Below are 144,179 nucleotides of genomic sequence, written 5' to 3' on the forward strand. Positions count from 1 at the left end.
CAAATTACTCATTGTGTCCTGGAGTAGAGTAGTAGTAGTTGTAGCGTTGTAGTTGTAGATCTAGGTTAACTGTGTCCTGGTAGATCTAGGTTAACTGTGTCCTGGAGTAGTAGTTGTAGAGTAGTAGTAGATCTAGGTTAACTGTGTCCTGGAGTAGTAGTTGTAGAGTAGTAGTAGCTGTAGTAGTAGTAGATCTAGGTTAACTGTGTCCTGGAGTGGTAGTTGTAGAGTAGCGTTGTAGTTGTAGATCTAGGTTAACTGTGTCCTGGAGTAGATCTAGGTTAACTGTGTCCTGGAGTGGTAGTTGTAGAGTAGTAGTAGCTGAAGTACAACCACACACACACACACACAACACAATAAACACACATACACACTAAACAACGATGCATACAGGATTATTTATGACTATTTTTAAACTGAATCATTTTATTCTTATTATTTGCTAGATCCAAATGTGAAACACTGTGATTATTTGTTCATGAACTACAGGAGTATTACTGAATAGAGAGCCTATTAGGATGCTAGATCCTAATGTGAAACACTGTGATTTGCCATATCTTGCTATGCTCGCTCATGCCTGTATTTTTTATGTCCGTTCTATTTTATAATTTTTTGACTATTTTTAAACTGAATCATTTTAAACAATTTTTACTATTTGTGTTACTGAAAACTGTAAGCGGAGAGCCTATTGGGATGCTAGATCCTAATGTGAAACACTGTGATTCTACCCGTCTATCTTTTTATGCTCGCTTATGCCTGTATTTTTTACTGTTGTGAAGCACTTTGAACTGCAACCTCTGTATGAAAAGTGCTATACAAAAAATAAAGTTATTATTATTATTATTAGGTTTTGGGCGATCTTTTCCGAGACCCTGCATTCACTTTTTTTTTTAATAATGTTTATCTCAGACAAACTTCCAAAGTTTCAGTTATGAGAGATATCATAAGAGGCACTCTGCGATAGCTGATTATTTGAGCAGAGACGCCCTCCATAACAGTTGGACTTTATAAAGTGACCACATTCCTGTAGTATGGACTATGGGTGCATGGGCTGGGCTGGGACATGTTGAAAGAAGGGTCCAGAGACTGCTTCCTCCACCCTGTTCTCTGCCCTTAAAATTATATAGCTTTTTGTGGTGTGAAAAGTATACAATTTACCTGATGATATCATACATTAGTATTATAGCACTGTAGTTTTTTAATATGGGCGAGTTCACCAAAGAGTTTTTAGACTCTTAGACCATAGGAATAACTAGCCTAGCAAGCCAGACAGATTAAATCATGCAAGACTCATCTGGCCTGCAGGGCTAAATGAATAACATAAATTCTGTATGAATTCTGAAGTTGGGCGTAGTTCCCAAAGAGCAATAAACTGACAACTTTGATCAAGCAATCTCCAGCCTTGTTTGAGCAACTGCCACAAAATGTATTGTTGGCTAAAGAAAATAGTATAGCTGGGATTTATAACAATGACTCACCCCCTTCATGCACAAACACTTTGTTGATTGGCACTTTAAAAAAAATAGTGATACATCATTTTACAAATGATGCTGTCAGTTCAGAGGTGTTTCACCAGTGGTGCGTTATTGAAATCATCTGGGGTGACACGCACCACGTGCACGCGCGCTCCCGGCGTGCGCGCGCTCCCGCGAATGCGCATTTAATGTCCCCTCGCTTGGGCACAGACTAAAGACAGTGCCTAATTGCCTCTACGAATGGAATGTAACACGTCTTCACAACAAGTTAGGTGTGAATGTGTCTGAGAACGTATTTAACACACCTGACGACCGGCGCTATTGATATGCAAATAGCGAGTGAGCTTGCACACCGTGCTACCCCGTCCCATGAACAACGCATGCCTGTACACCCTTATCCCATGTAATCCACATAGCCATGTCAGTTGTATCAATGCTTTCAGCAAATCCTGAGTAATTTACAATGTGTAAAAAAAACTGTTGTGAATCTGCAGCTATGCTTGACATCATCTTCATTCTGCTCTTCTTCTACTGTAAACTGTGCTGGCTCTAAAATATAACATGGATGTTCTGTAGTTAAACGTTGTTGATAGATTCATATGCTTAATTTGCCTTTTGAAATACATTTTGTGAAACTTATCATCATGAGTCTTTTGTTACAAGTTTCCTACGGCGGAGCTTGCTCAGGGCTTTTTTGACAACTACATAAAGCCCACGGATGTTGAGGCGGTGGACAACGAGGATAATGCTTCTCAGAGCAAGGAGAGAGAAGAGGGGACGTCTCAGGAGGGAGACGTCTAGAGCAGCAAATGGTGAATTATCTATTAATCGGCGCAAGGACATTACAAGAAAGCAGGTATCAAAATGATCTATTGTCTATTATAACCTGCGGAGTAACCTCACGCTGATATTGGCTATTAAGTAATATCAGAAAACCCGACATGGTCTAATGGACTCTTTATTTAATTTATTTTTCTCAAATGTTGTCCAATAGCCTCTGTTGCTTATATGAGGTGGGGTTCCTTATTTCTTTTTCTCTTTCCCCCCCCCACTCGCTATTTGCTTGCAGTTCTCCTGTTTATATATACATATAACAGGCTTTTTGTAAAAAAAAAATTGTCGTGTTAAAAAAGTAGCTTATTGGTGCTTTATGGCTCACTATTAATAGGCCTTATTGCAAATCCCCTCTCTTTTCGAGGCATCTACAGTTTTGTTACATATTTGGTTTTTATTTCCATCATAATTATTATTATTGGCTATTCAGCCAATAATTTTTTTCTCTTTCTTTTTTTTATGATTACTATTAGGCATACAAAATTTCGTTAGTGCTATAACTATAGGTCATTAATATTTCTTGTTTTGGGGAGGGTTTTGGTATATTTACTATTTATAATTTTGTATCTGAAATTCAATAGGCTTTTTTTTGTTTTTTTTGTTTCAATGTTTTTTATAATAATTAGGTTGGTAACACACTTGCATATGCTCCATATAAAGGTTTTCTATAGTCGTTTTTTTATTTTTTTTATTACTTAGTTCTACCCTTGAGCACTCCTTTGAAATGAATGATTATTATTTTATGAATTTCGTTTAGTGTTAAATATTGGTTACTTAATAATGTTCTATTTTCTCCCCCTTTCTTTTGTTTATATATATATATATATATATATATATTAGAGGTGGGCATAGATACATTTTTTTAATCTAGATTAATCTATCTGCAATCCTGGATTTAATCTAGATTAATCTAGATTAAAATGGCTAAAAAAAAAAAAAAAAAAACCTGCCGAAGGCATTCAAAATATGTGTGTTCTACCCAAATAATGACCAGAAGTAAGTCCTTACTTTTTCTTTCCTCCTTATGTTTCTCAGGCCAGGTGGCCCATTACACCATGAGCCCATCTCCCGTTTCCAAAATGCATTACAGACTGTTTGAAAAAGCTGTTTTGCTATAATAATTGGTAATGAAATATCAAAATAATGTTCAATAAGATGTACTTGTGTTTAATAAGTTGTTTTATTCAGAAGTTAACACAAATACATAATATTACCAGTACAGTACAGTATCTACTGTAGCACACTCTCAGGAGCAAAACAGAAAGAATCATTTCAAACTTGAACTATGTGACATGGCTTGAATCAACTGCTCCAGTGGAGTTGCTCAGTGGCCAATGGTGTCAACTGTGGTTGTACTGGGCAGCTCCCAGGTGTGAATGGAAAAGAACATCTGTGCTCAGCGAACCTACCCTGGGTAAATAAAGGTAGAAAAAAAATGTAAAAAAAAAAAAAAAAAAAAAAAAAAGATTAATGCGTTAATTATATTATCGCGCGATACTAGTATAGCGTTAACGCAGCACGTTAACGCCGTTAACGGCCCAGCTCTAATATATATATATGTATATGTATATATGTATATATATATTTACATTTAATCATTTTGTCATTTGAGTTTTCCAGCAAAAAAAATAATAATTGAGTCTAGTGTGTAAATTACTACCTTCTTTGTTATTATTATTATTATTATTATTATTATTATTATTATTATTATTATTATTATTATTATTATTATTATTATTATTATTATTATTATTATTATTATTATTATTATTATTATTATTATTATTATTATTATTATTATTATTATTATTAATTACTTGTTTTCTTCATGTTTTTTTCGATTCATTATTTGTTTTTCCATTACTAAAATTCTCCTCAAACTAAATGTACCATAGTTTAGTATATAAACACTTGCAATAACAAAATACTTAACAGATGATAGACAATATCACACATTCATAGTCACCATATTTTGATGGTTAAATTAAATGCTACTAGGCGATATTATCAGTACTATTTATTATTGCTGTTTCTTATTTGTTTTTACTTTTACTCAAGAACACCAATTATTTAATGGTGATACCAACAAAGTAAAAGTAATTGTCATACTTTTTACCTGCTGCTCTTCATAGTTTTTTTTTTTTCTTCAGTTATTTTTTTTTTTTTTTTTTTTATCTTAACCATCATCTGCATAGTCCATCATAGGATTAATCTGGGTGGTGTAGTTCTGCGAGGTCTCTCTGTGCAGAGAGACATAGTTAAGCTATCTAAGATACTTATTAATTGGATAAAGACAACGTTTTTTTTTCTTTTTTTTTTTTAACATTATTTTTATCAATTTGACAAATGTCATAAAGATATATTCCAACTGAATAGTTGCTTAGACACCTGTTAATCAATACTGTTTACTCCAATTGCACAGAGAGCCGACCAGCACACAGCCACCCACTGGGACATGAGGAGATGAGCTTCTTTTTGCAGCTATGTCACAACCCTGTGTTAGATATACAGGGTGGGGAGGATCTACGTGGGAGGGGCACCAATCACCTTTGTTTTTTCTTGTTTTTTTTGTTTTGTTTTTGAAGTTTTTGTACTGTTTTTTAAAATTCTTACAGATTTTTTTTGTTAAGATGGGGTGGGTTATATGGGCCTTTTTTTCCCTTATGTGCATACTTTGGGCATCTCGTCAACAAAGACCAAATTTGGGTTATCTATTAGTACAGATTCATATACTTTTGAATTATTTTATTTCATATTATAAATGTCGTCTTTAGCTATTTTTTCATGGAACGTTAAAGGTCTTAACAATTCCATTAAAAGGGCTAGCTGTCTTGATACTATATCAAGAAATCGAGTTGAAATATGCATGCTTCAAGAAACGCACTTGCTTGAAAGAGATATGCACAAATTAGAAAATCAGCGTTATAAAGTGGCTTCTTCTGCTTCAGCTTTGAATAAAACCAAAGGGGTTGCTATAATCATTGATAAAAAATGCAAAATTACCATCATAGGCAAAGGCAGTGATCAAGAAGGAAGAATAGCTTTTCTAAAATGTATTCATAATGGTAAAAAAATTGCGTTTATTAATGTCTATGCACCCAACTGTTATGAACCAGACTTTTTTCAATCATTGAATACAATCCTAATGGAACTAGCTGATTTCCAGTTGATTATTGGGTCGGATATGAATTCTGTTTTGGATCATACCTGGGATAAATCAAAAGCAGTTAATCATAATGCTCGCTCGACAAACGCTTTAAAGCACTTGCTATCTGACTTTAATCTTATTGATATTTGGCGGGTTCATAATCCAGGCAACAGGGAGTATACTTTTTTCTCTAATAGACATCTATCATTTTCCCGTATTGATTTAGTTTTAATATCAGCATCCTTATTTTCAGACGTAAAAAAAATTGAAATCCGACCTATGAGTTTATCAGATCACCATGCCTATTTCTGTCAATTTCAATTTAGCCAGGCTAAGAAAAAGGCCACAAGATGGCGCTTTAACTGCTCTTTATTGGATAATCCAGCATTCTGTGAGCAATTTCAGTCTGAGCTAGCCCAATTTTTTATGTTTAATAATAACTCCGTGGATGATTTCAGGATACTTTGGGACGCTACTAAAGGCTTTGTCAGAAATAATGCTATTACTTTCTCTTCAAGTCTTAATAAATCTCAGCTAAAACGAATATCGGAATTAGAAACCATGCTGTCTACCTTGGACCTATCTCAACAGAGGCATTACTCTCAACAGACTGCCGCCACACTAGCCAATGTTAAGAGTGAACTAAACGATCTTATCAGGAAAAGAGCCGAATCCTCCATCCATAAAGGTAGAGTAAACCAATACTTTCATGGTAGTCGACCGAGTCAAATATTGGCCAACAAACTACGCAATAGTGATCTTGTAGGAAATATTACTACTGTTACATCAGAAAATGGTGAGCTGCTTACAGATCCAAAATTAATCAATACAAGATTTGCAAAATTTTATAATGATTTATATACTACAGAAGGCGAGCGTCCCTCTGAAGAGATTGAATCCTTTTTAAGTGGCCTTAACCTCTCTGTTTTGTCACCAGTTGAATCAAGTTTAATGGGTGCTCCTATATCATTGCAAGAACTCAAAACATCTCTGGAAACTATGAATAAAGGCAAGTCTCCAGGGTGGGATGGCATTCCCCCTGAATTTTATTTGCGGTTCTGGGACGTCTTAGGCCCGCTACTACTTGAGATGATTAATATATCCATATCTAAAGGCTCCTTAGGGAGAGACGTGAATATGTCCCTAATCTCTCTTTTATTAAAAAAAGGTAAAGATCCAAACCAGTGTTCTAATTGGCGCCCTATTTCTTTAATTAATACAGATGCCAAACTATTTTCTAAAGTATTATCTTGCCGTCTTGAAAAGTTTTTACCTAAACTGATTCACCCAGATCAAAGTGGTTTTGTTAAAAAAAGGCTTTCGTCTGATAATTTGCGACGTCTACTTCACATTGTCAACTCCGCCTCTCAAGCTAAAGTGTCGTCAGCTGTTCTCTCTGTTGATGCAGAGAAGGCCTTTGACCGTCTGGAGTGGACCTATCTTTGGGCTGTACTGAAACATATGGGACTAGGTCAAAATTTTATAAATATGGTAAAAATAATATTTTCTAATCCATCAGCCAGTGTCATAACCGGAGATATTAGTTCTCCTCCTTTCAAAATCACTCGTGGAAGTAGGCAAGGGGATCCGATCTCTGCAAGCTTGTTTATTTTATCCCTTGAACCTTTAGCCCAAGCTATACGGCAATCAGAAAACATTAAGCCAATCTCTGTAAATTCTACTGATCATCATATTTCGCTTTATGCGGATGACATCTTGTTATATATGGAGAATGTATCTCAGTCTCTCTCAAGCCTCCTGAAAATCTTTGAAAAATTCAGTTCAATTTCAAGTTATAAAATAAACTGGACCAAATCAGCACTAATGTACCTAAGAACCACTCCTAACTCTGTGCTTGACCATGAGATCCCGGTTGTAACACAATTTAAATATCTTGGTATTGATATATTTCCTTCAATTGAAAAAATTGTGTCCGTAAACTACAATAGAACCATTAGGTCAATCATAAATGATCTCAATCGATGGTGTAATATACCTGTCTCCCTTTCCGGAAGAGTCTCTATTATCAAAATGAACATATTACCTCGAGTAAACTTCTGTAGTTCCATGATTCCTATTGCCCCACCTGTTGCTCATTGGGAAAATTTACATAGAGCAGTCTCAAAATTTATATGGCGAGGCAAGCGAGCTCGGGTTAAACTTACTACCTTACAAAATGAGCGGCAATCTGGTGGTTTAACTGTGCCAAATTTTAAGTTATATTTTCAAGCTTTATCATTTCGTCCTCTGTTGAGTTGGTTTAATTTAAATTCTGAGGCCCCCTGGCTTAATATTGAAAAACATATTGTGGCGCCGATTCGTTTACAAGACATTGTCTTTACAGATATTTCACTAAGGCAATGTAGATTACGTTATGGTCCGATAATAGCGCATGCCATATCTTTATGGCGCAAATATGAAAAGTTACTTAATTGGGATACTAAGTGGCATGAACAGACTCCCTTATTTCATAACCCGTTTTTGCTTAGCGGAGGCCGCAGTTTTGTAGCTCAATCATGGTCCTGTGGCATTCATGTACTTGGCGATGTTATGGAGGACAATGGTCTAAGAACATTCTCAGATCTGAAAGAGTCATATAACTTACCTGGCACCTCCTTTTTTTTATATTTACAGCTCCGCTCAGCTATGCGAGCCTATGGAGTTCCATGGACCAAACCAACTACTCACCCGTTAATTACTTTCTCTAAAAAAACTGCAGGTCTCTCCAAAGGACAAGTCTCTATAATTTATAAAGATCTATCACAAAGATGTACTTCGTTAATACCTGTTATCCAATCGTGGAGCACAGAATTGGGATTAGAACACCATCACTCTATCAATTGGACCAGAGTTTGGGGAAATGTTACTATGGCATCACGAAACCCAAATCATCAGCAGATTCATTTCAATTTTGTCCATAAAACATATTTAACCCCCCAGAAAGCTTATAGAATGAGACGTGCTATGTCACCAAACTGTACACTTTGTTCTCTAAATACTACTGGTACTTTTACACATATGATGTGGGAATGCCCCACAGTTAAAAGTTTCTGGGAACAGATAACTAATTATCTATCTAAAGTATTACAAAAACATATTCCCTGTTGTCCCAAATTACTTCTCCTTAATGATGATGATTCTTTAGTTTTAAGTATTGTTCAGAGACGATTTTGGCTGGCAGGAAGTACTGCTGCAAAAAAAATGTTGGCGCTGCGATGGCAAGCTCCACACTCTCTGCCCTTTAATCACTGGAAACAGTTATTAGCTGATGTTGTAACAATGGAGCTTTCTACAGCTAGATTAAATGGGGCAAGATATCAAACAATAGATAGCTGGAACCATATTCTCTATCAAGTTAGGACCTTCAATATATAGCTAGCAGGACATAACTAATTATATCTGTATAATTCCTTTTAGTTTTTTTGTTTTGTTTTTCGGTCTTTGTTGAAATTTTTGTTCAATTAATTTTCTTCTCAGGCCTATGACGGGGTGGGTTGGGGGGGGGGCTATTATTATTATTATTATTATTATTATTATTATTATTATTATTATTATTATTATTATTATTATTATTATTATTATTATTATTATTATTATTATTATTATTATTATTATTATTATTATTATTATTATTATTATTATTATTATTTTATTTATTTTTTGTCAACAGTGGTTGGTGCAGGGGTTAGGGGGTAGGAGTTTTTTATTTTAAATGAGGCAAGGGGCAAGCCAATGCATGTAATTGGCAAATAATTTAAATGTATGTTTTTATGTGCATTGTATGTGCATTGTATGTGCATTATATATCCTGCCTTTTCTTCCAAAAAATGAAATAAAAATATATTAAAAAAAAAAATGAGTCTTTTGTTATTTGTGTTTCATATAATACTAATATTATACTTGGTCCTCAACATGAAGGGAAGTGAATGAGGACCCTGACACGAATGGTGGTGTTGACAGGGACAGTAGTGGTTGCTATAGTTTACTTATGATATTAGAAACAGTATCATGGACTTGATATCAATGGAACAGGCTGCTCTATTTCTTCAAGAGAGTGATAGGCCCGATGGCCTTCAAGGTCCCTGGAACTTTATTAGATCACTATCTGGAATATGTTTGTGTACTGAACCTTTGTAACACTCTGCAACCCCCCCCCCCCCCCCTCACCCCCTTATTATTATTATTATTATTATTATTATTATTATTATTATTATTATTATTATTATTATTATTATTATTATTATTATTATTATTATTATTATTATTATTATTATTATTATTATTATTATTATTATTATTATTATTATTATTATTATTATTATTATTATTATTATTATTATTATTATTATTATTATTATTATTATTATTATTATTATTATTATTATTATTATTATTATTATTATTATTATTATTATTATTATTATTATTATTATTATTATTATTATTATTATTATTATTATTATTATTATTATTATTATTATTATTATTTTTGTCTTAGTTTGTCTTGTCTTGCTTGTGAAAAATAAACAGTAAAGGAAAATACTGTTCATTTCTGCCATAGGCAAAAAATAATCCACAGGGGCGTGTCATGACGTGACCATGTGAGAGTTCTGAATACATTTTGGACAGATTTGGAAATATATATTTAATTATTAAGTTACATCTTGATGTTTAATTTGAAAGCAATGTTAACTCGTTTAATTTCATGATGAATCTCATGATCCTGCTTGGTAAGTTTCATATACACAAATCTAAATGTTCTAAGTCATCCCCCTGTTTAAATGTTGTTGTTGTTGATAGATTTAATTATTTTAATGCAGTCTCTGAAACATGTAAATAATAAGAAATGTCATCATTATACCCAATTATTTTGTGATGTATATTGTACAATCTTATTTTAAATGTTTTTTTTGTCTGACGTTGTATCATTAGTTTTCTCAATATAAAAAAATATATAATAATAATAAATAATAATAATGGGCTTGAACTATGACCTGTGCCAGTGGGTCTTGGACTTCCTGACGGGCAGACCCCAGGTGGTAAGAGCCGGCAACTGCACCTCCTCATCCATCACGCTCAACATAGGGGCCCCCCAGGGCTGTGTTCTGAGCCCCCTCCTCTACTCCCTGTACACACATGACTGCGTAGCACAGCGGAACAACAACACCATCATCAAATTTGCTGATGACACAGTAGTGGTGGGCCTGATCTCTGCCAACGACGAAAGGGCCTACCTGGAAGAGGTAGAGAACCTGTCACAGTGGTGTCAGGAGAACTGCCTCTCCCTGAACGTCAGCAAAACAAAAGAGATGATTGTGGACTTCAGGAGGTCGGGGGTCAAGGACTACAGCCCCCTCAGCATCGACGGGGCACCGGTTGAGAGAGTGAACAGTTTCAAGTACCTCGGAGCCCACATATCCGAGGACTTGACATGGACCACACACATTGACAGTGTTGTGAAGAAGGCACGACAACGCCTCTACTTCCTCAGGCGCCTAAGGAAGTTCCAAGTCAGTCAGAAGATCCTTAGGAACTTCTACTCATGTACAATAGAGAGCATCCTGACCGGCAACATCACCTCCTGGTTTGGGAATAGCACTGCACAAGACCGTAGCAGACTACAAAGAGTGACACGTTCAGCCGAACGCACAATTGGAGGGGGGCTTCCCACCCTCCAGAACATTTACATCAAGCGGTGCAAGGGGAAGGCTAAGAGAATTATTAAGGACTCGAGCCACCCGAACAACTGCCTCTTTGAACTGCTGCGGTCAGGCAAGCGATACCGGAGTCTTAAGGCGAGCACAGAAAGACTCAGAAGAAGCTTCTATCCCCAGGCCATCAGGCTGCTAAACGAACAATAATCGCTAAACGAACAATAATCACTATGCAACAACCATCAAATGCACACAGCACACACACCCACACGGCCACACGCACACACTCACTCAAACAAACAACACACTGCAGCACCCACTCTCCACACTTTAGATTACACAAACACACTTACACTTTATATTTATTGATAAAGGATTTGCACTACAACTCGTACACCTACTGTGAATTGTACCTAAATTGCACCTCGTCCCATTTCTCCATTTCTGCCTTGCACTATATAGTATTGTATATTAGTACACTGCACAGTATTGTATATTGTATGGTAACTACGTCTATTCTGCATCGAACATTGTACATATGTCTAAACTGAACACTGTGACCTCTTTTTTTACTTCTAATTTTACTATGTTTTTATTTCATACTTATCTTGTCTTGCACAGTCTCTGGAGCGCAACAGTAAGAAGCATTTTGTACAAAAGTATTCTGTACTTCTGTATGACAACTATTAAAGAAACTTGAAACTTGAAACTTGGTAGACACTCCCAGCCATGTGGGCGGTCCTTACAGATCAGGCGGGCGGGGCGAAGCAGAGGGAGGCTAGCTAGCTAACAGCTGCTGCAGGCTAGTAGTAATGCTCTTGTCTCTCACTTGAAAACTTTTGCCAGCTAAATCAAAACACTCGACAAAAAAGAAAATCCAAACCGCGGTGCTGAGAGGTGATGCTGGGGTTGGCTGAAATGACGGGCAGGTAAGATTTTGTACCGTTACTAATAACGACTCAAGGCTGAGCGTAATTTAGCCACATAGCTACTGTTAGCTCTTCAGCGACCAAATGTATGCCAGCAACTTTGGTGGCTCAGGATCAGGATGCCACATCATGCTTGTCCCTCTTCACGTTACCTGGGGTGGTGACTGTGATAACGTTTCATTAGGCACATTTCTGGTCAATATTGTCGAGACAACGTCGAACAAGTGGGATATCTTAACACCTTTTACTGACTACATGGCAGCTACTCTTTTTGTATCACAAACAGTACTGTATTTGCAAATCTGGTATGTCATAAATGTATAGAGGTAGTAGCAGTACTGTCTATCTGCATGTCATGTGTGTCATTTATGTTATGATGAATTGAAAATGGGGGACCCTGATGTAAACAAGACGAAAGTCTTTCTCTGGTCTGCATCCCCTTAACAATTGTATGTATTTATTGAGCTGTACTGTACTGTACCCATTCTGCAATCTGTTAATAAAGTTTTCAATCAATCAATCCTTTTTACTCGATATCTGTAACGTTACATATATGCATTATGATTGATTGATTGATCAATTATACTTATAGCGTAACAAGTAAGAGTACTGGCCATTATGACTTTCTACCGTAGTAGAAATACTAGATTCGATTCAAATGTCATCATACAGCGCAAGTACGAACTATTATTATCCTTCACATTATTAGTATTATAAGTTAGTCTGTATACCTTCATACGTTTTTTGATACTATATCTGTACATATCATCACACCATAGTGTTTTATACGTGTATCACTGTACATATTACTACAATTCTGCACATACATCTGCTTAGCACTATTACTCAATAGTACTGATTTATATATTTTATATCCAGTAATCGCCTGTATATTACTTCTTCTGCACTTTACTGTTACATTTGCACTCTGGTTGGATGCCAAACCTCTTTTCGTTGTATGTGCTGTATGATGATGACAATACATACATATAATCTAATCTCAGTGGAATATCTCAACACTTGTTTACTGACTAGTGACTTCACTACATGGCAGCTACTTGTTGTTGCCCAAATCGACTTTATTGTATTATGTTGTCTTCTAGTGTCACTTCTATCCACCTTCTATAACCATTATCTGAAATAATAATATAAAAAATAAACTCTAACCCTAACTAACCTTACTGTCATGCACTTGTCCTAATAAACTAACCTACACTGTAACACGCAACACTTTGATGAACATTGTTACTCAGCTGATAGAGTTGTGCCCTTCCTGATGACTTGTCGTACAGAACTTGTAAGTCGCTTTGGATAAAAGCGTCAGCTAAATGACTAAATGTAAATGTATCCCCTGCTGCTAAGCACATCACACTTTTTCGGGGAAATGTTGCTTATGTGTAAATATTAGGATATACATATACGGAATGCAATTGATGATTATGAATAACTGAGTAGTAGAAAAGGGGTAGGATTAAACACGTTTATACTTCTTCCTACTCCTTTTCAGACATATTAATATTGTTTATTTGTTTGAACTATTTTGGTTTGTAGTACATTTTAATGTATTTAAATTTTTCATATGTTCAAAATAAAGATCCCATTAATTCATTCAAACAGGGAAAACAAATGCTTTGGTAAATCCTTGGGCTATGTTGCCCCACAAAGGCTGCCCTGCCTATAGACAATGTAAAACATTGTTGCATATGACACACCCTGAGGTCCACAGCATAGCAATGACTTAATGCATATCTTTCCCTGTGACTAAATTAGGCCACAGCTAAGCAGTGAGTAACAGGAGGTAATGAGTGTACACAGACACATCTGTCACTGGCTGGGCTGCTGTAAAGAAAAGAGTGTGAAGGAGGGGTTCTGTATTTTACTTATTAGATCAAATGGATGATATTTTTATTGCAGGAGATGGTAACAAAGTTTTGTTTTGGGGACATAGTTAATTGTTAATTATAATCAAGTTGTGGTCAGTGTGTATTAAAGAGGCACTATACAATTAGTTGTACATTGTTTCATGTACAATTGACCAGTTTCTGATGCACACTAAATAATCTGATAAGCTTCCATGTCAATTCTGTGAAAAAATACATAATTCCCGCTTTTTGCCTTTTTATGGGTATTTTCCCTTCAGTTACACAGATATCGTGATGTATCATATATTCAATGTATTGCTGAATATATTGATTATTGCAGATATCATGTATTGTCATATTATATATATTTACACATCCATCACACATTTGTCACTGGCTGGGCTGCTGTAACAAAGTGGTCAGATTGTGAGGGAGGAGTTATGTATGGAGTAAGAGGAGACTTGGCCCTGAATAAGATGATGTTGATGAGTCTTACCTCCATCACTGAATCTCTGTTCACATCGGTAGCTCATGTGTGGTTCTCTGGTCTCACTCAGCACCATGGCGAACGCCCTGGCCAACGCGGCCTGCGAGCGCTGCAAGAGTGGCTTTGCTCCGGCGGAGAAGATCGTCAACAGCAACGGGGAGCTCTACCACGAGCAGTGCTTTGTGTGTGCTCAGTGCTTCCAGCAGTTTCCAGAAGGACTCTTCTATGAGGTAGCCACTAGCTAGCTGAACCACATCAGTCATCGTACTGTATATATCATGTCTGAATTGAATTTGGTGAATGAAGAAACATCTCTGAGTCTGAAATTCAAAGTGTGTGTGTGTGTGTGTGCATGCGCATGCGTGCGTGCACTTACCGGTAATTTAATTTCAAACCTTTATTTAAACTCGAAAAGCAACTGAAGATTCCCTCATTTACAGTCGAGCCCAATGTACATACAGAAATAAGGCATACAAGTCTATATAAATCACACGGTATGTAAAATCAAAGGTTGGAGATGAAGGTCTTACTCTGCAGAGGTGAGAATCTCCAGCTTTAAGGACTGTTGTAGTTGTTTCATGAGCTAGGAGGCATCATAGCTAAATGCAGATTTACCCTGTTCCGAGCAAACTCTGGGGACCATAATCGCATGTTACTGTGTGTGTGCGTGTGCACATCACATGTTACTCCTTGCAAGACATAAATTGAAGATGTGTTGTTGTACTGGTGGTGTATTTCTCCTTTCTCTGTAGTTTGAAGGCAGGAAATACTGTGAGCATGACTTTCAGATGCTCTTCGCTCCCTGCTGCCACCAGTGTGGTGAGTGTTACAGCCACACAATCAACATCACTTAACTACAACCTGTTACTGTGCTGGGGAGTGTGTGTATATATAGACATGCACACACCTAACATCCCACCTCGTGTTGTTGCTCCTCCTCCTAGGGGAGTTCATCATTGGTCGTGTGATCAAGGCCATGAACAACAGCTGGCACCCTGACTGCTTCTGCTGTGACATCTGCCAGGCTGTACTCGCCGACGTGGGGTTCGTCAAGAACGCTGGCAGGTTGGTATCGTCGACTATGGCACTCAGAGGGACCCCAGATGATTTAATGCGAAAAAGTGTGAAAATTAATTGTCATGTTTATAATCTTTTCTTTTTTCATTTGAAATTAGGAATTTTTAAAGTCTAAATCACTCCTCCAATGATTAATCAAATAAAATAGCCTGAAAAGTTGAACTAATAATTCACCATTTCATCTATGCTTGACTGAGAAAAAAGGCATTCCTCTGTTTTTACATTTACATTTAGTAAAGTAAAGTACAACTCAGCAGCTAAGGGTAAGTAACATTGTTAGTCAAACTTGAGTGCTACACTAGGGGTCACATGTCTTAAAAAGTTGAAAACCGCTGCTGTAGATTACCGGAAGATGGGGCTGTAGCCATAGCTGATCTGTAGCCATAGCTGATCTGTAGCCATAGCTGATCTGTAGCCGTAGCTGATCTGTAGCCACACTGATCTGTAGCCACGCTGATCTGTAGCCACGCTGATCTGTAGCCGTAGCTCATCTGTAGCCGATCTGTAGCCACGCTGATCTGTAGCTGATCTGTAGCCACGCTGATCTGTAGCCATAGCTGATCTGTAGCTGATCTGTAGCCATAGCTGATCTGTAGCTGATCTGTAGCCATAGCTGATCTGTAGCTGATCTGTAGCCACGCTGATCTGTAGCCATAGCTGATCTGTAGCTGATCTGTAGCCATAGCTGATCTGTAGCTGATCTGTAGCCATAGCTGATCTGTAGCTGATCTGTAGCCACGCTGATCTGTAGCCATAGCTGATCTGTAGCTGATCTGTAGCCACGCTCATCTGAGGTCCTCAAGAAGTATGTACTTTAGAGTGCTGAGACTGTAGCATTATGTTACAGAGTCATGTCATCTGACACACACACACAGAGAAACCCGATCAGTCACTTTCACTGTCGACGTCCATTTGTTCTCCATTTGTTGTCAGAAGCCTGGGAAACCTGGCTCTTACGACGGCTGACTGGGTGTCGCCCACACACACAGAGCTGGCCACGGCTCAGCATGTGCTGGTCATTGTCCATCAACAGCCAGATCATAGTTACACACCTCTTCTCCCTGCCGACGTCACAATGGTTCTCTAAATAAATGTTCCACATGCGCTGTCCAGAATGGCTAGAATATGTCTTGGAGACGTAAGCGGTAAATAAAATGACGTAGAAGTTTTAGAGAAGATTCTCTAAATTGTGTTTAAATGTGTTTGGGGGAAATGTCCAGGCTGCAAAGTAAGCAGTATGGTAATAGTCAGTTCCCCTCCAACAATTCATATGCAATTACTTCTTTCATAGTCATTTTCCTTCATACCTTTCTGCCGGGTTGACCATGAAATAGGTATTAAATTCGATTCAAAGTGGTCTTAAAAAGTCTTAAATTGAACTTGTTGAAACATGCAGGAACCCTGTCGTCAGCAGTAGCTGCGTCAGGACATTTCAGAAGCCTCCCCCCTCTGTCACCCTTCCAGTCCTGACTCCCATCATCATCATACCATGCATTTTAAAACCTCTGTCACCCTTCCAGTCCTGACTCCCATCATCATCATACCATGCATTTTAAAACCTCTGTCACACTTCCAGTCCTGACTCCCATCATCATCATACCATGCATTTTAAAACCTCTGTCACACTTCCAGTCCTGACTCCCATCATCACACCATGCATTTTAAAACCTCTGTCACCCTTCCAGTCCTGACTCCCATCATCACACCATGCATTTTAAAACCTCTGTCACCCTTCCAGTCCTGACTCCCATCATCACACCATGCATTTTAAAACCTCTGTCACCCTTCCAGTCCTAACTCCCATCATCACACCATGCATTTTGCCCTCTGTTTCCACCAGGCACCTTTGCCGTCCGTGCCACAACCGCGAGAAAGCCCGTGGCCTCGGCAAGTACATCTGTCAGAAGTGCCACGCTATCATCGAGGAACACCCACTCATCTTCAAGAATGACCCCTACCACCCAGACCACTTCAACTGCAGCAACTGTGGGTCAGTCGGAGCTCTCTGCTACCTATCCTTTCTACTGTGAAGACTACAATTCAACATGGTCACTCATCAGAACATGATTAGTGTTAAAACAGGGAAGGAATTGGAAATAAAACCTTTTTGTCCCACCAACCACAGTGGGTGGTCGTTTCAAACATTCACTTTAGTTGTTTTACCAGTCAAACTGATTTATTTAAAGGTGCTATAGATACAATTCCTGTGTAGAGTAATACAAAAAAATAAGAATAATACAAGTATTACTATTGATTGTAAGGAGTCAGCTTGTGTCCCTGTAGTAAGGAGCTGACTGCTTGTCTCTGTAGTAAGGAGCTGACTGCTTGTCTCTGTAGTAAGGAGCTGACTGCTTGTCTCTGTAGTAAGGAACTGACTGCTTGTCTCTGTAGTAAGGAACTGACTGCTTGTCTCTGTAGTAAGGAGCTGACTGCTTGTCTCCCTGTGTAGTAAGGAGCTGACTGCTTGTCTCTGTAGTAAGGAGCTGACTGCTTGTCTCTGTAGTAAGGAACTGACTGCTTGTCTCTGTAGTAAGGAACTGACTGCTTGTCTCTCTGTAGTAAGGAGCTGACTGCTTGTCTCCCTGTGTAGTAAGGAGCTGACTGCTTGTCTCTCTGTAGTAAGGAGCTGACTGCTTGTCTCTGTAGTAAGGAACTGACTGCTTGTCTCTGTAGTAAGGAACTGACTGCTTGTCTCTGTAGTAAGGAACTGACTGCTTGTCTCTGTAGTAAGGAACTGACTGCTTGTCTCTCTGTAGTAAGGAGCTGACTGCTTGTCTCCCTGTGTAGTAAGGAGCTGACTGCTTGTCTCCCTGTGTAGTAAGGAGCTGACTGCTTGTCTCTCTGTAGTAAGGAGCTGACTGCTTGTCTCTGTAGTAAGGAACTGACTGCTTGTCTCTGTAGTAAGGAACTGACTGCTTGTCTCTGTAGTAAGGAACTGACTGCTTGTCTCTCTGTAGTAAGGAACTGACTGCTTGTCTCTCTGTAGTAACGAGCTGACTGCTTGTCTCTCTGTAGTAAGGAGCTGACTGCTTGTCTCTCTGTAGTAAGGAGCTGACTTCTGACGCCAGGGAGCTGAAGGGAGAGCTCTTCTGTCTACCCTGCCATGACAAGATGGGTGTACCAATCTGTGGAGCCTGTAGGAGACCCATCGAGGGACGCGTGGTCAACGCCATGGGGAAGCAGTGGCACGTGGAGGTCTGTGGTTCACTTTTCCAGCTTACATTAGAAAAGTAACGTACATGTATTCTTCAGTCATTGTATGTATGATGTCTTCTGTTGGATATTATTATCTCTGTTCACCTTCATTTCATATCTTCCCTCTTATTTAACCACTTAACTCCTGCATTGTTTCTTCTGTTTAACATTTGAAATTTGCAGAGCCGAATAAATTAGTGTGCTCATTCAGAAACGTTGCCACCCTCCTAGGATGCTTTGCCAGTGTTAACTAGATATGGGATGCTGTACATTGCGTTCCTCAATGGCTGATAAGCTAGAGGCAGTGGATCAGTCCTTGAGCCCAACTAAGATGTAATGTGACACTGGAATGCAGAGAAGAGGAGTCTTGATTCTCCTTCAAATGGAGAGATACTCAAAATACAGTCTTTGGTTTAAGGCCCTAATGATACAGCTAGTAATTAGGCCTACGTGACTCTATAGTGGTTTTATCTTAATGAAAAATCGATCCAAATCCTTCACCTGCGTTCCTCTATGACCTGGAATCTGATGTTTATACCGTGGTGTTGCTTTATGTCCTAAAGATGGGTTTCTCGATTACATCCAGTACTGGAGTGTGTATGGCTGAAAGATTTGGGGGGAAAATATATAATTGCGATAATTTTTACTGATATTGCTATTATGACACAATTCACGTCACGATATCCGAGGGAATGATCGTCTCATTATTCTCATTTTCATTTGAAAAAATGGTCATGGTGTGATTTTTGCGGGGATCTGCACCAAACAAAGATGATTTTGACACACATTTAGCCTTTAATACTGTGTCCCCTGTGATTTGACTATTGTACTTGGCCATATTGCGATTTCGATAACATTTTGATTAATCGCTCAGCCTTAACTCATTCTGCGCCATCGCTGAAGTGCGCGAGAGGGCGCTAGAGCGCCACCGCTTTAATCAATGGGGGGACTAATCTTCCTGAAATCGACGCTAGATCATCATTATTATCCTTCCTCGTGCAAGAATGAAAAGAGCCCTGGACCGCGGCGCCCCCCCCCCCCCACCTCCTGCACCCAAACGGCACACAGCCACACACGCACACACAGAGACGGCATCGATCGGGGTAGAAATAAATATCAGATCAACGATCAAATTTATATATAGTGTTCTTACCTTGTATCTGATGTAATGCAAAAGAAATAATCCAATTATCTGATCGCCATTCCAAATACTGCTCGTGGAGGTCCATACCACATTACAGAGCGATACACACGAACGGCTCGGATCGTCCCAGAAAAGAAACTATACCATTCCTAATGGAGTGCAATACCAGCTGGAAGGCGTAGGCGGCGGTATTTGCCCTTTTGCGAGCTCGGACCCATTCCCAATGATAACATCAGGCTGGATGGATGAAAATGAATGGATATCGCTAATAAAAGAAATAACGATTAAAACCCGACTATACTTGTGATTGGCGCTGAGCGGTCGGCGAGTTAACCCGACTATCATCGTGACTGGCGCTGAATGAGTTAACGTGGAGCAAAAAGCAAACATAATCCAGGTCAGAACAACGGGGTCAACTACAATATCTTCCCATGTGTCTGCATTCTAAACAACCAGCCCATGTCCAGGTTGAAGTGCCACACTTGTAGCCATGCTGATGTGTCAAAATTACATCTGGCTATTTTGGTTTGAATGGAGGGGAGGGGGCCGGGTTGCCATGGTCTTTCAATAGAGGCCCATTGTGCTTTCAAGTGGAACAGCTCAGAGCAGCTTGAGGAATGTCTGTCATGCGTTTGTCTCCTAATGCCGGTTGGCTTCAAGCACAGTGTGGTTACCAATCTATAGGCGATGGCACGAGAGAAGCTGCTTAAATCATCTCCTAAATCAACAAGAATAGTTTAAAGTTAATAACTTTTATTTTTCTACATTTCAACTAAAAGAAACATATTTGTCCCCTCAGTTCCAGCTCCTCCTCAGCCTCCCCTCATCTACTGTATGTTGCTCAAACAGTGATACCACTTTCAGACAGACGCAGTTCTGGTTCTGGTTCCGTTATGGAGTCTCACAACCTTGGTGCTTTCTGACGAAGCAGCGTGCGTTCACACCAGTTTAAGTTCCACCACCCTCACCGCTGCACAAGGCAGGCGGAAGTAAACACAACCGTGGCAAAATGGCAGATCGCATTGATTATCTGCAAGCTTTTGTTCTGTTACTTCGGATATTTGTTACTTGTTCGGTTGGGGAACCGGCACGGAGCCCTGTCGATGTGAGGCTGTGTCTCAAATTGAGAATGTCTTTTCCTCTCCTGCCTTTCTCCCCTCTCCCCAGTTACATCCTGAATACACTGCATTTTTATTATATTTATATTTTATTCATTTTCTTTTTTACTTACCTTTTATTTAACCAGGTAGGTCAATTAAGAACAAATTCTTATTTAGAATGACGGCCTGTCGAGAGGACAAAATGACCTGAAGGGTAACAGGGAAAGGGGACAAAACAATTAAAATAAAATAGACGATACATACATCACAAAGGTAAGGGAAATAATTAAAACACACGCTAAACAAACAACCAAATAAATGATGAGGTGTGTAAGACATGAAGCAGAACATATTTATGTTTAATTAAGAAGCTATTTGGCCAATGGACCTGTCTCAAACCCTGCCCTCTTTTCTTGATCCTCCAATCACAGCTGTCGCTTACCTCTGACTTCCTCGTACAAACAAAGTTTGTACGAGGAAGTCAGAGGTAAGCGACAGCTGTGATTGGAGGATCAAGAAAAGGGGCAGGGTTTGAGACAGGTCTATTGCTGCTGAGATCTGTCCCCAGAGTGAAAGAGTGGAGAACCTTCTATGTGCTTCTAGTCTGAGGTGGTACCCTATCCTTTTACCTGACGCGACAGTGCCCCCGTGTGGCCATTTTGCATTCTTACTTCATCCACGTCTCGGATGAAGGAGTGGATGTCATTACGAATCCATTATGTGAACTCGTAATAGAATACATCAGTTTTCTTTTTGCCATTTCCCTAATGCACGTTTTTATAGTAATATCTTTAATTTTCTTTGTGATGACTGGCATGACAGGAGGATGGAACGCAGGCGTAGCAAATGGCCTGCAGGCAATGCCCTGACTCGTGAATATTTGTCAAAATAACAGCAGCGTTATTATATTTAGCAGACTGAATGGATGTAGCCTTTGTCCCTGCTGAGCGTCTTTAAGTCAGAGATGTTGCTCCTCGTCATCCTGGACAAGGGGCTACGACTTTTACTCTAGACTAGATACTCTACTGCTATTATAGTAATATTCAGGAATGGGCAAGGCTCAGTTCTCACTTCCTTTATTATTCTTTTATAAATCCGTTTATAATATATATATATTTTTTACTAACTTTATAAGAAATGTATAGAAAATTAAACACCCAGCTCAGATGAAGCATGAAACAAATGAACAAATAACACTACAGTACAAACAAACAAAGCAAAAAAAAAAAAATCAGAAATGAATCAAATGAGCTGTAGCTCAGCAGGCCTCCATCACTCCTCTGCAAGTACCAGGGTATATGCATGCGTGATGAAGGACCTCCAAGCTTTTTTATCCCTACATACACACATCCCTACAGGATTAACACTTTTTGAGTGCCACGCAATTCGGTTATCATTATCCCTAGAATCCCAGCCTTCTAGTCATTTCCGTGGTCGTTGCACTATGTTTGCGAAGCTGTGTTTGTGTTCTGTATTATAGCTGTAGCCTGTAGAGACACGTGTGGCTCATTTTGACAAACATTACTTGTACTCCAGCATGGGAATAAATAATAGTTTTTTTCCACACGCTGTAGTTTGTAGTTTAATACACGCTAAACTAGGGCTGGGCGATATGGCCAAAAATGATATCACGATATCGATATCATATCACACGATATCTATAATTATCGATATTGTTATAAGTATTTAATTTTTTTTAATGTATTATTCTTTTCTTTTTTAAACAACAGATGTACGTTTATTTTGCAGCAATTCTTTGTCGTTGCCGCCATCTTTAGTGTTACAGCCCCTCACAGGCTGTAGGCTGCTGGCTGTGGCTCCAGGGGAGTTGAATAGTTCTGGCTCTGCTAGTTTCTTTTCTATCTTTTGGTGCTTTTTTGGTGGACAAACCACCGCACATGTGCACCGTGACTCGTGACTGGAGTCTAGCTCTCTCAAACTGTATTTTAAATTAGAAAGCAAACAAAATAAATGGACAAGAGAAAAATAAATCTCAATTTGGTCAGTATTGTCATGCAAAGCCATTACTTTAAGTTGCAGGCAAGAAAGACAAGTCTGTCCACTGTCTGGTTTTAAAACGGCCCTGTTGCAGGTCACAAAAAAAAATCATTTTTTTTATTGATATTTTTTAAATGATCAATCGAAGATAATAGTCTTTTTTCATAGATCGCGAGATAAAACGTGTTATGTGCAATAAGCCCAAACCGTTCTGGCTGATCCCCTGAAACCCTGAATACTAGGGATGCCCCGATCGATCGGCCACCGATCGTTATCGGCCGATACTCAGTATAAATATGCAATCTGTGAATTCCGATAATTAGTCATATTCGCCGATAGCGGAAACCGATCAAGCGAAGCTCTCACTCGCTGTCTGTCTCAGACACACACGACCTGCAAACTGCCGCTGCTCCTCCTCCCTAGCCCCGCCCGCCCCCGTGTAGAGTTTGTAAACAAAGAGGTGCGGCTCCTCTGCTCGAGTCTGTAGTGCACTGCATTCGACCTGCGCTAACGTTAGCTACCTAGCTATCGTTACTGTTTAAACAAAATTACCCAGTCAACTATTCACGTTTAGTAGGCATTGTCTAACGGTATTTAGCCGGCTAGCTACCGATAGCTCCTGATATCAACAAATGATCCAGAAAGTCTAGTAGTTCATGTTCATACCTCAGTTAGCTTGCGTTAGCTGACGTTCGTTTACTGTTCAAAACGAAATGTCCCATTGAACTAAAGTTCTGTCTTAACGTCATCTAGCCGGCTAGCAGTAGCTACAGATAGCTCTTGATATCAATGTCTTATAACATTGATTTAATGCGTATTCGAGCTGAGGGCTTGCTGAATGTGAAACGACCAAAGCACTTAACGTTACCAATGGGGTCCCGCTGCAGCGCCGGAGAATCCTTTTGAGCTGGGCTACTAGAGTACACACAGACAGTGGAGCTGTTTGCAGATAGTGAGCATTTTGACTTGTTGCGTGGTGGCGATGTCTCGCAGTCGCAGATAATACAAGTACAAGTCTAATTATATAATATATATATTTTATAAAAAAAAAAAAAAAAAAAACTTTTTATATAAAATAATTTTTAATTTCTTTTTAATCAAAAACAATCGGTATCGGATCGGTATCGGCCGATATGGATCACGACGATCGGTGATCGGTATTGGTGGCAAAAAACGTGATCGGGGCATCCCTACTGAATACTCTCAAATCAAAGGTATATGATATGTATCATCACAAAATCATCAAGGGGGGGGGGGGGGGGGTCGTTTTAACTCAAAACTATGATCGCGTTTGCCGAGCATGTTTTTCATCCGGTAAAACACAGAACTGTGATCGTTAGAAAAACACGTTTCAGATTTGGTAAAATAGACATAGAATGTACCTTACCTTAGCCAGAAGGTATTCCAAGAAGAATAATTCCAAGTGATCGCATCGCCATCGCGATTACCAGTGTATATGTTTCGATGGTCAAATGCACTTAGGTGACGGAATTTCTAGGCGATCAATGTGAATCTATGTCCCAGCAGGAGGAGTGGCCACTGGCCAAGCAGAAATGAAAGTTAAGAGTGTGATTCAACCCAAGCCATTGCAGTTCAGACACGGACGATACCGCCACCTGGTGATAGTCGATCGGCATTGCAGGTCTAATGTGTGGGGATGGTCGAAAATGATGCAGATCGCTCTGGGCAAGTCTGTAGAGCGGGGATCAAAGTAAAAAGATCAAACGATCCAAAAGCGACTTTTTACGTTTTTTGGCACTCTACGGTTGTCCGCCAAAAATAACTTTATGTTTTTGTCACAGAATGTGTTAATACCGGTTTATCTTATATTATATACACATCCACACCTCTACATACACACGTCCCTACAGGATTAATACAGGTTTATCTTATATACTCATCCAGACCCCTACATACACATGTCCCTAGAGGATTAATAAAGGTTTTTCTTATCTAACATGCATACTAGGGGTGACACTGACACAATAAACAATCAATATCGATTGGTCTATAAAACATTTGCAAACACTTTATAGAATCGAGACCTTTAAAATCGAAAGTCAGATGTGAAGAGCTCACGGCACGCTGCAGTTAAAAGAAGAGCCACCAGAGGGCAGAAGGGCGCTTCATGATGACTGCTGGAGTCTCCTCACCTGTAAAAAGTCTCTAGGATTAGAACTGGCCTCTCTTGTTTGACAGTGATTACAATATATATATATGATTTTGATAGGTCTTAAAATGTATTGGATTTTAGGAAGGTATGGGCAGGGTAATGGAAGAAAGACATAAATATAGGCAATAAAATGTAATTGGAAGAGGATGAGGGGTTGCAGCAATTTTCTCCTCAAAGCTCTTGTTTAAAATCACAGAACTAGGTGAGTTCATATCAATGTCTCGCTATTGAACTCAAAACCGAATCAACTATAATCGTCACAATATACCGACCGCCGCCCTAGACACTCGCCAATCTTTATACAAGAGTTCTCTGAACTGATTTCACTATGTGTTACCAGATATGATAAGGTGATCCTAAATGGAGACTTGAACATTAATTTTAATAAGAAAACAGACTCAAAACTATAGAGCTAAAAAAAATCTACTGGATAGCTTTGATCCAACACAGCATATAACAAATGCAACTCACCGGCTTGGAAATACATTAGACTTAGTCATAACAACAACTGGGCTAAGTATAAAACATTTCTAAATAACTGAATTACCTCTCTCCGACCATCACTGTATATTCTTTGATGCTCAAATAACCCTTACTAAAACGAAAAAAGAAATAATAGTTCAAAAGAGCCTCCTAAATGACAAGGCTGAATCAAAGTTCATTAATCTTATCAGACTACACGAACCACACAATCATGACAGCTCTCTAAATGAAATAGTAGAAAATCTCAATGATGCACTGTCATCTGTATTAAATTCTGTCGCCCCACTAAAAACGAAAAAGAAGAAAACCAGAGCCTCCCCCTGGTTGAACTATGCGAAAAATGGAGAAAAACAAAAAGCACTATCTACTGTCATATATACAAAGATGCTTTAACTGCCTATAATAAAACGTCCGCTTAGCAAGGAAAGACTACTTCTCTAAAATCATTACAGAAAACGCTGGAAACTCCGGAATCTTTTTTCCACTATTAATCTACTACTCAACACTAGGGATGCCCCCGAAACCCGGTTCTAAACGGGAACCGGTAATAAATTAGAAAAAACTGGAGTATTGACAAGCTCCGACGTTATCGGTTCTGCTATCGGTAGTCTAGGAGCGGATTAGCTACGGAGATAACAGAGTGTACCATCCATCTGCGACGCAACGGTGGCAGCAACACTGGAAACTCCATGGACTTAATTAAACACTTCATGGAAACGGAGTAACGTTAACGTTATGTCGAGTTCATACTACACGTATGAACTCGACATAACGTTAGCGTTACTCTGTTTCCATGAAGTGTTTAATTAGCAGCAATCTGTTGTTGAAAATGTAAAGTTGGGCGGCCGGGTAGCGCAACGGACTAAGCGTCTGTCTACCACCACAGAGACAGTGGGATCGAATCCAGCTGTGGTGCTTCCGGGTTGGCCGACCGTCCATACTAACACAATTGGCAGTGTTAGCGGGTGGGAAACCCGGCGAGGGTGGGTCCTGGTCGTTGTAAACAGCGACTCCTACAGTTCGGTCGGGGCGCCTGCACAGCAAGGGAAGGATCTAGGAGAGGTAGTGTGACCTTCCACACGTTACACTCTCCCAGTGAGAGTCCGCGCTGCCAGGTGAAAAGAAGCGGTGGGCTGGCTACACATGTGTCGGAGGAAGCATGTGATAGTCTCCGCCCTCCCGGACAGACGTGCGTAGAGTGCGCAACGACCTGGAAGGGGATTGGGAATTGGCATAACGACTAACATTGGGATGGGAGAATAAAAAATTATGTAACGTTAAGTTAGGTATCCGACGCCTTCACTTCATGTTGCCAAACCGGCATTTGATCTCCGACACTGCTATTTCAAATAACTACAATGTAGTTATTGTGTTTATTTTTCGAATGTAGCCAAGAGTATAACCATAACCGTATAAAAACAGCAGTCAAAGTGTATATTTTCAGCACTACGATTGTTTACCAATGATTTGGGGGGGGGGCGGGCGGCGGGCCAGTTTCCTCATTTTACTTTTCCGTCAAGCCAACTGAAGAATCCATTGCGATCGATATTTGGAATGGCGATCAGGAATTGGAATAATCTTTTTGGATAACATCTGATCTGAGGTAAGGAATTTATTTTACCAGTCTTAGGATAATCAGAGCTATTTTCACAGATATCAGCGTTTGCCCTAGCGTGTGTGTGCGAAATGAGATAATCGATATTTCAGCCCGCTTCTATAGCGTGCATAAATACACATATACTATCGATAATCTAGCGTTTATTTGAAAACGATTCATAAATAGGCCGAAAAATGACAGTTTTTGTGTATGCCAGAATATGCACTATTCTTTAACAAAAAAATAACCTTGATCAGGGCCAGCATTTCTCATGATGGAAATAAAGCTGATTACGGCAAACCGCACAATTTAACCATGAGAAGATTCACATGCATCACATTAGATGAACTCTGCAAAACTGTCTCAGAATGTAACTCCGCTACCTCAGACATTGATCCTATACCTACAGCTTTCTTCAAACGGGTGTTTAATAGTAGAGTTGTTCCGATACCGATACTAGTATCGGAAATGCCGCCGATACTGCCTAAAATGCTAGTATCGGTATCGGCGAGTACACGTAAATTCTAGCCTCCGATCCCATGATGTAATTTATCTCCTGCCGAGTCCTGCGGAGAGTGAGGATTATAAAATGAACATGTTTTAAAGTGTGATGCTGTGTCATTTTAACAGCAGATACACTTTCTTAAATTCCATTGTCCCCGACAGTGCGGTGTGACGGGGAGCTCGGACGGGAATCGGGATGTGTTTGGCTGGTGTTATGATAGCATTAGCTGGAAAGATAGCTAGTTGGAACAACATCCGCTTTTAACGTTACATCAAATCAGATGATCGCCTGTCCTTTCTCCAGGACCTAACACTGTCCGTGACCGTCTATCAACAATAATGCACCCACGGTGAATTGTATTTAAGTTAAGTAGCTACGGACTAGCGTTAGCTGACTATTACTAACGTTATCTTAATGTCGATGCGGGAAGGCGAGCTAGGTCAGTTAGCTTAGCTTGATAACGTTACCGTGTCTAAAGTTGGTGCTATTCACATAATCCAGCAATAATGGCTGCAGACCTGCAAGCAAAGTACAGCAAGTGCCAAAGGATAAGAGTCTGAGGCGGAGTTTCAAAAGAGAATGTTGAATATTTATTTTGCATCAAAAATCACAAGATGAACGTTCTATCTGCCACTAGTTTATAATACAGACTGAATAGGGTATATCTGCAGAGCCACTGAGTAGCGAGTGCAACACCGTTTAATGTCCGTGTGGATCATTGGAGTAGGGTATATCTGCAGTGCTGCAGCCCATACTCATTGATTAATGATACTAATACAAATCTATACAATCACCTGTTGTTGAATAAATACCATACGTTCTAGTTATTACTAAAAAACAGTATAACAGTATCTGAAAAAAAGAAAAAAAAAAGTATAATTTATATAATTTTTTTTTAATTTTTTTTTTTTGCACTGGTATCGGATAAATATCGGTATCGGCCGATACCCAAAGCTTAGGTATCGGAATCGGATCGGAAAGGGAAAAATGGTATCGGAACATCTCTATTTAATAGTGTCTCGAGCCCTGTGCTAGATATCATCAACACTTCCCTTAGAGCTGGTATTTTCCCAGATGCCTTTAAAACAGCAGTTGTAAAGCCATTACTAAAAAACCTAACTTGGATAGTAATGTACTGGCAAACTATCGACCAATATCTAACCTACCATTCATTAGTAAAGTACTTGAAAAGATAGTTTCAGGTCAAATTAATTCCTTTCTTGAAGAAAACATCTTAGAAGAATTTCAATCGGGATTCAGAAAATATCATAGCACTGAAACTGCCCTCACCAAAATAATCAGTGACCTCAGACTAAACTCTGACGAGAATAAGGTCTTATCCTTATCCTGCTAGATCTCAGTGCAGCATTCGATACAATCGATCACGATATTCTAATCAATCGTCTTGAAAACCTTGTCGGTTTCTCAGACTATGTGCTAAGCTGGTTTGAAACATACATCAGAGGGAGGAAATTCTATGTTAAACTAGGAGGCCACATGTCTGAGATATATGACAACAATTATGGAGTTGCACAAGGGAGTTGCTTAGGTCCTTTACTCTTCTCCCTTTACATGTTACCACTGGGTGATATCATCAGAGAACATAATGTAGGTTTCCATAGCTATGCGGATGATACACAACTGTACATATCTGCTGAAGCAAATGATACAGCTATTAACTCCATCACAGACTGCTTATTGGCAATAAATAAATGGATGAGTAAGAACTTCCTGAAACTAAACGAGAACAAAACTGAAATTATAATTATCGGCCCCCAAAACAAAAAAAGAAATGTTAATAAATAACCTGGGAGGACTAACCCCTTGGATCAAATCTGAGGTCACAAGTCTCTGGGTTATCATAGATTCAGAACTGAACTTCAATTCTCATATTAACAAAGTGACCAAAACATTGTTCTTCCATCTCAGAAATATAGCAAAAGTATGACCATTTATTAATCAAGACGATGCTGAGAAGCTTTCATATCTAGCCGGTTAGACTACTGTAATGCACAGGTCTCCCTAATAAAACCACAGAGAGGCTTCAGCTAATCCAAAACTATGCAGCCCGACTGCTTACTAGAACCAAAAGGAGAGAGCACATTAGTCCAGTCTTAGCTGCTCTACACTGGCTTCCTGTAACATTTAGAATTTAGAAGGTCCTTCTCCTTACATACAAAGCTCTAAATGGACGGGGACCTAGCTACATCGCCAACACTCTAATAAATTACAGGCCAGCAAGAACACTGCGATCATCAGCTGCTGGACTACTAGAGGCTCCCAGAAACAGTCAAAAGAGGATCGGTAATGCAGCCTTTATCAACTATGCCCCAAAACTATGGAACAAACTACATCAAAACATCAGGGAAGCCAACTCACTAGACATCTTCAAAAGACATCTTAAAAATCTCTTTGCTCAGGCATTTAAATGAAACATCAGGGATATCCTGACACAAATTGTATGCAAACTTTATCTCACTACCTCCAGAGCACTGCTCTGTTGTAATTCAAAATTGAACTATTTTATCACACTTTTTACTTCTTACTGATGCACTGCTCTGTTGTATGTTAAATACCCTGTTGTATGTCCGTTCTATTTTTATAATTTTTTGCCTATTTTTAAACTGACATTTTTAACAATTTTTATTATTTGTATTACTGAATGAAACTGTAAACAGAAAGGCCTATTGGGATGCTAGATCCTAATGTGAAACACTGATTTATCTTACCTTGCTACCTCTATCTTTTTTATGCTCGCTTATGCCTGTATTTCTTTACTGTTGTGAAACACTTTGAACTGCAACTTCTGTATGAAAAGTGCTATACAAATAAAGTTATTATTGTAAATTGTAATCTGAATATAAAAATGAGAAAAATAAACAGTGTAAACAATGAAATTTAATCAGAATATGAGAATGTGAAAATAAATAGTGTATCAAAGTCAAGAAGCAGCTTAGTAGGGCGGCTAGGTGGCGCAGTGTGCAAGGCGCTCGCCACCAACGCAGGAGATGCTGGGTTCGAGCCCAGCTCTCTGCGTTGCTACCAGCTTGGCTGGTCGTTCATACTAATACAATTGGCAGTATTAGGGGGTGGGAAGCTGGTGGGTGGGGATCGGACGTTGTGGACAGCGACTCCTACAGGTCGGTTGGTGCGCCTGCGCAGTAGAATCAGGAAGCGACGGGGGCGGCGTGTCCCTCCCACGCAGACCCTCGCCGCTGAGAGAGCACGCTGTGCAGGTGAAAAGATGCGACGGCTGCCTCCTCGAGTACCGGAGGGGACACGTGATGCAAGGCTTCGTCCACATTGCAGCCGGCTTGTGGGAGGCATGGCCAACTGTGTTCGAGATAGGGGAGGGTAGAATTGGACAATACGAAATTGGGGAAGGGAGACAAATGGAAAATGGGGAGAAAAAGTTGAAGAAAAAAAGCAGCTTAGTAGGGGCGGCTGGGTGGCGTAGAGGAGATTGGACGTTGTGGACAGCGACTCCTACAGGTCGGTTGGGTGACGTCTGTACAGCAGAGACAAGAAGTATCGGGGGCAGCGTGAGCCTCCCACGCGTTACTCCTCGCCACTGAGAGTCCGTGCTGTCTGGTGAAAAGATGCAACAGGCTGCCTCCTCGTGTACCGGAGGGGACACGTGATGCAAGGCTTCTATCCTCACTACAGCCGACCAGTGGGAGGCATAGTCTAGCAACGTTCAAGACGGGAGGGGAGAATTGAAGGGGATAATTGGTGATACGAAATTGGGATGGGAGAAGAAATGGAAAAATAAGGAGAAAAAGTGGATACAAAAAAAAGATGCAGCTTAGTGGCTTGTTTCATACTTAATACGTCCAGGTAGTCTTTATCCATCCACAATGTGCAAAACAGGAAGGCTTGTGCACCTTTCTCTTTGCTGAGAGGAAACCTAACTTCAGGAGAATTAACTTCAGGAGAATATTTCTCTTTGCTTAGAGGAAACTGCGCACAACACTAGATTCTATAAGTTCAGATCAGTTCCTCATCAAGCCAGTTCAGACTAAAACATGATGAGTATCCAGCGAGGGACATGAGGGAAATCATCATCATCATAATAAATCATTGATGAGTTATATCACAGACTTAAAGAATGTGCAGCTCATTCTGTGAATAAAAAGAAAATGAAAACATGCAATGTATTCAGTTGCATCCCATTAGTCCCAAAACCCTCCGCTCTGTGCCTCCTCTACCTCCTCTACCTCAAGGAGGAAGAAGAAGGAGAGAACAGTAAAGTGATACTGGCTCTAGTCTTAACACAGACACTGGGGAGAAGCCACTGATCTATTATACATCAGTGGGAGACGCACGCATCCTTCATTTTCTGCTTTTTCCCCTCCGGTAAGCAGTGAGATGGTGACCCGCTAGCCTCTGCTGATGCAGGTTTCCCTGTGCTTGTGCTTCTGTTTACAGCATTTTGTCTGCGCCAAGTGTGAGAAGCCGTTTCTGGGTCATCGCCACTATGAGAGGAAGGGCCTGGCCTACTGCGAGACTCACTATAACCAGGTAAAAACAACCAACATGACAGACGGAATCAGTAATCCAACTGGGTGTCTAGTAGGACGATTGTGACTGTAATCACATTTTATTTTATATTTTAATGAAAGGTTTAATAGGGAAGTGTAGTCTGACGTCACTTTAGTTTCCTAAAGTATAGGGATTTATCATTGGGAAAATGTATTATCAGCTATTGTAATAATTCTGCCTCATGAACATTGGCAAGCTTTCCATTTTTGCACAAAATGAATTCCCTTCTACCACTAACATTATTGTTTAAGCATTTTTGGTTGAAATAAAGTTAGTTATAAGGTTTTTAAAGAACTACACTCACCAGTAGAATGCCTGTCGTTCAGTGCTGTCGCCTAATACACATCAAGGCCATTGTCTAGTTCCTCAGTGAACGAAAACATAAACGTTGTTATTTTGCTACCTTTACGATTAACCCATTCTCTGCCGGAGCTTATATCCATCCTTGTAGCCTCTCTGCCAGCGCTATTTGTCTGGGGGGAAAGGTCTGCAGCACAACTATTTACAATAATGTAACATTTACATACAAAGAAATGCCATTTGAAAATAAAAGAATACAACAATATGACAAACCGTAGACCCTTGACTACAGGAACTAGCTTGAGCACGGCTGTGTCTCTTCCCAACCTGAGAGGAGCTTCTGTCCCATGCTTTATGCTGGAAGGTCTAAATGGTATGGGTATGGTGGTTGGGTTTGTATCTCCATCAGCTATGTTCAGCCTGGATGGGTCTATCCATGTTCTAGAATGGTATGGTTGGGTTTGTGTCTCCATTGCGTTTCTTGTAAACTCTCTGGTCGCTAGGCAACCTTTCAAAATTCACACCAGCAACTGTGGTGCACAATAATAATAATAATAATAATAATAATAATAATAATAATAATAATAATAATAATAATAATAATAATAATAATAATAATAAATCAAATTTATATAGTGCCTTTCAAGAAACCCAAGGTCGCTTGCACAAGCTAAACCATGATGATACAATAGTCCCAGCCAGGTCTGGTCAGGTTGTGAAAGGTGGCTGTCTCAGCCAGTTTTTAGCCAGGTTTGACCAGGTTTTTAAAGACAATGGAGATGCTCACTGTGTGCCGGACAAGGCCACATTATGGCTATGAATGTTGTGCTTGCACCAACAACACGCAAGCCCGTTTTTGCCACTTAATGGGCCGATCCTGACTGAACAGTAGATACCAACAGTTATTATAGTCTTTTGAACAGAAAGGAAAGGTTAGGCACAGCAGCGTCTTCAGTGGAAAATGACTCGAATATTTAAAAGGAGAGGAAAAAAAATAAAACAAACCAAACATGCAGGTTTCCTACAATCTGTTAGACTGGCAGGAAACAACTGTTACTACTTAGACTGGGAGGGAGGACACAACTGTTACTACTGATGCTGGCAGGAAACAACTGTTACTACTTAGACTGGCAGGATACAACTGTTACTACTTAGACTGGCAGAGAACAACTGTTACTACTGAGGCTGGCAGGGAACAACTGTTACTGCTTAGACTGGCAGAGAACAACTGTTACTGCTTAGACTGGCAGAGAACAACTGTTACTACTGAGGCTGGCAGGGAACAACTGTTACTACTGAGGCTGGCAGGGAACAACTGTTACTACTGAGGCTGGCAGGGAACAACTGTTACTACTGAGGCTGGCAGGAAACAACTGTTACTGCTTAGACTGGCAGATAACAACTTACTATTTAGACTGGCAGAGAACAACTGTTACTATTTAGACTGGCAGAGAACAACTGTTACTATTTAGACTGGCAGAGAACAACTGTTACTACTTAGACTGGCAGGACACAACTGCTCATATTCAGCAATCACGCTACAATTGACTCTGTTCTGCCTCCAAGTCAGTAATGTGATGACCCTATCACATTCACAACATGCAACACCATTGTCATTGTCATTAGGACTCTTCCAAAGGGCCGCTGGTCACGCTGATCATTTACTTCACAAATAACTGTGACATTAACCTTTCATTGGTGTCTACATCACTTTGGACTGTTTTAGCAATCATAGACTGTTGTACCGATTCTGTCTGATGTACGAAAGTCTAATCTGTGTTTACTTCTCGACGGTGAAGCTCTTTGGAGACGTCTGCTATCACTGCAACCGTGTGATCGAGGGCGACGGTGAGGATCTATTTAGTAAAACACAGCATGCTTAGTAATACTGTTCTTTATGCACCAAACATTCTCATTCTTACAAAGTTATTTGGAGATGTTCATAGTTTCTCTCCCCTGCTGTCTCTCAGTGGTGTCTGCCCTGAACAAGGCCTGGTGTGTCAACTGTTTCTCCTGCTCCACCTGCAACACCAAACTCACCCTCAAGTAAGTTCACTTACCCAGCCGTCCCATGCTTTTAGTTTTGTTTATTTAACAATTAATAACCTCTGTTATCATGCAACGGCCCGTATATGGGCCCTCTTTAGGACGATTTGCCCACCGGCGCGACACAGCCTTTTGGCGGCCCCTAGCGCCTCGGGTCTGCATCTTTTTTAAAGCCCTATTTGTTGCCTGTCGATTGTCGTTTCAGGCGTCAAAATCCGTTCAGCGGTTCTCAAGTTACATGCCGATATGTGAGGCCTGCACCAAAGTACACGGCAGAGTCTGATTACCACCCCCGACTCCCGGGGCTCTAACTCCGTCAATCATTTGGGCCCAGGAGTTCAAAACATTGAATCCCTATTGATTGATTGATTGATTGAAAATGTTTATGAACAGATTGCAGAATGGGTACAGTACAGCTCAATACACACAATTGTTAAGGGGATGCAGACCAGAGAAAGACTTTCGTCTTGTTTACATCAGGGTCCCCCATTTTCAATTCATAATGAGTTTAAATGAATGAATACAAATCTGATCCAATCAGATAGGGATTACAAGTTTTGAACGCCTGGTTGGTGATCTCGAAAATTATGGACAATGAGTGTGGCTTTCCATTGATCGCCCACGTGGGGATGTGTGAATCAGGGATCTAGGTGAAAAGTCACGAGCGAATACAGGAAGAGAAAAAAACGGCGTCAATGAGGATGAGAGCTTTCTTTTTGTACACAGTTTACCAAAATCACTCCTAATCACTCATTTCTGAAATTTGGACATGTACTACATAAGACTTCAGGCTATATGGACCCAGGGTGTTTTCCAGCTCATACCAATTTTTTGGGATATACTATATTTGGATATTGCTACTACTACTACAGAAAAACGTGAGTAACAAGTTTTTCTACAACTCAAGTTCAGACCCATGTTACTCTATTTCATTAGCACAAAAAATTATCTTTCTTTATTGTATCAGAAACTTCAGAAACAGAATGTTATCTTTCAAAAGAGATTTATGCATGTGCTATAAGTATAAAGTATAGTATTTTGGTTTGCAAAGAAAGTATGCAGTCCTCAAAAACAAAAATGGCCACTTTTCTGCCTGCATGTTAACACTTTCCCAGCCACGGCATAATTCGTTAGTTCATGCCAACCGTTGAGTGCCAGCCGATGAGATATCTCGTTTTTAATCGTTATTTTTTTTATTAGCGATTTTACATTCATATTTCATCAATCTAGCCTCACGTTACCAGTGGGGATCTGTCTGAACTTGAATTGGGAAAATACCGCCCCCTATCGTCTCCCGGATGGTACTGCACCCCTTTGGATTGGATTGAATGAAACGCATGGGAAAAAAAGAGTCCGGAATCCACATTTTACTTCTCAGGCAAGTAACCCGAGCCGATTGGACTCATTGTGGACCATCAGAACAGCGTGGAATATATATTTCCAGTACCCAGCGTTGGATCAATAAACGCGATTGAATTTGAATTATCTTTTTGGAGAACATCTGATCTGAGGTAAGGAATCTATTTTACCAGTATTGGGATAATCAGAGCTATTTTCACCTATATATCAGCGTGTGCCATATGTGTGAGTGTATGTGTGTGTGCGATCAGGAAATAAGAGAATCGATTTTTCAGCCCGCTTCTATAGCGAGCATAAGTACACATATACTATCGATAATCTAGCGTTTATTTCAAAACGATTCATAAATAGGCAGAAAAATTATAACGTGTTTTGTGTATTCCAGTGTATTCCAGTAAAGGGCGATTATCACAGAATCTTCTGAAATCTTCTGGAAGTTTCAAGAAACGAGTGTTTTTCAAAATGGTATAAAACGGAAATGAACCGATTAGACACATAGCCATAATTTAAGATATAGTTTATGCGTTCGCAAATATGAGAGCTCTATCATTGAAGTTGGTGGTGGCATTCAACGGGGTAAATAGGAAACGGAGGCCGGCACTGAAAGTGTTAAGAGGTTATACATGTTACAACAAGTCAAGTCAATGTCATGCATCCTAAAACTATCAAGCATAGCACAAGAAAGTCAGACTTATTTCCATTGTGGTCCTTTGTCTCAGCAGCACATAGTATTAAGATAAATATGCTCATAATCAGCCTACAGTATGTTGATAAATAATGCTGGGTGATATGACCAAAAACGTTATCGCGATAAAATTATAAAATTATTTTCATATAATTCGATATCGATAATTATCGTCGATATAATGTCTGTCAAGTTTAATTAACTTCTAATATGCTGCTGCGAATGTCTCAAGTCGAGTTGATGTCGTCATCAGTCCGCGCACGTTAACAGTTAGCCGACAAGCGGAGTATCTCATGACAATAAATATGACACTAAAATACTCTCTTCTGCCACAATATATTGAAACGACGTCCACTCCCACACTACTATAAACGTGGCCTCAGAATTCAAAACACACACATACTCGGCACGTAAATATATAAAACAGTGCCGTGCAAGCTAGGTATCCTAGCCAGCCTGTTGCTTCTAAGCGGTGTATTCCACGACAATGTGCTAAATATGACACTAAAATACTCTCTTCCGCCACAATATATTGAAACTACGTCCACTGTATACCCCACACTACTTAAACGTGGCCTCAGAATTCAAAACACACACATACTCGGCACGTAAATATATAAAACAACGCCGTGCAAGCTAATTAGCCTAGCAAGCCTTGTTGTTGAGTGAGTCCTAGTACCTCTGGGTCTCCTTCCGGATCTCGTTCGCTCTCGGCCATCTCCTTCACTGATTGGTTGTTAGCTGTTGTGCGTATGCACGTCACGTCATCACGTAACGTTGGTTGTTGTTAGTGAGTGTGGTGAGCCGAGGCTGAACGGAGCCAAGCTTGGAAATCGATATATCGAAACTTTGCGACCACGTTTCATGTTTATTTCGAGGAAATAATTTATCGCGATAGTTATCGTTATCTTTTATCGCCCAGCCCTATGATAAAAGTTACATTTAAAAAGTTAAATACTACATACCCAGATGACTGCTCTACCTCCCGAGCCACTGTCGCCCCTCAAACATCAAACAATATATTTTCCTTGACATGAAACGTGAAATAGTAATCAATGCTGCATAATCTTTCTCCCTTAATAAAATATATACAACATACAGATCTCACACACTAAAGCAGGAAGCCTCCCTCCACTGTCCATGTCCTGAGGACTACTCTGGGACATTTTCACATTGAAACTATACAGGTACAAGCCCTGTTTGATGGTCAAAGGCAACTCATTCCACAAATGTGCTCCTGTCCTATTGGACCACGATTCTCTTCCAATGCTTCCTATTGGTCCATGATCCTGTACCATGCTTCCTATTGATCCACGATCCTGTACCATGCTTCCTATTGGTCCACGATCCTGTACCATGCGTCCTATTGGCCCACGATCCTGTACCATGCTTCCTATTGGTCCATGATCCTGTACCATGCTTCCTATTGGTCCATGTCTCAGAATGTCTCTAAATCTTTCTACTACTCCTGTGTGTCCTTCCTTCCTCCCTCCCTTCCTCTGTCCTCCTCCTCCTCAACGTCACTAACCCAGAGATAAGTTTGTGGAGATTGACCTGAGACCGGTGTGTAAGCGCTGCTATGAGTTCATGCCTGAGGAGCTGAAGCGTCGCCTGGCCCGACGCGAACGTGACGCCAAGGAGCGCAAGAAAAAGCCTTCAGTCTGTCTGTAGACCTCTTTCCTCTTCTTCATCTCAGTACTCTTCCTCATCTTCATCTCAGTACTCTTCCTCTTCTTCATCTCAGTACTCTTCCTCTTCTTCCTACTGTTCTTCATTCTCATGTTCCATCTGTTGGTTAGTACCATCCTCTTTTTTTTACCCTTTTCTATCTTTTTCTACCATCCCCCAATTTTGTTGTTATGCCAATTCCCTCCTGCTCGTTGCGTGGCCCTACTGTTGGTCTGGGAGGGTGTAGACTACCCTACTGTTGGTCTGGGGAGGGTGTAGACTACCCTATGTTGGTCTGCAGAGGGTGTACACTACCACACGTTTCTTCTGTCAGTCTGGGGAGAGTGTAGACTACCACATGTCTCCTCTGTCGGCCTGGGGAGGGTGTAGACTACCACATGTCTTCTCTGTTGGTCTGGGGAAAGTGTAGACTACCACATGTCTCCTCTGTTGGTCTGGGCAGGGTGTAGACTACCACATGCCTCCTCCGATACATATGGAGTCACCAGCCACTTTTTTTCACCTGACAGCTAGAAGTTGCACTGGGAAAGAGTAACGTGCGTGGAGGTTCACGCTATCTCCCCCAGATCCCCTCACTGCTAAACAGGGGCCCGACCGACCAGTAGGAGTCACTATTGCAATGACCACAACTCATACGCCATCGGCTTCCCACCCGCAAACAGGGCGAGTGCTTAGACCTCTACTCTACCTAGGGCTGGGCGATATGGCCAAAAATGTTATCACGATATAATTGTTCATATCGATAATTATTGATATTTATATTAGTATTTAATTATTATTATTATTATTTAAACAACAAATGTATGTTTATTTTGCAGCAATTCTTTGTTGTTGCCGTCATCTTTAGTGTTACAGCCCCTCACACTCCAGTTCTCAGGCTACAGCTGGGTTGAAAGCGAAAGTACCAAAAACAGTGTCTGTGGTTCCAGGGGAGTTGAACCTTTCTGGCTCTGCTAGTTTCTTTTATATCTTTTGGCGCATTTTTGGTGGACAAACCACCACATGCACCGTGACTCGCGACTGGACACACACACACATACACACACACACACACACTTTGAGTCAGAAACAAACATAGTATCAAAGACGGTATCAATAATACACCTGAGTGAAGTCTAGTAAGTTAATCTAAAAAGTTAATCGTGAGTTAAAAAAAATAGTGGCATTAATAGAATTGTGCGTTAATACCGCGTTAACTTTGACAGCCTTAGTTCAAATATATTGCGATAATTATCATTATCATTTTATCGCCCAGCCCTAACTCTACCCAGCCGAACCAGTGCTTAGACCTCTACTCTACCCAGACCTCTACTCTACCCAGCCGAACCAGTGCTTAGACCTCTACTCTACCCAGACCTCTACTCTACCCAGCTGCACCAATGCTTAGACCTCTACTCTACCCAGACCTCTACTCTACCTAGACCTCTACTAGGCTTGGGCGGTATGACGGTATACCAGGGTATTTAGAAATCCCGACGGTATTGAAAACCAATACCGTCAAAATCACAAGATCCGTTTCAGTTTATATTACAGTGAAACGGAGTTTTAACAGTGGTTGGTTGTAGTGCACTGCACACACGCGCCAGCAGAGGGCGAGACCAGTCCTCACTACTAGTGGAGCGAGCCGGAGAGCTGGTTTTCTAGACTCTACTACACACAGGAGGAGGAGGGGAAACCCCGCTTCACTGGAAATTAAATTAGAGTCGAGACGCGCTTACCGTTGCTGCCTGGTGCTGCGGGCTAACTGGCTGTTCTGAGAGCTAACTGTTGTGTATGTGTATCACAACGGTGGTCACGCTTTACGGTAATGTTGCGACAGTGCTGTGAAAATACCGTAAAGCGTTGTGGTAACGAGTGTGTGTTGTTGTGGACTGGTGGAACAAGCAAATAAACGGTAAAACGTTACGTCGCAGTCCGGTGCGTTTTTGAATACACAATACTAACGTTACTAGTACTATGGTGCTGCGGGGCTCCTGGCTGCGTGTAGCTTTATGCCAAGCAAGCAGTGCAAAAATTTATCGTAGTGGCATGCAGTAATGCGCCTTTCATTTTCCGCCGCCCAGCGCCCAGGTCGCGCGGAAATAGGCTGTCTATTGCCATTCTCTTTGACAAACTCTAACCTTAACCAGCTCCTTAACAACGCCTAAACTTAACCGTTCTAACCTTAACCAACTCCGAAACCATGCCTAACCTTAACCATAGAAATTATATTGCCATTCTCTTTGACAAACTCTAACCTTAACCAGCTCCTTAACAGCGCCTAAACTTAACCGTTCTAACCTTAACCAACTCCGAAACAATGCCTAACCTTAACCTTAACCTTAACCATGCCTAACCTTAACCGGCGAAATAACCTTAACCGGCGAAATAATACACGTTAAAAAAAAATCACGTTAAAAAATATTTTCGATGGGATTCGAACTCGCCAGCAAACAAGCCATAGGATCCACAGCCATGTGTCCTTGCCAATTGAGCTATTGGTAGATACTGAATAAGGGGCGGTGACTTATATATATTGAGCTCCGCTCAAGGCGGGATCTCATGCGCATGCGCGGGCACCTCGCGCGAGCACGCCGGCGCACGCACGCACCTGAGCGAGCACGCCGCCGCCGGTGCACGCACGGTAGCATTTGTCTGAAAAGAAGGGCGCTTTACCGCACTAGCGTGCGGTGACGAATGCGGAAGCATTTTTGCACTGCTTGCTTGGCATTAACGTACAGGCCTCCTGGCTACCATTCTGAGAGTTAACGTTAGTATTACTAGAATGCTGCGGGCTTCTGGCTAGTGGCTCCATTCTGAGAGCTAATGATGGTAGCAGTCGGATGCTGCGGGCTAACTGGCCATCTCCGCGATTTGTTTACTTGGTAACATGGGTTGCCCCCAGGGGAGGAAACTAACTTTTTGGCTTACCAGCCAACTGGCGAGTATCTGATTTTTTTTACCAGCCAAACAGATTTTTTACCAGACAAAAAAAATCGCTCATTGTGATAATTACTTCTTTGTACGTCTTCGTCTAAATTGATTTTCAATCATAGCAAATTAATCACACTGTCTCTACTCTTCAAAATATTACATCATTAAATCACATATTAACATGAAAGAGGGAACTATACTGGACTGGGTTGGGCTGAACTGGGCAGTGAAAGATGCTGGGTTGGGCTGGTCTAGGTTATACTGAATGATGAATTGAAAATGAATTGAAAATGGGGGACCCTGATGTAAACAAGACGAAAGTCCTTCTCTGGTCTGCATCCCCTTAACAATTGTGTGTATTGAGCTGTACTGTATTGTACCCAATCTGCAATCTGTTAATAAAGTTTTCAATCAATCAATACTGGGTTGGGCTGGTTTAGGTTGAACTGAGTTGGGCAGTGAAAGAACCAAGCATTTCACTGTAATGTAATAGCTAAATAAAACAACTTGAACTTGACTTGTTACATTTGCACTCTGGTTGTATGCCAAATGTATTCTGGTTGTACTGTACTTGTGCTGTAAGATGACAATACATTGGAACCGAATCGACAACGCTAGGGGTTCAGCAGGTGTATTCTGAATGCCAAGTATGACAACATCACCGTTGTGAAGGGCATATGGGCGAGTGGTGATATGGCATATGGGGGGAAACCCGGTAATAATAAAATGTCACTCGGCTGCATTTAAGCAACGTCGCTCAGTATAGTCGTCCACTATGTTGAATGCGCGTTATGGTAGCTTGTTACATGCTAGGTAGCTAGCCGGCTAATGCTGGTTGACTTGTCATTCTCATCCGACTCGAAGGAGACGCGTCGCGTGCTGTTGTTCGCCCCCATGTCAGACCGCACTGATATCCGAAAGCGACGACTCTACATGCAATTATTTTCATCCACTGATGTGTTTTTGTAAGTTTGTCTACGTTGTCAAGCCGGCTGCCGGTGGCAGGAGTTTGTAGGTCTGCGCGCAGTGGTCTGTCCACTTCCCCTAGATGGGCGGCATCTTCTAGAAAATGAGTGTTCATTGGAGGAGCTTAGAGCGCATCTGTACAACGATGATGTTCATTGGTTATGGTCTGATTATTATGTGGCGCAAATGGGAGGAATCAAGGGGGGAGTCAGAGTTCGGTTTGTGCCAGTGAGCGAATCAGCAGATTGCAGAATGATTTTTTTGTTTTGTTTTGTAATTACTAGTACTCGCCAGACTGGCGAGTGCTCTTCATGAATTACTCGCCAAACGTAAAAAATACTCGCAATTGGCGAGTAAAGTGGCCTAATTTCCTCCCCTGGTTGCCCCCCCCCCCCCCGCTGATGAAAATGAAAGTCATACCGTCATATACCGTACACCGGGGTATTAGGTAATCAAGGTATAACGGTGTGAAAATTATGATACCGCCCAGGCCTAACCTCTACTCTACCACCCTCCCCAGTTATTAGACCTCTACTCTACCCAGACCTCTACTCTACCACCCTCCCCAGTTATTAGACCTCTACTCTACCCAGACCTCTACTCTACCTAGACCTCTACTATACCAGTCTCCCCAGTTATTAGACCTCTACTCTACCCAGACCTCTACTCTACCAGTCGCACCAGTTCCATCCTTTCTCTTTGGTTCAACCTACTCCCTTCCTGTTTGCTTTCACATAGTGTGGTGCTCTTGATTCACGTCTCCATTCTTCTCATGGTTTGTTTTGTTTGCGTTGAGACTTCACCTTGCAGTCGTCTGTGTTCATGACACCTACACTGATGTGACATTCATCAGAACACTTGGTAATAATTTAACCCTTGCACCAAAGAACCATATAAGTCAGTTTTTAAATAGTTTTGGATAGCCCATGTATTTGCAGTTGTAAAATGTCATACATCACCAGAAAGTAAGTGCCTCTACTGTCTTTAACTATGAATGAACACAACATTGTAACTTTGGTTAGTTTGGTCCTATCGTCCAAGACTTTGTTAGTCGATTAGTCTTATCTTTATGCTGAGTTATTTCCTGAAAAATTATAAGCACATCTCAAATCTAGTAAGCACTAGATTTAAAGAGGTCAGTCTGCATCATTATGTGGGAAACACAATTTTACACATTTGTCAATTAAATCATTGAATTGATTAGTGGATCAATGATATGACTATTGGACTAAGAATTTCTTAGGCCTGAGGATGTACTGGGTACCAAAGAGCTCTAATATACATCTCTTAGCAGAGGACGTCACTAACACTACATTCAAGTCACATTTATTTGTACAGTCCATGTCTCAGTCGACTTCACAACATCTCCTGACCTTTAACCCTCAATGAAGATGAGTAAAAACTACTATAAAACCTTAATAGGAAAATAAGAAAGAAACCTTTTTAAAAGGGCAATTCAATGACCGATCCTCTTCAGGCCTACAGTAGGTGTTGAGGTGGTAACAGACGACTGGTGAGATCACTAGTAAAATTTGATGGTTTGTTTGTTTTATTTAGATCCCCATTATATTTTGCATAGCAGCAGCTATTCTTCCTGGGGTCCAATAATTTACATGGTGACAATATACATTCACACTCATCACAATATATTGACAAAACGCATAAAAAAAACACCTAAACAAAACGAACACTGCAATTAGACAAAGCAAATGGACATTGATTGATTGTTTGTTAGATCGGTTGGTAAACGTGAGAGAGTCTGACGTATGGCAAGTCATTCCATTACAAGTATTCATTATGATCTTCCTTTCGTCTTCACAGGAACAAGTTTGTAGAGTTCGATATGAAGCCGGTGTGTAAAAAATGCTATGAGAAGTTTCCCCTGGAGCTGAAGAAGAGGCTGAAGAAGCTGGCGGAGACCGCCGGACGCAAGTAGTCGAGGAGAGAGAGAGAGAGAGAGAGAGAGAGAGAGAGATAACGTCTCTATGGGTTCCTGTTGAGACTCATGAGAACTGCTGCATCTTATTAAGAGCCCAATATTGTAGTTTAGCTTCAATTTATTATAATTTACGGTCTCACGTTTTCTTATTTTTTACTTTTGCTTTTTATTAAATGTCATGAAGGCTTGTGATTATCAGATAATACTATGTATGTCATGAGATCTTTGGGGGAACAGATACTAAAATACTACTAACTATCATACTTCCATCCTAGTTATCATTCCCTGCTCATAACCAGCTAACCTTGATTTGTATCGGTCACTTATTCACCCTGTCTTATTAACTGGACTAGTCCTGGTAGCAGATGAGATAAGGTATTCCTTTATTGATCCCTTTGGGGAAATTCAGGACAAGTCAATCAGTGAATGAAGGCAGTCGGTGAATTAATTTTGTGAATTTTTATCTCAAAGTGTACTTTTACATGTTTTCTTTATTTATCCAAAAGTGTCTGAAATTGTCATACTCTCATTAAACGATCACTGTGATTAATCACTGTCATTAATAGTTCACTGTGATACCACTAGGGGTGTACTGATACTATTTGGTTTGCCTGGCCATTATCAGACTGTATTATTATTTTTTTTATCTTCCACGTCTAATGTGATGTACACCCCACTTTTATTTTGAAATGAGCATGGTGCTTGGATCTTTCTTGAATGGCTTTTGTCTTGTGCCTTAATTGTATGAACCATGTACATGTGTCTTAATATTCAGTTGATTAAATTTCAATTGGAACATTTACCTATATATATTCATGCCATTGTATCCTACTGAGCTGTGCGTCTTGTGTATTTGCCTCAATCAGAAATGCTAATTATGTAGAGATTGTGGACAGTAGAGGGCAATATTCTACTTAAAGGGACACTTCACCAAAAAGGTGGCAAATGCTGGCTTATTATGCACATAATCTCACACATATGCAAATAAATCTGCCATGTCTTTTAGTACAATGTTTTCACTTTTAGCATGCACACCATCATGGAACAGTCTTGTCTGGGATGTTAATATCAACGACTGGAAATGTATGTGAGCCACATGTGGCGTTGGCAGGCTCACCCCCCCCCCCCATCCATTCACCCCAATGACACCATTCACACTGCTTTTAAAGTGTTCTTTTCTAGAGTCTCTTTGGTATTCGGTTAAGTGTGTATACGTATATGCATGCTCTGCTTCAGACAGCGAGAGGTACTAGGAGCCCATACACCATGACTCGGATCTATTAAAAGAACAAAGGGACACAGCACTGAGGCATGTTGAAAAGACCTGAGCCTCAGCCAACGCAGGAAGCCCATAGTCAGTAGGGCTGTGGCCCTACCAGAATTCAGAGGTTTGCAAATAAATATATATACATGCATACATATACACCGTGCGGTCTGTAAGTCTGAGTACATTGAATCTTTTTGTTGTTATTTTTGCTCTGTACTCCAGCATGTTGGATTTGAAATGGAACAATGACTATTAGGCAGACTTTCAGCTTTAATTTTGAGGGTGTTTACAACTGTGTAGGAATTGTCTATATACATAGTCCCACAGTTTAGGAGACCAAAGGTAATTGTACAAATGAACATGTGGATGGCTAAAAACACCTTTTCAATCAATATCTGAATAAAAAAATATATATGTAAGAAAAGAAAATGAACCTTCTTAGTGTCTATATTACTGTGTACTATGACTATACTACTATGTACTCAAAGTGTGACACTCAATTTCAGCACTGCTCAAGTTTTGTTTTATTTGTCACATAAGGTACAGTTAAATGCTTGGTTCTGTATAAGCCCCCTGAGATTGTGAGACCACTTACCAGAGGTGGATCCTCTTGCTACACAATTTGTAAGTTGCTTTGGATAAAAATATAAACGTAAACGAAGTCATATTTCATATTTTGTTGCAAATCCTTTGCAATCAATTGCTGCCTGAAGTCTGTGACCCTTAACACAATGGGGACCGGCCACGTATATATACGGCTTTCGGTGCCATGCGTTGTGGACCAGAGGCACGTATATAGCCGTGGCAAGTTGTTATTGTTTTATTCCATGTTAATAACCGGATCAAGATCCCCGATCGACTCTGCAGATCTACCCTCCTCTGTGGAATCGGCAACATGCAATACTGGCCAGATCCTCTTAGGGGTGCCATCGCTCCACTGCAGTATCATTGTGGGCGAATGGAATTTCTTTTTTTTTTACCCTCCAACGGAGTATCATATTACTCTGATCCCAAACCAACAGCATGCACCGTGTATCACGTTTCGAAGCGGAGTTTTCACCATGGAATAAGGGGATTTATCATCAACCAATGGACATATCGAGCTACCAGATGCCGATCGATAACAGGGAAATGCTGCCGGGTATCACACGGGCTGACGGTAAGACATTTATCACCTAATTTATAGCCGGATCGGAGCTTGCTGTGCAACGCAAGCAATCGATCTGTGAATGTGGCTACTTACACGGACACTGTATTGGTAATCAATAATACTAATCGACGTCCCCCGCCGCCCCCCTTTCATCCATAGATGCTCTGGGATAGTCCGGATCATAAGCAGTTTGTGTTATTTCATTAGCATATATAAAACGGAAATGCAGTTGAATATAACGTTAGTAGCCTTTAGCTCTATAACTAGCTTTCCAGAAAATAGATGATACGAAATCTGCGATAAAGCTTATATTCACGGCGCTATAAAATGACAACCTACTGATGGATTTTTTTTTCTTTAAGCCATTTTGAAGGGACGGTTTATGCACTCAATTGACAATGAGAATGGACAGATAGCAACACTATAAAGTATAGATATAGCTGTTAGAAAACCCACATGTTTGTTTACATTCCCCGGTCCTCTAGCCACTAATTAGACTAAGCCCATCGGTCGTCAAAGTGTTAAGTGGTCATTCACACAATTATTGTCTTTCCTGCTAACAAAGAGAGATCAATGCCATGCAATACATTTTAATGGGACTTTAGGTATACTATCCATCAGAATACTAAAACACAGAGGATATGTAGTTGACTACCGAGTTGTTATTTTGTCCGCGAGGGTTCATAGAAAATACAAATTATCATCCTCCTTTCAGTGACTTTTTCTTTATTGACTTCTGAAATGAAATTAGGACACACACGTCAGTTCGTTGAAAGCTGAAAGTGCACTTTACCTTGTAGTCATTGTTCAATTTATTACAGATTATATGATAACCATTGTGTCCTTTATGAAAAGGTTGCATGGCTTTCTCTGGTTGAAAGGTGTAACTATCTTTAGTATTTGTTTCTTTTTAAAGCCCTTATTGGTAAACTTCCCCCTTACATCACTGTTGGAATGAAATCTTGGAACCTATTCTACACGTTCAAATGACTGGTTGGTTCTTCGGGTTCCTCTGCTGGCCTACGGTCAGTTTAGGGCCATGATCTTAAACCTCCCAGGTACACTGTATTGTTTTAACTGACGCAAGTGAACCTCCTGTAGTCGACCAGGACATCTCTCTATTGGTTCCAGTTTAGCTATCGGTAGTTTAGCTTCAATTACGAAATTTTACAGTCTCACGGTTTCTTTTTTTTGTTTTAATGCTTTTTTTTCCAGCATTGGTTTAGCTAATTCCTGTGAGATGGTAAATTAACTTTGGTCAACATGAACTTTGACGCATTTATTGGATTGATTGATATTTTAAATTCTTTTGTCTTACATACAGATGTATGCCCAGCCCATATGGGCTTACAAGACACACAAACAGTAAGTGATCATATAGACCAAGATGGCCACAAAAAAAGAAAACATAATAACAAGCTGTAAGCAATGTACTTTAAAGAAACAAGAGTTCATATAAAATTATATAGGATATAATGTGTTTTGTCTTAACTCATTCAGTGCCAGCTATTAGGCGGGGCCCGTCGTAGCAATGCCACGCTTTAAAAGATAGGAGTGCGTCACCTTGTTTGTAGAGCTATAACTGTATTCTATATTATAGCTATGGATACAATACTATGGCCCATTTGACATCAACTATCTATTGTTCAGTATGTGAAAAATAATAAATCTTTTCATCCATACGTTCCCGTGTTATACCGTGGTGAATATAAGTATGGTTTTAGAGTGGTCTGGGGTAATTCCCGAAAGGCTGTGTTATAGCCTCATACGCGAATCCTACTATAAACGTTGTCGTTTCTTGCCTGGACACGCTACTATTCCCAAATCAAATCTATATAATAGGTATTATGTTCCATCATGAATGCATGAAAGGGGGGGGGGGGGGGTCGTTTCTGATGATCTGATTGCCAGTAACGGCATTCGTATTGAACACTAAAAACACTTATCAGCCAGATCGGTATAAAAGCATTGCACGATCAAGCTAAAATTGACGTCAGATAGTCCTTACCTGTGCTCGGGAGTATTCCAAAAATAATATTCCAATTGTTTGATCGCCATCTGGTACATCCGATGTCCATTTGGTCCATGGCATAACCCAACACAACATATGGATCGGGGATATTTGAACTATATTGAACTGCTCGACTGGCCCGACACAGAAAACTGCACCAGGTGACATTTGACCGTTGCACAGGCCAAGATATAAGGTTTCAAAGGGTGCTCGATACCGCCGTCTAGCTGGATGCGGCCGGTATTGCACTTTGGCGATCTCAGACTCATTCCCTATGGTAACACCAAGGTCCCTGGATGAATAATGAATAAAAATATTGAATAAAAGAATAAACGACCAAAACCCGACATATCTCGGGTCTGGCAGCAAACGCATGTCGAGTTAACCCGACTTATCTCGGGTTTGGCAATTAAAGAGTTAAGTGCCATGCTTTCTCCAAAAATCCCGCAAAACTGAAAATCTGATTGGAAGTTGTGTGTAAATGGTCTCCAACAAATATGACCCCAATTGGTGCTATAATCAAAGGTCAACTTTAAAAGGTCAGAACTCCTACACCATTAGTCAGATTTACACAAAACGTATACAGACATCCATCTATATCAGGGGTGGGCAACTTTGTATATGGTGAGGGCCACAAAATGTCCACAATCAATCTGGGGGGCCGCATTGTTTATCGGCAGTCCCGCCAGTAGTACCCCATCACTCAAATAGCCCTAATAGTCACAAGGTATATAAACAATTATAATTTGTTGTAACTTTGTTTTTATTCCATTTCAAATGCATTTAGTAATGCAATTTCAACTTTATGAATTTATAAACAGCTGAATTTAAAAGTATTGCTGTGTAACCCCAAATATATACAAAAATTATCAATTATAATTAAGGCTTCTAATAAAATAAATGTATGAACTTAAAGCCCACTGCTCAACAAACACAAAGCAGCATTCCTGCTGCATTTCACTACAACAGTAAATCAAAAGTGCAATAATAAATGATTTTGTTAAATGTATAAACTTTTATCCTGCTACTAAACAAAACATTATAACACTGAAATGCATGTTATGGATATGAAGCACTCAGGAATGTTTTGTTTAGTAGCAGGATAAAAGTGTATACATTTAACAAAATCATTTATTATTGCACTTTTGATTTACTGTTGTAGTGAAATGCAGCAGGAATGCTGCTTTGTGTTTGTGTTATTAGTGTTATCTGAACACTACAAAAGTAAACAAGTAAAGTGCAAGTAAAGTAAAGTGCAATACTACATGCCTCCCATTGACCCTTTATCAAACTGGCATGACATTCACCCTCGCCCCACAGTGGGTCAATAATGGTTATAATAATAATAATAATAATAATAATAATAATAATAATAATGGTCCCCTCTCTACACCTCTCCATCATCTCCCCCCCTCTCTACATCTCTTCATCATCTCTTCCCCCCTCTCTACACCTCTTCATCATCTCCTTCCCCCCCTCTACACCTCTTCATCATCTCCTCCTCCCCCCTGTCTTTAATGAGACACTTGTGGTCTCTCCATTTGGCGCACAATAGCAGGAATGTCAACTTCAATGTTTGTGCATGCAATCTGCATCAGATGAAATAATGTTTCATCCGACAGCCTGTTTCTCTACTTTGACTTGATGTGCTTCATGTTTGAGAAATTGCTCTCACATATGTATGTGCTCCCAAACATACTGGCCATAGAGAGGGCAAAGTCCCTGAGGAGTGGGAAGCGGGGCTCAGGTAGCAGTTTCCAAAACGAAATTCCCCTCTCATTTCTCTTTGCTTGAAAAAAAGGATCTGACTGTAGCTCGCACAGTTCAAGCTGCAACGGTGGGGGCTGCTCTGACACCGTAGCGGTGAGGGGGCTGTGTGTAGCTGCAAGTCGCCATAATCAGTGTCCATCTCTTCCAAAAAGGAGACAAACTTTCTATGGTTTAGTGACCTGTTGCCTCCACAAATTAGATTGGTAACCTTGGTAACCAAATCCATAACATGGCTGTAGTAGTCAAGCTTCTTGGCACAGAGAGCCTCCTATATCAGATAAAAAAAAAGAAAAACGATTTAACGACTCTCGCATATAATTTGACTACACTCGACTCGCATTGGTCATTATAGTGACCCACAATAGATGGAAATTATGTTAGCGAACTTACCTGATGTATAATGCAGTGCAGCATTGGACACTCAACGCCACTCTGCCTTAGAAGCCTGGCGAATCCTGTGCGTTTTCCTTTCATTGCCGGTGCTCCATCGGTAACAACAGCCGACAGTTTATCAAAACCCTCATATAGCTGCACGGCACTTTCAACAGCGTTTCATATGTCCACACTAGGGCTGACCCCTATTAGTCAAATAGTCGACTAATTGATCGAAAGGAGCCATAGTCGACTGCCAACTCTTCTTAGTCGAATACAATACAAAAAAATAAAAAAAATAAAAAAATATTATAATTTTTTTTTTTTTTTTTTTTTATATTGGCCTGGGGCCGCATGGAACGTCGGTGAGGGCCGCATGCGGCCCGCGGGCCGCCAGTTGCCCCTCCCTGATCTATATGCTCTCTACAAATCTGCCTCAAGGACCCATAAAGTCCACCATATTGGATTTTCTGCCATCTTGGATTTGATGTAAACACATTTTTGACATCTCCTAAACCGTAGGTCCGATTACTACCAAATTTCCGATTACTACCAAACTACCATATTAAAGTTAGTATAAGGATTGTTGATCTTTTTTAGTTTTGAAGATATTAACCAATTCACTTAAAAAAGGCGTGGCTAAGTACATAAATAGATGCAAGTCAACAACCAATCATCAGATGCAAGTCAACAGGCCAATCATCACAACATGTGCTGTCCACATATGTGATATGTCCACATAACTACCGGAAACAATGTCCTGAAAATCCCATTCGAATAGACCATAAGGGGGCGCTACAAATGCACAAAATGTGCGTGGAATAAAACGAATAGAATTATATTTCAATGTTTTCTTATTCAAACATTACAAAACTTGCAGGTCATGTTTCATAACACTGCTGAACCGTGTGTGTGAACTTATTTTGCGATTATAATGATAAATAATGGCTTGAAAACCATTATTTGCCGCTTGCGGCTATATTATTTTCTTGTTTTTCTTGTCTTTTTATCTGCCTAATGTTATTGATGTGTAATTGTTTTACTTTTACAATCTTTTTCATACCTTCATATTCATATCTGTTTTAATGATTTGATGAATTGGGATCTCGACACAGTTGAAAATGAGGGCACCCTCAAAATGTTAATAAAAGGTTGTAATTCAATTTAATTAAATATATTATGTGTGTGTGTGTGTGTGTGTGCAGCCCGATCTCGCTTAAAATATGTAAATAAAGTACTTTTTGACCACAGGAAAAAGGTAAATATTGTACGTTATGTTATAGCCATAAGTAATATATTGACGTTTTTAGAAAATGTACGATGTACCTATTACAAATAAGTAATATATTGACACATTTACAAATAAGTACATGTATATTACTAATTTCTTTTACGTTTTCAGAAAACGTTTGAGTTCACCTGCTGGGGAACAAACCTAGGTATCACATGGGAAGCAAGTGCCTTTACCTCAAGACTACCAAGACACACTTTTCTGATAACCTCACCAAAACTCTAACCCTAACCGTAACCACATTGTTACCTTACTAATCATAACCTTAACTAGGGATGCTCGATATTGGCTTTTTTACCGATACCGATATTCCGATATTGTCCAACTCTTAATTTCGATACCGATACCGATACCGATATCAACCGATACCGATATATGCAGGGTTTCCCCCCAAAAAAACGGAATAATTTCAGGTAATTAATAATTTCACTGGATGCATTCAAAAGGCTTTCTAAATGTAAGCATTATCTGTGCAAAATATGATAATTAAAAAAGTAAAAATTAACATTACATATCTCTTGTTGTTGAATTAAACCAACATGCATACTTTTGACAATAAATAAAATAAGAATTGGTTCTTACTTGCTTGCCTGGGTAAATAAAGGTTAAATAAATGTAAAAAAAAAAAAATTTTTTTTTTTTTTTTTTTTTTTTTTACCGATACCGATATTTTCCGATATCACATTTTACTGCCGATATCGGCCGATAATATCGGTCGGCCGATAATATCGGACATCCCTAACCTTAACCCTAACCAGGCGGCTGGGTGGTGCAGCGGACATTGCGCTCATCACCAACGCAAGATACACCGGGTTCGGCTCCGGCTGTCGGCGTTGCCTCCGGCTTGGGCCAGCCGTCATACTAACTCAATTGGCAGAGTTAGCGGGTGGAAGTCGATGGGTGGTAATCTGGACGTTGTGGACAGCGACTCCTACAGGTCGGTTGGAGACGCCTGCACAGCAGAGACAGGAAATGGCGGGGGTAGTGTGAGCCTCCCACACGTTACACCTCGCCAATGAGAGTCCGCGCTGGCAGGTGAAAAGATGTGACAGGCTGCCTCCTCGTGTATCGGAGGGGACGCTTATTACTTAAGGCAACCTTCTTGCGTTCAGCGCCCCCCGTGCCACGCCTAGCACGCCCCAGCGGCGACGCGGCAGAGGCAGGCGGCAGCGGCAGAGGCACGCAATCCCCCGTTTTAACATCGACGGTTAGCTCAACTCGTTCGCCAGCTTGCTGTGGAGCCTGCGGTCCAGTTGGTGACAAGTTCGAATCACTTCAATTTCTTCTTTTTCTTTTTTTTACGTTTAATTAATTTATCGCCTCTCTATATAAACGTCTTTCTTTCGCCGGTTAAGTTTAGGCATTCTTTCGGAGTTGGTTAAGGTTAGGGTTAAGTTTAGGCATTCTTTCGGAGTTGGTTAAGGTTAGGAAAAGTGGATACAAAAAAAAAAACTTAACCATAACCACATTGTTTGTTACCTTAACCTAACCATAACCTAACCTTAACCACACTGTTACCTTAAACTAATCATAACCTTAACCCTAACCTTAACCACACCGTTACCTTAAACTAACATAACATTAACCTTAACCAGTTACCTTAAACTAACCATAACCTGAACCATAACTCTAACTTTCTATCTTAACCATAACCGTAAATGTTAAGACAAATCATTATAATCATATATTGCTGTGTGTTTGTATAGGCTATGCACAGAACAGTCGCATAGTCACCCGTGACCACAATTATTTTGTATTCAAATCATCGCTTGAAGGACACAGGGAAAGGATTTTAAAAGAATGTTGATAAAGTGTGCGATACCACTTCCACTGGCTACCGTACATCAGACAACACTTTGGTGTGCCAACAGTAAAAATGAGCCAGTGTGATATTACATCTGTTTTCACAAGATAAACGTAGTAACATTAACATAATATAGAAATGCAAGACAGAGGGAGCAAATATGTGCATTTTGAAAACATTTATATACCACATCTTTCAACAATGTTGCAAAGTGCTTCACATGACAAAATAATTAAAACAAAGTACATCACATAACAAAATTATTAAAACAAGGTGCATCACATAACACAAGAATACAAAACTTTACAGTACAGTTTTTAACAGATTTTTAACCGTTCACAGATTCTGCCAATCTAACATAGCTTCGTTATGAAAAGATAACAATTTCCGGTTCATTGATTTGTATTGTGTCAAAGAATAATTCCTTTTTCTTTTTTTTACCACTGCCATCCACATAAATGGTCCTAGTATCTCAGTACCAGCCCGGCTTGTTGCTATTCCATGCTCACATGGCCATTGGTTCCTTGATACATATACTTTTGTGTCATCTAGCATTGAAGACATCTTGGAATCTCTAAAACCTTCCCAATGGTCTCTGAGTTCCTTGTGCTCAGGCATATTGAGGTCAGAAAAATGTGAAACAGGCTGCATACATCATGGACTCTGATGGGGGCAGGCAGGCAGTGATACTGTATGTCTCGAGCCAAGAAACACGCTGTCGGAATTCTGTTCAGTGTATAGCCTATACAATTCTACATGTAAGTACTGTCCATACTAACTGTAGCCTACTTTATACTGCCATGCGGAAGCTAAAACAATTGTTTTAAAGGCTTTAAGATGGTAGAGGCTGAGTACTTTATTATCTAAAGATGGTAAGTTAGAGTGTTGTATTCATTCATAGTTAAAGACAGTAGAGGTTGAGTACTTTATTGTCTAAAGATGGTAAGTTAGAGTTGTGTTCATACAAGGTTAAAGACAGTAGAGGTTGAGTACTTTATTATCTAAAGATGGTAAGTTAGAGTGTTGTATTAATTCATAGTTAAAAACAGTAGAGGTTGGGTACTTTATTATCTAAAGATGGTAAGTTTGAGTGTTGTGTTCATTCATAGTTAAAGACAATAGAGGATGAGTACTTTATTATCTAACTATGGTAAGTTAGAGTGTTGTGTTCATACATAGTTAAAAACAGTAGAGGCTGCTGAGTACTTTATTATCTAAAGATGGTACGTTAGAGTGTTGTGTTCATTCATAGTTAAAGACGGTGCAAAAGTTACACGGTTCTTCAGAGCGAGGGTTCAATATGTAGACATGTCCTTGAAGAACAGGTTCAGTTGAAGGTGAGGCTGAGCGTAGATGAGTGATGATGTCGGGGGACGAGGTGGCGATATGTGGACAGTAGATTTCTAGGGTTCAGTTGTGAAGTCTTATTTTGCAGGCGGTGACGTGGGGAGAAACCCAGGAAATGCAGCCTGAACATCGACCACTCGCCGAAGGTCATCTGAAGGAGCAGTTTGAGGTCGTCCTTATCGCCGAAGACCAATGCCTGGCCGCTGAGGTCATTGCTCCTTACGACGTCGGCATACTTGTCAGGGAAGTTCAGCCTCTCCAGCTGGGGATTAAGAGAGAATATAATAGAGTAGAAACGTGTTCTAGTCTATCATCTTTGATAAGAATGATTTTTTTATTTTTACTTTACAGTGAAGGTCTACACACATGGATAACAACATACTGACATACTTCATGTCATATTTCTACATACTGTACATGTAGGGCTGTCAGAATTCATTTCAATATAAAAATGTCATTAGAATCTGAAAAAATATATATTTACATTTTACATTTTACATTTAGTCATTTAGCTGATGCTTTTATCCAAAGCGACTTACAAATTGTGAATAACAAGTCAGCAGGAAGGGTACATCACTGGCAGCTAAGGGTAAGTGACATTGTTAGTCAAATAGTGTCAAACTTGAGTGTTACACTCTCAGTGCAATGTTACATTATGTCACTACTTGTACATGCTACACTATGTCAGTACTTGTACATGTTACACTATGTCACTACTTGTACATGTTACACTATGTCACTACTTGTACATGCTACACTATGTCACTACTTGTACATGTTACACTATGTCACTACTTGTACATGTTACACTATGTCACTACTTGTACATGCTACACTATGTCACTACTTGTACATGTTACACTATGTCACTACTTGTACATGCTACACTATGTCAGTACTTGTACATGTTACACTATGTCACTACTTGTACATGTTACACTATGTCACTACTTGTACATGCTACACTATGTCAGTACTTGTACATGTTATACTATGTCAGTACTTGTACATGTTACACTATGTCAGTACTTGTACATGCTACACTATGTCAGTACTTGTACATGTTACACTATGTCACTACTTGTACATGTTACACTATGTCACTACTTGTAAATGTTACACTATGTCACTACTTGTACATGTTACACTATGTCACTACTTGTACATGTTACACTATGTCACTACTTGTACATGTTACACTATGTCACTACTTGTATCAGTGTAGTGCAGGAGTACACTATGTATATGTGACGGATCATATTGGTCTGCGTTGTGTTGATGTTAAATGTTAATGTCCCGAGGGGGAGTCGAACAGGGGGCTCCCGCGCCGCGGGCGACGACACAGGCCGCTGCACTAAGAAGTGAATTCACTCCTAACTACCGTACCTATGCATCTGTTAACCCTGTTATGAGGAAGTGAGTTTAACTTACCAGCCCGCAATGCCACAGTCACTCGTCAACACCCCTGTTTCCGTGACTGTGGACAAACCCACGGGCTTCCCCATTACATATACTAACTACTATTTAGACACTGCTGCCTGATAACACAAATTATATAGATGATAAGGACTCTTATGAACATCCACATGAATATAAAAACAGGTTCCTCATACCTCTTTACAGATGTCCTCTGTGCTCATATTGACGATTGTCCTGATTGGCAGGTTCCTCATCCAACCAGAATCCTTCAGTCTGGATGTACCTCTGATATGACCCAGCTCCTTCCTGATCGAGTGGTCAAGGTTGACTGTGACAAGTTGAAACTTCTCTGCGTCCTTCACCATGAATCGAAAGTCCACTTTGAGGAACATCTCAAACATTTCAGGATCTCCGTCCTGATCGAGGATGTCCTCTATCTGTTCCCTCATCACATGGAGTTCCGCTCTGGACTCGCTGAAGATTTCCCAAAGAGTCTTGGAATTATCGGTCGCCATCGCATTCACGCCGTTGTCGTCGATTTCTGCCCTCTGTTGATCGTCTTCCAAACACTGGAGGATCCAGCTGAGGCGGCAGGGCCAGTGGTTAACCAACACCACCCAGGCCGCGATTTGCTCTGGTGGGGGAATCTCCGCCTTTAAGGCCTCCATTAGCACCATAGTCACCCGGATGGAGTTGATCACCCTCCTCATCGACATGGCATCGTCTGACATGTAGCTGTTAAGATTCCCTCTGTCGCTGACCAGAACGCTCTCAAAGGCGGAGTCAATCAGCTTCTCTACCTCCTCCTCCAGTTCCAGTTTCGCTGTTGTTTCTTTGATGTGTTTTTCATCTAGCAGCGGAATGCCCCACTCCTTCGTTGTTTGCGTAATCTCCACGGAAAGGTGATCCTGTGATGAAGGCGCGCTACCCTTAGTCCTCTGCTTATCCTCCTTCATCCTCATGTCCCCGGTGATTTCTGATTGGCCACTGATGAGATTGTAGAACACCTTGCGTTTCGACGCATCGCACAGTGGCGGGATGGTGAAGGCCAGAGTGACGATGCGGTTCAAGAACGCATACGCTCTGTCCTCCTTACTGAAGCAGCCATCCGCAAAGTCCACCTGCTGGACGAGCACCTCGGGGTTAACCGCCAACAGGGAGATGAAGGGACTGTCCTCGTCCGAAAGCAGGATGTTGATCGCGTCTAGGACTCCGACGATCTTCTTGGGGGAGCATCGGTCCAGGTTGGTGATCTTCAGCACCACGCGAATCCTCCTCCTCTCAAACACCTCCATGAAATGGATGAAGCTGGACAGAAGCCATATCTCCTTCCTCACCTCGTTCATGAAGCCCAGCTGCTTGCTGACTCGCTCGTTGTCCATCCCGCTGCGGATCTTGATGTCCTGGCTGAAGATGAGGTTCTTGCCCATCATGAAGATGAACCTCATCACGCCCGCCGCTGGGACTCCTATCGCAGCGATGGCTAGGCCCTCCAGCACAGGTAACTGGCCCTTTCCTGGTTTGTCTCCCCCTCCATCACCCGTCTCCACCTTTGTCTCGGGGAAGCCGAGCACCACCAGGAGGACCACGAGGACCAGAGTTCCCAGAAGGACGGTGAGGAAGAGGAGCCACAGAGGGCAGCAGCAGAGCTTCTTGGACCTCCACTCATTCAGACCGTCCTCCACAATCTGACATGAATTAATTTCCAACAAAAAAAAGAGAAAAAAGAAAACAAGCTTATGCACTTTATAGGTGAACATTATCAGCTTGATCTCGCTTAAAATATGTAAATCGACCACAGGAAAAAAGGTACATGTTGTATGTTATGGTATAGCCATAAGTAGTATATTTACATATTTGATCGAAAGTGTACAATGTGTACATATTACAAAAAAGTACATAATATTACATATTCAATTTCTTTTAGCTTTTAACGTTTTCAGAAAAACGGGGAGCTTGCATGAGAGGCATGTGCCTTTACCTCAAGACTACCAAGACACACTTTTCTGATAGCCTCACCCTAACCATAACCTTAACCACACTGTTACCTTAAACTAACCATAACCTTTGAACCCTAACCTTAACCCTAACTTCATATCTTAACCATAACTGTTAAGCAAACATTAAAACTAACCTTAACTGTAACCATCATCATAGTATTGCTGTGTTTGTATCAGGGTGGGTGGGTGTCTTAGTCTAGTGGTGAGAGCACTCACCTGAGACCACAATCATTGTTGTGTTGTTTGTTTTGAACTTTTGCTGATACAAAACATAAATATATGACTTATGCAACGCGTACACATATTACTTATGGCTATAACATAACGTACACGTATTACAATCCTGTGGTCGATTAGTACTTTATTTACATTTTCTGATGAGATTGTGACATGTGATATTATACAATTTCCTGAGTGAAGAGAGAATGGCAAGTGTTGTGTAGAAAGATCTCAAGAACAAAACCTTCTTGCGGACTTCCTCCTCTTCGTCATGCTGCGCCACGCGGTAGAGTCCCAGTTGGAGTTTGCCAAAGTTCTCCTGCATGGCTTGACACAGGCGTATCGCCAGCCCCGCCCACAGCAGGTCACTGCCGGCAAAATGCCAGGCGCTGAAGCGCACGTAGACGAACCGGACGCTCTGCCGCTGTCGGTTCTCCTCGGTCCAAACGGGCCTGTAGAAGAGCAGCCTGCCGATGAGAGCCAGGAGGCCCGTGAAGGAGGGTTTAGCGGAGCGAGGCTTTAATCTCCCTTTGTATCTATGCTCCCTCCTCAGAGCTTCCTGATCCATGTACACTATGGAGACACAGAGAGCGATGGCGTTTACTTTAGGATGAACAGAATTAATGCAATTAATTGATGAAGGACAGATGACAAGATACGTTGACATTTATTTATATATGTGTGTGAATCTAGTGCTACTCTGACTGCCTGGCAGCTTTGGTATATCTGAGAGCTGTCACAATTTTTTATTACTTACATTTTTATTGGCAATTTTTTTTTAACTTACAAACATCGACATCAACAACATTACAATTGACAGACAAAATTATAAGAAAATAACATCTAAATCAAGTAAAAAAAAAAAAAAAAAACATAAATAATAAATAAAAGTAAACATATAGTGGCATGGGGTCCTCAGTACATTGAGTATTTACATTTCAGTTTCTTTTCTTAGTTCCTGTCCTTCTTCTGTGGTGTCGTTCCTAATTGTCTTATAGTCTTCCCATTTTTCCCATCTTGATTTAAATTTCTCCTCCTGTAGCCTCAGCATATGTGTTATTCTCTCCATTTCTTGTATCTCCTGTACTATTCCTACCCATTGGTCCTTAGTCGGTGGATCTTCCTTGTACCACAGTCTGGTTATTGCTTTCCTGGTTGCCACTAGTAGTATCTTTATCGGATATTTGTCTTCCCCCTGTATATTTTCCTGCGTCAGATTTCCTAGATACAGCACTAAGCCTGTCTGGGGTATTTCGTATCCTATTATTTCGTTTATTGGCTGTCACTCATTTTTATATGGCCTGAAGAAAGCTGAGTTTAAACCCATAGGTGCTGAGCCCATATATCATATATATTTTTGTAAATCAGCGTACCTTGGGATCTTTTGGTTATGACTTATTGATCACAAAGCACAGTTCAAGTTCTCTCTTGTAACTGTTGCCGTTATATGGTTTACATAATTTATGTTCTTTACGTTTTCTATGCCTAATGTAATAATTTGAGAAAGTATTTAAGTTGCATATTTAATTTACTACAAGTAATAATTATAAAATGTTTAAGTCTCAGCTCCAAGTTATGTACAGTATAAGCTTGTACAGTTGTACAGTGTTCCCCACCCACCCCTCCTACCCAACCCCCCCCCCCCCCACTCCTACCCAACCCCCCCCCCCCACCCACCTCCAATGTACAGTACCCCCCCCCCACCTACCCAACCTCCTCCAATGTACAGTTTCTACGTCAAATGTATATACTCTTTATAGACTCTTTTCATATCACAAACGGTACTGTATTTGCAAATCTGGTATGTCATAAATGTATAGATGTAGCAGTACTGTCTATCTGTATGTCATGTATGTCATATATGTTACGATGAATTGAAAATGGGGGACCCTGATGTAAACAAAACGAAAGTCTTTCTCTCTTGTGTCTGCCTGTGCTTGGAGGAAAATATATATATAAAAAAAAAAAAAGTCTCATACTGTATGTTAGGGCTGGCCGATTAATTGAGTTTCAATTTCAATTACAATTTAGGGCAGCAAAGATCGTGAATGAAATCTACTGTAAGTACAGTAACTTTTTTATAATACAAAATGCTCCGCCATCTTTCATCCAATTGAGACTCGTTTTTTTTCTAGACGTTCACAGAAAGGTAAAGAAACAAACTACATTCTGTTTTATGGCAATACCGTTCAGGTTTGTTTAACCCGTGAGACATAATTAAAAAAATAATGTTGAAAAAGAATTTCACGCTAGACGGCTCAAAGTTTGACAGGGGCTGGCGTGAGCTGGGTAGTGTAGTTTTATGAAATTCGAAAGCCCCGGGTCTTCTCTGTAATAGGACTACACACACGTTTGACTGCATATCCGGTATTCTGAAATCATGGGAGAGAGGGCGGGGGGAGAAAATGAATGAAGGTGGATGAAAGCCTTGAATTATGAATTGAAAATGGGGGACCCTGGCCTGATGTAAACAAGACAAACGTCTTTCTATGGTCTGCATCCCCTTAACAATTGTGTGTATTGAGCCGTACTGTATTGTACCCATTCTACAATCTGTTAAATAAAGTTTTCATTCATTCATTCATTGACATTAAGTGGTTGTAGCTGGAGACATGATCCAATAGCACTTTCTGGGCCGAGCTATAGTTTTTCTTTTTCGCACCTACTCCCGAACTACGCATGCGCAGATTGATGAACCCAGATCTCTGGACAATCCAGATACTCAGTGGGTAATCTGCGCATGCGTTGTTCGGGAGTATGTGCGGAAAACTGACTATAGCTCGGCTGAGAAAGTACCGATCGACTTGGGATTGGTCGCTCCGTGTTCAGGAGACTCAGGCATATAAAAGTCTATTGGATCATGTCTCCAGCACCCCCACAGCCGTAGCTACAACAACTTAATGTCAAGGCTCTCATCCACATGCATTAATTTTCTCCCCCCGCTCTCTCCTCCATGAGCTCAATGTAACGCGGAAGTGCAGTGGTCTATATCCACCGGTTTCTGATGGAATGCACAGAGAATTCTTTAAACTCATATTTCACTTAAAACACGTGAAATCATTGGTAAACAAACATAGTGCTGAAAATATACACGTTTACTGCGGTTTTGATAGGGTTAGGGTCTTTACTCTTGGCTACATTTGAATAAATTATTAATTAGTGACAGCAGGGTCCCCAAATTGGAGGGGAATATTAGAATATTAGGCTCAGGCTTCAGGCAGGGCTACTAACTCCACTGTACAGATACTGAGGTACATACCTTCTATATGTCTGAGGATCATATTGATCCGATTTTGACATGAAGAGTAGAGTCCCACTGTCGCAGGTGAGGAAACTCTCGTAAGGGTCTTGGACAGAGCATAAGCATATACATTATCTGAAGGCAGATCTGCAATATCAAAGAAACAGCATGGGTTAGTGTTTGACAAACCTATTTCAGGATATCTGATTTAGGTTTAAGACTTTTTAAGATCGTTTTAATATCAAGTTCACGACCATACTAGCAAAGAAAAACAACAGTGTCACTGAACTGGCGGCTGCACTTAAATTGCGCCAATTTAAATTCTTGTGTGTTCCATACAAGTCAGACTCACCAAGCTCGGAGTAGCCCTGCAAATTACAACGCTATCAATACAAAAACATTTAATATATATTTAATATTATTTATTTCATCTCCCAACAACTGGGTTGCCCCCCCCAAAAATGTAATACCTGTGCAAATTAAATGTAAGACTTTTAAAGACTTTTTAATACCCTGCAGATACCCTGTGTTTAAAGGATCCTTTTTTTTTTTTTTTTTTATAATGCATATTCAAAACGAACATAAAAAGGTACATATTGCCACTAGGGGTATTCAGAGGGGATAACAATGGACCGTTCAATATGCTATTCCACCTCAGCGATGCAGAACTGTCAGATCATTATGCAAACAGGTCCGTGGTTCTTTCTGTGACAGTGTTTCACTTTCAAACACTGAGATAAATTATGTACACAATACCTGAGTACACCAAACCTGAAGGGAAATAGACAATTCCTATGCATCGTCTTTTCCCCACACGCCCAGCAAACGTTTTCTCTCACCTCTGTTTTAGGTTAGAGTTGAGGTTAAGGTAAGGGTTTATATTAGATTATATTTGATTATATTCAAATGTATTGTCATTATACAGCACAAGTACAATACAATGAAAAGAGGTTTGGCATCCAACCAGAGTGCAAATGTAACAGTACAGAGTGCAATAGTAATATACAATGTACAGGTGATTAAACTGCATTAAACTAATTCAATTGTAGTATTATTATGTACAGGGATACAGGTATAACGACACTATGGTAGTATGTCATACTGGCCAGCAGCGTAACTAGTAAGAGTAGGTAAGGGATATGTACAGATGTAGATATAGTATAAACAGATATGTAAAAGGATATATGCAGGTATGTACACTACAGGTATGACCTCCGCCTGCCTGACTACTCTTCTCCTCGCTTACTCCCTGGACTGTCTGAGAACCTGATCCCGTCTACGACCCCTCGCTTGTCTGACTACCCTTCTACTCGCCTACTCCCTGGACTGTCTGAGAACCTTGTCCCCTCTACGACCCCCCGCTTGTCTGACTACCCTGCGCCACATAAACCCTGGACTGTATGAGTACCCCCTTCGTCGATGACCTACACCTGCCTGTATACTCGACCATTCTTATAAATTTAGCCGTTATTTGGGTTATACCAAGACCTGTCTGCATTGTCTGTGTTCTGCATTTTGGGTTCAGTACGTCCATCCGTGACAGATGTGGATAGATACGATATATACAGTAAGAATGAATATACGGTATGTACATGAGTTATATGGGTTATATGCAGGTGTATTCAGACATATATATACAGTAAATATATACAGTATATATGTGCAGTAAATAAAAATGTATATACAGTACTATTATATATACATATAACTCTACATACAGAGTTATATGGATAGACTATAGTATGAGGTAGATAGTTATGATTATTATGATTACTATGATTACAGTGTAGGGCAGTTGTAGACGGTGAAAGCAGTAGGTAGGTATAAGTGGTGTTCATAAATAACTTTAGGTGAAGTTCATGATAAGTTCAGCCGAACCAGTCCTTCACCAGGGAAGAAACGGAGAAAAAAGAGACGCCGTTCCTACTCATATTTTCAGGATACCTTACCTTTTGTGAGCATTATAACCGTGTCAAAGATAATGGAAATCCCTCCCTTTGTGTGGCCTGTGGAGGAAAATTACACAAGATTTGAGGAGAGAAAGAGCTGCTTGTATGAGGCACAGCGGCTCCACTTAAGTAGAGAGGAGAGTGAGAGTTGTTGTGTTGCAGCTTATAACAGAAACATTCTGAATGGACCGGGGTCCGTTTTCTTTCATGGTGTTTGCTGATATAACTTTGTAATTGCCATGGCATGGAACAACGTTTTTACATTTACCTTCAATTTGTAGCAAGAGTGGTTAAGGTTAAGATTATAAACAACTTTTATGGTGAAAATTATGACGACCTGCGGATTTGCAACTTGCCAAAATGTGACGACCTCCAATAAATCACAGATGACCCGCTGTGACCTGGCATCGACCATGACAACAGTGACCTGGTGTGATCTGGCATCGACTATAACAACAGTGACCTGGTGTGATCTGGCATCGACTATAACAACAGCTCAAAAAAGGAAATTACCTTGAGCCCAAGCTGTCCCCTAGCAATGCAATTCTACTGAAAAGGTATATCCAGCTCGGGTAGGATGCACAATGACTTGACTTAGGGGTGGACTCAGGGATGGATAGGCAGACAGACAAACAAACAAATTGTCATTACTCCCTATAACACCAGAGCTGCTCACCATATTTCACTAGATGTTCCCTGTGTTAACACTTTCTTTGGTCAAACCTCCTTCCAGTGTGCTACTCCCAGCAGTTGGAATGAGATGCAAAAACAAATGGATCCCCAGTCTATCGCAGAGTTGTTTACACACACCTGCAACTGTCACTCAGTCCTTTAACTGACATGCAAATTGTCTGTTCTGCTTCATATTACATACCTTGTAATTTTGTGGTGCGTGTTTTAATTATTTCCCTTACCTCTGTGATGGATGTATGTATCCTTTCCCTGTTAACCTTCAAGAGGCCCTTTTGTCCTCTCACCAGGCCGTCATTGTGAATACGAATTTGTTCTTAATTGACCTGCCTGGTTAACTCATTCTGCGCCAACCACGTAATATTACGTGTTTGCTCGCCAGCGGTTGAGCGCCACACACGTAATATTACATTTTTAGATCCTTTGATATTTTTCCTCTGATCCCCGTTCTAAATCATCATCCGGATCATTCTAGCCGTCCCTGGGTCGTTTGTATACGTTGGAATTGCAATGCCGATCAAATATCACTAGGTGGCTAGGTGGATAGAAAGGCAACAGGATAGTCAATGAATGCACCGGACTATCGAGGCTCGCTCTGTGGGGGAGGAGCTCTTCCAAAGCAATCGCTAGCAGATCTGATCGCCTCAAAACCTATAGTGTCCCGTAAACACGTGTAATTACATATAAATGAGTAAGCCGATGGGATCATTGGAATTATTCTTTTTGGATTACCTTCCGGCTAAGGTAAGGACCCCCTATGTCTATTTTACCGAACGTGAAACATGTTTATGTAACGATCAGAGTGGCTTACTTTACCGGTCATAAACAAGGCTTTTTCTAACTATCTGATTTTTGGGGTAAGACTACCCCCCCTACCCCCCCTCACTTTCTGGTCAGACGCTCGTGTGTCTCTGATGATAAACTGATCACTTTTTCTATGGCCATGGGAACAGAAATAAACTATGTTCTATATTTTTTATACAAATTGACTCGATCTGAATTTATACACCTTCAGAACTGTTTGGCTCATTTGAATATTCCACAACAACCTTTAACTATGAAACATGCTTTTCTATCTTTTAACAAAATGTGGTTCAATTACAAGTTTTGCAGTAGTTTGGTGGTAGTTTAACTAAATAGAAATCTTAGTATAGTTTAGTAGTTAACTATTTTGGTCATGTACTTTTCATACGTAAGATAGTTTTCCAGCCAATACCAGCAAACTAAACTTTTAAACTGTTTGTATCGTTGTTTGTTTCCACTCATCTGATTCAAGCTGCTCAACACCCTCAGGCCTGATCTGTAAAATACTCTGTCAGTTCAGTTGTGGCCTCATATACAGTAGCTGCCTGCCTGGCCTCTCAGCATTTTCTGAAATGTAGTTTGGATCTAGTTGAATTACATTTAGAAAGAAGTTGACAAATTCCTTTGAACCACTCCCCAACATTGTATTTCAAGTTTAAAGTTTGGTCGTACAGTATGTATCCTGGCTGTACTGTGCACTGCACATACTGTAGACGTTGAAGTTTGACTTGCAAATAAGTCTTTTTTCATAACTTATCATAACTTAAAATACAGATTTATTTTCAGCCAATGTTTACAAGCCTTCTCAGGACCTCTCCATGCCGTCTGTCCCAAGTGCCCGTGCGGAAATTGGAATTGCCTGCACTGCACCCTCGGCTCGGAATACATTGCAGAATGTCTTAAAACTCAATGAATTAATCTAGCTGAATTCTTTCAAATCCAAAAATGAAAGAATTAGAGGCAGATTCCTTTAGGATGTCAATGTTTTGAAATCTTTATGCTGCTGCCTGTCTTAACCTGTGGGATCCCAATGGGATTTCCCTGGTTAAACAAAGAAATATATATATATAAACTTTACAAATGAAAACAAAACCTTTACAGCATCAAATTACATTAATCAAAGGCTCAGGTTTAGTCGGCTCATGCATTCTAAACTCTTGGTGTTTTACACCAATCCCATGGTGTTCTATTCTTGTCACGAGTGGGGCAACGCGTTTGTTTTTTTACTACAGATTGCACCCTTCAAATCCCACATAAAGACCACAAAGGCTCTTCACAGACCTAGGTCACTATAGTGGGTGTGTGCCTCGGCTAGATCCAAGGTGTTTGACACACGCGCCTGTGTCTCTAACAACAACATGACTTTGGAGCAAGGGCATTCCTGGTAACGTGAATGTGCAGACGTACCTGTTAACTTTCAGCGTGGTCCTGCTGGCTCATGAATGAAATCTCCCCTCGCTGTTAGAAAGAGATCTAAACATTGAGAAGAGGAAGCTGCGGGTTACAGTCCTAACCGCTAAATGATTGTGAAATTTACACCTCCGAGACTCAGGTGCTGTAAAACTTTACAATACTACTGATAGCAGAGAGAGAACAAAGGTCATTGGTTGCCAGACGACTGTAGGTGGGACTCCTTCCCAGGAAGTGAAGTCAGTCACGCATGTGATCCCACCTGGTGATCCCACATGCCGTCTGAAGTGCTGAGACCTCCCGGGTCTGGCTCCTCTTTATTCACAGCGTGAACTGGATCGCTGAAGGCAATTAACACTTGAAAAACCAGTTCCGTACGACAGCTCCTCACATCACATGTCTAGTCTTTTAATTTCTAGGATAAATAACAAAAATAATAACACACTTTAAAGCACAAAGTACGCCACAAAGGAATGAGGAAGTAGACCCCCTCTGGGGGCGGAAGCCAGGGTCTGCATAATTCATTCTTGGGAAAGCCTTTTACGGTAGAGAATGATTGTGCTGTTCTGACTGGCCTGTCCTGACACGCGTTGCCATGGCAGCATGCTGTCCTGAGGCCCGTTTCCTCTGAGAGCAGGATTGATTACGGCTCCGTTTCATAGGCTGTGAATCACTGTACGGGTCTCTCAATGTCAACGTAGTGTTATTGTAATCTTGCGTTGACTCGTGTAGGATTTCTGGTACTTTTTAATACATATTTATCACAGAGACATTTACATTTAGTCGTTTAGCTGACGCTTTTATCCAAAGCCACTTACAAGTTGTGCACAACAAGTCAGCAGGAAGGGTACAACTCTGGCAGCTAAGGGTAAGTGGTATTGTTCACTAGCAACACACACACACAAAGATAATAATATAAATAGTAGTAATAATAGAGTAGAAGATAATAGAAATAGTGGAATGGCAGTATATTATATCAGTGATAATAACATTAATAATAATAAATACAAATAATGACTTTCGTTTGTGTGTGTGTGTGTGTATGGGGATGCAACACAGTCTCATCAGAAAACGTAAATAAAGTACTAATCGACCACAGGAAACATGTTATGTCATAGCCATAAGTAATATATTTACGTTTAATATCGTCAAAAGTCCAAAACAAGGGGCGCCCCAGTGGCGAACCACATATCGCGCTCAGCCGCGACACGGCCGACCCGGGTTCGACTCCCGAAGCCGCCGTTATTTGCCGAATGTCTTCCCCCCACTCTGTCTCCCATTCCTCCTCTGTCTCTCCCTACTGCACTGCCCAGTAGAAATAAAGCGATAAAACGCCAAAAAATTTATCTTTAAAAAAAAAAGTCCAAAACAAACACTGCCGTGCCTTTGCTGTCGCAGCCCCTGAATTGTGGAACAGCATCCCCACCTCCATTAGGCTTGCCCCCTTGATAGATGCCTACAAATCTAGGCTCAAAACCCACTTCTACCTACTAGCCTTTCCCGTTCACTGACTCATGCCCTGTTTTCCTATGTGTTTGCCTGTGTGCCCTCCCATAAAACGTGTGATTGTTGTCAATATGTATCTATGTGTATCTACCCTCTGTACAGCACTTTGGTTGACACGTGTCATGTTAAATGTGCTATATAAATAAATCTGATTGATTGATTGATTGATTGATTGATTGATTGACTGCGACTGGGAGTCAAACCAACAATTGTGGTCGTGGGCGAGTGCTCTTACCGCTAGACCAGGGCTATTCAACTAAATTGTTCAGGGGGCCACATTGTCAGAAACCCAAGGGGCCAGGGGCCGGACTGCCACGGCGCCTCCCCGTGCTATGAATATATGTACACTTGACACAACACGCAACCACATTTTCACAACTTTTATTTAAAGGGGAACTATTTTACTATTTCTTTCACTATTTGGGCACTTTTACACAATTCCTGTGGGTTTATGGAACACCTCTGTAATTTTTTTTTTTTTTAATTCATTGTTTTGTATTTCTAATCAAGTAATCAAAAACAGCATTTTTCTACCTCAAGATCTTAAGCGTTTTGAGCCTGGGCTCCAACCACAGTGGGAACTGTGTGGAAACTCAGCTGATTATCATGCAGCGGTGTCTCTCTGACATCACAAATCAGCACATTTTCAGATGACTCAGTTCAGTGAGGGTGAATATTGTGAGAGGAGAATTGGAAGAATGCGCCAATATGAGAATTAGAGACATAGATCATATTAATATAAGTCCACATAGCTAGGAAACAATGCTAAACACTGAAAAAGGCCATTTATAAGATAGTTCCCCTTTAACTACATTGCAAAAGTAGTATACTTTTCAAAAAAAGTGCTTCATTTATGTGCCACATCTGCAACATCTCCTGCAAAAAGTGCTTCATTTATGACTGTGCAACAACTGCAACATCTCCTCTTCAACATTTCAATATAAAAATAAAATAAAAAACAAACAAGTGCATGATGTGCATCTGAACATTCTAACATCAACACTTGAACAAAAAAACACATTTATAGTGCAGCTGAGCTTATGAAAAAGTGCTTCATGTCTGTGCAACAACAGCAAATCACAGCATCTTATTAGCACTTATTGTCGACTCTTAACTCTCAAACATCAGGGGGGTGGGGGGCAGACAGGCCTAGCCTACATACACACATCTAATGAGAGCGATTGCACTTCTTTGACTGGGCAATGGCAGAGAAAGAGGGTTCATAGGAAGTGAGGGCTACCCGCAAACAGTGATGCAAATGCTCATTTGTCAAGGAGGCATGGTTGCTTGTTTTAATGGCATTCATGTGAGAGAAACTGGATTCACAGGTGTATGTTGAGCCAAACATTGTTAGCACAGATATTGCCAGCGTTTTTATGTTGGGGAATGTCTTGACATGAATACACTTTATCCAAAATGTTGTGGTGGATTCATTCTCAAGTGCCTGCTGCAGAGCAGATGATGCTTGCATGTCAATTATTTCAAGTTGCAGGAGACCTTCATCAATGTGAAGTGATGCAAGGAACTCTTATCCTTTTGTGGAAATAGCAGCTACATTGGCAAATGGGTTGCTCACAAAATGCATCAATTCTCTGGACATGTCAAATTCATCAAATCGACTTGCAAAGTTTTCCCTCAATTTATCAATGAAATCTGCCATTAATTGAGTGACTTTTGGCTCAATTGTGCGTGTTAACGTTGACATGAAAAGAAAAAAGTAAAAAAAAAAAAAAAAAAAAAAAAAAAATTTTATTATCATGTCGCGGGCCGGATCTGGCCAGTTGAATAGCCCTGCGCTAGACTAAGGCCATGTCGGTCGTATCAGTCAAAGTATTTTATCGTATGCACCTTTCATCCACACGGAACTGCATTCTGGGAGCCTAATACGCTATTTTCTGAGACCGGCTCCCAGAGTGGGCAAAACTGAAGACGCCCCCCTTGCGTCGCCGTCTTTACAAGCCTATACGCATCTTTTCCTGAACCGATGATGCAATAGCCCACCTCTCCCTTAACCCGCATGTGCCAACATCACAACAACAATGGCATCGTACAGCTATTGAGCTTGATCAGGCTTTTACAGCTAAATGTACTGCGCCTGTACTACCACCGTCGACAACAGATTGACATCTCCCTTAATCCGCTTGCAAAACCAGCCAACAAAAAAGAAACATGATACATATATGTCTTATATGTCCAGATATGTCCTGGCTAGAAGTGTTTATTAAACACCGGGAGGCTACTGTGATGAAATACACGATAGTATACTAGCTATAGATTAGCATCACATAGCAGGCCTTTTTCTGAAAACCCAAATAAGTTAGCTAAGTAGCCAAGCACATACTGTTTCATAGCATGTGCCTTCAGTTGATCATGACAAATCCTCTCTCACCTTGACGATTAAAAAGCCTCCATAATTTAGTAAATAGTATCCCCATGGCTGATGTTGAGATTTACGATGCCAGCTTGCGAGAATTCGTTGTAGCCAGCCAGCTAGCGTTGATGCTATTCAATGCTATCAACATTAGCTAAATAGCTAACCAACTAAATACAATAAGACAGTGGTATCCTGAGGTAACGTTAAATACAGACAACGTTTGCTACAATAACACAGTGGTATCCTGAGGTAACGTTAAATACAGACAACTTTTACATTACATTACATTTAGTCATTTAGCTGACGCTTTTATCCAAGGCGACTTACAAGTTCTGTACGACAAGTCATCAGGAAGGGCACAACTCTATCAGCTGAGTAACAATGTTCATAAAGTGTTGAGTGCTACAGTGTAGGTTAGTTTATTAGGACAAGTGCATGACAGTAAGGTTAGTTAGGGTTAGATCTTTTTTTTTGCTAGTCGAAAGGACTGGACACAGGGACAAGTTAAACATCTATCAATTAATTTAATACAACACGTAGTTCGAGCTGCGCACACCATATTATATATGGCTTTGACACGTTCTCTCTCTCCTGCCGATTAAAATCCTCCTCATCATCGATTGCCTGTAGGCTGTAGCTGCATTTTGCGCATGTGAGCCGCGGTCTCTCTCTCCTCTCCTTTGGAAAACTAGCGTAAGCTCAAAAGCACAGAACTGGACGACGCAAGTTGTTCCGCTAGTGAAAACAACGATAACACTTCCGGTCGGGGGGTTTCAAAATAAAAGAGCGATGTCTAAAACAGGAAAGACATTTATTTTGTACATTTGTGGCACGCACTTATTTCTTGAAACTATTTCGTTTTGACGAAAAAAGAAAAAAAAATTAAAACGAAATGTCTGGACATGGCCTGCCCTAAGCCATCCACCCACCCTGATACAAACACAGCAATCCTATGATGATGATTCGTTTTAACATTTAACGGTTATGGTTAAGATAGAAAGTTAGGGTTAAGTTTGTTTATTAATTATCACAATAAAATACACATACTTTATGGTAAAATGCTTGGTTCTGTATGAGCCCCTGAGAGTGTGCTTCATACAGTAAAAAAAGTTATTAAGAAAGTAAGTACAAAAGTAAGTAAAGAGGAATATACAATATACATATATACAATATACAGTACAATATAGAATCTAAAGTACAACCTAGGTACAGTCTAAGTACAGTGAGTAAAAATGTGTAAACAGTGAGGTACAATGCATAAATTAGGTACAAAACTTTGAGGTAAGGTGCAAATGCAAATGAGGTATAAATGTAGTGCAAATCTCTTTAATAATAGATACATATAATGTAGTGTTAAAGTGTCTAAAGTGAGTGTTAAGTGTTTGTTTAAAAGTGAGTGTGTGCATGTGGATGTGTGTGCAATGAGTGTAGATGATGGGTTGTTACATGGAGTCATTGAGCATCCTGATGGCCTGGGGATAGAAGCTCCTTCTGAGTCTCTCTGTACTGGCCATGAGACTCCAGTAGCACTTCCCTGACTGCAGCAGTTCAAAGAGGCAGTTGTTTGGGTGACTAGAGTCTTTGGTTATTCTCTTAGCCTTGGCCCTGTAACGCTTGTTGTAAATGTCCTGGAGAGTGGGAAGCCCACCTCCAATTGTGTGTTCGGCTGAACGGGCCACTCTCTGTAGTCTGCTGCGGTCGTGTGCAGTGCTATTCCCAAACCAGGTGGTGATGTTACCAGTCAGGATGCTCTCTATTGTGCATGAGTAGAAGTTCTTAAGGATCTTCTGACTCACTTTGAACTTCCTTAGGTGCCTAAGGAAGTAGAGGCGCTGCCGTGCTTTCTTCACTACACTGTCAATGTGTGTGGTCCATGTCAAGTCCTTGGATATGTGGACTCCAAGGTACTTAAAACTGTTCACTCTCTCGACCGGTGCCCCGTCGATGCTGAGGGGGCTGTAGTCCCTGGCCCCCGACCTCCTAAAGTCCACAAGCATCTCTTTCATTTTGTTTCGTTTCGAGAGGCTGTTCTCCCGGCACCACAGCGCCAGGTTCTCTACCTCTCCCAGGTAGGCCCTCTCGTCGTTTGCAAGGATCAGGCCCACTACAACTGTGTCGTCAGCAAACTTGATAATTGTGTTGCTGTTCCGCTGTGCCACACAGTCATGAGTAGAGGAGGGGGCTCCTGATTATGATTAGTTTAACTCATTCACTGCCAACGACGAGTATACTCATTATTGGCCGGCAATCGTTGGACGCCAACAACGAGTATACTCGTTATTTGATCGTTATTTCTTTTATTAGCTATTTCCATTCATTATCCATCCAGGAAGGTTGGTGTTACCATAGGGTGTTATGTACCATGAGCCTGATCACTCCTGTGTCACTGCCTGATCACTGCTGTGTCACTGGGCATACAGGTGAGGGCTGCTAATTAGCTAATTGCTGCTGATTGGTTACCTGCTGGGAGCTTAAAACCAGCCCTTGAGTCACACATGCAGGGTCTGTGGTTAGGGGAGTGTGGGTTAACAGAGAGAGTTATCACGTTCTTCTATTCTTGTTTCTTTAGTTAATATCAGTATTTCATTGTTAAAGTAGTCTTTTTGGGTTAAACACGGGTTTTGGTGTCGGATTTGCACATAGGTTGCGTGCCTTTGAGCCAGGGTCGTAACATAGGGAGTGAGTCTGAGATCGCAAAAGTCCAATACCGCCACCTGGTGGTATGCGACCGGTGTTGCACTTACTTTGAGACTCTGTGTATGGGGCTGTGCGTTGATGAAATGCATCCGGGCGGACTTTTCTAGTAACCTGAACCAAGGGCTTCACCCGATCGCATTGAACCGTTTTCGGGACTTCCGATTCATGCTGTGGTGGGCCAAATGGACATACGATCTACCAGATGGCAATCAAATAATTGGAATATTCTTTTTGGAATCCCACCTGCCACAGGTAAGAGTAATTTAACGTCAATTTCAGCTTGATTGTGCCTTGTTTTCATAGCCATCGCCCTGATCAGCGGTGTTGTTGTACTAACGAATGCCGTTATTGACAATCAATTAATCAGAAACGACCCCCCCCCTTTCATGCATTCATGATGGAACATTATATACCGATCATATGAATGAATGAATGAAAAAGTTTATTTTTTAACATTATTATTCTCCATATTCCTCCAAACAAATCATAGTATCTAGCTCTGTCAAACAGAACAATCATAATAATAAAAAAAAAATTATAAACAAAAGTCAAGAGCAATGTATTTAGTTAGTTGACATGTTCAAAAAAGGAGTAGAGGGAAGCTAAGCTTATTGATCCCTACCCCCTTACATTTACATTTGTTCTTCCATTAATTTTACTAGATATAACATAATTTAGTATAATACATTATAGAATATACTTTTACTTATAATACAAAAAGAAAAAACTTGATTCGCTTGACAGCAGTAAATATAATACAATTACATAACACAATATAACCGCATTTGAAAATATTTATTGTAGCGTGTATAGGGACAAAATGCCAATGGATTAAGTATAATATACCGCAGGCTATTACTAGCCTCCCAGGACTTACCCTAAACCGCTATAAAACCATACTTAAATTCACCACGGTATAAAACGGGAATGTATATATATATATAGAATATAGAATATAGCTATAGCCCTGCAAACAAGGTGACCGACTCCATTGGTTTAATGCATGGCAGCACATAGCCATATCCCGTTCCCAGCGTGGCAGAGAAAGAGTTAAGGTGGTTAACATTAGGGTTAGGGTTTGAGGCGAGGCTATTGGAAAAGTACGTCTTGGTAATCTCTAGGTAAATACACATGGTCATCAGGGGAACTCAAAAGTTTTCTGAATATGTTAAAAGTAAAGAAAATGTTTACAATACATGAATATTTTAACTAAAAGGAGAATACCTTCAAGGGAAAGAAGGGACCGCACACTCCACAGAACTGGTTTTTGCTTTTTTATTGTTGCACAACGCGTTTCGCTATCGCTTCCTCAGGTGCTATGCCTGAGGAAGCGATAGTGAAACGCGATAGCGAAACGCGTTGTGCAACAATAAAAAAGCAAAAACCAGTCCTGTGGAGTGTGCGGTCCCTTCTTTCCTTTGAAGGTATTCTCCTTTTAGTTTATATATCTCTCTTGCGCTGACCTGCACCTCCAGTCGGGGTCCAACCAGATGTGCACGAGTCGTATTTAGTTTACATGAATATATTACTTGGCTATAACATCCTGATGGTTGATTACTACCTTATTTACATATTTTAACACTTTGATCGCCATGGTTAAATTCATAATTTACCATCCCTAGCCAGCTCTATTTGTCTATGGAGAAGTTCCCCTTCTTTGCAGGGCTATAACTTTTTAAATTCTATTGCTAAATTGACATTATTATGGCCCATTCAATGTCCTATATCCATTGTTCAGGGTGTAGCAACGTTATACTTTTTCATTCACATATTCATACTAAAATATGGTCTAAAGTATAAGTATGTTTTTATCGTTTTCTGCAGCTTTCTCCAGAACTTGATTTATAGCCCCAAATGCATTATATTGATGATCAAATACAGTTTGGTAGCGATCGGTGCCAGATGAAAAATTTCAACTGGAGGTACTTCTAGAAGTTACTACGTATCATCTGATATTGACCGGATGGGCGGGGGGTCGTTTATAATTCCGTGGGCAACGTTATATCATTCGTCTAGTGTGGGTCATATGGTCATCAGAGCAGTTTATATGGAACACGTTAGAAAATAACGCTGGATCTTACCGTATGTTCCTCGCGCCGTTGGACGATCAGCTTGGAGTAGACAGTTTTCGATTATGGGATGTTGATATAGATGAACCATTTCCAGGTTGTATAATACTATATACGTCCAAATAACGTTGTTTATTGAGTTAGGGCGAGCGATTGATTATCCAGTGTGTTGAGATGGAGTCCGGCTAACGATCGCGAGTGCCCGGACGAAATATGGATGAGCACTTCCTGTTTGGCGCGCCCCTCCCTCTTGGCCGATCTGCCGATCGGCCACCAGATGGCGCTCTTGAACCGTTAGACAGTTGAGTGGAGCTCACCAGTACATCTCATGTCTCCGGAGGAGAAATATGATTTCGATCACAGATTTTTGAAATATTGATATCAAAGACGAGTTACGGCGTCTTCGGCAGAATGAGCATGGCGAGCAAAGACGAGTTACGGCATTCCCGGCGATTAAAGTGTTAAGCAAGATTGGGCTGGTGTGTGTGTGCTGCTGATTATGAACCAAATAATCGCTCTTAACACACAAGCACCTGTGACAAAAAAAAACACAATATTTTGGTGTAGTTGTGGAAATCAAGTTTAATTAGCGGATATCGGATTAAGATCTTGCCTATCTGATTAAGAGTGCCCGGCTAAGGGCGACTAATCCTCTCTTTTCCAGGAGTACCTGATTGTTCAACTATTTTAATTAACTTGATTGTCACGGGGAGAGTGGACAGAGAGAGAGAGGGAGAGAGATAGATAGAGGGAGAGCGATGGCGAGGACGGGACAGAGAACACTTATCGTCTCTTATTGCTCTGCCAGAGGTCTTTTGGAAATCAATACGCAACGAATTGGATCTGGTCCTGCTTTCTATGAACCCCTCACACTTTGCCCTTTCGCCACATCAAGCCCGCAATTAAGGTTAATGAATCCCCCCCCCCCCCCCGTGATTAATTGAAGATAGGCATCATACACACAGAACTGATTAATTGTATTTTGGGGAGTGGAAATCTCTGCCAAAGGCAAGGGGAAATTAAACAGATGATGTATGATGTTAGTTTTAAGAACCGGTCGTTTCAGGAACGTGTTGTAGTGTGTGTGTGTGTGTGTGTACAGGCAACCTCGAGTCTAGTAAGTTTACTTAATACATATGCATTCATTGTACGGCATGCAAATTACTAAATATATAATATATTTTACATAACATATTATGATTATGTTAACAAATGTTTGTATTCGTGTGTGTGTGTGTGTCTGTATTTTTGCAAATGATGCAATTATATAATACGACAACAGAGGGCGCTAAAGTATTGTGGATGAGAGATGCTCCTTTACCCTACTGTTCTGTATGCCTGGGTTTACTCTATTCTGTATGATAATAATAATAATAATAATAATAATAATAATAATAATAATAATAATAATAATAATAATAATAATAATAATAACAACAACAACAACAATAACAACAACAACAACAACAATAACAACAACAGCAACAACAACAACAACAACAACAACAACAATAATAATATTAATAATACACTTTATTTGTATAGTACCTTTCATACAAGACTTACAGCCCAAAGTGCTTCACATCAATAAAATAGATGTAAAATAGACATAAACATAAAATAAGCATAAAATAGAGAGAATAAAAGCATAGAGTAAGAAAAGAGTAAAAGTAATGCAGAGAGTAAGAAAATAGTCAAAGTAATGCAGAGAGTAAGAAAATAGTAAAAGTAATGCAGAGAGTAAGAAAGGAATAAAAGCAACACAGGGACTGAGAAACTAGTAAAAGTAATACAGAGAGTAAGAAAAGAGTGAAAGTAATGCAGGTAATGTCTGGTTAATGAATGAACAGAGTATCATTACACCTAGATTAGCCGCTTCTTCACACCCAAGCCTGATGTGGAATAATGAAACACGTGTCTATTTCATTGCACCTGTGGACTAGATTAGCTGCTTCTTCACACCCAAGCGTGATGTGGAATAATGAAATACCTCTATTTCATCTTAAAATAGATGTAAATCATTGTCAAAGCAAATACTGAGTGACTCATTAGGGATAATGCTGATCCTGGGTACGACTGGGTCTGCTCTATTCTGTACGACTGGGTCTGCTCTGTTCTGTACGACTGGGTCTGCTCTATTCTGTACGACTGGGTCTGCTCTATTCTGTACGACTGGGTCTGCTCTATTCTGTACGACTGGGTCTGCTCTGTTCTGTACGACTGGGTCTGCTCTATTCTGTACGACTGGGTCTGCTCTATTCTGTACGACTGGGTCTGCTCTATTCTGTACGACTGGGTCTGCTCTATTCTGTACGACTGGGTCTGCTCTATTCTGTACGACTGGGTCTGCTCTATTCTGTACGACTGGGTCTGCTCTATTCTGTACGACTGGGTCTGCTCTATTCTGTACGACTGGGTCTGCTCTATTCTGTACGACTGGGTCTGCTCTATTCTGTGCGACTGGGTCTGCTCTATTCTGTGTGACTGGGTCTGCTCTATTCTGTGTGACTGGGTCTGCTCTATTCTGTGTGACTGGGTCTGCTCTATTCTGTACGACTGGGTCTGCTCTATTCTGTACGACTGGGTCTGCTCTATTCTGTACGACTGGGTCTGCTCTATTCTGTACGACTGGGTCTGCTCTATTCTGTGTGACTGGGTCTGCTCTATTCTGTACGACTGGGTCTGCTCTATTCTGTATGTGGTAGAAAAGATAACTGAAAACATGCAAAAAAGAATAGCGACAGCAGTCAAAGAAGAGAGAATACAATAGCATGTGGTCAATGTTTAGAGGTAGTCTGATTTACAGGATATTGTTTAGAGGTAGTCTGATTTACAGGATATTGTTTAGAGGTAGTCTGACTTACAGGATATTGTTTAGCGGCAGTCTGATTTACAGGGTATTGTTTAGCGGTAGTCTGATTTACAGGGTATTGTTTAGCGGTAGTCTGATTTACAGGGTATTGTTTAGAGGTAATCAGATTTACAAGGTATTGTTTAGAGCAGGGGTTCCCAAAGTGGGGGTTGCGAGCCGCCGTGGGGGGGGGGGTCGCCAGATGATTTCCAATTTTTTGTAATTCTTTTTATGCAGTCATGTCATCACAAACACTGGCATTTAAAGGGTACAAATAAAACAATTCCTGCACCAGAATGCAGGAAATGAAGTCTTTGTAACACAAAATGTCCTGGTGGGGGACCCCCCGCTTAAAAAGTGGCCTGACTGGGGCTATATTTCGCACTATATTTCCTGGCCTGAATGATTTCCCCAGTCTGACCCTGGTTAAAAGCCTCCAATGCTTATTAGTGTGTGTGCGTTTGAACGTTTGCATGTTTCAACCATACATTTCCATTTATAAAAAAATTATAATAATAATAATAATTAATAAAATCTTTTATACCTCCTATAATAGTGGGGGTCGCGGCTCTCTGACACTGTTATTTCGGGGGTCGCGGCCTGAAAACTTTGGGAACCCCCGGTTTAGAGGTAGTCTGACTTACAGGATATTGTTTAGACTGAGGTAGTCTGATTTACAGAATATTGTTTAGAGGTAGTCTGATTTACAGGATATTGTTATTATAGTGACTCAATGTGGCATTGTGATGTCTGAAAATAAATAAAAGCTCTACACAAACACTGCAAATGACAGAGAATAAATAAATAAATATGAACTAAACTCAATTGTGCAGATATAGCTATAGTTAGTGGAATAGAATGAACACATCTACATTCTGCTCTCAGCACATCCCATTCCTTTCATGTAGGCTATATATTTAATAATTTATATACTATACATCTATAGTTTATTAGCAATGACGCAACAGCCTGATGCAAGCAGCTTGGTGAGGATGCACAGTGCGCTCATGGGCAGCTGCACTCACACACACACGCAATATGGCATATCTACTGCTGCTGGAAGATATCGCTGATCGTGCACTGAGGAGGGAGCACCAGCATTGAAGAGCCGGACCAGACCCCTGTGCCACCACACGTCCAGGTACTGTCCACCTTGGGCACATGCGCATCAAGGCAGTGGCACCCTCCCCAGATGCGTTTCCATATCTCAACAGAAAGCAATTCCACGCCAGCATCTCTCTCCTGTGTTTTGCTATTCTTTTTTGGACTCTGATTTTACATGAGCCCATTTCTTTTTCACTGCAGCCGCTGTGCGCTCCTCTCCTGACACGACGTTAAACTCACCTATTATCTCGTTCCATGCTGTTTTTTTTGGGTGGCCTTGTACCCGTATTGACACTACTAAATAAGATGTCACGCTAATATGTCATGTTCCAATCTACAGTATGACTTACTACTGTAAAGGGTCTTTATATCTGTATCACTGTACATATTAATACTACAACTCTGTACATGCATCTGATGAGCACTATTACTCAGTCTTATTTATATAATGTTATACCCAGTTTAATGACCTGTGCATTGTATGTTACTATTGCACTTTACTGTTACATTTGTACTCTGGTTAGATGCCAAACTTATTTTCATTGTATTGTACTTGTGCTGTATAATGACAATAGTCCGCATCATCACCGCAGCCCCAAGTTCACCCACATCACACCTGTCCTCTCCTCACTTCACTGGCTCCCTGTTAAGTATAGGATTGACTTTAAGATCTGTCTCTTCACTTACAAAGCCCTCCACTCCCTAGCACCTGCTTACATCTACAACCTCCTTCAACACTACACTCCCTCCCGCCCACTCTGCTCATCCAATTTAGCCCTTCTGCGCACACCACACTGCCACCTTAACTCTTTGGGCGCCACCCACTTTCCCCATCTGTACCGCCTGGCGCCAGCGTTATTGACAATTTTAGCGTTGTTTGCAGACCCATCGTGTGTTCTGTATTATAGCTATGGAGACAATAGTATGGCTCATTTGACAGGCATTTTTCATAGTCCATTAGTGACTAAACAGTTAATTTCTACACACTATAGTTTGTACGCCATCACACGCTAAACATCGCCCCTTTCCAAAATAATCCAGTATTTTTTCATAGATCGCGAGATATGACACGTTACACCCAGGGATGTCCCGATCCGATCACGTGATCGGGATCGGCGCCGATCACGTGCTTTTCAGAGGATCGGGATCGGGAAAGGAAATTAAATAAAAATCAAAAAATGTATTTTCTTTTTTTTCAACAAACATGACCATGTTCACGTCTTAAACTCATACGGAGGCCTTAGTCTTGGTTTTAAATTACATATAATATATCATTAATGTATTTATTGTCACACAGAGCAGAATAATTGTCCACAACAAACACATTCCCTTTAATTTACACCGTTGCAACAAACACTTTCCCTTTAATTTAGACCGGTGTTCTGGCTACAAGCTCACATCACAACAACAGTACAACACGTCGCTCCCGAAACACTGTTATCCACTCACTTGAGCAGCTAGAGGTTTGGAAGTTGGAACTAAGCATTTTAAAATAGAAAGTGAAGCCAGTCCAACAGCAATTGCAATGTTTGCAAGGACGACATTCCGTGTGGAGGAAAAACTCAGCAGACTTTTCAGACTAACTTTTCACCTGGATAATGTCAATTATTTGCTGTGACTAAAAGCAGCTAGAGGTTTGGAAGTTGGAACTAAGCATTTTAAAATAGAAAGTCAAGCCAGTCCAGCAATTGCAATGTTTGCAAGGACGACATTCCGTGTGGAGGAACAACTCATGAAGCAGCAGACTGGAGCCTGGAGGCGGACTTTTCAGACTAACTTTTCACCTGGATAACGTCATTTATTTGCTGTGACTAAGGATTATCGTCGGCGTTTCAGACCGTAAGTCGAACACTGAATGTATACTAATGTGCAAACATATATTGAAACTTTTAATATTTCTCATGAAGCACATTTCTCAGGGTGAATGTAATAATAAGAGCCGCCGCGCTCGCGCCCCTCCAGGGACTATAGCCAACAGAGGGACTTGTCTTGCTCCACCAGTTTCTGACAAAAATGCGTCAAAATTGATTACTAATGTGAAAGATCGGATCGGGAACGATCGGAATCGGTAGATATTTAAAATCACATGATCGGAATCGGATCGGGAGCAAAAAAAGGCGATCGGGACATCCCTAGTTACACCCCTTCCTGACAGGCAGCGACGCAAGCAAGCGTGATTGCGAAAATGATTAAAATGTATTCGTTTCAATCAGACTATCATGACCTGCCGCAAGCGACAACGAACTGAGCGGCGATGTCGTTCCCCCCTAAAATATTTGCTCGCTGTGTCTCTAGTTGAGCGATTACGTGGCAGAGTCCCGCCCCTAAACACTTTTTATTGGTCAAGAATCGCAGGCTGCTTTGCCCCTGTGTGCTTCCAGGTAACACACACACAGACACACTCGGACACGCGCCGCCTCATATCAGGACAGGGCGGATTTCGTCTCCAGTTCGCTCGCTCGCTGCCTGTCAGGAACCGGTGTTATATGCATTAAGCCCAAATCGTTCTGGTTGATCGCCTGAAACCCCAAATACTCCCAAATCAAAGGTATATACCATGTACATATGTGTCTTCACAAAATCATCAAGGGGGGGTCGATCTAACTAGAAACTGCGATTGTGTTTGTCGAGCATATTTTACACTGTGGTCGTTACAAAAACATGTTTCAGGTTCAGTAAAATACACCTTTTAATATACCTTACCTTAGCCAGAAGGTATTCCAAAAAGAATAATTCCCAGTGATCGCATCGCCATCGCGATTACCCGTGTATATGTCTATACTCGTGTATACGGGAAATAGGCTTCAGGCAATAACATCTCGAGGCGATTGCTCTTTCGCTCTGTCTCCGAGGAGGTATCCACACCAAGCCATTCCAGTTTACCAGTGCCACCTGGTGAGATTCGATCGTCATTGCAATTCCAACGATGAGCCAGGAAGACCTAGAGGGCTCCGGCTGACCGTATAGAATGGGGATCAAAGGAAAAATATCAAATGATCAAAACCAGAGTATACTCGGGTTTTGGCGCTCAGCGGTTGGCGAGATAACCCGACTATACTCGGGTATGGCGCCCAATGAGTTAAGTTCACAGAAAACAAATCATTCTCCTCCTCTGCTCCCCAACTCTGGAATCAGAGTCCGCTCAGCCCACAGCACATAAACAGTGCTGGTCAGGGTCACTAATGACCTTTTGATGGCTGCTGACAATTGATAGATTTAGTTCATTGATGATGCCTGGTAATATCTGATATCTGTGCTTAGGCTGCACCCTGCTCTCTGTGTCTCTCTCCCCCTGCATGTGGCGTGACCTGATGACCTCTGGCTAGAGGTTCCTTCTACACAGGGCCCCGTGCACACACATGCAAAATCATGTAGCAGAACATGCAAAATCCTAGTTCCCTTGGCACTCTCTCTCTCTGGCACATCAGAGCACTCAAAGATAATTGATAGGTTTTTCAGTTATACATGCAAAATCATGTCCCTCCCTTTCAGCACACACACACACACACACACACCAGCACACACACACACACACACACCAGCACACACACACCAGCACACACACACACACCAGCACACACACACCAACACACACACACACACACACCAGCACACACACACCAGCACACACACACCAGCACACACACCAGCACCAACACACACACACACACACACACAAGCACACACCACACAAACACCCATACATACACACACAGAGACATACACACACACCCCCCTCCCCTTTCTCAAGAGTGTATAAAGTGACATGTAATATGGACATTCTGCCTCTTTTGTCTACTGGTGATGTGCCCGCGCGGGGTGACTGACTGTCTTCTTCTCTAATGAATAAAAGCTCCGTTTGAGAAATACTCTGTCTCCGCTTCGTCTTTCGGCCGACTGGTCCACAACTAAATCAATTGAGAACTCACGACCAGGGATAGGCTAATCCCTAACAAATGGAGGTTCCGGAGTGAGAATTGATGTGGGCCAGCCGCAACCAAGGACGGAACGGGGAATGGGGACGCGGAGGAGGAGGAGACGGTGCAGAGGATCCAGCAGTCACTACCAGCTGTCTGCAGCGCGTCTGAACCAGGGGTGAGATACCAGCAGCCCCTCAGACGTCCGTGACCAGACCACCAGACGACCGGATGACAGGCAGGAGGAGACGAAGGACAGACGGGCCAGGATGAGAGGCGACCGGAGGAGATGGCAGCTGTGCGAGAGGCCGGAGATGACCACCGCAGCACCGGAGAGGAACACCGCAGCCAGGCACCGCGGAGACCGCAGATCAATCACCGCTGATCGTCGTCTACGACACGCAGTTCGTCCACGACGAGAACGGGGGAAGCGGCCGCAGGAGAGACACTGAGCTGAGTTGGAGTGATGGTGGGGCCGGCCGGCGAGAGGTGGAGAGGACAGTCTGAGACACTGGGAAGGCGGCGGACCAGGGGAGACACGTTTGTCTAGGGGACCGCACCCTGGAACGGGGACCAACCTCAGGAGGTCAGCCCTTGCCCTCCAGAAGACGGGGCCGACCCAGGTGGGCGGTGCACTGTGACAGAGGGAAGGTAGCGCCCTGATGGACGTTGTGTGTGCCTGAGTAAGGGGGGTCCAACGGGGTTACTGTATCTTCTGTTAGGTTGCCAGAATCTGTGTTTCTCTCTTTCTTCTCTCTCTCTCTCCCGCTTTCTCCCCTCCCTCTATCTCTCTCTGCTCTCCTGATGTTGATTATCCCGTCTGGTATTGGATGTGATGCATGTAATGAGGTGACAATCGACGGATACAGATCAATGAACTGTGTGTTGACGTTTTATTTAACGTCAAAAGGGGGAATTGATAGATTTAGTTCATTGATGATGCCTGGTAATATCTGATATCTGTGCTTAGGCTGCACCCTGCTCTCTGTGTCTCTCTCCCCCTGCATGTGGCGTGACCTGATGACCTCTGGCTAGAGGTTCCTTCTACACAGGGCCCCGTGCACACACATGCAAAATCATGTAGCAGAACATGCAAAATCCTAGTTCCCTTGGCACTCTCTCTCTCTGGCACATCAGAGCACTCAAAGATAATTGATTGGTTTTTCAGTTATACATGCAAAATCATGTCCCTCCCTTTCAGCACACACACACACACACACACCAGCACACACACACACACACACCAGCACACACACACCAGCACACACACACACCAGCACACACACACCAACACACACACACACACACTCTAGCACACACACACACACACCAGCACACACACACCAGCACACACACACACACACCAGCACCAACACACACACACACACACACACAAGCACACACCACACAAACACCCATACATACACACACAGAGACATACACACACACCCCCCTCCCCTTTCTCAAGAGTGTATAAAGTGACATGTAATATGGACATTCTGCCTCTTTTGTCTACTGGTGATGTGCCCGCGCGGGGTGACTGACTGTCTTCTTCTCTAATGAATAAAAGCTCCGTTTGAGAAATACTCTGTCTCCGCTTCGTCTTTCGCCCGACTGGTCCACAACTAAATCAATTGAGAACTCACAACCAGGGATAGGCTAATCCCTAACACAATGGTTCCCCCTCCCTCCTCATCCTCCCGGACTTGTCAGCAGCCTTTGACACAGTCGACCACACCATCCTCCTGGACTTGTCAGCAGCCTTTGACACAGTCGACCACACCATCCTCCTTGATTGTCTTCACTCCTCCATAGGACTCTCCGACTCTGCACTACACTGGTTCACCTCCTACCTGGTAACCTACAGTTATCACCCCGCCTACCCAACCCCCCCCCCCCCACCCAACCACCTCCAATGAACAGTTTCCCACCCCCCCCCCACCTACCCAACCTCCTCCAATGTACAGTTTCTTCGTCAAATGTATATACTCTCTTTTTTAGAATATTTTTGTATCACAAACAATACTGTATTTGTAAATCTGGTGTGTCATAAATGTATAGATGTAGCAGTATTGTCTATCTGTATGTCATGTATGTCATATATGTTATGATGAATTGAAAATGGTGGACCCTGATGTAAACAAGACGAAAGTCTTTCTCTGGTTTGCATCCCCTTAACAATTGTGTGTATTAAGCTGTACTGTATTGTACCCATTCTGCAATCTGTTAATACAATTTTCAATCAATCAATCAAACCTCACAGACAGAACTGAGCGTGTCTCCTTGGGAGGCGCAAATTCCCGGACACAGCCTGTCACCTGCGGCGTCCTCCAAGGTTCCGCCCTCGGCCCCACCCTCTTCACACTATACACTATACTTGGTCCTGTCATCAGCTGGCATGGGATATCCTTCCATTGCTACGCTGATGACACCCAACTCTATCTCAGGACTGCCTCACTCCCCTCTGCCCCCCTACCATCACCACCGTCGTCACCTTCATCCACACTGACCACCTGCCTTGAGGAGATAAAGGCGTGGATGACTCACAATTTCCTTCAACTAAACAGCTCCAAAACAGAAGCCATTCTAATTGGCACCCCACACCCAATCAAATCATCCCCAATAACCAGCATCACCTTTTCCAGCCAGAACCTCCCCCTCTCACCTGTAATCACTAACCTGGGCATAAAAATGCACCCCCACCTGACCTTTGACTGCCACATTAAGCACCTGTGCAAAACCTCATTCTTCCACCTTAGAAATATAGCCAGACTTCGTCCCACACTCACCCTGCCAAATGCGGAAAAACTCATTCACGCCTTTGTCTCCTCAAGGCTTGACTACTGCAATGCACTGCTCATCAGGATCCCTAGCAAGAGCATCCAGAAGCTCCAGTACATTCAAAACTGTGCTGCTAGGATCCTGATGAGAGTGCGGAAATATGAACACATCACACCCATACTCCATTCCCTACACTGGCTCCGTCTCCTTCAGGTTTGAATACAAGGTCTCCCTCCTCACACATCAGTGCATCTACAGCCACGCCCCCTCTTATCTAAAGGAACATTTCATTGGTTGTTTTATTAATTTTAATTGTTTTTATTAATTTAATTTTTTATCTTTATCTCCTGTAGCACTTTGAGATTGTCACACATATAAAGTGTGTTACAAATTGAACAACTCCAATCATACATCATAGAAGCCCCATCCGTAGAAACATTTAAGTCACACCTCAAACTCACCTGCATCACTTACATTTACACATCTTTATACAACTATACTATTTATAATCATTTTCTCTCTGTTTTGTCTCTAAGCTGTCTCCCTTTCTCTGTAGTATCCCCACCATGTTGTCATTGTGCATTTCCATGTACTGTGTTTGGCCATGTAATGTAATGTCTGTAAAGTGCTGTGAGATACTATATGTGAGGCGCTATATCAAATAAATGTATCATTATTATAATTTTTTTTATGACTTTATAAAATAAACTTTATTGAGTTTTCTTTTTTCTTTTTGCACACACAGTACTTCAGGACCATACAAATTAATGATGACATATCTTGTGAATCAACATGGGTCGGTCCTGAAGGACAACACACACACCTAGACCACTAACATCCAGACTACAATGACACCACCCCACATGGGGGGAAGACAAAAAAATATATAAACCCAAAAATAGAATGAAAAGTAATAACAAAGCAAAAAGAAACGACACAAAAAAAAAATCAACTACATTACACCAAAAACAAAGCTACATTAATACATAGAGCCAATCTTGTCGACATATACATAGTGCATTTGTCAGGTATTCTTTCACCTAGGTTTCTTTCTCCTGAACCTGAGCCGTACCCTCTACTGTCTCTCACAGGTCCAGTGTGATCCAAAGTAACTGTACCTTCCCCACCTTTACGCCTCCGAAGCCTATTTGCTCACACTTGTATAGATATAATCATGTGCATCGTCGCTGTCTTAGGCAGGTGTGCCCCCCCTCCCGTTATAATGAGTGAAATTGCAGATATTTCCCCCATTTGCTAATATATTTTTCTCCTTTCTCTCCTAAACTAAAATAAATCTTCTCATAGGCAGCTACCCTACCCAGTTTGCCACTCCATTCTCGAAATGACGGGCCTTCTGGTGCCTTCCAGCCTCTCATTATTATCTGTTTGCCTATCATAATACTAGTCTGTATCCAATCAGCTAGGGGCTTTGCAATATGGCTAAGACTGCAGGGATCCCCCAGGATATATAAACCAGAGCAGAACTCATACTATTTCCCGCGTCTATACTTTCCGTAGCCGCATTTCTGGCAGACGTTCTCTGATTGGCACTGACTGACGCTCTCTGATTGGCCACTGACATGTTTGCCCGATAGCGTGACGAGCTGTGTCTTTGCCCATTTCCGCGTCGAACAGCCTGCAAACTACCTGGCGTTCTATCGCCATGCTCTAAGACAAACTCTAACCTTAACCAACTTCGAAAGTGCCTAAGCTTAACCATCGAAAGAACTTGCCGTCACGCTCTAAGACAAACTCTAACATTAACCAACTTCGAAGAGTGCCTAAGCCTAACCAGTGTAGAAACTGGCATCGGCCAATCAGAGAACGTCTGCCAGAAATGCGGCTACGGAAAGTATAGACACCTCTTTCCCTGTGACCTCTGTGATGTAGTCGTGGATGTTACTCCAGAAATCTACGATTTTCAGACATGACCAAAGTGCATGGACTAGGTCCCCCTCCCCTGTCTGGCATTTCCAGCAATCTGGGTTCTCTTTCAGGCCCAGTCTATACATTCTAGAGGGGGTCCAATAAATGCGGTGGAAGATCTTGAATTGTATTAGTCTTGTTCTAATATCCCTGGACACCTGTTTGGGGATCCCTGAGATTATATCCCAGTCCTCCTCCTCAAATGTGACCCCTAAATCCTTTTCCCAGACTATTTTGAGAGCAGAGGAGATTCCACTGCCCTCCCTGTCGATAAACATGGAGTAATAAACAGACGCCTCATGTCCCAACCCAGAAATAGCCAAAATCTTTTTAAGCAGATCTGTACCATGGGGGAGGGTCTGTGGAGAGCCAAATATGCTTATGAGATGTATAATGAGATAATGTATCATTATTATTAGAAATTATGCAAATGAGATTCCCACATGTGGGGAATTCACAGGGGTCAGCACAACCGGAGTGCAATCCTTAGGCTCTCCCTTATAAGGAGCTGGCGGGGCGTTTCTGTATGAAAAATCAGGTGTACGAGAACACGCTTTCAGTTTAACAATGACTGACGTTCTTCATTCAGGGGATCGCAGCTGCAAGTCCTTGTCTCTGGGATAAACAAGTCTTCCAGCTAGCAAACGATACTCCCCTGACACTAAACTATAGTCCCCTGACACTATTCTGTGTTACAACTCATACTCAGTGTCGCCCTGGGACACAAACAAATCGCAATTATAAACAAACAAAAAACTACAAGATCACCCCCACCCCCCAGTACGCAACGACAGTGGGTTGTGCCCAGGCATGCGTTGTTCATGGGACGGGGTAGCACGGTGTGGGACCTCACTCGCTATTTGCATATCAATAGCTCCGGTCGTCAGGTGTGTTAAATACGTTCTCAGACACATTCACACCTAACCTTGTTGTGAAGACGTGTTACATTCCATTCGTAGAGGCAATTAGGCACTGTCTTTAGTCTGTGCCCAAGCGAGGGGACATTAAATGCGCATTCGCGGGAGCGCGCGCATTCGCGGGAGCGCGCGCACGCGCAGGGAGCGCGCGTGCACGTGGTGCGTGTCACCCCAGATGATTTCAATAACGCACCACTGGTTGTGCCAGATGTGTCTCTTGCGCTGGCACAGCGCTAGCATAGTGCGGAGAGCAAAAGGTCTGGCTATGTGAGACTAGTTTAGAGGCAATTGTTAGCCAGCAATGGGGAGGGGAGGATGGCATCCAGACACAGAGAGGAAGTCATAATGGTTTAGAAACACAGACACACACTGTGGGAGCAGGGAGGTGTATGTCATTTTGTCACCAGTGGTAGTGGGTGTGTCTGTCTGGAGGTGTGGGTGCGTCACCTGGGAAGAAGGGTAATTAATATCACCTGTGTTGTGCCTGGGAACCACTCAGTGTTTGTTTGTTACAGAGAGAGGGTGAGGCAGGGTGCCTATATTTCTGTTGACCGCATTATGTTACTCAATTACCATCGAAATCCATATACCATCTGCAAGAGCATGTAACCGAAGGCTAAAATAAACACAATTGAATTGCAGCTACGGACTCAGGCTCATTCATTGGACTCGCGTGTCGGAAAGATCTTGAAGTATCTTAGCTTCATTCATCTCTATCTAAATGATCGTATAGTTTTCTATATCACCCTTTCCTCTGCATTGGTTAGGTAGTTCTCAGATGTTCGGTTCAAGTGAGGGGAGACGGACAACGTGGTCAAGATCAACGGGCGGCGGTTGTTTATTAATACCATAGCTTAGGAATCAACAAGTACATCGTTTCTTTGGCTCAATCTAATTGTCTCTTTCATTCAATCTAATCGTCTCTCGGTGCTGTTTCGCTGTCTCAGGTTGTCCATGGCAACAACGAGTCCTCTCTTAGTGGTTTGCGGGTCTGGTTGTTAAGGCAACCTGGCCTCCGGGTCCTCTGCGGTTTGGGAGCGCTTGTTTCGTCTACCCTCGGTGGAGTCTGGCTCCCCTGCTGCGAGGCGATCGTTTTCTGTCATCTCGTGTCAATCGCTCTCTGTGTCATCGGCTCAGCCGTAGCCGGCTTGGCGAGTCTCCCTCTGTCGGTGGAGGTTTTCAGCGCTCCAGCTGCGATGCGATCTCTGTCATCTTCTGTGTCTCACTCTCGCTGTGTCAAGGCTCTGCTCTCGAGTTCTGTGTGTCTCTCCAGGTCCTTTCTGGTGTGTCTGTCTCCAGTCTCCAGGTTTCCTTCTGGTCTCCTCCTCCCGTCACCGGGTGTGTGTCTCTCTGTCCGTCGCCATCAGCCCTTTTTATCAGAGAGAGAGAGAGAGAGAGAGAGAGAGAGAGAGAGGGGGGGAGAGAGAGAGGGAGACCCTGCCTGCCTATTCACGTCCATGATCTGCCTTATTTTGGTCACATTCCAGCAGAAACATGTCTGCTGGTGTCCTGTGACCACATGTTTCGCTGACACAACCTCCTGGGTCTTGTGACAACAGCTTCACAGTTTAAATCTGCTGACACTTTAATCATTACTTAATGAGAGGATTCGTTTTTCCCTGACTAACATCCTCATGCTTGTGACAAAAATGTTTACATAGTCTAGATAAGAAACAGACTACTTTGTCCTGACAACAAACCATATATCCCCGTCCTTTAATAGAACACTTTATTTTCCTGATGAACATTTGACCAATACTGTATAGTTTTACCTTCTAGTTTTAAGAGTTTTTATTCTTTATTGTGACTAAGTTATTCTAATAGTTTCTAAGAGTTTATGCCTACATGTAACCTATGAAATTGCTAAATCTTGATGCATTTTGAACGCTTGGCCTCACTTGAGTGCTGCTGACTCATCTATCTGAGAGGCTCTTTTTACAGTCCGATTCACTCTGTCCCCTGACCACTCTGCCATGTCGTAACTTGAAAGTCCTTACTTAGGGTAGGGGTCAGTTTTATTGTCTTAAGGTCAGCCATCTGTTTCTGGGGAGTCAACCGCCTCTACCCTAGGGTCTCAGAAATAACTTCACATGGTGTACTCTAAATGGCCCTTCTCTCAATCAGCATTTTGTCTTTCTAATCTTTTTTCTTGTACATTTCACTTGCATTTATTCATGTTTTCATTTAGAAATATACGACAATCCACCCTTAGGGGGTTTAATAACCCACTATACAACATTAATTTTCTAAATTAAACATGTTAAAAATCATAACCATAATTTTTGCTAATATTTTTCAAAATTTCAAAAAAATCCAAAATTGACCCAAATCGAACTACAAAACCCTTTTCCATCTGTACAGTTACAAAATCATCATTTCACCTACCTTTTCCTCCTTTCACAGTTTATACACATTATCAGTTATTATTATGACATCCAGTCTAAGAAAGCTGTTCCTGTTTTTACAAGAAACACTCTTTCAATAATAGCTTTGTTGTTTAGACTATTTTTTATCCGTGTAATTAGCTTAAATGTCTATTTTGTGTAATGGACTCTGCAAGAAAAGATTAATACATCACACCACTAAAAGATTAACTCTCTAAACATTTGAGGGAAATTCAAACAAGCAACATAAATTATTTCTTCTCCTTGAAAAGACCACTGAGGCCTCAGTTATCCCTGTTTAAACCTCCTGAGGCCTTTACTGCTAACTCGTTTTTGACCGTTTTCTTCTTGTTGTATCTTGTGCTAATCACCGCCTCTTCTTCGTGGTATGCAGGTCTCTGGTACTGCTCCGATTTTCCACAGAAGGAAACGATTTTCCCTCTGTCCTTTTTGCATTTTGGATTATTATTTACAAAACACACAATAGATTGGAAACTTTTATTTTCGCAGATACATCTTTACTGTTCTGCATTTTGACAATACATTTTTCTCCAATTAATTATCTATGTATTTCACAGCTTCTTACGTTAGCATTCAATCAAATCACCTTCGTCTCATTTCTTTTTGTGCTGTACTGTTTTACTAGATCAAATATCTCAAGATCAACACAACTACCTCTTCCACCCTTGACAGTGGAATAACCATTATTTCACTTTCAAATACCTTGTTTCCCGACAGCTCCTCGGTCCGGACAGTCAGCTCTAGACGAGGCCAATCACCAACAGAACCTATGTGCATGGTCAACAAACCACAGTCCCTTTAAACACACATCACACACACTCCGCCAGCTTTCAACAAGCCGGTGCAGAGTCTTCCATAAGTCAATCATCAAATTCACATGTCTGCACCCTACATGAACACTATTTTCGCCCAATTTGGGACCAAGAACCTACAGAGCTTTCTATAGACAGAGAAATATGTTTCCCCAACACTTATCATAACCCAAAAAGTGACACAACCCTCCAGATTCTACATCTGGAGCCTTAATGAGCGGAAAACAAACCATGAACCAGCTCCCGTCCATTCCCAGTTTCCAGCTCATTATATCAGACCTCCTACCAGTCTCGCTGTGTCACCACCACCTGCTATCCCTGACCGGCGAGAGAACTCCCCCAGCCAGCCAGTTCCTAATAAAAAATATAGTCAAACAAAAACAAAAAAAATTGTAAATAAACAAAAATTGTGAGTGCCTACATGCTACACACCCATCAAACAGAACTTAACAATCATCTAGAGGCATAAATACCCCTGCAAAACTAAGACAGCAAAATTAGAAATCCAAAAAGAAATAAAATAAGTAATGAAATAATAATTGTGGTTTTCTATATTTTATTTTTATTTTTTATTTTTTTAATTCAACTTTGACCACCCTTTGATCAAGTATTGTAATCACTACTATAAATAGTCCTTTGTTCCTAACTCTGTCTAATATTATATGTTCCATTGTTCCAGTCTAAAACCATAAATTTTGTTAGTTTAGATTAACCCATGCAATTTTCCCAGTTACTTCATCCCATCAACAGCCCCAACTTACCCTGGTTAGTCTTCCAAACCATTTTAGTAACTTGCACACCTAATCAAACCTTCGCTATGTATCCTCATCTCTATCCTTATTCTAGTCAGTCTCATTTTCCATTTTAATTTATCAATAACTCTATTTACTCGAGCACCCAATAGGCTTTGTTTGTGCATTTCCGCTTTGCTCTTAATTAACCTATGACCTATGCAGACACCTCCTCTGAAAATGTCCCAACTCTCCACATTCCCAGCAACCCTGTTTGGACTCTCGCTTCTTACTGGACGTTCGCTGAGTCCGCCACCCTTTGTAACATGACCGAGCGAAATGGCCAACCTCCCCACAATTCCAGCACACAGCCGACGCCGGCCATCCCAGGGGTTCCAGTTTACCCAGTTTACCACGACTCCCACAGTCTCTCGGCTGGCCTCCCACAGTCCTCGCCAGGTCCACCCCTCTCCCGTCCTCTGGTCGCATGTCCTGTTGCCTGGAGGAGAGAGGGGCATACCTGTCCTTTTCTGCTGCCTCTCCTCGGGCCTTCTCTTGTTGGGAGGGGCCTAGAAACTCACCCCTCCTGCGGTTCTGTTCACCCTGTCGCGGCCCAGTTCCCTGTCCGGGCAACGGAGCACAGGGCACTCTTTGATCCCAGCGGCCTAGGTCAGACGCCCGAAGCATGATCTCAACAGCTGTCGCTTCTAGCAGCGCAGCCTTTCTTGCCAGTTCTCGTTCCAATCTCTGAGTCTCGTGTGCGGCTTGACCGATCTCCAGCTGTGTCTTCATCAGATCTCGATGAACTGCCTCGTTTTGTTTGAACGCTGTCACAAACGCTCTCTGTCGTCTATAGTATGCTGCCTCTTCCCCCATCTCAGCACTGGCGGTTTGACTTCCCATCGTTGGGCTCCGCCTCTCATCTTGGCTTTGGTGCTGAGGGCAGGGTGGACATGGGAAACGGGTGGGCTGTAGAAACTGTCCGTGTATTCCATACCTGCTGTCGGTCTCAGTTCCAGCCATCCGGCCAGAGTGGACTTCATGGGACGGCTGTAACCTCAGTCTCTTTTTCTGCCCCTTGGTTAAACCGCAGTCGCCTGCAATGGACACTCCAGCTTGAATCGGTTCTGGTTGGAGTAACACCGTTGTCACTGGTTCACTCCCCTGTATCGGAACCAAAGTCAACATTTCAAGTCCTTCTGTCGTACTGGTCACATGAGAGAAGTCCATATTCCAATCTATCAGATCATAATCACCGGTAAAGTCTATCTGGGAAATGTCTGCAGAGGCTCTCGGCCTACTCCCCCCAACGGCCCGATCACTAAGGCCCTTTTCCATATTGTTGTCACTGTTATTCTATTGTTTTTGCATCTAACGCTTCAGTCGTTCCTATTAATGTTCCACTAAGGTGAACTTCCTATGTTACTGTCATTCACTTCACTTTCAAAACACTCTTGTAATCACCGTTTGAAAAAACAAGTTCCTCTGTCTTTCACTATTTCCACTTACTCGAGTTAAAACACTCACACTGTCAAAATGTTACTGTGCAGACAAGGATTGATAATTGGCTTATCATTCATACTTATACCAAGGCTCATTTACAGCCGTTTTCCCTAGATGGTTATGGAAGTCGTTAGAGCTCCTGTCCGGCCGAGCACCTGTACAGAAAGAAAGCAGAAACATCCAGACTTAATACAGTGGCATTTCCCTGTTTATTTCCACTATTCGTTATGCATTGGAAATGTCGGGCAACACTATACTAAAATATTTAGAGAGACACAGTGTGATTTGTTTGAAAAAATAACGATACAGCTTATCTTGTTTTTTGTCCGTTCCTTCAACAGGAACACTGGAGGTTTCCAATCCCCTGTGTGCTCTCTCCACCTGATTTTCTGGGAAATATAATCATTAGACCCATTCCTATCCATTGTCTAATAATCCTTTGTAAACCTGGCCCTTCATCTGATTCTAACCTCTCTTTGCTTGATGAATCTGTTCATCCTAACCTTATTTCTTACTTTTAAATGTCCGATTAGCGTATTGACTAAATGTATTATTTGCTTTCGCTTCACTCCTCATACAACATCCATTTCATTCATCCTTACACACAACCATTACCCCCCACAACACTCAATAAAAATTTATTAGTGCTGCTACTGCCACCAACCACCAATCAGGGAAAACAATAAACTTTTAGCAACTTAGATCACTAAAACCCTGACCGACACATAGTACAGCTGGCCACGTTAATAAATTCACGGACACCTGCACTATGCCACCTGCAATATTCACCCAGTTCCCTGAATACACAAAGAACCGTCAACTCACAGCCCAAAGCGTCCTCCCTTCAGTTTCGAACCTGAACGGAAACACCCCAAGCTTTACCACACCAAGAATATCACAAATCATCCTACCACCACCTGCACCTAGACAGGCCAGCGCCCATCCGGTACCTACCTCACATACACAATAACAACGTAGTTCAAATAAACCTACAACCCAATGCCCACAACACACGCCGCAAACCTAGGGATGGCGAAATACAAGGATAGACAGAGGGGGGGCGAAGGGAAAAGAAAAAAGGAGGGAGGGATACAGGGATCCAGGGACTGAGGGGAGGAAAGGGGGGGGGGGGCACACAATGCAACATTAACTATCACCAAAACCGTCTACACTCAATCAGCAGAATACCCCGTATTGCCTGGTCCCGTTTACCCACAGGACTTCAAACCTATCACCATCATCTGCTGCCAACTTTAACTCAAATCAACCTTAACTTCAATCAGACTAAAAGAGTCCGCATGGAGAGACATAGAGGGAGGGGGGGAGGGCTCCAAAATAACCATGAATATCCTATTTACCCTTACGCAATAATTTAGCAAGTAACACTATTCTAATATAACCAATATAACCAATTTTAATATAACCAATACTCCACGCCCATGATGAATTGAAAATGGGGGACCCTGATGTAAACAAGACGAAAGTCTTTCTCTGGTCTGCATCCCCTTAACAATTGTGTGTACTGAGCTGTACCGTATTGTACCCATTCTACAATCTGTTAATACAAATTTTCAATCAATCAATCAATCAATCAGGCAATCTATCCTAAACAAAACTCCCTTTGTGCACCTGTCATCTCACAAAGTTAAGCTGGGAGACAGGGATGGAGCGGAGGGGGGCGGGGGTGGAGGAGGCAGGGAGGGAGGGAGGGAAGGAGGGAGAGAGGGAGGGAGGGAGGGAGGGAGAGAGAGAGGGAGGGAGGGAGGGAGGGAGGGACAGGGAGGGAGGGAGGGAAGGAGGAAGGGGAGAGTGTGAACGAGGGAGGAAGAGACAGAGGAAAAAAAGGGGGGGGGGGGGGGGTTCACGCCAAATCCCATCAGCGCCATTTCACCTGGCCCACAACAAATACAGATTTATAATCAAACAAGTATTTACATCCATCATCAACAACTGAAAAAACCGAACATAAAGAATTTACAAATCCCCACAAATGGTCGCTACTCAAAACCTATAATAATCACAAACCCTTCTCTACTGCCTACTGCACCTCGTTTTACCTGTAAAGGTGAAACTATAAAAGAGGCAACAGCGCCCTCCGCTGGAACGTCTTGTCCATCACCACCATTGCACTACAGCACTCACCACTTCCTGTAGGAGGCGCCCACGCCTCCCCCGCAAGTGCGTCATCACGCCGTACCATACCAAGACGACAACTTGACGTTCTATCTCAACCACAAAACTACAATTCCCAGAACCCTCTACACCGGAAGTCCCTGTCCTCCGCCTCTCCAAGATCCCGCCCAGCAAAGAGTAGCAACACGCGAGATTCCCCGAGAGTTCAATCATGCTATATTGTTAGCACAGGTAGCTTAGCATCTTAGCTTCGTTAGCTCAGTGCCGCTAGCACCAGCTTAGCTTAGCATAGTACCCAACATCACTCCTCCTAAACGGCCCAGTCTCCTGTTGATCCGAGCGGCACAACACATCGCGACGTTTACACAACCCCAGCTATACCCCGTAACACAACTTTAATCCTATTTAGCCCCCGTTCACAGAACATATATTATTATCCTTATTCTAGCACGCTCGCCCGATTGGCCCCGCCTGACCGAAATACACAGTATATCAAACGCACCCCAAGCTCCGACGCTCCCAATGACGTCATTAGCTCCAAAATCCCCGTTTTCTTTGATCTTTACTACATTACTTTTAGACTTCCACAGCCCCGATTTGAAAAATTTCAACGCACACTTCACATCATCTAGGTTCCATCACACATGCCATTCATTCAATTCACTCGGCAACGCAACACAGCGACCACACGCTAGTCCCGTCGCGCTCAGCTAATGCTGGCAGGACAGGGGTGTGGTTTCTCCCCGCTGCAGCCTTGGCCACCTGGTTCATAATATTACAAAAAAATACCTTGGCATTCACTCAGAGCTCCTAACATTCATCCATTCAAACACATATACTAAGCAAAACAATGTCCCATTCATAAACATACCATTCATTAGCACACATTTATCCTAAACGCATTTGCTTGCTTTTTTCACACAATATCCTCCTATGTTCTAATCCCCTGTGCAGTATCTACTTCCAAAGTGCTTCATATATCTACTGAGTCCGACTTGCTATACCCCTGAGAAACCCACTCCATTCATGTATAGTGGCCCGTGAAGAGCTTTAGTAGCGCCCTTTGTTGGCTTGTATCGGAGTATTATATGGCCAAATCGTGTGTTCGACCGTGTCCCCGCTACCCGTAGAGCCCCTTGCATTCCTCCACGCGGCTGATGTTCTTCAGATATCGACTTTAGCCAATCTGAGCCTAAATGACGTCGGACTAGAAGTGGTAATTCGCTTATGGAACGTCTTCCAAAGTCCATTACTCCGTCGCACCGATTCTAAGTGTGGTTTCTACAGCATTCTAGCCCGAACCCTAACTTCTTCTCATCTCCCTGTTCTCTGTTTCTCTTCGCGGAACCAGGCTACCCCTGAACTTCACCACGGTATTCTTTTTCTACTCTTTAAGATCTGACTACTCCTCTTTACCCTTCTTATGAACCACTACGTCACGCACAGTCCCACTTCCCGCTATCTGTGACTAATCTCCGTTCTACTGCTCCTACGCCGGTCCCCTCAAATAATTTACCTAATCCCTAGCCTATCCCCTAAACTGATATAACTAAATACAGATATCTATTTCCTCTCCTCACTTGGCCTTGTACCAACTATAGGCATCCTAACTGAACATCCCCTAATCCCTTACGCTTCCTAAGTGCAGCGCCGGTGCGTGGCTGAGACCAGAGCCAGGTTGTGAACCCTGGACCCCGGTACTCCTCCAACACCAACATAACCTGATCCATCTCATTTCTACCTAATACAATAGCAACCCCAAAATGCGAGACTGCTTCGCCCATTACCAATCTTAAACACATTAGTACTACTTACCTATTCCCACTGGCCTCGGTCGAAATGGTGACGATCCTTCAGTTTTCAGTCGTAGAGAGCTTCGATGAGGGGGAGAGAACCTCTCCGTGTCCTTGAGAAGTGGCTGTTGTCGTCTTCAACCGGTACTGGCCGAATGCAGCACGGGTCACGGACCAATTGAAGTATCTTAGCTTCATTCATCTCTATCTAAATGATCGTATAGTTTTCTATATCACCCTTTCCTCTGCATTGGTTAGGTAGTTCTCAGATGTTCGGTTCAAGTGAGGGGAGACGGACAACGTGGTCAAGATCAACGGGCGGCGGTTGTTTATTAATACCATAGCTTAGGAATCAACAAGTACATTGTTTCTTTGGCTCAATCTAATTGTCTCTTTCATTCAATCTAATCGTCTCTCGGTGCTGTTTCGCTGTCTCAGGTTGTCCATGGCAACAACGAGTCCTCTCTTAGTGGTTTGCGGGTCTGGTTGTTAAGGCAACCTGGCCTCCGGGTCCTCTGCGGTTTGGGAGCGCTTGTTTCGTCTACCCTCGGTGGAGTCTGGCTCCCCTGCTGCGAGGCGATCGTTTTCTGTCATCTCGTGTCAATCGCTCTCTGTGTCATCGGCTCAGCCGTAGCCGGCTTGGCGAGTCTCCCTCTGTCGGTGGAGGTTTTCAGCGCTCCAGCTGCGATGCGATCTCTGTCATCGTCTGTGTCTCCCTCTCGCTGTGTCAAGGCTCTGCTCTCGAGTTCTGTGTGTCTCTCCAGGTCCTTTCTGGTGTGTCTGTCTCCAGTCTCCAGGTTTCCTTCTGGTCTCCTCCTCCCGTCACCGGGTGTGTGTCTCTCTGTCCGTCGCCATCAGCCCTTTTTATCAGAGAGAGAGAGAGAGAGAGAGAGAGAGAGAGAGAGAGAGAGAGAGAGAGAGAGGGGGGAGAGAGAGAGGGAGACCCTGCCTGCCTATTCACGTCCATGATCTGCCTTATTTTGGTCACATTCCAGCAGAAACATGTCTGCTGGTGTCCTGTGACCACATGTTTCGCTGACACAACCTCCTGGGTCTTGTGACAACAGCTTCACAGTTTAAATCTGCTGACACTTTAATCATTACTTAATGAGAGGATTAGTTTTTCCCTGAGTAACATCCTCATGCTTGTGACAAAAATGTTTACATAGTCTAGATAAGAAACAGACTACTTTGTCCTGACAACAAACCATATATCCCCGTCCTTTAATAGAACACTTTATTTTCCTGATGAACATTTGACCAATACTGTATAGTTTTACCTTCTAGTTTTAAGAGTTTTTATTCTTTATTGTGACTAAGTTATTCTAATAGTTTCTAAGAGTTTATGCCTACATGTAACCTATGAAATTGCTAAATCTTGATGCATTTTGAACACTTGGCCTCACTTGAGTGCTGCTGACTCATCTATCTGAGAGGCTCTTTTTACAGTCCGATTCACTCTGTCCCCTGACCACTCTGCCATGTCGTAACTTGAAAGTCCTTACTTAGGGTAGGGGTCAGTTTTATTGTCTTAAGGTCAGCCATCTGTTTCTGGGGAGTCAACCGCCTCTACCCTAGGGTCTCAGAAATAACTTCACATGGTGTACTCTAAATGGCCCTTCTCTCAATCAGCATTTTGTCTTTCTAATCTTTTTCCTTGTACATTTCACTTGCATTTATTCATGTTTTCATTTAGAAATATACGACAATCTCCCTGCCCAAGCCCTCTCAGCGGCTTTTTACTTGTCACTTTAAAATAGTCGTGTTACATTGTCAACAGAAAGGCTACGGATCCCATGTAGCGCTTCGCTGGAATTGCACATAGAACGATGGACCACTCAGCCACTTTGAATGCAAACCGTGAGTAAAGGAAAACACACAAAAACGTGAATGAATGGCAGCGCACGGCAGCCCACGGCAACGCACGCAACCTATGGTGTTAACTCAGTTCATTCATACTGTGTTGACGGAGTGAGTGGATTGCTCGTTTATGCACATTAGTGGCGGACGTGAAGAGGGCACATGAGGACAAGATTGCCTTCCTGAGAGAGCACAGAATCTGTTTTGGCTGTTTGTGCAGAGGGCACATAAGTAAGGACTGCAGGAGGCGACTGTCATGTAAAAGTATGTGGATACAGACATCCTAGCATGCTTCACATTTACCCGAAGGACAAGGAGGCAGAGAGAGAAAGAACAGTGGCAGCTGATACTGACACGGCAGCAGGCCACGTGAGCGGATCGGCGCGGCCGAGAAATACGCTCTTCGCTCTTTAAAGCTTGGTCCGCTCCGCTAATCGCTCATGTTGACCCCGCCCCCAAGTCGCTCTCCGCTCGCTCACCACTCACCTTGAATCGAGCGCTCCCCGCGCCAGATCGCTCGGCAGATTTTAAATTTTTTTTGGAGCATGGTGTAAATTAGATCAAACTACAACAGTCTACACCCCCTGGGCCCCTTAACAATTGTTTGTATTGAGCCGCATTGTAATTGTACCAATTCTGCAATGTTAAATAATGTTGTTTATCCATTCACTAGCTCTATTAAGCGATGATAGCTAGCCGAGCCACAATGCTATGGTCGCTGCCATTAACGTTAGCATGTAAGCTAACGACAACAACAATGGCGTCGATACTTTTTCTAACAGGAGTGAGTGACAAAGCCTGAACAGGATATCACAGGTTCACCCTTCTCATTGGTTGAAAATGGCCTTCATGTTTGTACATCGCCATCTGTTGCTTTGGCATTGTACTACATGTATATTAACATCAGTGTTAAACCACTGTGAGCGGCCTGGAGTGGATTGGAGCGGAGGAGAACTCTCGCTCCGGACGTCGCGCCGACACATTTTAAAACCCACTCCTCGCTCACGTCAAAACCGCCTGCTCCGCTCCCCGCGCCGCTCATGCTCCGCTCACATGCACTGCACAGCAGTGGGCAGTGCTCTGGTAGCGGTGCAAACTAGTCTCACTGGGGCCGGTGAGCAGGACTGCAAACTCCCCATAGTGCCAGTCAAGGTCAAGTCTAAAAAGGGCCATACCATTGTGGAGACCTATGCTTTTTTGGAACAAGGGAGCTCAGGATCATTCTGTACAGCAAGTCTGATGGATAGACTGGATATCTCAGGAAGAGCAACCGAGATTCTTTTATGTACTATGGGCCAGGAAAAGGTTGTGGGATGTTGCATTGTGTCAGACTTGGAGGTAGCGGGCCTGGACAGGGGCCTCTACTATGACTTGCCAGACGTCTTCTGGTTTGGTCAAAAAAGTAAGCTCTGTGGTGGGAGCGGACCTGGACAGTCTGGAGGTGGTGGCAGAGGGGAGGATGAGGAGGAAGCTGCATGCTATCCTTGAGAACCCCTGCCACCCCCTCTATGATGAGCTGACCGCAATGCGGTACACGTTTAGCCACAGACTCATCCCCCCCCAACATACCACAAAGCGCTTTGGGCAGTCCTTTGTACCGGTGGCAATCAGGCTCCACAACCAGGCAGGGCCAGGATGGGCCAACTGCCGTGGACTGGAGGAGCTGGGTTGTGGACTGTAACAAATTAATTTAATTATTTAACAACACATTCATGATTGGACTTGTTTCTTTTTCTTTTTCACCACTTTTAGCTCTACTTTAGTCCTATTTTAGCTATTTTTATCCCTGTGTACTTGTCCATCTTGTTTTTAACACATACTAATGTCTGGTCACTGCCAGAGACATCATGAGATGCCAACCAGCAAATGTGTGCTGTGGGAACCAACACACGGGCATCGATCACGAGGACGTCCCACATTAACCTACGTGTACGTACTCAGGAGAGATGCGGGAACAGAATGCACCGGCGAGCTAGCCAGATGCATGGAGGATCGGGATGACTGGAAGCACCGATGGAGGGCCCGTCCGAGGACGACCTAGATAGAATAAGTGTATGTTATGTATTAACTGTTTTTTAAATTGCTGTTTTTAAATTGCTGTTATGCTGTTTATGCTGTAAAGGACATCTGAATCTCCCCTCGGGGATAAATAAAGGTTTTCAATTCACACAGAAGAAAATGCCTGTCAGCAGGAGCAATATACCATGGCAGCAAGATTTGTACAGATGGCCATACTTGCGTGAGGTACATCTACCTGAAATTGATGGAGACATTGAGATTTTGATTGGCTTGAACGTACCTAGAGCTCTGGAGCCAGTAAAGGTCATTCCAAGTGAGGATGGAGGGCCGTATGCTGTTCAGACCAGGTTGGGATGGACTGTTAATGGGTCATTGTCTGGAGGAGCAGACTGTGAACAACCTAGTGTCACTGCTAACCATATCTCAGTGGTGAAATTGGATGAACTGTGGGAGCAGCAGTTTCAAATTGACTTCCCTCAGTGCAGCCATGACGAACAGCTGGGTCCATCAAAAGAAGATCGACAGTTCATGGAAATGGTTGAAAACACTGTTGAGCTCATGGATGGTCACTACACCATTGGTTTACCTCTAAAGAACGGGGATGTGTGCATGCCTGACATTGTGAAGCCTAAGACGGAGAGACAAAAGATGCATGAACAGGGAATGGAAGAGGCAAATAATGTGAAGAGCCTTATGGAGCCTTATGCCAATCACATTTGAAAGCAATGGAAAGAGATCAAAGCTAATATGGAAGAAAACAAGATGAAGGACAAACAATTCGAAGAAATTAAGGAACAGTTTAAAAAAGGAGAAACAAGACCTAAGTAAAGGTCAAAGCACCCTGACCCTGGAACAAGCTGGAGTGGAACACATCAAAATGGAGATATATCTTCAAAGGGAGAATATGCTATCCGTCTTAGAGGACATGAAGAAAGGGAGTAAAGCTATGGTTGAGGAAAAGGAAAGGCTGGACATGATCGAGTCAGAACTACAAAAGGAGTTGGACAACAACGATAATGTCCTCAGTGAGATAAGAAGAGAGAAGGAGGACCTGAGGGAATTGTCCATCAGAGTTCAAAAGGATCTGTAGAACAGCATCAGTATTGCAATGAGAGAAAAACAACATCTAAAGAGAATGAAATCTGACACAGTGACAATGACGGAAGACATGAAGAATGAATGGAAGCAAAAGCTCATGGGGAAGAAACAACAATTTGAAAAGATCAAGAAGGACTTGGAACGAGAAAAAGAAGAACTTGATAGAATGAACAGGACGACAAGTTAAGAGACACTCGAATTAGAGTTCATGAAGTGAACACCCAGAAACAACTTGGTGTAATAGAACAGGAGGAAAAAGATTTGGAAAAGGACAGGAATGCCAGAAGTGGAACAGGACAGGAATGCCAGAAGTGGAACAGAGTTGAGCGCAACTTCATGTCTGGAGACATCGTACTCATCATGGACGACTCTGCACCCTGCAACTCTTGGATCATGGGGAGAGTTGTTGAGGCTATTTAAGATAAGAGAGGACTCGTTCAACAAGTGAAGATCAAGACCAGGACAAGCTGTCTGGACAGGCCTGTCACAAAGATTTATCTCCTTCAGGAAGCTGACCTGACTTAACTTGGGGTTTGGACATGACGTTCAGTGTGGTAGTATAGATCACACTGTCTAGGCTCCGAAAGTTCTAGAACCTCTGGCCTAGGGACACTTGACATATTCAACGGCATTGACATTGAACTTTATTCTCGTCTTCAAGAACAAAAAGATATTGGACCGTTCATCTTGATTGTTGTTTGCACATGTTATACAGTACATTGGGTTTTTGTGCTGTAATTATTATGTTGTAATAATTAGGGGCCGGTGTGTGGGAGCAGGGAGGTGTATGTCATTTTGTCACCAGTGGTAGTGGGTGTGTCTGTCTGGAGGTGTGGGTGCGTCACCTGGGAAGAAGGGTAATTAATATCACCTGTGCCTGGGAACCACTCAGTGTTTGTTTGTTACAGAGAGAGGGTGAGGCTGAGGCAGGGTGCCTATATTTCTGTTGACCGCATTACGTTACTCAGTTACCATCGAAATCCATATACCATCTGCAAGAGCATGTAACCGAAGGCTAAAATAAACACCCTTGAATTGCAGCTACGGACTCAGGCCAGGGTTAGAAATTAAATTTTTTTTTCAAGGGCTTTTTTTGCCCCCCTTAATTGATTTTCGGGGGCTTTTTTTTCTATTTCGGGGGCACTGAATTTTTATGATAAACGGTAGGGGTGGGACGGTTCACAAAATGGACGGTTTGGTTCGTATCACGATTTTGGGGTCACGGTTTTCAGTTCGATATACGTACATTTTTATTACACTCAAATCTAAACATGCTTCTCATTTATTAAAAATAAAATAAAAGGTTCACAGTGTTTACAGCCTTAAATAATGTTTGGCACACAAAGACCGAACTGACTGAAAAATATAGGCTACATTTGTCAAAGTATTAATTAACTTAGTGCAAACAAACAATATGCTCAGCCAGCACTAGACTTTCCTTTCTTTAATTAATATAAACACACAAAAACAATGTCAACCATGTTTAAATTCCCTGATTGTCAGTTCTTAATGGAAAGATTCGTTTTCTGCTTGAAATTATTATGTTTCTGTCTACATTTATTTAGACTAAAATTATTTAAATATTGAGTGCAACTGTGGTGGATCCAATGTACAGTTTCTACGCCAAATGTATATACACTCTTTTTCTGGACACTTTTGTATCACAAACAGTACTGTATTTGCAAATCTGATATGTCATAAATGTATAGATGTAGCAGTACTGTCTATCTGTATGTCATGTATGTCATTATGTTATGATGAATTGAAAATGGGGGACCCTGATGTAAACAAGACGAAAGTCTTTCTCTGGTCTGCATCCCCTTAACAATTGTATGTTTTGAGCTGTACTGTACCCATTCTGCAATCTGTTAATAAACTTTTCAATCAATCAATCAATTTCGAACCCTGCATACAACTGTGTTTTACTAACTCCTGCTTGTTGATGTCCTAACGTGACCGGAGCTGAAGGTGCCACACGCTAAAATGTCCGTGGGGACCCGGCGCCAACCCATAGATAGTTCCAACTCACCGAATTACGTAATCGATTGATTGATTGATTGATTGATTGATTGAAAAGTTTATTAACAGATTGCAGAATGGGTACAGTACAGCTCAATACATACAATTGTTAAGGGGATGCAGACCAGAGAAAGACTTTCGTCTTGTTTACATCAGGGTCCCCCATTTTCAATTCATCATAACATAATGACATACATGACATACAGATAGACAGTACTGCTACATCTATACATTTATGACATATCAGATTTGCAAATACAGTACTGTTTGTGATACAAAAGTGTCCAGAAAAAGAGTGTATATACATTTGGCGTAGAAACTGTACATTGGATCCACCACAGTTGCACTCAATATTTAAATAATGTTAGTCTAAATAAATGTAGACAGAAACATAATAATTTCAAGCAGAAAACGAATCTTTCCATTAAGAACTGACAATCAGGGAATTTAAACATGGTTGACATTGTTTTTGTGTGTTTATATTAATTAAAGAAAGGAAAGTCTAGTGCTGGCTGAGCATATTGTTTGTTTGCACTAAGTTAATTAATACTTTGACAAATGTAGCCTATATTTTTCAGTCAGTTCGGTCTTTGTGTGCCAAACATTATTTAAGGCTGTAAACACTGTGAACCTTTTATTTTATTTTTAATAAATGAGAAGCATGTTTAGATTTGAGTGTAATAAAAATGTACGTATATCGAACTGAAAACCGTGACCCCAAAATCGTGATACGAACCAAACCGTCCATTTTGTGAACCGTCCCACCCCTACCGTTTATCATAAAAATTCAGTGCCCCCGAAATACAAAAAAAAGCCCCCGAAAATCAATTAAGGGGGGCAAAAAAAGCCCTTGAAAAAAAATGTTAATTTCTAACCCTGGTTGTATGTTAGCCTTCTTGGATGTTGAATAAACGCCTATCATTGTCTTTAAACACCCCGCCTCTCCGACTCCCATTTCCTCCTATGCTAGCTAGTAGCTACGGTAACATTTAATTGACTGTACAGTAGTAGCTTGCGGGCTGCGTCGGGCTACCATAGTTAAAACGTGCGTTGTGTTTACAAACTGTTAACGATATGGCAAGATGTGTGTAGGCCTATGTAATGTTAATGGCTATGTTTTTAAAGTCGTAATGAAGATTGATTTATATTGTGCGTGCCATTTTTACACAAACTGACTAGCAACGGGCTGCAGTGCTGCTGCTGCTGCTGCCTGCAGCCAGTGCAGAACACCGGCTCCCCGGGCTCCGCCAAATGATTTTTTTTATTTGCGCGTCATCTGAACCGTACGATACACAGACGATCCATTACCGGATAAATATATATATATATATAATTAGTAAACTGTCGGGGGCATTAAGTGCCCCCCTTAACTGATTTTCGAGGGCATTTTGTCCATTTTCAAGGGCATTATGCCCCAAGCCCCCGTTAATTTCGAACCCTGACTCAGGCTCATTCATTGGATGGACCACTCAGCCACTTGGATTGCAAACCGTGAGTAAAGGAAAACACACAAAAACGTGAATGAATGGCAGCGCACGGCAGCCCACAGCAACGCACGCAACCTATGGTGTTAACTCAGTTCATTCATACTGTGTGGATTGCTCGTTTACGCACATTAGTGGCGGACGTGGATTATTGACGCATTTATTTCTGTTGCTCGACTACTCGGACAATATTTGATTGCTTTCGTGAATGGAAAGTAGCGAAGCTGGATGTCAATATGAGCGAATTAAATGCTGGTTCAAATGTCGGTGAATTAAATGCTGGTTCGAATGTCAATGGAGCTGATGATGAAATTGTTAAAAGGAAATTCACTGAAAAGGCCTTGGCGAATGAAATGAAGCTTCAGAAAGCCTGTCATGCAAAAGTGAATAAGATAAAGGGTGTCATCACTGCTTTGAAGGAGCTCATGGTGAATGATGATAATGCTTCACAGGTGCAAACTCAGCTGGCTACTTTGATACAGTTGCATGACAACACAATTTCACTGCATGAGTCATTCATGATTTTGATACCTCAGGAGGAGCAGTGTAAACCAAATGCATGGTTTGCAAGCATCAATAAAAATAACAAAGGATTTATCGAGGATGTGAAACAATGGCTCTCTGAAAATGACAGACTGGCCTCAAAACATGCAACAAAGGACATGGAGACTGTAAAGTTCCCCCAGGCTTGTGGTTGGGTGAGCTACAGCTTAACAAAATGTCCTCAGACATGGAGCAGAATGTCTAGTCTGGAAAGATGCAGGATGAAATTCTGCCAAATGACAGCATCTCAAATATTGGAAAAAGAGGACATGGTTCACAATCTCAGCGGATTTTTACTTGTCACTTTAAAATAGTCGCGTTACACACAGTTATTCTTCATCCATTGTTCCTAAGACATAAAAAGCACATATCGGCTACAGTATTGACAATTAGCCTGACCCCGAGCTAGCCCGGGTCCCTGGCTTGCTTGGCCTAGCGGTCAGATGACCTGCCATCGGCCCGCTCTATTGATCAGTCCCAGGCTGGGTTACAGGGCTCGGATGGAGAGAAACAGAGACAGAGCTGAAGCACCAATGCTCTTCTCTCCGCAGAGCTGCGTAGTGAGGGATGATGATGATGATGATGTTGATGATGATGATAGGACCCCCACCTCCAGTGGGAAGAGGTCCAGAGATCCTCACACAGCCAGCAGCTGACTCTCTCACAGACTGATTGTTATTGTCGCTCAAGGGAGGATGTTGTGACCCCTGGAGATCTATAGGCTCTCTGCTCTGCTTCAGTTCAACAGTACAATGACAGGAGGGGGAGATGAAAACACACATGCACACACATACATGCACACACACGCACACACACACACACACACGCATTCACACACACAGACATGTATGCACACACACATACACACACACACACACATACAGACAAATACTGACATATACAGACATGCAGACACACACACAATAGCCTCAGTCCAACAGGAGATGCTCTCACTATGCGCCCGCACGCACACACACATATTGTACACACACACACTCTCTCTCTCTCTCTCTCTCTCTCTCTCTCTCTCAAGCTGCTGTCTTATTACCACTATAGAGATTATTACAGGAAACCTGCAGATATAAGATTGCAGAGACAGAGAGAGAGAGAGAGAACAGAGAGAGAGGGGGGGGGAGAGAGGAGTCCTCGCAGAGCCATGGTATGTTGAGTGAAAAGCAATGCATGCTGGTCTCGTCTCCATGGCGTCTCCTGTCCTCCTGTTCAACATTCATCAGAGATCACATGGTCTCCTCCCTCTTCTCCATCTCTCACTTGACAGGCTGTCCAGTCACCTCAGTGTAAATGCCGTCTGTGTTTATCTGTCTCTCTTTTAATCTCTCTCTCTCTCTCTCTCTCTCTCTCTCTCTCTCTCTCTCTCTCTCTCTCTCTCTCTCTTATATCTCCCCCTCTCTCTCTCTCTTTTCCCATCAGTAATATTATGTGTGAAACAAGTTTTAGTTTTTATGATGGCTGCCATATGAACACGATCCGTTTTCCTCTTAAAAGGCTCTATGCTCTACACCTCACGGGACGTACTGATCTCCATACCCCCCCCCACACACACACACACAGACATGCACACGCACACACACAGACCCACTCTGTGCACGTGCGGTACATTCCCATATGGCTTCACCATGAATGTGGAGGCGTACAGTATTCCATCTCATCTGCTGCTGTCCAAAACGCACGGCCATGACAGAGAAGATCAAGGATTCTTTCTATATGGCCTGGTCTTTGTGTCTCTAATGCTCCTCTCTGTGCTCCTCTCTAATGCTCCTCTCTTATGCTCCTCTCTGTGCTCCTCTCTGTGCTCCTCTCTAATGCTCCTCTCTTATGCTCCTCTCTGTGCTCCTCTCTGTGCTCCTCTCTGTGCTCCTCTCTGTGCTCCTCTCTAATGCTCCTCTCTGTGCTCCTCTCTGTGCTCCTCTCTTATGCTCCTCTCTAATGCTCCTCTCTGTGCTCATCTCTTATGCTCCTCTCTGTGCTCCTCTCTGTGCTCCTCTCTGTGCTCCTCTCTGTGTTCCTCTCTGTGCTCCTCTCTGTGCTCCTCTCTGTGCTCCTCTCTTATGCTCCTCTCTAATGCTCCTCTCTTATGCTCCTCTCTAATGCTCCTCTCTGTGCTCCTCTCTTATGCTCCTCTCTGTGTTCCTCTCTGTGCTCCTCTCTGTGCTCCTCTCTGTGTTCCTCTCTAATGCTCCTCTCTGTGTTCCTCTCTGTGCTCCTCTCTGTGCTCCTCTCTGTGCTCCTCTCTGTGTTCCTCTCTGTGTTCCTCTCTGTGTTCCTCTCTGTGCTCCTCTCTGTGCTCCTCTCTGTGCTCCCCTCTGTGCTCCTCTCTGTGTTCCTCTCTGTGCTCCTCTCTGTGCTCCTCTCTGTGCTCCTCTCTTATGCTCCTCTCTAATGCTCCTCTCTTATGCTCCTCTCTTATGCTCCTCTCTGTGCTCCTCTCTGTGCTCCTCTCTGTGCTCCTCTCTTATGCTCCTCTCTGTGCTCCTCTCTAATGCTCCTCTCTTATGCTCCTCTCTGTGCTCCTCTCTTATGCTCCTCTCTGTGCTCCTCTCTTATGCTCCTCTCTTATGCTCCTCTCTTATGCTCCTCTCTTATGCTCCTCTCTGTGCTCCTCTCTGTGTTCCTCTCTTATGCTCCTCTCTTATGCTCCTCTCTTATGCTCCTCTCTGTGCTCCTCTCTGTGCTCCTCTCTGTGCTCCTCTCTGTGCTCCTCTCTGTGCTCCTCTCTTATGCTCCTCTCTTATGCTCCTCTCTTATGCTCCTCTCTGTGCTCCTCTCTGTGCTCCTCTCTGTGCTCCTCTCTGTGCTCCTCTCTGTGCTCCTCTCTTATGCTCCTCTCTGTGCTCCTCTCTTATGCTCCTCTCTGTGCTCCTCTCTGTGCTCCTCTCTTATGTTCCTCTCTTATGCTCCTCTCTGTGCTCCTCTCTTATGCTCCTCTCTGTGCTCCTCTCTGTGCTCCTCTCTTATGTTCCTCTCTGTGTTCCTCTATGTGCTCCTCTCTGTGCTCCTCTCTGTGCTCCTCTCTTATGCTCCTCTCTTATGCTCCTCTCTTATGCTCCTCTCTTATGCTCCTCTCTGTGTTCCTCTATGTGCTCCTCTCTGTGCTCCTCTCTGTGCTCCTCTCTTATGCTCCTCTCTAATGCTCCTCTCTTATGCTCCTCTCTAATGCTCCTCTCTTATGTTCCTCTCTGTGCTCCTCTCTTATGCTCCTCTCTGTGCTCCTCTCTGTGCTCCTCTCTGTGCTCCTCTCTGTGCTCCTCTCTGTGCTCCTCTCTTATGCTCCTCTCTGTGCTCCTCTCTTATGCTCCTCTCTGTGCTCCTCTCTTATGCTCCTCTCTGTGCTCCTCTCTGTGCTCCTCTCTTATGCTCCTCTCTAATGCTCCTCTCTGTGCTCCTCTCTGTGCTCCTCTCTGTGCTCCTCTCTTATGCTCCTCTCTGTGCTCCTCTCTAATGCTCCTCTCTGTGCTCCTCTCTGTGCTCCTCTCTGTGCTCCTCTCTTATGCTCCTCTCTGTGCTCCTCTGTGCTCCTCTCTGTGCTCCTCTCTTATGCTCCTCTCTTATGCTCCTCTCTAATGCTCCTCTCTCATGTTCCTCTCTGTGCTCCTCTCTGTGCTCCTCTCTTATGCTCCTCTCTGTGCTCCTCTCTGTGCTCCTCTCTAATGCTCCTCTCTTATGCTCCTCTCTGTGCTCCTCTCTAATGCTCCTCTCTAATGCTCCTCTCTGTGCTCCTCTCTTATGCTCCTCTCTGTGCTCCTCTCTTATGCTCCTCTCTGTGCTCCTCTCTGTGCTCCTCTCTAATGCTCCTCTCTAATGCTCCTCTCTGTGCTCCTCTCTTATGCTCCTCTCTTATGCTCTTCTCTGTGCTCCTCTCTAATGCTCCTCTCTTATGCTCCTCTCTGTGCTCCTCTCTAATGCTCCTCTCTAATGCTCCTCTCTAATGCTCCTCTCTGTGCTCCTCTCTTATGCTCCTCTCTTATGTTCCTCTCTAATGCTCCTCTCTTATGTTCCTCTCTGTGCTCCTCTCTTATGCTCTTCTCTTATGCTCCTCTCTGTGCTCCTCTCTTATGCTCCTCTCTGTGCTCCTCTCTGTGCTCTTCTCTTATGCTCCTCTCTGTGCTCCTCTCTTATGCTCCTCTCTGTGCTCCTCTCTGTGCTCCTCTGTGCTCCTCTCTGTGCTCCTCTCTTATGTTCCTCTCTGTGCTCCTCTCTGTGCTCCTCTCTGTGCTCCTCTCTTATGCTCTTCTCTTATGCTCCTCTCTTATGCTCCTCTCTGTGCTCCTCTCTTATGCTCTTCTCTTATGCTCCTCTCTGTGCTCCTCTCTTGTGCTCCTCTCTGTGCTCCTCTCTAAGGGCATGCGTCCACCTAGCTCACATTTCCAGCTGAAAAACGCTGGCAGTGCGCCGGTAGTTTTGGGATGAAGCGCATCTTGTAGCAAGATGACAGAGAGAAAGAAATCTAGCGACAGCCATCTTTTTATCGTATTTTACTGCCGCGGTTTTTCACATATAGCATATTTTAATACACTTTATTGTATATTAATTATATATATAGTTATTGCCTGACACCACAGTTCGCCCTTTGCTTTTTATTAGCTTTTTATTAGCTTTTTATTAGTGTATTCGTGTAGTTATTAGTGTATTTGTGCCGTCTCTTGTGGGTAGACAGGCAGGCAACTCCGGTGTCATGTTACAAACAGAGTGGTAGATATGATAGGCTGTGATTGGTTGTCTGAAATGCGCTCAGCGCATCACTCTGAAAAGTTCAGAAAGTTTCAACTTTAAACGCTGGGTGCGGCCGCACAAAAAAACTGAAAGGCGCTGAAAAAAGAAGCCGACTGCAGCGCATTTCCTATAGGCGGCAGCATGCGGCCGCATACGCTCTGTCCTCATTGGGAACAATTGACAAAAGCCGCTTGTGCCCAGAAATATGCGGCAGGTGGATCCAAGCCCTAATGCTCCTATCTAATGTTCCTCTCTGTGCTCTTCTCTTATGCTCCTCTCTGTGCTCCTCTCTTATGCTCCTCTCTTATGCTCCTCTCTGTGCTCCTCTCTGTGCTCCTCTCTAATGCTCCTCTCTGTGATCCTATATCTTATGCTCCTCTATGTGATCCTATATCTTATGCTCCTCTCTTATGCTCCTCTCTGTGCTCCTATATCTTATGCTCCTCTCTTATGCTCCTCTATGTGCTCCTATATCTTATGCTCCTCTCTGTGCTCCTCTCTGTGCTCCTCTCTTATGCTCCTCTCTTATGCTCCTCTCTGTGCTCCTCTCTGTGCTCCTCTCTGTGCTCCTCTCTTATGCTCCTCTCTGTGCTCCTCTCTGTGCTCCTCTCTAAGGGCATGCGTCCACCTAGCTCACATTTCCAGCTGAAAAACGCTGGCAGTGCGCCGGTAGTTTTGGGATGAAGCGCATCTTGTAGCAAGATGACAGAGAGAAAGAAATCTAGCGACAGCCATCTTTTTATCGTATTTTACTGCCGCGGTTTTGCACATATAGCATATTTTAATACACTTTATTGTATATTAATTATATATATAGTTATTGCCTGACACCACAGTTCGCCCTTTGCTTTTTATTAGCTTTTTATTAGCTTTTTATTAGTGTATTTGTGTAATTATTAGTGTATTTGTGCCGTCTCTTGTGGGTAGACAGGCAGGCAACTCCGGTGTCATGTTACAAACAGAGTGGTAGATATGATAGGCTGTGATTGGTTGTCTGAAATGCGCTCAGCGCATCACTCTGAAAAGTTCAGAAAGTTTCAACTTTAAACGCTGGGTGCGGCCGCACAAAAAAACTGAAAGGCGCTGAAAAAAGAAGCCGACTGCAGCGCATTTCCTATAGGCGGCAGCATGCGGCCGCATACGCTCTGTCCTCATTGGGAACAATTGACAAAAGCCGCTTGTGCCCAGAAATATGCGGCAGGTGGATCCAAGCCCTAATGCTCCTATCTAATGTTCCTCTCTGTGCTCTTCTCTTATGCTCCTCTCTGTGTTCCTCTCTTATGCTCCTCTCTTATGCTCCTCTCTGTGCTCCTCTCTTATGCTCCTCTCTTATGCTCCTCTCTGTGCTCCTCTCTAATGCTCCTCTCTGTGATCCTATATCTTATGCTCCTCTATGTGATCCTATATCTTATGCTCCTCTCTGTGCTCCTATATCTTATGCTCCTCTATGTGCTCCTATATCTTATGCTCCTCTCTTATGCTCCTCTCTGTGCTCCTCTCTAATGCTCCTCTCTGTGATCTTATATCTTATGCTCCTCCATGTGATCCTATATCTTATGCTCCTCTATGTGATCCTATATCTTATGCTCCTCTATGTGCTCCTCTCTAATGCTCCTCTCTGTGATCCTATATCTGTTAGGGTTTGTAACCGACCCCAAGCGCAACGGCACAGAGAGAGTTGTTTCAGAGTTAGCCAAAGCAAGGGCGTATTTATTCTCAGAGTCACAAGATAGAATTAGGTTGAGCAACAGAACAAACGGGGAATCTGGCATGTGAAGAATGTTGCGGCTCTGCAGATTCTCCCAGTAGGTGGTGGTGAGGAATTAGCTTGTGACGTCTGAGCCGCTCTGCAGATCCTCCCAGCATACACTCCAGGTGGAAACGGAGGGAGAGAGAGAAATCCCAGTTAGCCCAGCGCACAACAGAAACAGAGAGGTGACTGATCCAAATAAATATCCAAGTGACTTGATCTTCGGTGTGATACACACAGTTAGCAGAGTCCAGAGAAAAAACAATACGGTAATTCAAAGTGTAAATCCAACAACAAAAATTAGGTGAGAACAGTATAACAAAAACGGGATCTCTTCGGTGTTTCACAAACACACAAAAAACGGGTGATCCAAAAAGAACTGTTTCCAAAAACTCACCAGAGCGCAACGCGTAAAGCGGGCAGATAAACGAGGCGCAGCTTCGTACGGGGAATCAGGTTCTCCACAGGGATACTTCACGAAAGTCCTGGGGAGCAACAGACAGGGAACAGCGACGGGAAAGACAGGCAGATGCAGGGAATATTCAAAACGATCCAACATCGATACTAGGGGAATCAGGGTATATAAAGCCACAGGGCGCTGATGACAAGCTGTGACAGCTGCGGGATGAAATTGATCATTGCTCCAGAAGCGTGTGGTGGGAAGAGCACCAATCAACACGGCATCTTACAGGAAAGAAGCGTGTGGCGGGGAATGCAATTAATTAACAAAATACCTTAAAGGAACGGAGCGAGTGGGTGGGGAGCGGACCAAACCTCACAATATCTTATGCTCCTCTCTGTGCTCCTCTCTAATGCTCCTCTCTTATGCTCTTCTCTGTGTTACTCTCTTATGCTCCTCTCTTATGCTCCTCTCTTATGCTCCTCTCTGTGCTCCTCTCTGTGTTCCTCTCTAATGCTCATCTCTGTGCTCCTCTCTTATGCTCCTCTCTAATGCTCCTCTCTGTGTTCCTCTCTTATGCTCCTCTCTGTGCTCCTCTCTAATGCTCCTCTCTGTGCTCCTCTCTTATGCTCCTCTCTGTGCTCCTCTCTGTGTTCCTCTCTAATGCTCCTCTCTGTGCTCCTCTCTTATGCTCCTCTCTGTGCTCCTCTCTGTGTTCCTCTCTGTGTTCCTCTCTAATGCTCCTCTCTGTGTTCCTCTCTTATGCTCCTCTCTGTGCTCCTCTCTTATGCTCCTCTCTAATGCTCCTCTCTGTGCTCCTCTCTTATGCTCCTCTCTGTGCTCCTCTCTGTGCTCCTCTCTGTGTTCCTCTCTAATGCTCCTCTCTGTGCTCCTCTCTGTGCTCCTCTCTGTGTTCCTCTCTAATGCTCCTCTCTGTGCTCCTCTCTGTGCTCCTCTCTGTGCTCCTCTCTGTGTTCCTCTCTAATGCTCCTCTCTGTGCTCCTCTCTTATGCTCCTCTCTGTGCTCCTCTCTTATGCTCCTCTCTGTGCTCCTCTCTGTGCTCCTCTCTGTGCTCCTCTCTAATGCTCCTCTCTGTGTTCCTCTCTTATGCTCCTCTCTGTGTTCCTCTCTAATGCTCCTCTCTGTGCTCCTCATAACGCCCGCTGGTGTTTTGTTTTGAAAAACAGAATATTCAATTGACAATGTTTTCATTGTTTCTTTGTATTGGTAATGTATTCATAATGACATACTACAAAACTCCCTTGTGTGGTCATGTCTGGTACTGAATGCTCTACATCAGGGGTCGGCAATAGGCGGCCCGTCAGTTTATTTTGAGAATATGATATTTATTTTACGCACGGGAATATTCACTCGTGACGCCAGAGTGTCTTTGTGAAGCTGTATCTATTCATCATATCTATGTCTGTCACTATAGCCAATTGAAATGCTAGAAATGATCACATGGACTGGGAGAACCAATGGAATAGTCCCACCGGGCCACGTGTATATGTTCCCTAACGCACTTTCACTTCCACATTCGGGATGCGAGCGATTAAGTAACGTTAGCAAAAATGTGTGCAAAAACAAAACAAACGTCTTTGGATAGCTTCTTTGCAACGGGGAAATACCAACTGAGGAGCCATAAGAGGAGCCTACGACCTCCAAGACACATAAAGCTTCTTTTAATAAACAGGAGTCATACTTAAAATACGGGTTTATCGCAACAGGTCGGTGATTCTTGCGTGCCGAGGTCCTCTCTGCATAATATGTGACGACAAGATAGCAGACAACTGTGTTCAAGTTGGCAGATAAAGTAGCTGCATGCAACGGCAATCTGGCGAGTGGATATTTGACATGTTTCAAACATTAGCAGGGATTTTGGAGGACTGAAACAAGCCCAGGGCAGTTATGGTGAGTCGTGTTTTCATGCATTCTGATCTGCTGTTCATCACTCGCCGCGGTGATCTGCAACAGCTGATCTGCTGTTCATGAATGAATGAATGAAAACTTTATTAACAGATTGCAGAATGGGTACAATACAGTACGGCTCAATACACACAATTGTTAAGGGGATGCAGACCAGAGAAAGACGTTTGTCTTGTTTACATCAGGGTACCCCATTTGCGAGTGCATCATGCTTGCTTATGCCTGTATTTTTTACTGTTGTGAAGCACTTTGAACTGCAACCTCTGTATGAAAAGTGCTATACAAATAAAGTTATTATTATTATTATGTGTATGCACCCGCCGCGGTGCTGCATTTTTCACTATCATTATATTAAATTAGCCATTGTTTTTGGTACTGGCCCGCCATTCAATGGCTTGGGGAAAATTTGGCCCGTGGCCAGACCTAATTGCAGACCCCTGCTCTACATAAACATACGAGATACGATGCATTTCACATCACAGTTAATCGATGTACATTTATAATCGCATTCATTTTTTATGTTTATTCGCGATTAACAAGGTGAAATATTTCAGTCGGACTCTAGCCGAGCTAAGCTAGCCGGTCCAGCCACAGCCATGCAAATGTAGCCCTAAATATGTAGGACATACTTTTATGGAACGTCATGCAATTTATTTCAATACGTAAATGTATTTAATTTTACATTACTTTCATGCAACATGCTTTCTGTCTATTTATTCCAGTTTATCAGTTTCATACAGTAGCCTACACACACACACACACACACACACACACACACACACACACACACACACACACACACACACACACACACACACACACACACACACACACACACACACACACACACACACACACCTTAAAAACAGATCAGCTCAAAGGTGATTTACAGTAAAAGAGAGTTTCTATAGCTTTCACCCATGCCTTTAAAATCATTAAGAGTGACTAGATCCTGGGCCCTCATTCATCAACGTGTTCTACGCACAGATCTGTGCTTACCCTGTGCGTACGATCATTTCTAAGCAAAGAGTGGGATTCATCAATTTCGATTTGAACTTGACTCCGTGCTTACATCTACGCACAGGTCAGACCACACTTACCTGACGCCCAGTGGTAGAATATATTATTACAACAAGGAAATGAGCTTCTGTGCATAATAACACTGGCATGTTCTGTACGAACCGTAGTTCATTATAGTTCATTGTAAAATAGCAACAGTAGTGTAATTATGGTCAAAACCCTATAAATAGCATTTGGAATAATAGATCTTTTTATCAGAATGAATGCAGCATGGTTTATATAGCGTTATCGGAATATACGGGGTGTAGGCTACTGACTGACTGCGCTCCGCGTAGCTTGATTGATTGATTGATTGAAAAGTTTATTAACAGATTGCAGAATGGGTACAGTACAGTACAGCTCAGTACATACAATTGTTAATTGGGGATGCAGACCAACTTTCGTCTTGTTTACATCAGGGTCCCCCATTTTCAATTCATCATAAATCATAAAGCTCAACTCGTTATTATTTTGCGCACAGACCGCCGAAACACGGGAACGTTTTGATTATATTTAAAAGGCTTTACGTTAAACGAAACAAGTGGAATTTCGAAGCTGTAAGCAGAATAAGTCATATGAATATAGTGTTCTTCCCCCTTTTTACTGTATAAGAAAGAATAGAAAACGCATTGCAATGACACCATGCAGATAGTGGACAGACTATATGATGGGATTCAAGTTCGCGTTTTTGCTGTCAGAGTATGATATCTTAATCAAACATTCTAGAACATTTGTCGTCACAGATCATGTCCTAATAGAACATAGGCTATGGCATGGATCGTAATATTGTGTGGACTGTTATTATTACTGTACACCGGTACCACCCATTGTGACAACAGCCTTGTGAGTCCCGCACACAAACATGATGGAATTCAAGTTCATGTATTGAAAGGCAGCCGCAGGCTACATCATACATGCAGTGAGATTCATTGTTCTTGTATATGCTCTCGTATTATATTGTTTATATAGGCTACCCAATACTGACATCAAAATAGATTGTAGTATGCCTCTAGAAATCATATGCAGCAGGTAGAAGATTGACGGAAGATCTATCGCGATTTGGAATAGAATTGAGGAGAACTTTAATCCCTGGGTATTAATCAAACAACACGGGAAAAGGCAGTCATATTCCAGCGCGGTCTTTATTAGCCGACAACAAAATAGATGCCTCTAAAAATCATATAGCCAATCGAACACAACTAATAAAGGCATTCATATTACAGCACGGTTATAATGACACACAACCAACGGCAAACAGTGGTCAACGAACAGTCTTTATTAGTATTTTGAGCTGTCCAGGCAGAATTGCAGCAATGGTCTTAGGGAGCCGTTGATATCTGACATCACCGTTTACAAATCCGCCTTTTATTTATCCCATAATACGCGATAGTGTCTTCTTGGTTCGACAGCAGTGAATTCTCCGTGGAGTTTCTCGGAGTTCCGCTCGGGTCAGTCCATTATTTCACATCCCATGGGGGGTGTTTCCTCACTTTCATGACCATATATGGATAATCATGCACGAGCATTGACGGTAGAACAAAGTGGTATTCATCAACACGGAGGAGCATAGAGCCTGCGTACGCAGTGTGTGATGAATCCCGACTTCCCTGTGCGTACACTAGTTCTACATTCCGTGCTTACGTGTGGAAATAGAAATGTTCTACGCACACTATTGATGAATGAGGGCCCTGGAGTTTAAGTTCATTAACGATAGGTTATGACTATAACCAAGTTCTGTTAGTTAGGGGCGATGCTTGGCATCACACTGCACTATCTCGCGTACGTGCACGCGTACTGAATAAACCACAAATGTACCTCTAATACCAGTATTAGTCTGACCACACCCCTCATCAGCTTACCTTCATAAGCAGGTGTGTGGTCACCTGCTCTCCTCCTTCCCAAGCTTTCACCACAAGGTGAGGTCAAGGGCTGCAGCGGCCGTCTGATGCCAAGCATCGCCCCTAACTAACAGAACTTGGTTATAGTCATAACCTATCGTTCTGTATCGTTAGTGGCTTAGCTTGGCATCACACTGCACAAGGGAGGCCAAGCGGAGCCACTGGCTGACAAATACACCCCGCTGACAGCCCCCCAAAACCATCAGAACAGGGAGGGCCGAGCCCCCCCGACCCCCCCTAATGGAGGGTATCCCCCCTATTAGAGGCTTCACGGGAAGGCGACGGACCCGACCGTGCGAAGAGGCACTCAAGCAACTTAACGCACAGGGTGAGCAGACCGTGGCTTGACCCCACGACTACACACACGCACAACCCGCATGCCACCCGGGAACGAACGGAGGAACAACCTCGTTACTGCCCCCAGAATCACGGGGTCAAGGGCAAACCCAACCCCGTGGCAAGGCCGTAGCAGCGGAGCGCGAAGGAAGACCCAGACCCACCAAAAGGACTGGACTCCCTGGAATGGGGGCCCGGAGAAGTCCATGATGCCAGCATCAAGACCCCACCAGGTGGGCACGTAGTGCCCCGCCCCCCACATCGCCAGCGTATTCGGACAAAGGCCCCCCAGTTACTGCACCTGGTAATCCCAGGCGGTATCCCAACCAAGTACTAACCAGGCCAGAACCTGCTTAGCTTCCGAGATCGGACGAGATCGGGCGTGTTCAGGTCGGTATGGCCGTAAGCCGAGCGGGCCCCGTCCCCCCAACAGTACACCGCCTGGCACACTAACCCTGCAGAACAGACAGTCAGCATGGCCGTAAGCACACAAAAAAGGTTAACCAACGGAAGCAGGCAGCGCACCGGGGAAAAACCAGGCAACAGGCTGTTAACCCTAGCCTGGAGACTGCGGACGAGACAGGCGCCAGAGGGGACAGCTGAACACAGCCGCCCCGGCGGAAGGAGCGTAAGCTGGCGGTGTTGCATGACCAAGCCTCCATTTAAAAACCCCCACCCAGAGGGGTCGAGGCAGAGAAGGCTGACACGATTGGCAGACGTCATGAACGTGCAGGGGCACCCTCAAACGGTGAACCCGGGAGTTGACACTGCTCCAACACACCAGGGAATCAACCACCTCGGTGTTACCCAATGCGGTGGTTGTTCCTATAACCCCTCAAGAAAAAACTCCAAAACACACCTGCGGGTATACACCGGCTATACCGCAGTACAAGTGTTTCAGTTTCCAAAAAGGGTTAACCCAGGCCTACGGGTCGCAAACATCACTTCGGACCGGGCCTGGCGGTACGGGAAGCACAGGGTCACCAGAGGAGGTCAAAAAACCACCCCCACAGGCCCCTCTTCGCCATGCGTGAGAGAGGAGCGAAAAATAATGGAGAACCAGCCCCTAAGCACACCGTACCTGGTATTCCCCGGCGGTCTCCCAACCAAGTACTAACCAGGACCAACCTGTGTAGCGGCCGAGATCCGACGAGATCGAGCGCGTACAGAATGGCATGGCTGTAAGCCATGACGACAGTGCTGAGTAAAAACATACCCAACCAGGGTCTCCATAGCGCTTAACCCTGTGACACCCAGACCGACCTGGCATTTTTCCCCCTGAAAAAAGCCCAAGTCCCTCAGGGTACCAGAACAGCAGATCTGCATCCCCGGCGGACAACGGGTTCAACTGATCTGGACCAGCGTGACCAGAACCAGTCCCGTGCCCTAACCACGCCGACATGCCTACTCCAGGAGAAGGGCAGATATGCGTGTTGATCTTAACATGAAAAGAAGGCGCCACCCAGACGTTCGGACGAACCGCGCCTGGTGGCCCACCCCAAGGGCGTGAGACCCCACCACATATGTTCAGATCCATCCCGTCATCATCCCCCAGACATGAACGAGAATCCGTCGACAACCCACCCAGGTCATGGGATGTGGTCGTCGGAAGAGGAAAAACCCCCCTCTCAGTTGCTTTATAAAAACGCTGTTTCAACCACAAGCAACCAAGGCGTGCCAGTCAATCGCCTGTTTACAGCGAGCTAGCACTATACGTGCGTCGGGACACACCCCCATCAATGAACAGGCTATTTAGACCTGTCATTGAATCCCCAAGGCGCCCAGGGGAACGACAAGAGGGGTGTGACACTCCCTAACTCCAACACTTCTGGAATAGAAAGAAGGAAGTATCAACAGTATGTATCCCAGTCTACACAGCCGGGGTAAAAAATGTTCACATTTTTACATCCCACCACCCTCCCATAGGAAAGAGACGGGGATCCCCAGAGAGACTTCCCACGCGAGCTGTACAGATTGAAAAGAATATATTGCACCTTGAGCCATGTAAAAAACTGGTTTTAGGGCCTCCGGGGAAGAGGCACTGAACCCATACACACTCAATAAACGAATTGAATCGAATATACATACAATAGAAAAGGACCCTTCTAGAGGGTCCACTCACTTTGACAATCTGAGGAGGAAGGCTCTGTACTCTGATGGAGGCTTCCTCACATGGAAGAAGGAGTCCGAACTCACAGAAGGCCTGAATAGGCGCTTGGTGAGGAGGAGCCCTGACCACCCCCCTGAAAACAGATCCATCACATGGACCTGAACAGCACACGGAAGTCCTACCAACAGAGACGCGCACGGTGACGTACTCTATGGCGGGGGAATTCCTGCGGTGCACACGCCCAATATACCAGGCCGTGGGACCAGGAACTCCCCCCCCCCCCCCCCCCCGTAACGTGCCGAACCGCCACGTGACGGGAACCTTGAAGGACAGGGGGTGTACCCCTGACCGACAGAACAATGGGGAGAGGAAAGGTTACCAGTTCACCCCTTTACGACCCCACACCCATGATACGATGTAACGACAAAAAGAGAATATGACACAGTCATAGTCAGCTCTATGAAGCGTTTCACAGCTCCACACAGCGCATGAGCTAACCTGCTATCTGATTTTTACTAAGGAAAAACACAGAATAGAGAGGGCTCTAAGAACCCCGGTCCAACATACACATGTGCTTCTGTGGCCAGTACAACCCAGTTGTAGGTCACATGACACACACAACCCATCATCACCTACAAAAAATGGCAAAAACACTCAACAGAGGAACGCAGTTTTTTTCACAATGAGAGAATACATCATTCTTGATTAGTATCGACCACAGGCCTTGCTAAGCACACATGACAGCAACCAAACCAATTTCCCTTTAGGAAATAAGTTTCTCCAGCAGATTTAGCACAACCTCAGCAATCAAGCTAAGAGTTACATCGCATCCCTACCACACAAAAGACACAATTAATGCACAACATGTCTGACAGGAGGATGAAAAAGTCCCCAGGGAACCGGGGGGGAAAAACACAATCCTCCTATTTTACCCTCAATACGGCCAGTTAAAACAGGAAAACCTGTTAATGTGTGAACACACTGTTCATTGTCATTACAGTCTGAGAAAGAACATTCTTTTACTCACTTGTCACCAAGCATAGCTTCATAGGTTAGTTGCCTTAGTAGTGAGTACACGGTACACATAAACACCATGATGTTTCTCACACAACAACCAGATCATTACATCCCGTTTGCACGGAGAAGCTAACTGCCAGTGACAAAAACAGCTCACACATAACCCGCAACGTATCCTAAATGCATTGTAGCAACACACGTTTTGGGAAAAACACCGTTATTCACAATACATTTAGCAAAGTAAAACCAGAAGACGTGTTATGAGGTCTGGTCAACCCCGTTCCTACCCGGAACGCAGATCAGCGAAGTGCAGTCTCAAGACACCGTAGAAACACAGCCGTCCTGTGTTGTTCGATCCGGGCAGCGTCGCCGCTCTACCCGTCGCAACGGTCCCTTTGTTGATGCAATCCTTGCCGTCCTGGCTCAGGGCAGGGTCGACGAAAACATCCCCTGTCAAGGATGACGTCGTGGTCAAGAGTGTAAAACATGTTAAAATCAAAGCACGTTCAACAGAATAGCATCAAGCTAACGATCAGAAGCGAGCTCCCGGCGGTGCGCGAGAAGCTAAGCTACCCCGCGCCAGGCCATGGCCATAGCAGCAAGCTAACGTTACCTAGCGACCACGACATGCTAGCCCCGCAGCTAACAGCTGACTGGCTAATGGTAGGCCCTAAGCAGGCCATGCAGCGATCCAGCAGGCTAACGCAGCAGTTAACAGCTGACTGGCTAACCGTAAGCTATGAACATGTAAACAATGACATAACACTCACCCAGACAGGCCGCCGTTCTGAACCTCTCCTCACTTTTTAAGAGAAAAGAGAAAACAAGATGTCAACACCGCTTCACAACGGTGACTTTACCACATCCGACGGAAATCAGCACAGTACCAACTGGCCTGTGTAGCTGACTTTGAACATGAATCTGCCGCTATCGCACATTACATGCACATATCCCCTCGTGAAGGAATACTCTCATTTGGATATGAAAGATGGGGCCTTAACACGGTGACAGAGAGAATCCACTCGTCCAGAACACACAGGGATCACCAGTGTCAATGGTCGCGGCCCACTAGTTAAAACTATAATGGTCTCCAGACCAAGGCCTTCTGTCGCCTAGGTGGCTGAACAAAGGACCCTAGCCTGGGGCCGGTTTCCATAAACTTTGTCAAGTAGCCCCCATAGCACTAACAGACAAGTGGAGCCCGCCAGCAAACACTACTCACCCAACCTGGAACGCACCGCTTCTCACAACAGCGGCATGTCCGACAGTTCAGCTGTGGCCTGACAGGTTCCACCCCAACAAACACAGCAAGGAACTGCAGTTGAGAAGCATGCAGCGGCGTGCTCCCAATACGAAAACCGGTGGAGGGTTTTTAGAATGATCATCATCTTCTAGACACTCCAGTACGAAGACAATATCGCCGTATTTTCTCGAAAAATAGTGAGAGAGAAAATAAAGATATGATGTCAACGTATCCTTGTTTCCCAAAGCTGTTCCTAATCCAATTTCTTCCATCATGGTGTCAAGTGTGGGGATCTACCGAGGCACTTCTTCCTTGTGGTGAAAGCGAGAAGGAGGAGAGCAGGTGACCACACACCTGCTTATGAAGGTAAGCTGATGAGGGGTGTGGTCAGACTAATACTGGTATTAGAGGTACATTTGTGGTTTATTCAGTACGCGTGCACGTACGCGAGATAGTGCAGTGTGATGCCAAGCTAAGCCACTAACGATACAGAACCCTTTATCTGCCGGAGCTTATTCTCATCCTTGTATCCAGTCTGCCAGTTCTATTTGTCTATGGAGATGTTCACCTTCTTTGCAGGGCTATAACTTTTTAAATTGTATTGCTAAATTGACATTACTATGGCCCATTCAACATCAATTATCTATCGTTCAGGATGTAGGAACGTTTTACTTTTTCATTCACACATTCATACAAAAATACTGTCTAGAGTATAAATATGTTTTTATCGTTTTCTGCTGTATTTCATAGAACGTGAGTTATAGCCATTTATGCATATATTATATCATCAAATGCAGTTTGATAGCGATTGACGCCAGATAAAAAATGTCAATTGTACAAGGTCCTAAACGTCATGACTCATCATCTGCTGGTGACCGGAGGGGGGGTGGGGGGGGGGGGGGGGGGGGCGTTTATAATGCAATGACCGACGTTAAATGATTCATGTAGTATGGGTGATATATAGATCAGAACAGTTTGTATGGATAATAATAATCAAAAACGCTGAAACTCACCCCAGTCTCCTCTTACCGTTGGGTGATGAGCATGGAGCAAAAAGATCGCTTATTATGGGATGTTGATCTATGCAATCCATTTCCAGGTTGTATAATACTATATATGTCCAAATAATGTTGTTTATTGAGTTATGGCAACGGATCGATTATCCAGTGTGTCAAGATGGAGTCCCGCGAGCGACAGCGAGTGGCGGACGAAATAGGGGAGACACCAAGCATGTCCGGCCCCACTTCCGGTTTGGCAACTCGCCGATCGGCCACCAGGTGGCGGTATTGAAGCGTTGGAGAGTTGAGCGGAGTCCTACAGCACCAGTCAAGGATCCGTGGGTGAAATATTGATCTCAAAGACGCTGTAAAATGTCATTTGCAGATTACGCATGGCGAGGAATGACGTCTTAACACGGCATCGGCGGAGAAAGGGTTAAGCGTGACTATATCCTCGAGTTTAAGTTCATTAAGAGTGACTAGATCCTGGGCCCTCATTTATCAATGGTGCGTACGCACAGATATGTGCGTAAACCGCGCGTACGATAATTTCTAAGCAAAGTGTGGGACTTAACTAAATGAACGTGTGCTTGAGATTGTGCGTATATCTACTGCAACATGAGACGGACTTTCATGCATTCGTTTCAACACTGACATGTTCTGTATGACCCGTAATTCATTATAGTTCATTGTAAAATAGCGACAGTAGTGTAATTATTGTCAAACCCTATAAATAGCATTTGGAATAGGTCTTTCTTTCCGAATTAATGCAGCATGGTTTATCTATATAGTGTTATCGGAATACTACGGGGTGCGCTGACTGCGCTCCGCGGGGAGCTGTTTTCAAAGATAGCAGATAGGGCAGTCTATTTGACGAGAGAACATAATAAATATTAACTAGAGTCCGCTACCCGAGACACATTCTCCTTGATTAGTACCGCAATTTGGGACCCAAATAGGAGCGTGGAACAAAACACACAAATGCCATCCCCATGCACATTCAAGTCCTCTCCACCCTCGGGTCTTTGGCCACCTGCACGGTCCATCGTGATATATTGGAGATGGATCGAGCAATAGACTGTTACTGTACCACCCATGATGTAGCTGTCAAAGCTCCATCACAAATTCAGTTATGTATGTGAATAGAAAGGGATTCCACTCAGTCAATGTTGCGATACGCATTTGATTGATACATGTCGTTGCTGGTGACCGGGAGGAAGGCACGCATTGTATTGAATTAAATTGTAATGTTATTACTGGGGTATCTGTAATTAAAATATCGCTTAAATGCAGGTGATCGGGGTTATCCACTGAAGCCATAGTTAACGACTCTGACCAACTCAACGAATGACCCAACATGAGTGCAATAATAACGGGCTCACGCGCGAACAAGAGCCCTTTAGAGCAGTTGGCCTGCTTGTTTGGCAGGGGGAGGGGGTGGGGGGGGGGGTGCGGACGCAGAACACCCACCTCCAAACGTGATTAAATATTGTTTAAAATAAAAAGCGAAATACTATTATTTTGTGTGTCATGTTTCCAAATAAGATTGGTCACAACAAAATGCTTTCTAGCTTCAATTTGTTGGGTAGAATAGATGACCTCCGTTGAAACTTCACTGAGAGCGAGATTGATCACGGAGGACTCACTCTCAGTGAAGATTCAAGTCCGCTTAGTCCATTATTCTACATTCCATGGGGGTGTTTCATTGCCTTATATGGTTAATTAGGGGCAGTTCAGTATGCAAATGCTTACAATCATGCACAAGCATAGACGGTAAGAACATTGGTATTTATCAACACGGAGTGTGCGTACGACCTGTGCATGCGCGGTTGATAAATCCAGATTTTTCTGTGCGTAGAGACTTTCTAAATTCAGTGCTTAGGAACGAAAATATAACACTTTCTATGCATTATTGATAAATGAGGGCCCTGGAGTTTAAGTTCATTAAGAGTGACTAGATCCTGGAGTTTAAGTTCATTAAGAGTGACTCGATACTGGAGTTTATTCCAGTTTTTACAGAAATGGAAGTCTGACGAAGGAAAGAGACGTAGTCTTGGCCTCTGTTATGAAGATGTCGCCTGATGTCAGCCATCTGTCTGGCATCATAAGTAGCGACACAGTTCTCCTATAGACGCAGCTCCCCCTCATCATTCAGAACCCCCCCATTCAGCACCCACACACACTGACACAATCACATTGTTATTACCTGGCCATGGGTGGTTCCAGCCTCTCTTCTGGATGGTTTTGTGCCATGTCCACCCTTCAAAATACACCCACATGCACACACACACACACACACACACACACACACACACACACACACACACACACACACACACACACACACACACACACACACACACACACACACACACACACACACATACACACACACTGAGTATTTTTTTTACTACTCATTTAATTTCATTCTGTCCTTTGAGAACTACTGACTAAGACAGATGCTTACTCAGGCCAACAATCAGATGGACCCGTATTCTCTCCTTGTTAACGATGATCATAAACATAACCGCTAACCCAAAGATTCACCTTTTCTGCCGTTTGTAGTCTGAAAAGTCAGGAATACACACACACACACGCATAGAAATATAGTGAAACCTTTTCTGCATTAACGATGGCAGTTACAACAGGTGAGATTCTTCAAAATGCCATCCTAGCGCCACCTAGCACATTGCTATCCTCCTCTCTCTCCAACGTGGAAGCACCAAAATACCACACACACGCCCTCTCTCTCTCATACCACCTGGCAGAGCCTGCTTTGTGTGCGTCAGGCAGCTCCGGGGTGGCTAGGGTTGACAGGGGCTGGCGCAGGCTGGATCGTCAGAGTAAAGATGATGACAGCTCTCACGATGAGAAGCATCTCAACCCCCGGAGGAATGGGCTGCGCAGGAATCTGCTCCCCCCCAGACCTTCACTGAGGAGATGAGATGAAGCCCACATGCAATTCAGAATGCAATTGATGACCCTCTCCCTCCCTCTTTCTCCATCCTGTGTCCCTCCCCCCTCTATCTCTCTCACACACGCATACATTTTTTACTATCCTTGTGGAGACTGGCCATTTATTTTTCATTCTTTTTCTCCAATAACCTTTATTCAACCAGGTTAGACCCATTGAGATTAAAATCTCTTTTCCAAGAGCGACCAGCAGTTTCATACAGAACACGCGCACACACACACACACACACACACACACACACACACACACACACACACACACACACACACACACACACACACACACACACACACACACACACACACACACACACACACACACACACACACATTAAAACCAGATCAGCTCAAAAGTGCTTTACAGTAAAAGTGCAGGGAAGCCATGTGATCCTATTTCAAATAGAACATCTTACAAACATTAATAGAGTCTGTTTCTATAGCATTCACTATGCCTTTGAATCCATTAAGAGTGACTAGATCATGGAGTTTAAGTGCATTAAGAGTGACTAGATCCGGGGCGCCACGGTGCCGCACCACGTAGCTGTGCTTGCAGTGTAATCGCAGTGTCCTGGGTTCAAATCCGGCCCAGGACCTATCAGACCCGGCGCTGTGGGCGGGCATTAGGGGTCCGGGCGAAATGACTAACCTCGTTCCCAGTTTTATCTCCTCCATGAGATAAAGCCTGGTAAAGAACTACGAAATGACCCGCCCTACTCTGCCTCTGATTGGCTTACACTGATTCCTAGTTTCCTACTACCTAGCCAATCCAACCAACGAAGGTAACGTACTAGCCAATCACAGGCAGAGTAGTGTGTACTGTACTGATACCGGCGTCGCCATCTTTGAAACGTTAGCGTAGCTAAATATAATGGATAATTATGGACAGACGTTTTTTTTTTTATGTACGACAGCTGGGTCGGAGAATCGTGAGAAAATGGGCAGCGTGGGAGGATGTGCCAGTTCGGGCCACAGCAGCACTGTCACTGATCTGAATAATAACACGACTACAAGCAGTGCCACTACAAGCAGTACCACTCCCCCTAGTAGCGTGGGCACTGATGTCAACAACAACACTGCTAGCATTCATGCTAGGAGCAGCTACAGGCCATTGCAGGCTACTACAGCGCCAAGTGATCTTGGTACTGAGAAGCCCAACAACAGAATAAAGCAAGACATTTCCTACACGCCTTTTCTCTGGGAAAAAAAGATCATTCTGCAGTGCACTCTGCAGCTCCTGGTATGGAAGATTTGACTGGCTGGAATACTCAATTCAGGCAGATGCTGCATTTTGCTTCCCATGCAGGTACAGTACTGTATATCTGTATGTTGTTGTGTATGTCATAAATGTCATGATGAATCGAAAATGGGGGACCCTGATGTAAACAAGACAAAAGTCTTTCTCTGGTCTGCATCCCTCCCCTTAAAGGCCCACTTGCAGGTTAAACCCTACTCTTCAATTATGGGTAGTTTACATCATTGGTATCTAATTTCATTATTTATTTTTTCCATTTGACGCCGGAAATTCCACTCAGAAAGGGTTAAAAATGTCCACGCACGAATAACATGTATGGAGCCAATCAAAAAGCGTATCAGACGCTATCAGTGCCGTGACGTCACTGAAGGTAACTTTCCCCTACTTCTCATCCACTACTATGGAGTTTGACGAGTGCAGAAAGCTATTTCCTTGATCCAAATGGACACCTTACAAGACGCAAATGGGTTTAATCGTCGTAGAGACTTTGATGGACCAGCTACAACTGCATTTTTGGTTGAAACAAGGTAGTTATAAGGGTTTTAATGTTGTAAAAAAAGAACTACATGTACCACTAGGCAGTCTGTTAGGCTGTCGCCTTATGCCTTATCCCCGTCACGGGTGATAGTACCAAGCTGGCTATATGGCTCTGGCTAACGTTACCCCCCTAACGTTAGCATTATGTCTACTGTCGTGAACCATTTTAAATCGGGGCATGTAAAAGGGTTTCGGGAACGAGTAAAATGTGCAGGTCCTCTTCTCAGACCTGTGGGGCAAAGCACTGCACGCATCATGCCGGCTAGCAAGCTACACGTCACGGCATGTTGATACGATAGTAGCCCCTTTCATGACTGATGCACTCCGGTCACGAAACGGGCTACCACGATAGCTAACTAACGTTAACGTTACAAGCTCAAACACCTTATAACTACTACTACTGTCGTGTCCATAAGTTCCCTGGCAGAATACTTTGTTTGTGAGGACAAAGGTATACAAAGAGGAGAGAACCATTTTAAATCGGGGCATGTTAGGAGTTTCGAGAATGCTGGCTAGCAAGCTAGCTAACTTAGCTACTAACGTTATATACACAATATGTCAGGGGCGGAGCTATAGGCGCGGCTGGGGAGGCAGCTGCCTTAGGGCCCGCCCACCGTCTGGCGGGAGGGGGGGCCCGGGCCCCGGGCCCCCCCTCCGGCCCCGGGCCCAGGCCCGGGACTGAATGGAGTTGCCGTTCGCGTGTGGGACTGGATCGAACACAACTGGTGGTAACGGCAACTGGGACTGGTGCGTTTGTTTTGATTCTAGGCTCCTCCCGTTTTGCCAGTACTGTGGTACGAGTACGACTGATAGCGTGTGGTTTAGGAACAGGGCGTTTTGCACAAATCCAGCGCTCCCTTTCCTTGGCTGTGACGTAGCCACGTAAATCTCACAAGCAGCGCGGAGGTGATATTTTTCTCTGATGTCGCGTTCACGTTACGTGGGAAGAATCGGAAGAATCAGCTTCCGACTGGGAAAAACCATTCACGTCAGCCTCCTAGTTGTAATTCCTACTAGGACATATGGGATTTTTTATAGACCCCGATATCTCCCACTTCGCGTCACGAATTGCGGAAGTATGGATGTGGGCGTTTTGATCGAGTCAATGCGTGAAGGCTTCCTAGTTGTAGCAACGAGATGTCCTCTGGTTCTTCCGCTTCTTCCCACGTAACGTGAACGCGACATCAGAGAAACATATCGCAAGCTATGTTCAACATAATAAGTCACCTGAAACATGAATGAATGAATGAATGAAAACTTTATTAACAGATTGCAGAATGGGTACAGTACAGTACAGCTCAATACATACAATTGTTAAGGGGATGCAGACCAGAGAAAGACTTTCGTCTTGTTTACATCAGGGTCCCCCACATCACCACCGCTACCATGGTGTATTAAAATCCGACGACGCCGAGCAGCTAAAGGGGACATTTACCGGCGAGGACCAGCACAAAGTGTGGATATATTATGATTTAACAAGTCTTATCTGTCCAGGACGATGACAACATTATTGCAGGTAAGCTAACTAGTACTACTAACGTTATCACGCTAGCTTGGATGCTAACTAACGTAATGTGAATGAATGAATGAATGAATGAAAACTTTATTTAACAGATTGCAGAATGGGTACAATACAGTACGGCTCGTTAAGGGGATGCAGACCAGAGAAAGACGTTTGTCTTGTTTACATCAGGGTCCCCCATTTTCAATTCATAGTGATTATAGAAAACATATACGTTACCACCTAGCCACAATCTATGGTATTTCTAGGTTACCACATGGGTGGCGCACGTGAACACTTTGTGAATTATGTGAGGGTGTATCATGATGATGGTAATTTGGCACTTAACGAACGTTACCTATCTCTTTGCCGTTTTGCATAGTGCACTGCATAGTACCAGAGATGACAAAAGTTATGTGGTAACATAGGTCGCATCACTGCCAGTAGTCGGCATATTACCCAATTCTGACTCTGGTATTTGTCAACTAACGTACTGTTAGCCAGCTACTGTAATAACGAAACTGAAATATCTAATGATGATAGTCAATCATAAAGACAGAAAACACTCTCATCACAGACAAGCTGGATCTGGCCAAATACCTAAACATGTCATGGTGAATGAATGAAAACTTTATTTAACAGATTGCAGAATGGGTACAATACAGTACAGCTCAATACATACAATTGTTAAGGGGATGCAGACCAGAGAAACACTTTCGTCTTGTTTACATCAGGGTCCCCCATTTTCAATTCATTATAACATAATGACATACAGATAGACAGTAGTGCTACATCTATACATGACATACCAGATTTGCAAATACAGTACTGTTTGTGATACGAAAAGAGTCCAGAAAAGAGAGTATATACATTTGACGTATTATTATTGTATTGTGATATGTTTTGTTTCATGTTGGATTTTTTTTTTTTTTTTTATAATACAATAAATATCGGGGGGGGGGGGGCCCGAGCTGTCAATCTCGCCTCGGGGCCCGTGGGGCATTCCAACCGCCACTGCAATATGTACAACGACACAATGATTTACATTAGTATATTTACAAATATGGTAACGTGGTTGTGGCTTTTACAAATAGTGGTTCGCTTTAGAGATAAATGGCTATGATCATGGAGCAATAGTGTTAGGTGAAACAGATACTAGCTCCTCGGCTAGCCTAGTAGTAACAAGAAGGCTCCTTGCTTCCTGCCACTACCTGCCTGTGATTCTCAGCGCCCCCTGCTGCCCTGTACCTTGTGTGACGTCATCATTAAGATGCCACGCGCACGTTATGAACCATGGATTAAAATATCCACATGCGTGGTGATTGTGGTTGGGCGGACAAAATGTTTGATAAAAACGCTAAAACTGGGTCAATTTTGAAAAAAAAAATCCCCTCTTCATGAAAGTCACCGTTGGCCTAGTCACATTGTTTATTGAACAAAAATACAACATGCAAGTGGGCCTTTAACAATTGTGTGTATTGAGCCGTACTGTATTGTACCCATTCTGCAATCTGTTAATAAAGTTTTCAATCAATCAATCAGGATGTTTCAGCACATACAGTAGGTGTTTAGTCTCAGCAGCACATACAGTAGGTGTTTAGTCTCAGCAGCACATACAGTAGGTGTTTAGTCTCAGCAGCACATACAGTAGGTGTTTAGTTTCAGCAGCACATACAGTAGGTGTTTAGTTTCAGCAGCACATACAGTAGGCGTTTAGTTTCAGCAGCACATACAGTAGGTGTTTAGTTTCAGCAGTACATACAGTAGGTGTTTAGTCTCAGCAGCACATACAGTAGGTGTTTAGTTTCAGCAGCACATACAGTAGGTGTTTAGTTTCAGCAGCACATACAGTAGGTGTTTAGTTTCAGACATACAGTAGGTGTTTAGTTTCAGTAGCACATACAGTAGGTGTTTAGTCTCAGCAGCACATACAGTAGTTGTTTAGTCTCAGCAGCACATACAGTAGGTGTTTAGTCTCAGCAGCATACAGTAGGTGTTTAGTTTCAGCAGCACATACAGTAGGTGTTTAGTTTCAGCAGCACATACAGTAGGTGTTTAGTTTCAGCAGCACATGTAGGTGTTTAGTTTCAGCAGCACATACAGTAGGTGTTTAGTCTCAGCAGCACATACAGTAGGTGTTTAGTTTCAGCAGCACATACAGTAGGCGTTTAGTTTTTTGTTTAATTTCTTCATTACAGGAAAAGTAGTATGTACATTTACATTTGTCAGTATTATACATTCTCCATCTTTTCATCTTTTCTTCCCTTTTAATTTCCCCTTCCCCTCCTTCATACCCACCCCAGCCCCCCCCCCCCCCCCACATCGAGGTTTTTGAAGACACATCTGCAAAACATCCAAACATACAGCATAGATGCTACTGGGAAAGAAAAACAAAAAAAACACAGTAATAGTATCAATCAGACCTATCTGTATTATGCACAAATATTTAGATACAAAGAAGCAAAGAAAGGACTAAAAAACACAAAAAGAAAACTCTCCAGCACAGCTGTGGCTGTGGAAGAACGTCATCAATGAGGTTATTTCACTCCTTTCCCTACCCCTGCCCATATTATGTGGTAATTCTTGAGTAGTCTGACCTTCCGCAGCTGCGTCTCCCGTTCCCCTCTCCCTCCCCCAGCCCCCGGGGGTCTCATTCATACCCATACATACCAGGACAGGGGGGGATTAGAAAATAGGAATAAAATAACGATAAAAAATAAGGAAGTGTAGTTAGAGGTGTAAAACTCTATCCTTTCTAAGTCTCTTCGTTGATAGTCAGGGTATCGATGTGTTGCAGAAATGGTTGCCAGGTCACTTGGAATGTTTCAAGGGAGCCCTTTAGGGAGAATCTGATTCGCTCAAGCTTAACGCAATGCAGTATCTCATGTATCCATCTGTTGTGAGTAGGTGGGGAAGGGTGTATCCACTTAAAGAGAACAAGTCTCCTAGCGAGGAGGGTAGTAAACGCCACAACTCATTTTGCAGCCCTAGATATTATCGTAGGGGTATTCGGGATTCCGAAAAAGGCAGTGAGTGGATCTGGGTCTAACGCCACTCCCAGGACCCTACTCAGTGTATCGAATATTGTAGTCCAAAACTCTGTGAGTTTGGGGCACGTCCAAAACATGTGCATATAATCGGCTGGAGATTGTTTACATCTATTACACGCATCCGTTCTATCCGGGTATATCTTTGCTAACCTCGCATTGGTGTAGTGAACTCTATGCAGTATCCTACACTGCAGCAAACTGTGTCTTGCACATATAGAGGAAGTGTGTACCAGGTCTAGTATATGATCCCATTGTTCATCTGTAATGATAATTCCCAGATCCTCGTCCCATTTGGCTTTCAGGGAGTCTAAGCAAGTTGGGTTCATACAAAATATTTTATCATATGAAATTGAGACGAGCCCTTTCCGCCCGGTACCGAGCGATAAGAGAGGGTCAGTCCTAGAGTCTGGAGGACGGCCAGGGAATTGTGGGAATTGGTTCTGAACAAAATGTCTGATCTGAAAAAAACGGAAAAGGTGGGAATTTGGGAGACCAAATTTTTTTCGACAATTCTGCAAACGACGAGAACACACCTCCGGAGTAGAGGTCATTAATGGTTAGCAAACCTTTGTTTGCCCAGCTTCTGAATACGGGATCAGAACAGGATGGCAAGAATAGGTGATTACGAGAGATTGGAGCTAGCCCTGACGGAGCGTGCAGGCCAAAAAGGTTCCGTCACAATTTGGTTCTGAGCCACCTGTTTAATAGGGATCGAAATGGGTAATTGGGATGTTGCCACAGACCAGAGTGAGTACTTTGAAGAGGAGACTTCCATCCGAGCCCATTGGGGTTGGTCTTCTTCCTCCCTCCTGGTCCTCCAGTAAAGGAGTTTGTTTATATTACATGCCCAGTAGTAATAGCGAAGATTAGGCAAAGCCAAACCCCCTTCCGATTTGGGAAGTTGCATAATCGTCCTCTTAATACGTGCTCTTTTGTTACCCCACAGGAATGAACCTATAAGTTGGTCAATCGAAGTGAAAAAGGCTTTATTAATAAATATTGGTATATGCTGAAAAGCATATAGAAATCGGGGTAGGACCACCATCTTTATCAGGTTAACCCTTCCCAGAAGCGAGAGGGGGAGAGAGAACCATCTCGTCAGATCTAGCTTAAAGCGCTCCAGTAGAGGACGGAAATTCTTTGCGAAGAGTTCCGTCGGTGATTTGGCCATAAAAATCCCTAGATATGTGAATCCTTCCGTGGCCCTTTTAAAGGGGAAAAGCGATTGAGGAAGCTGTTCCACAGACGCATTAACTGGTAAATATTCACTTTTCTGGAGATTGAGTTTGTATCCAGAGAGCTGCCTATGTTGTTCTAGAATATCAAGGATAACAGGGATGGACGATGACGGATTGGAGACATAAAGTAGGAGATCGTCGGCATACAATGAGAGTTTATGAACCAGGCCGAACCTCTCAATCCCCTCAAATCTAACCTCACTGTGAAGCCAAATGGCTAAGGGTTCTGCGGCGAGCGCGTAGAGCAAGGGAGAAAGCGGGCATCCTTGACGAGTACCGCGATAGAGCGCAAACTGGCCCGACTTGGTACCATTCACATTGACCGAGGCCACCGGGGACGAGTATAGGAGTCTTATCCATGAAATAAAACCCGGTCCCAAACCGAATTTCTCAAGAGTATGGAACAGGTACCTCCATTCCACTCTGTCAAACGCTTTCTCAGCATCTAGGGAGAATACCATTTCTGGCGCACCAGTCGTGGTTGTGAAAAGGATATTTAGCAGCCTTCTGGTGTTAAAGAAGGATTGCCTGTCCATGATGAAACCCGTCTGATCCGGGTCTATCAGGAACGGGACCACCTTCTGAAGACGGCATGAAAGGACCTTAGCCAATATTTTACAATCCACATTAAGGAGGGAGATTGGTCTGTAACTGCTACAAAGGAGAGGGTCTTTACCTTTTTTGAGCAGTAGGGATAATGACGCCTCTGAAAGCGTGGGTGGCATTTAGCCCTTTAGAAGGGAGTCGTTATATACTCTCAGTAGGAAAGGAGCAACCAACACGGAGTAAGTTTTATAAAATTCTGTAGTATAGCCATCTGGCCCGGGTGATTTACCACTTTGTAAAGATTTGGTTGCCTCAGTCACTTCAGAGATGGTTATAGGCATGCCTAACTCTTCAGCTTCCACTTTATTCGCTTGAGGGTACTTGAGGGGGTTTGGGCGATCCCAGTCCTGCTGTGAAGATTCCGACGTGTAAAGTTTGGAATAATAGTCAGAGAAAATTTCAGAAATGTCCGTAGGGTCTGTTGTAGTGACACCTAATTGGGATTTTATCCTGGGAATCAGTCTAGAGGCACTCACCACTCGTGCTTGGTATGCAAGTAATTTCCCGGCCTTATCCCCCTGTTCAAAAAAACGTTGCTTGGTGTGCAAGAGTAGTCTCTCGATCTTACTAGTTGAGAGCAAGTCATATTGTGATTGGAGCTGGAGTCGTTTCTTGTATAGAGCAGGAGTTGGTTTAGATGAATACTGGATGTCCAATCGTTTAATCTCATCTGATATATCTGTTAATTTGGATTGTTCCTGCTTCCAAAAATGAGAGGTAAAGGAGATGGCCTGTCCGCGGAGATATGCCTTAAAGGCCTCCCAGAGCATGTCACTGCCAACTTCAGGTGTGTCGTTTATCTCAAAGAAGACTTTTATTTGTGCATGGATAAAATCCTTAAATTCAGGTTCAGATAGTAAGTGGGAATTGAATCTCCAGAATTTAGAGGGTGTTCTACCCTGGGGGAAGTTAATTTCAATGGATGTCGGGGCATGATTGGAAATGACTATACTATGGTACTTAGTAGAGACTACATTATGTAGTAGTTTTTCATCTAGCAAAAAGAAGTCTATCCTCGAATACGTGTGGTGGACATGGGAGAAGAAGGAGAAAAGTTTATCGGTAGGAAATTTTGCTCTCCAAGGGTCTATAAGGCCAAGTTGTTCCATATGAAATTTCAGGATGTTCGCTGCTTTGGAGATGGTAGTTCGTCTATCCGAGGACCTATCCAATTCTATGTTTTGGACCTGGTTAAAGTCTCCTCCGATAATTATGTGATGATCATTAAGGTTAGGTATCGAGGAAAATAAGTTAGACACAAATGTATCATTGTCACAATTTGGCGCATATATTGAGGCCAAAACCACTGGAATGTTTTGCAGCCTGCCCGACACTATAACATATCGTCCGTCAAGATCAGTTAGAATAGTGGCAGGCTCGAAGGGTACATCCCTATGTATAATGATTGCAGCTCCCCTGGCTTTTGCTGAGAATTTAGAATGAAAAACGTGTCCCATCCATGCTCTCTTAAAGGGGGTCACCCTTGAGGTGTCGTAGATGGTTAAGTACCTTATTAGCCTTGATAGAGCTATTCATCCCTTTGACATTCCATGAGACGAAACGGATGTTCCTGCCCGTCACTGCCATGTTCTGTCAAGTATATACATACCTGAGTTGAGAAGATAAAACATTAGAAGAGAGGAGAAAGGTAGAGGGGGATAGAGAAAAGGGGGGGGGGGGGAGTTGACGCACACACATACACCCACACAACCATACTCACCCGGGGGTACATCCCTTGGTCCCTATGGGAACAGCAACAGCCTCTGTATTTCTCAGGATACTTTCCTTCCGGTGGAGACTTCATCCTCACTCCCTTTCCCCCCCTCTCTCCCATCAATTTCGAAAAGCCTCCAATATGGTTACGTATAAACCTTTAAATTGTGTTAAAAGAACATTCGAACTGCCAGAGAAACAAGAAATAAAAGCCAAAACAACAAAAGGGATGCTTAAATTAAAAAATTTAAGACTGGGATAAAAATGAAAGATACTTGCAACACAACTCTGGGCTTATCCATTAGAGATTAGACATAAAAGCGCTACCAATGACTCCCAATAAGGAGTGTGGCCCATAGAAAGTTAAGAGTGGACAAGTAAACCGAGGCGTTACAGTGTGTGTAGGTCAGCCTATAATTCAGTGGACCTGGGCAAAGCCCGCCTCCAACCTACAGCAGCTCGGGGAGAGTGTCTTTAGCCCCTGCTACCAAGCCCACTAGGGATATAAAGACTGCAAAACCAAAACATAGATGAAAAAGAGGTGCCACTCTCCTCTTTTCTCTTCCCCCCTTTCTCCTTCTGCCTATTTAAAAAACAAAAAATTGTTTGTGTAAATTTAAAGAGTAAAATATTAATAAACATGAGGTATATGCAGCTACAGGGGTTACACAATTCAGGGACCTCACAATGTACCTAAAATATGTATAGGGAGGTAATATGGTTAGTCACATTCGGCAGTGTCAGAGACCTATACCTTAAGACAGTAAAAAGAAGCATGTGCAAATTGAATTGGTTCAGTCAGTACCTTAGGTGCTTCTTGAAACCTGCATACACAACCCCCACTACCCAATAGATACTATTCGGTTTATGTGTATTGAGACACTCAAATATTAAGAGGAGCATGCGCACCCTGAATATGCTTACCCTGCATAGAGAGTCATATGTATATAAGTAAATACATACAAAAGAAAAGACAAATTAAGTTAAGAAGAAAAAGGGAAAAGATTATATACATTATATAGAAATAAAAAAGAAGGGGGGGGGGGACAAAAACAAAAAATACTAAATAGGGAGCAGAAGAAAACGGCACGCAATCATTCACAAGGTCATGGCTATAGCAACCTGGTTGGCATAGGGTTCCTTTTGAAGGAGTCCCTCCGATTGAAATAACAATAGTCCCCTTCTGAGGCATTGGCGGACAATCTATAGTGGCTGAGCACTATAATAATATAGCCAAGGTCCACAAGTTCAGCCGAACACTCAGTACATCGTAATCATGTCTAATGCTGTTGGCGTCGGTTTCAGCTGTCCCAGAGTGTCCGTTGGGCCTAGGTTAATGGCCTAGTAAATTCAGGCCCAGTCTCTGCGCATTGAGTACTCCTAACACGTACATATAGAACCTTCATTATCCTATCAAACCGATCCCTCTGTTTATTTAGCAGCCCCTAAACAGAGGAAACGTCTACAGTTTGAATGAGCGAGAGACATATGTAAGATAAGGGCTATCAAAGAATAATGAAAAAAAGCTAAAAGGCGCTAGAAATACGGGCAAAATATAATCCGCGTCGGCTGTTTGGGAAGCATAGAGTTCAGTTTCAGAAGCCAGTCCGCTTAATGTCAATAGCATCCCCCCATGAGGTCTAATTATCAGGTCTAACGCAGTCGACCAATGTAGCCCAACCAATGTCTATAAATTCAGTCTCGCATTCTACATTCATTGTTCATTGTTCATTGCTCCCGGCGTCAGATTAGCTTACCACTGGGTATACGTTGGGTAGCCGTCCACGCTAGGCTAACTTGGCCTTGAGGTACGCTTCGGCATCCCCAACAGACGTGAAGCGTATTCTGTCCCCGCTCTCTTCCGTAATCATCAGTTTAGCAGGGTAGTGGAGACTAGGCCTCAGCCCCCGCTTGTAAAGTGGTGCCATCACATCGCGGTACGGTGCTCACTGTTCCAACACAGCCGGGGTATAATCCTCGTAGAAAGCAATTTGTTGACCGTCGTATAGCATCTCCGCTCTTCTCTTCCTGGCCTCCCGAATCACCCGTTCTTTAGTTTGATAGTTATGAAACCTGATGATAACGGGCCTAGGCTTTTCACCCTGCTTCAGTTTAGCTGCCAGAGACCTGTGTGCGCGGTCCAATTCTGGAGGGTTAGGGAGGGTCTCTGCCCCAAGAATTTGGGGTAAAAGGGTGGCGAAGAAGGATGTTGGTCTCGGGCCCTAAATCTGTTCTGGTAGTCCAACGATCCGAAGGTTGTTACGTCGCCCTCGAGCCTCGAGGTCCTCCGCCTTAGCCTTTAGCACCGCATGGCCGGCCCTCAGATCCGCACATGTAGCCTCCAGCGACGTAATTCTTTCGCTTACAGATTCTGCATTCTCCTCCAGGGAATCGACCCGCTGTGCATTGTCGGCCACGTCCGTTTTCATTTGGTCAAGTTTATCTTTATCTTTATCTTTATCTTTATCTTTTCTGAACTCGGTGGTCATAGCCTCTTTGTGGCTTTCAAGCAGGGCGGCCAGCCAGGCCTTGCTAAAAGTATCGTCAGCCTCTTCCTCGTTCGGAACATCGCCCCGTTTTGGTCTTGGAGTCTTGGATGTCATCTGGATAAATACTTAGTTAGCTATATCGATGTTAGCATATAAACAAGAATTGTGAGGTTTTGGAGTCTTAAAACGTAGTAATTAAAAAAACATGAGGGAGAGAGGGAAAAACGCGTCCTACTCACTGCTCACCATACCGGAAGTCAGTAGGTGTTTAGTTTGAGAAGGACTTAACAAAAAAGTTTAGGAATGAGTGGAGGGACAGTGTTTTAACTGCCGTTTGGCTCTACTAATAATGGGTGAGTAGCCTGTGGAGGAATTTTGTTTGCTTTTTTATGCACCTTATTTTTGTCAGTTCAGTTCAGTTTGTCAGTGAATTAAAAAGTGTTGAATAAATGTAGACCCTCCAAAGATATATACATCCGTTCAGTCTGTTTTTGTATAAGTGAATGTTCTTAACACATTGCCCGCCATAGGTTATGCCCATCAATATAACCAGTCTGCCACCACTGTAAGCCTATGGAGATGTTTACCTTCTTTGCAGGGCTATAACTTTTTAAATTGTATTGCTATATTGACATTACTATGGCCCATTCAACATCGATTATCTATCGTTCAGGGTGTGGGAACGTTATACTTTTTCATTCATACATTGTTGTGTTAATACCTTCTAGAATATAAGTATGTTTTTAATCTTTTCTGCTGTAATTCCAAAAACGCTAGTTATAGGCCCAAACGCATATAGATTATCGATTGCCGTTTCTTTCCCATACACGCTATATTTAAAAATTTAAATGTATATGATCGGTATACATTATGCTTCATCATGCATGGAGGAAAGGGGGGGGGGGGTCGTTTATAATTCCTTGATCATCAGTAACGTAAGGTTATGTATATAACCAAGTTCTATGAATACTGGTGACGCTCAGCGTCAGTCTGCACTAACCTCACTTCGTGCCTAGCACTGAATAAAAAACTCCACAATGTACCTTTACATACCGACATCCGTCTGGCCACACCCCTATCCGCTTACCTTCATAAGCAGGTGTGTGGTCACCTACTCGCCTCCTTCTCAAACTTTCACCACAAGGCGAGATCAAGGGCCGCAGTGGCGTCTTGACGCTGAGCGTCACCAGTATTCATAGAACTTGGTTATATACATAACCTTACGTTCTATTTCATTCTGGCCTCCGCTCAGCGTCAGTCTGCACAAGAGGAGCTGAGCGGAAGCCAGAAGCTCGACAAATGTACCCCGCTGAGGCCCCCCACAACCATCAGACCGGAGAGGACCGAGCCCCCCGACCCTCCCTAATGGTGGGATACCCTCCCTATTGGAGGACGGGAGGGAGACGGATCCGACCGTGCGAAGAGGAACTCGAGCAACTCAACGCACAGGGTGAGCAGACCGTGGCTTGACCCCACGACTACACACACGCGCAACCCGCATGCCACCAGGGAACGAACGGAAGGAACAACCCTCGTTACTGCCCCCAAAAATCACGGAGTCAAGAGCAAACTCAACCTCATGTCAAGGCTGACATGATTGGCAGATGTCATGAACGTGCAGGGGCACACTCAACCGGGTAACCCCTGTTCCCATAACCCCTCAAGAAAAAACTCAAACACACCTGCGGGTATACACCAGCTATACCGCAGTACAAGTGTTTCAGTTTCCAAAAAGGGTTATCCCAGGCCTACGGTTTCAACGAAACATTACTTCGGACTGGGCTCGGCGGCTCGGGAAGCACACAAGGTTACCAGAGGAGGTCCAGAAGACCACCCCAACAGCCCCCTCTTCGCCATGCGTGAGAGAGGAGCGAAAGAAAAAGGAGAACCAGCCCCTTGATGATAGTGTCAGGTACAACATGTACCCAACAAAGGGTCTCCATAACGCCTAACCCTGTGACACCCGGGCCGACCCGGCATTTTTCCCCCCGAAAAAAGCAAAAGTCCCTCAGGGTACCAGAACAGCAGATCTGCGTCCCCGGCGGGCAACGGGTTAACTGACCTGGACCAGCGTGACCAGAACCAGTCCCATGCCCTAACCACGCCGACATGCCCACTCCAGGAGAGGGGGTAGGTATGCGTGTCGATCTAAAACATGAAAAGAGGGCGCCACCCAGACGGTCCCATTTGTACCGCGCTCAGTGGTCCACCCCAAGGGCGTGAGACCCCTCTTCCGTTAACATCCCCCAGATATGAACGAGCATCCGTCGAGACCCCTCGGAAGAGGAAAAAATCCCCCATCCCAGTTGCCCTATAAAAACGCTGTTTTAATAACAAGCAACCAAGGCGTACTAGCCCCCTGCATGATTCTTAACAGAAACACCCCGAGCCAGCACTATGTACGCGTCGAGACCCAAACACATCAATGGATAGTCTAACCAGACACCAGACATTGGTCCTTCAAGTCGCCTGGGAGAACGACAAGAAGGTTGTCGTGCTTCATATTCTTCACTCTTTTTATTTATTAAAAAATAAGAAACACAGACTGACATGAATCCCACGTGACGCGGCCGAGGGTAAAATTTGTTTACATTCTTACATCCCGCCACCCACACCACAGAGGAGAGACGGGACTCCTCAGAGAGACTTCCCACGTGAGCCATAGATTGAAAAGTCACGGTAACATTGAGTCATGTGACCAACAGACTCAAGTTACACGTATATCGAGCATAGTAGAACAGTAAGTTCTTACGCTCTGCCCCGACAACTTGACAACAACAGACCCTACATACGGGTCTAAAACTCACGGAAGCCGTCGTCCAATAGAAACGTGCTTAGTGACGTTTGCTATGATGGGGGGAAACCCAAGACTCAACCGCCTGTGATAGGTGCGGAGTCTGGGAAACCCTCCCCCCCCCCCGTGCCAAGCTGCCTAACAGCTTGGCCCTGACAAATGAAAAGAGAGTCCAATAAACCCCCTGACCAATCAGAAGAGGGAAGGAGGGGTTTATCCGGTACCCCCTCGCAAGCCCAACCCTTGCAATACGACAACAACAAACAGCCATACGATACCTTAAGTAGCAAAATGCTAATGAACAGCGCAAGCTAATTCAATGCACGCTAGCCACAGACACATCTGTGAACAGGGTTTATAACAAGGCCAAGTTGTGTATGTGTGAACCCGACACCCGTATCCATGTTGTAAGACACAGAAAATCTGATAGAGAGAGAGAGCGGCTGAGCCGCGGTACTTTTTCATACGAGCATTACTGCAGACCAACACAATAGTGTTGCGGCTCAATATCACTGTTTAAGCAACAGAGCACACAACTAACCTCTACCTTTATGTGAAGATTCAGGTCGAGGCAGAAAAAAAAAAAAAATTTCAACCGAGTGTAGGCTGCAGGCCTTGCTTAAGCTCTAACATGAATGTAACGTCTCGCCCTCCTATCAAACCCATACTAGCGAAAGACTCACACGTCGCATCCCCATCATATGTGTGGTGAATAAACACACAGTTTGTAACAAAAAATACAGTCCCTCTTTTTAGGAGGGACTCTTTATTTCTTTCAACAAAATTATATGTGGGCCGGGAAGGGAACAGGGGGGGACCATAGAGGGAAAAAGTCATTCTTTTTTAGCGACGCCTGCCACGAGCCGCTCGGGACTTGCCACCCTGTGGAGCCCCGGAGGGACGGTAAACGATCGGCAGCTGGTAATGACGATCCCTACCGTCACCTCCGGGCGTAGATGGGCCGGCTGCAGTGGCGGAGGCGCCCTCTCTCCTCCTGGCCTTCTTCGCCGAAGGGCCAGCAGTGGCGGTGGTAGCAGCGGCGGCTATGGCGGCGGAACCTCGACGACGCGCCTGCCGTCTGACTCCACCGGCGACATCGGGCGGGGGGAAATGAGGCTGGAGCACGGAGCGCTCCTCCTGCATCTCCCTGCAGGTTGAGGTCATCAACAGC

At 42.9% G+C, this 144,179-nt stretch overlaps 2 protein-coding genes across 2 annotated transcripts; one reads left to right on the plus strand and one right to left on the minus strand.

The window, feature by feature from the left end:
* The first annotated feature begins 11,881 nt into the window (after window positions 1-11,881).
* LOC311224177 (LIM and senescent cell antigen-like-containing domain protein 1) lies at window positions 11,882-45,891 on the plus strand. Its single transcript, XM_084309050.1, has 10 exons — window positions 11,882-12,040; window positions 14,460-14,619; window positions 15,142-15,208; window positions 15,334-15,454; window positions 17,307-17,456; window positions 18,511-18,661; window positions 32,090-32,182; window positions 34,303-34,351; window positions 34,474-34,549; window positions 43,983-45,891. Exons 1-10 carry the CDS (start codon window positions 12,012-12,014, stop codon window positions 44,095-44,097), a joined length of 1,011 nt encoding a protein of 336 aa, XP_084165176.1. The 5' UTR covers window positions 11,882-12,011; the 3' UTR covers window positions 44,098-45,891.
* An 8,101-nt stretch (window positions 45,892-53,992) lies between these two features.
* nkpd1 (NTPase, KAP family P-loop domain containing 1) lies at window positions 53,993-67,059 on the minus strand. The gene is made up of 6 exons (XM_084307391.1): window positions 66,842-67,059; window positions 63,941-63,997; window positions 62,010-62,138; window positions 58,995-59,323; window positions 56,726-58,219; window positions 53,993-55,374 (listed from the first exon to the last, which is right to left on the minus strand). Exons 2-6 carry the CDS (start codon window positions 63,951-63,953, stop codon window positions 55,093-55,095), a joined length of 2,247 nt encoding a protein of 748 aa, XP_084163517.1. The 5' UTR covers window positions 63,954-63,997; window positions 66,842-67,059; the 3' UTR covers window positions 53,993-55,092.
* Between the last annotated feature and the right edge of the window lie 77,120 nt (window positions 67,060-144,179).

This window comes from Notolepis coatsorum, assembly GCF_963971535.1.
Source record: "Notolepis coatsorum genome assembly, chromosome: 2".
In the NCBI taxonomy this organism is placed as follows: domain Eukaryota; kingdom Metazoa; phylum Chordata; class Actinopteri; order Aulopiformes; family Paralepididae; genus Notolepis; species Notolepis coatsorum.

Coding starts and splice junctions, on each gene's coding strand:
- LOC311224177 (XM_084309050.1), top strand. CDS start 12,012: ATGCTGGGGTTGGCTGAAATGACGGGCAG. Junction 17,457..18,510: donor TTCAACTGCAGCAACTGTGG/GTCAGTCGGAGC, acceptor GTCTCTCTGTAG/TAAGGAGCTGACTTCTGACG. Junction 32,183..34,302: donor GCGAGACTCACTATAACCAG/GTAAAAACAACC, acceptor TCGACGGTGAAG/CTCTTTGGAGACGTCTGCTA.
- nkpd1 (XM_084307391.1), bottom strand. Junction 59,324..62,009: donor GATCCTCAGACATATAGAAG/GTATGTACCTCA, acceptor GTGTCTCCATAG/TGTACATGGATCAGGAAGCT. Junction 58,220..58,994: donor AGGAGGAAGTCCGCAAGAAG/GTTTTGTTCTTG, acceptor AATTCATGTCAG/ATTGTGGAGGACGGTCTGAA.